Raw genomic sequence first — 144179 nt, 5'->3', positions numbered from 1 at the left:
TTTCTGAGAGAGGTCCCTCTGACTTACTTCCAAGTACGTGTCTGAAAACACATGAGCGGGATTAAATTGCTATGATACAGAATACTACAAATGAAAGGGAAGATGAAACACTCCAAGGTACTTGCGTGGCCTTAATTTACATGGCAATTGATTACAACCACAATCTGCAGTGATTACACCATTCCCCCTTGAGACAGAAAAACGGGATTCCCGTATTACTTAAGGGGAGTGCAATCCCTCTCAAAATATGAGGGTCTGAGGTACACACACCACTGAGTACTGAAAATCTTAAGACTAGGCAGCACTGAACTGAGAAGGGAGGAGGAGTCTCTTTGGACCTTTGTGTAACAGAAAGGAAACTCAGATTTTGGCCCTAAACAATTGTTCTTAGAGACAAGCTGGGAGCTGGTTCTTTTTAACCCAGCGTCCATTTCTGCATCTTCAAAGATGAAGAACTGGTTGGTTGCTCTGTTGAATTGTGTTCCAGGCGGAAAATCTCATGTTCCTATTAGAAGAAAGAGCTTAATGTCTTGCTTGGGTCCTAAAGATGAGTTTTGCATTCAGACGTACCCCCTCCAAGACGAACAGCTACCTTTACTTTGTGGGGCTCATATTCTGCGTAAGAGATTCATAGCTTCAAGCTTCATGATGTCTCCTCTCGATGAAGGGAGGAGGTTGCAGACGTATAAGAGGGCAAGACAACTTCCCAAACTACATCGCATTGCCACAAAACTACCTCAGCATATTCCTGCCAGGGCACAAAACCCCTTTGCAAACCACCACAGATTAGACATTATGGCAAAAAAGGGTGGAGCGCATTGGTGATTTTTTTCTGCATACCTTATTTAGTGGTCTCTGGGCCACGTGTCAGAAAGTTGTGTCTCATGCAATAGTCAGCAGTGAGCTCAAAAAACTCCCCCCTATTCTCTCATCTCCCAGACCCAAGTCTCAAAGTTTACCCTTCAAACCGTCTATTGACATGAACTGCTAGACCATTCTTTCGGCCTGGAGAACCTTAAGGCACCTTTTTCACACTGCCTGATGTTCAACCCTAACAAATAGTTAAGAACATTCATGGAAGGCAGGCTTACCTGAAAGCTCTTGAGCTTCTGAGTCGGTGGGGTTTTATTCTTATTTACTATTGTTATTCTTATGTTTTTAAGGGCTGGAAAGGGAGCTTAGAATCCACATAACTAGTTTCACTGAGAACAGACAAGGTGAAGGAAGTACTCAAACTCTTCAACATTAAAGAACTGTAGAAACCAGGAACACTTACCTGCTAGCTTCTGAACCTGAGTCACTTCCACACTGCTTCACAGGGAAGTTGCACCAGCAGGGTTCTGCTGTTCTGAGAAGGCACCGCCAACATAGCTAGCTCATAGAGTCACTAAAACTATTTCACAGAGTTGGTTAAGAACATGAAATAAAAGCAGCCTACTGGGGAACACTGAGCCCACCACCCCAACAGCAGAAAAGCACCCTAGACAACCTGAGCCTCAAACTCCCCCTGGGAAGGCAATTCCCCACAGCTCCTCAAGCTTCTTTTATAGCAAAGGTCAAATGACCCACACCTGCCAGGTTTCACTTAACAAGGGTGGAGCCAAGAGACCTTGTGGAATAGGCTCCTCTACCTGGCTTCAGTCTTTTAAAGTCAATTGCTCCTTATCACTAATAGAAATAACCTGACAAGGGGCTTAGTGGTTAGAGTTGACCTAATGAATTAACTATAAAAGGTGCACAAGGGTCGTATTTCTGTTAGTCATTCTGTCAGGAAAATTAGTACAGAGCCTGTTAAAATAAATACATAAATAGATAGGTAGACAGATAGAGAAATCAAAGAAATCAAATAAAACAAAGAAAATGACCTTAAAGGCAAAGTTGCTGTCAAAGATTTTCATCTGTCTAGTCACGACAGATAAAGAATATAGCAATCAGAATCACTTTTCTTGGCATTAATGTTATTTAAGTCTGCTTTTCTGAGATGTCTTCCTTATGCAGGACTTTTCAAAATCTAGCCCCGTGACCTCTGACTACTCTATTTACTTCCGCTGCGTATAAGCTATCACGTATAAATCCTCACGTATAAATCCGGACCCTCACTCACTATTCAGGTCAAAGACTGGGCTGAAGGTCTGGGCTTTGATTTGGTTACATGCCCACATTGCTGTTTCCTGGCAGGTCATGGCAAGAAGACTGGCTGGCTTGGGGGAGCTTCCGTACACATGGCTTTTAGGCTGCGGCCAAAGTGTTCCCCTAGATCTGGAAGTCTGAAGAGGGTTGCAGTCTCCAAGCTCAGATACAACCCCATGTTAGTCTGGCGCAACTGATTTTTGTGTTCCTTGCACTGGCTCTTCCTTCACCTCCTCTTCAGAGGCAAGGACACGCTTCTCTTTTGTGTTCCTTCGTTAGTAAACAAACCAGGAGAGATTCAAGCCTCTTTCTTCAAGTCAGTAAGATACTGGGCTACAGAGATGGCGAAGGGCCTAGAGGGGAAGACGTATGAGGAGCGGCTGAGGTCACTGGGCCTGTTCAGCCTGGAAACGAGGTGGCTGAGGGGAGACCTCGTCGCAGTCTACAGCTTCCTTGCGAGGGGGAGTGGACGGGCAGGTACCGATCTATTCTCTTCAGTCCCCAGTGACAGGACCCACGGGAATGGTGTCAACCTGAGGCAGGGGAGGCTTAGGCTACACATCAGGAAGAGGTTCTTCACTGAGAGGGTTGTCGCACACTGGAACAGGCTCCCCAGGCAAGTAGTCACTGCACCAAGCCTGTCGGCATTTAAGAAGCATTTGGACTGTGCACTTAGTCCCGTGGTCTGAACTTTTGGGTAGACCTGTGCGGTGCCAAGTTGGACTCAACGATCCAGTTTTGGGCCCCTCGCTACAAGAAGGACATCGAGGTGCTTGAGTGGGTCCAGAGAAGGGCGACGAAGCTCGTGAGGGGCCTGGAGAACAAGTCCTACGAGGAGCGGCTAAGGGAGCTGGGCTTGTTCAGCCTGGAGAAAAGGAGGCTCAGGGGCGACCTTATCGCTCTCTACAGATACCTTAAAGGAGGCTGTAGCGAGGTGGGGGTTGGTCTATTCTCCCACGTGCCTGGTGACAGGACGACGGGGAATGGGCTTAAGTTGCGCCAGGGGAGTTTTAGGTTGGATCTTAGAAAGAACTTCTTTACCAAAAGGGTTGTTAGACATTGGAACAGGCTGCCCAGGGAAGTGGTGGAGTCACCATCCCTGGAGGTCTTTAAAAGACGTTTAGATGTAGAGCTTAGGGATATGGTTTAGTGGGGACTGTTAGCGTTAGGTCAGAGGTTGGACTCGATGATCTTGAGGTCTCTTCCAACCTAGAAATTCTGTGATTCTGTGATTCTGCGGTCCTTAGGGGACCATTCCAACTCGGGATAATCTATGATTCTATACCCGCCTTTGGTTTCAGTGAGAATTCAGGCCCTGAATACAGCCAAAGTTTCTTCTGGATGGTGTTTTTTCTGAATAGGATAACTTCATTTCCCTTTTGAAGACTTACAAGGATGTAGTAACAAAAGCAGAGGCAGAAAACAGCACCTGAGGCACAGGCTACTTTTCAGCCTGCGGCGGACTATAGGTATTGTTATAAATGAGTGAGTCCCAAATAGGGTTACAATCAAAGTTTACAATTTATTAAAGGAATAGAGGTAAGCAAACAGCGCTGGGTGCGCCGCGAGTCTCTGCTCCACCAAGACGCACACCAGTTACATCAGGCGGCTTGTTTTTATGCTCCTAGGCTAATACATATTCATCACCACTTTTGGAAAAGGCAGGGTTCTTATCATTAGTTTCCCGGCACCTGAACCATCCCACGTATCAGCATCCGTATCAGTCTCCGGCAGTCCCTCTGGGGGTCGATCGTACTGAAGGCTCCTAGTTTTCCTCCCAGGCTTCGTCCTTCGGTTGTTCTTCAGCTCCTCCCCCCCCCCCCCTTATTTAGTGGTCTCTGGGCCACATGTCAGAAAGTTGTGTCTCATGCAATAGTCAGCAGTGAGCTCAAAAAACTCCCCCCTATTCTCTCATCTCCCAGACCCGAGTCTCAAAGTTTACCCTTCAAACCGTCTATTGACACAAACTGCTAGACCATTCTTTTGCAAGATACAAGAACTATATACACTAACCACTCTGTTTCTCTTGGACTTGTGGTTATTTATACAAGAGGATGTAAGACAGAAGGTTACATTTCATGATGAGGCCCTAGCATTGTTCCATATTGACACGAATCAGATGAACATATTTCACAGGATGATATTATCATTTCAGACAAATATAATCTACGTAGCGTGAAGTGTTCCGGCATGCTTACACCCTGCCAAGGGCCCAAAAATGGGACCTTCATTTTAAGACTGCATGGAAAAGAAAACAAAAACAACAACACAGAAGGAACTTTTCCTTCACCTAAATTTTATTATTATTTTGCAACTCCTGCAGGTGTCCACAAGAAATTTTGCCCCACCCTCTCCCCCCAAAAAACAAACAAACAAACAAATACATTGTGGCACAGAGGCATAATTTATTCAAATTAAAAAGTAATGATTTCTTAGGACATTTCACCCAATACGTAATATTTAGGAATATACCTTCATTTCTTTTAGCTTTTGCCAGTAAAGCATGGGGTATGCCTTCAAGCAGTGGTAACTTTGCTCCTCATTCTTTTAAGATCTGTTTTGAATAACCATGGATATTTTCATTGAACAGATTCAAGTCAATTCCTTTAAACGTTCTAGTAAAATTTTGGCCTCAGCAATGACTTACCTATTTAATTACAGTAAAATCAGTTAAGTGAAATAAAATGGTTTTATTGTCTATGTCATGTTGGTTTTGGTCCCTTTCATCTTATTTTATGAAATACAGTATGTAAGAATACCAAATCTAGTTTTTCTGTACCTTTTGCTATCTCTGCATTTTCAATGTAATTTGTTCCCTCCCTTTTCATGTTTTAGATTTCCCCATTGCAATTTATATCAATGTATATCAAACTCTAGGAGTTATTTTAAGCAAATTCCATACCATAACTCCGTGACACAGAACACTTTCATAAATTATTATATTCCCATCTTTCCATGGCATGATATTTTGTTCTTTTATAATATCTGTACAGGGACAAGTTGGTTTCACTGAGCCATTCACAGTGATACACAAGTCTTTCTCTTGAATTGGTAAAGATAACTTCCTGCCTTGACATATTTTATAGTTGTATGGTTCCCTCTCACTATGTAATTCTGCATTGCTCAGTCACCCAGTCTACCAAGGGTAACTCAAATTCCTCAGCCTCATCGCGTAACAATGAGGAGGACGCAGTTTTGCATTATAAAAATACCACAGCTATATGGCCAATAAAGTTTAATAACAACTCCTTTTCATATTATGGAGCCTGGCAGCATACCTATGCTGTTTTTGTCATATATATATATATATATATATATATATTTTTTTTTTTTTTCTGTCTCACAGCCTTGTTTCTAATCTAATCAATGGCAGCACTGTTGTGATCACTTTGCTGCAGGCATGGTCTCCTATGTGGGACATCATACGAACCTTTTTTCCAAATCTGAACACATTTTTATTCAGCCACCTCTTTTCCACCTACTGCATTGCCAGTGCTCTGGGAGATTCCAGCAAACTGCAGAAATGTGTCGCGCCATTCTCGGCATTTCTAATTCTGGCATGGATAATTCAGCCACGACTTGGGCGCGCATACCGTAAGGCAATGTGGATTTACTAGGACATTTCACGAGTGTTTGATTACCATGCCGGTAACGTAGAGCATCTTTGGGAAGGAGTGAGTCAGCAGGCCGCAGGCCATCATCCCCTGCCAACCAGGACGCCCAGGTCCCCGACAGCCTCCTGCTTGCTGTGACCCAGCAGCCTGCCACACTCACAGCTCGTTGTTTAATTGTGTGTGATGTTGTAAGGGTCGCTACAAAACATTGCACTCCAGGCAGCACTTTTTTTCTTTTCTTTTTTTTTTTTTTTTTTGCGAGTGTTTTTAAACCATTTTCAAGGGAGGTTCAATATCACCATCCTTGGGTGGAAAATAAAATTTAAAAAAAATAAATAAAAAAGTGGAGGGACCAGGAGAAAACCAGAAGACTCCCCCCTAGCCTCACAGGACCCACATATTTGTGCCCCAGCCTTGTGCCTGAAGCAGCAGGGGCCCGGCCAGGCTCTGCCTCGTGGAGGGGGCCGGGCAGAGCCGCCCCCTAGTGCCGGCCCGCGGTGGGAGGAGCGCAGACGGAAGGGAGGAGAAGGAAGGAGAGAAGGGAGGAGAAGGGAGGAGAAGGAAGGAGAAGGAGGGACCCCGGCGGGGCGGGGATGCGCGGCCGGGACGCGGGGCGCGGAGTGCGCGGCCGGGATGCGGTGCGGGAAGATGGCGGCGGCGCCGCCACCAGTGGCAGCAGCGGGGGCAGCGGCGGCGGCCGGGGCGGCGAGCGGCTGGGGCGGCGTGCGGCGGCGCTGCCAGCGGCTGCTCTACTGGGTGCCCGTGCTCTTCATCTCCAGTATCCTGTGCTGGTCCTACTACGCCTATGTCACCCAGCTCTGCCTGCGTGAGTGCCGCCGGGGAGGGCAGCCCGTGGCTTGCGCCGCGAAGGGGGTCGGGGAAGCGTCGTCCGCCGAGGTGGAAGCGTGGCGGGGTGAGGTGGAGCCCCCCGAGTTGGGAGCAGAAGGACCGTGGGGCAGGGCAGCTCCCTGGGGTGGGTTTTGGGGTGCTCAAAGGACGCCCGCTGCCCCTGCTTCTGGCCCTGGGCAGCAGGCGGGTGGGCACGCAGCTGGCGAGAGCTGGGTGTTTGGTTCAGCGCGGGGGGCAAGCCAGAAGGGTTAATGAAATGGCAAGCCAGCCGCGCTCCCTTGAATCGATTCCAGTTTCTGTGGGTGTTTACCTTGCAGGAAGCAATCTTTAAATTTTAGATGCGTCACGATGTTTAGATGTTTCATGGTGTTTGTTTAGATCCCGGTGTTTTGTGAGCGGTGTTACGATGCTGGGAACACAAACTGTCCACCGCATCTCCCTTACCCCTTTGCTCTAGGGGGGAATCACAGTGAGCATTGAGTAGCTGCCAGGCATCTGTTCAGGGATCGTGGTGGTGGTGATGGTGGGGAAATACCCTCATCAAGCTCACTCACTGCATTTAAATGCCCGTATAACTTTGCCAGACTTTGGCTGTTCATGTAAGAAATCTCAGCAGTCTGGTAACTAATTTTGGGTTATATTTTTTTAACAGAAGAATGTGATAGGAAGGTTTTTCTTGTGCAGATGCCTGGCTGAGCTGTTGAGGCATGAAGCCAGACATGATTCCCTGGCTTAGCACCTCTGTTTTGCAGGGAGCTATGAAGACTTGGTGTGTTGTAGTTGAGATTGATTGATATACATATATATATTTATTTATTTTTCACTAACAGCATTCAGATGTGTTACTTTTAAGTGCTGCTCATCAGCTAGAAAGTGGGATTTGAGTGCTGTGTCCTGGTGAGAGGAGGAGCAAAGTGTCTCCCTGCAGAGCATTATATGGGATTCTGTGGGGAGAAGTGGCTGAGGGGAGCTGTAGGCTGACACAGGGAGGGCAAGGATGCTGCAGGAACGAGTGACCCTATAGTTAATGTCTGTCCTAATGTACACAGCCCCCTGATATGTACACAACAAAGGAGGCTTGATGTGGGCAGTGCTATTTGAGTGATCTACTGCATGCTTTTTTCTATGTAATTCTACCAAACAGAGGAAAAAAAAGAGTTGTAGTGTACCTGAAAGCATTTCGTAAGGCCTCTTAGGGAAATAGCAGGCTTGAAACTTCCTGTAAACTATTGCACTGTAAGTCCTTGAGAACCCCTCAGAGCAAAAGGCCTGCAATAGGAAGGAAGGGAGAGGGACTCTTGGGACTCTGCTAAAACTGCCGGTGCTGAAGCCCTGTCTGTGAACAAAGGTGGCTTTTAAAAAATTCTTGTCATTTCCCTCTACCCACATTCCTCCTGGCTTACCAGCTTATGAATTCAGCGTAACATTTGCCCACGACTTGCCTTAATTCCATCTTTTATCTATATCTGGATGTTTTTCCTCATTTTTGGCGTATTAAGATAAAACAAACTTATGTCTTGTCTTACTAATGAATATTTAGTGTAAACAACAGAAGGAACAGCTAACAGCTCTGGGAACGAAAGCCAGCAGCAGGAAAAGACTGTAAGCGTTTCAGTGCTTTGAAGCCAGCCTGTCTGCTCGGCTCATCTTTTATTCCTGCGGCGCTGCCTGCTCCGGGGATGTGTGTAACTGCTGATTTTGTTGCGACTGGCTGTCAGGGATGCTGATGACAAGACAATGTACAGCAAACAATGTTAACCGTTGTGTGGTAGGATTTAGCAAGCAGCGTTGCACAGTTCTAATGTAATTGGTTTCTTTGAGCTTCTAGTAATGAGAGTTTCAAATATAGTGTGCTGGGTGTTCTTGCAGTTTTGACTGAGTGGTGTAGGAGGGAGTTTACACTGGAAAAAGAAAGAAGTTCCCTGAGGTGTTCCCTTTCATCCCTAAAACTTATCAGTTATGGTATTGAGCAATGTTCTAGAAATCAGGAGAAATGATTCAGGCTTTAGAAACAATAACAAAGGCGGGGGAGAGAAAAGGAACCACAACTTTTACCTGTGGTATTGCTATGCTTAGAGTTCTGCCTCTTTTGTTAGGGGATTCAGCTAAGTGCCCGCACGTCTTTAACCTTTAAGATAAAGGAGAAAGGCATTCAAGGCCTTTCAGTCAATGGTCATCCTCTTCCTGCTGCTTATAGAATTTTAGAATTAAATGAGCCAATTTTTAAAAACTGCAAAGCCGGAAACGTTGTAAAATGCATTTGTTTTCAAAGAATCTGTAATATGGGAACAGCACTTTTATGGTATATGAGAAAGGTTATTTTTTACAAACCTAAAGGACAACGCTGCTGCTTGCTATGTCTTGGATGTCACTTTGGGAGCAGGATGTAAAGTCATCTCTGAAGGGCTAGACTAAACACTAATGCACACAGAAGGAAGCATGCATTGGACTGGAAACTTTTTTTTTTTTTTACAGCAATGTCTAATTTTTCCTAGATAGTGTGGATAGACTTGTTTCTAGGATCTGCAGTGTGAAAACAGAACGTTTTTTTAATTCTCTGATATAAAAATATTTTGCGGCATGTCACAGTGCTTCTGGGCTTGCAAGCATCCTACTCTTTGACATTGTAATTGTTCCTTATTGCTAGAAGTGGAGTGATTCATAGGACTGATTGAAAACCCTCCCAGAAAGGAAAAGGCTGCATACAGTAGAGGGTAGATTTTAATTCAGGATTTCTCAAACATATAATCTCTGATTAATTGTAGCCTTTGGTTAAATCAGATGAAGTTTTGTATGAGATACCACAACTCTTGTCAAATTCCTTTGTATCTCTAAGGTCAATAATACTTGAAAATAACATATATTCTTCCATAAAAATAATGTAGAGGCTTTGGCATGACCCCAGTTTGTCACATCTGGAGATAAAGTGAAATCAAAATGATGTTCAGTTAAAAGATATCTGCTAGGTGGAAGAGTGTAATTTGGGTTAGTAGAACTATAAGGGGCTTTGAATAATTATCCACTCCATTACCCACTGCTTTTGGGTAAGGCAGAACCAGTAGATATTTGTGCTGTTTCTGACAGCTATTTGTCAGAAATGTTCTTGACAATCCTGGACATTGAGACTTATTTATTTTTCCTACCAGTTCATGATTTGAAGCTATTTATAAGAAGGAAAACCTGAACATTTGACAGTGCTGGGACAGATGGTGACAATTTTAACTGTGCTGATGAAATGGTTGTCCAATAAAGTACAAATTGGTTTCATATGTACAGTTTTAATCCATTTTTACTTGTCACTGATTTTAATTTGAAGGATAATACTCTTGTTCAGGGAATCATGTCCTAAAATACAACTTGAATTTGTAACTTTAAAGAAGGAGGATAGATCTGTTGTGGAACCTGGAATGAGCATTTTTCTAACTACTTAAGTGAAGAGAGAGGGAGGAAATGTTCCCACCTGGTGAGTGGTCTGGCTGATCTGAGAAAGTACAAGTGTCTTCAGCACAGTTGAAGGGGGGGCAACGAGACATTCACCATCCAGTCAGGAGAGCTCCTAAACCACATCCTTGTATTTTGTATGAATGTGTAACTGTGAGCTGCCCACCACTACCTTCAGTGCAGAGCAATGTGATGTGACACCCAGCTGATAAAGATGTTAATGGGCGTGAAAGAGTTTTGCTTGGAGGACCAGATTGGTTACCGCTGAACGGAGGGTTTTGATTCAATACAGTGACAGTGGAATAGAATTATAGTGGGATAAAAAGCTGCTTAATTCATCACAATTTAGAGGCAGAATTAATGTGTGCCCTGGAGGCATGGCACAGCGTGATCAGGGATCAGAGCATGTTGAGATAGAAGCTGATAGACCCTGCGCGTGGCAAAGGAAAAAAGTGGGGGCCCAAGATTTGGTCATCTGGGTTTGAGCTCTTTGCTCCATATGTTCTCCAAATGGATCAAAGGATTTCTGGTACTTACTGCTCATGTCTTGTAATCAACTGCAGCTTACGTTTCACTACAGAAATACACATATGTTGTAACACTGCTGCCTGTACGTTGGCTGCTAAGATAGCAATGGATTTTGGTCAAAGCATAATTGTATATGTATTTATGCCAGGTTTTGCAGATGCCACATTTTTTCTCTTTTGATCTCTGGTTGCTTTTAGGAAAGCGTAAAACTTCACAGCTGAAGTAAAATTGGCTTCTGATTTTTAGCCAGCAGGAATTCCTGTGCATTTCCCAAATCTCATTTGATTTCTTTCTCAGAATTTCAAAGAAAGCTCCACTTCTGAAATTGAGTTAGCACTGCTTGATATATAGCAGCTTGTATAGACGTGTTCGTCAGGGTCTGCTCTTTCTTTGCTGAAAAGGGTCTGGTCATACAAATTTAGGAGTAGTTTAAAGACAGTCCCTGTGACATGGGAAGTGAATAAGAACTTCATAAAGATGAAAGATTAGATCAGTTTTGGGGCATACTCAGTTTGCAAGCAATGGTTTTGTTGTGACCCTACCTGAAAGGATGTCAGATGGCAGCTTGCTGTTGGTAGGGGAGCACTGATGTAGTTCAATGGGCACAGTACTAGGGGTTCAAATGAATTTACTGATACATTCATAAATACTGTCAATTCCAAATGTGTGCATTATTGAGGACTATGCTAACCTTATATCTCCCAGGAATTGTTTGTTGCTTTTGTTCTTAAATGAAGCAGTGTCCCAAGTCTCCTCCTTGTCATTCTGAATCAATGCAATTCACTGCTCTGCCCGGCAAAGTGGCAGTTTGTATTATAGCACTGATTTTTTTTATTATTATTATTTGTAAAGGACTATTGCATATAAGGATGGAATACTTGTCACAACAGTAAAACACTTTTATGTGTGCAGAGAGTTAAACTGCATCTATAGATCAGTGTTTTACAGCTTCAAATGCATTATAAAGATGAAATACATACTTAGTTTTGTGAATCGGATCCAGGATATTAAATTACATACAAGTTTGAGAGAAACAACTATTTATAGATGTGGCTGCAGAGTCTCAGAATTAGATCTATCTGATATTGCCATCCCCAAGTTTTAAATATTTTAAAGATGTACATCGAGTGTGGAAACAAGATTTTGTATATTCGCTTCCATTAAAGCTTTTAAAGATTCATTGCTTTCTCCAGTCTTATTATTATTATTAATAATAATAATAATCCATTACATTAACTGCTCAGGAACTTTGATTTTGGGTTTAGAACTCAAGCAAGATTTAACGCTAGAAAATTGATGCATTTTTTTTATTATTTTTTACATTAATTTTATCCTCTGAGATCTGGCAACAGATGCCTACTTAATTTTTCCATGGGTAAGTGAGAATAAAGATTTCTAGAGAAAATGAACCCTAGTTCAAGAAATGGGAAGTCCACTTCTAAGCTGAAGTAAGGTCTGATCCAGCACGAATTGACTTCGCAGAGTCAACGCATGTGTGGGTTAACCTTTTATACCCGAGTTGTTTTGTGGCAATGGTTTGTTGCTGCACAGACGGCTCAGAGGGGCTGTGGACTCTCCCTCCTTGAGGATCTTCAGAAGCCCCCTGGACGTGGTCGTGGTCCTGGCAGCTAGCTCTGGGTGGCCCTGCTGGAGCAGGGGTTGGAGCATATAGGCTCCAGCGGGCCCTGCCAGCCTCAGTTGTGCTCTGGTTTTGTGATACAGGAGTTGTAGCAGGCAGTCTTTTGAGATACTTTGGCGCCTCTTTGGCTATCAAGGTTCATTCCTAATGCTTGAATGCCTTTCTCCCAGCAATGAGGACTACCAGCTGGCACAGGGTGAATTCCCCAGGCTTTTACAGTGTCCTCTCCATCATGAATTTTTACTCTGCTGGTAAATTATTATTTTTTTTTTTCACCCTGTATTGTGTAGCATAACTTTCTGTCCTCCGTCTAATGTGTTTTTTTTGCAAGCACAGACAATATATTCAGCGGTGTAGCCTAATGAGTGTGCTGCACTATGGCTGATGGCCCAGGAAACTGGCATCTATGTTGGCCAAAGTCCCATGTGTGTCCCAGCCTGTTCCCTGATGCTGATGAGCACCGTCTGTAAGCCGTGTAATGAAACAGAGAGGCTCTAATTACGTGATAGTCTGCTGGTGCTGAACCGTAAATGGCATTCTGGCAGCGCAGCAGCGGAAGGCAAATTCTTAACGAAGCGTGCCCCCACGGCAGCTCAGATGAGCAGAGCTCTGACTTGGTGCTGGCTACAAGAAGGCAGGTCATGCTTTGACAATTATCTCTGGCTCTGAAAATATGGAAGCTGCCATGCCATTGCTATTGCAAAGGCTCTTTGCCTGTTTCCTCCAAACCTGTAAAAATTGCTTCACAGTTGCTCCTGGTGTGTCCTTAGTGCTTATTTTTAGTTATTGTAGATGTAAGTGCTTTCTACGCTTATTATTTCTATGCTATTTGACTACCAGTGCGCAAATGTGCAGCATTTAAGCTGATATTTATTAATGACAATGAGCGGTCTGACCTACTTTTTTGTGCATTACCAGCAGTTAACACAACCCCTAGGAAAAGAGAGGAGAAAACCGCCAGAAAGTGGTATAAATGATTCACAAAAGACTATATAATCAGACTATATAATCAAGTACTATTGAATAATATTGCAAAGGCAGATCACTGTATCTACTGAAAAATAGGGAATTAATATTTTTAATAAATAGATTGAGGGTGCTGTTCGGAAGGTGAAAACTTTTCTGTTCAAATTACAAATTAGTCAGATTTTTCTTGCTGAAAAAATTATTTTCCATGCACTTAAGCAGTGTGATTTTTAGAACTGTAAGCGTCTTGTAGTTACCTAGGAAAGCCTTTGTCTCGTGGTCATTCAGCAAATAAACTAAGTTTACTTTTCACAGGAAATTTAAGGGAAAGATTGATTTCTAAGGGCTATTTTTTCCTATTGTTTAATTCTGTCTCATTTAGGGGGAAGGAAGAATGTATTTCCTCCAGTCACCTTTCAATTCCTTTCCCCCACCTTTATACTTCCTTCAGGGAGCCTTTGTCAGAGGCGATTTAAAAAAGCCTGAACAGGAGGAGTAATACTTCACCCTGTGAAAAGCTGCAGGTTATCGGACAGCTGGCATATTCCTCCGTGGCACAGTCAGAGGGGATGTTTGCTGAACAGTGCTGTCAGGCTCTGTGTAAACACCCATTGCAGTACGTCTGGAGAAAAAGAGTGGTAAGGTTGGAGACGGGGGCCTCTCTCAGACGTGGTGCTTCTACCTCAGCCTTTCGTGGTGGTGGCAACTCAGGAGTGCATGAAATAACTCTCTTGCTGATTGGTAAGAGATTAAACTGACACGAATGACCATAAAATTGTTTCTCAGTCATCTTTGGGCACCTAATGTTTTAGCCTTCAGGATCTGCATCTGCTGCCTGTCAGGAGGAATACTTGGCTTCCAAGCTAGTTACTGCAAAGCTGGAAAGCTTGTCTCCCGAGCAGGTGCAGGCTCTGAAGAGTGTGTTTCCTCCAGGAGGTGCACAGAAATCTTGAGAAGCTGTAGGCCTGCAGTGGAAAAACAGATTATTAAATTTGGATTTATCAGTTGTGTCAGGCCTTTACTTGCAGACATGTAGAAATGTTTCTGTTGTGAGCAGACAGACCATCAGCATTCAAAGTCTCTTCTGCCCTTAATCAATAACTGCAGTTGGTCCCTGTCAGATGTGCTACTTAAGAGAAGATGATGTATGGAGGAAGAGAATGTGCTTGTCTGATGTTGATTCAGTGACTGGAAAATAAATCTCAAAAACATTAATATGTTTTATTCAAAGTTAATGGGGAGAAAGGTGATGACAAGTGCTCTCACAGCAAAGGTCTAAGCCCTTGTTAGGAGAAGTACCACCAATCATTGTGAAAGGTCAGATAAGTAAACTCATTTGAAATTAGTGCTCCTGCACTGTATGCATTGCTAAGGCTTTTTAATTAGCAGAGTGGTTATTTGGAGACGACTAGCAGAATTTTTACTGCGCAGGGATTCTGCATACCTTCCTGGTCATACCAAGTGGAGGAATAAATTCAGGATTTCTGAACTGGCTGTTCTGCCCTAATTTGAGAGCCCCAGCACTCTTAAATTAATGCATCAACTCTAAAGATGTCTTTGGGTTGTTCCTGGTGGGTGACTGCTTACAATTTCACAGTTTTTGTGCATGCTGATACTGCAGCATCTCTGCTCCTCAATGTCACGTGTGTGTATATTTATTTCCTCATCTTCTTTCTAGCTCTTGTCTAGGTTGATATCTAGCTTGTCAAACTGTGCTGTCAATTAGCTAAACCTGAAAATTTAGGATGGAATAGTTTTCTTTATAATATGAAACTTCTGTGGTGTCTTTCTGATTTCTCAAAAAACTCTTTAAACATGATTTACTGTTTTCCCTCGGGTTGTGTAGATGCTCATTTTAGTCAATCTATAGTCAAATACCCATTTGAATAGACCTGTTTTATAATTTAAGAATTACAGAATAATTTATGTTTGAGGGGACCGTAGCCCATCTATTCCAAACCAAAGCGGGGTAGGTGTGAGATCAGGCCAGGCTGTTTGCAGTGTTACCCAGTTTCCAAAGCTGGAGACTATACAGCCTTTCTAGGCAACTTGCTCCGCTGGTGGACTCTTCTCATGGTGGAAAAGCCCTTCCTTGTATCAAATGTAATCCTCCTTTCAATTTGTGGCCAATATTCCTTGTCCTCCCACCAAGCACCATAATGAAGAGCCCAGCTCCACCTCCTTGATGCCTCCCTGTAGGTCCTGGTAGGCTGCTGTTGGGTCCCCACAAGACTTTGCCTTCCCCAGGCTAAACAAGTCCTGATCATGCAGCCTCTGCTCAGAGGATGGGTGGTCCAGTCCCTAGCAGTTCGGTGGCTCTCCCCTGGACTTGCAGCTTTGTTGTACTGGGGCAGCCAGGGGCAGCATTCTGGTTGTGGTCTACTTTTATCTATTTTTATGCCTTGGAGATCCAAGATATCACTGGCAAAACAGTTCTGGGTTCTGACACCTCCACCTCAAGAGCAGACCATGTATAAACAATAAAACTTGAAGATCCAGGGTTAAATAAGCATTCTTCTGAGGTGGTTTCCTTGGGCTAAACTTTGGCAACTTCAGATGAAAGAAAGCTCTGTGGAACTGAGCCTGGGAATGGGGGCTGGAAGCGTTTATAAGCAATTGGCATTGATTTTAATTATTTACCTATTCCAGTGATGAATGTACGCAGCTGCACTATAAAAGCTTGATAGTGTATAGTCTTTAGCTCGTATCATTTGATGAATATTCTGCCCTATTTGGTTGAAAAACAAAAGCTTAAAATACTCAGTTACGTCATTTGCTATTTAAAAATAATTTTTACTCTTTCTTTCTTGTTTTTCAGTAACAATGACAAATATTGGAGAAAAAGGTAAGATTTTTATTTGCTGTTTATAAGCGGAATTCATATGCCAGGGTAGTACAGTAGTTTATGAATTGAATTGAGATTCAGATCTGTTGCATTTTAAACAAATGCATTGGGCGTGCTCCTCAGCTCCTTCTATTATTGTCTTGATCCTGAACATTGCTTTCACCATTCAAAATAGAGATGAGAAAAATGAGGACTTTTTACTCTCCTTTACTGACTTTCTGAAATATCAACTACAATAATCCTTATATTCTGTTTTAATTTTTTATTTTTATTCATAACAAGGACAGCTCATGTAAAACCAAGGCTTTTGCAAATGATCAGGGTGGTTGTGCAGGGTGCAGCATACTTAAATGAGAGATGATTTTTTTTTCTTCAGCTTCACTTTAGCTGATGTCTTTGAAGACGCAGAATCCTTCAGATATATAACCTTCCCAGAAAGTAATAAAACTGCCTGATTAGCTATCACTACCCAAAGGCACTAACATATTGAGATTGCTTTTCCAGATGATATTTTAAAGCTACAGCACAACTTGGAACTGTAGAGTGAGGCTGTGAAGCTTATGGAGAAGGGGACTTGTGTCATCCCAGCAGTTTTTAAGTCATTTGAGACTCTCTCGCTTAGTAAAAGATTTTGATAATTAAGAAATATTTGCTTGAAAAATATGTTTCCGTTCAGTGATCTTCCCCATGCAGCCAGCACAGGAAACATGCTTCTTCCTGCTCTGTCGTGGAAAAAAAAGTTCAGTGTGTTGGTAGGCATTGCTCACAAAGCAAATCAGAAAAAGGCATTGATGACCATTAAATTTCCTCTTTAGCTGCTCAAAACCTCGGTGAGCCTGTCAGAAGAAATTTACCCTGTACTTCTATACCCTGTACTCGCTCTACTTCTACCCAAGGTGTTGTCAGGGATGACAACTGGGCAGATGTGGTTCACCCCCCAGTTGTCCCCTATTAGTGGGTGTTGTAACCTTCCAGGCAACTCTAGCTATTTTTAAGTGGGTTGCCTTCATACGAGGGCTACGCTATTTTTATTTTATTTTATTTTTAAGGAAATGTGTAAAATAGAAGGATTTACGTGGTAGCACCTGGGTAAGGAAACTGGGTGAGGCATCACAGTGTAAGGAAACTGGTGGCTGGGTGACCTGGGAGACGTGACAGGTCAGGGCCTTGGCCACGCTGGAGGACTGAGGTGCAAGAACAAATGAAGGGAACTCAGGTATTGTGCACACCTTAAAGGGGATAATCTCTTTAGGCTGTTTTTTTTTTTTCTTCCTATATATGGAAAATGATTTTTTTTACTGACCACAGTTACTCTTCTTCTCTCAGTAATAAAATACAGATTGGTAAATACATGGTGTACCAAAATGATATAATGCCCTGCCTTGCCCTCATTTTATGCCATGAATATGCTGGTTTTTTAAAAAAATAGTGATTTTCTTTGAGTAGATCAGTTTTTCTTGGAATTGATTAAAAGATAGATGAAAAAATGCTCCACTAAAAATGTGGACTGTGCCTGCCAGAAGCTTTTGCAATAGCAAGGTAGTGTAATCCAGGATATTGTGGTTGATGTGGGGTCCAGGTCTATCATTTACTTGCACTGATAAGATATTTTTTTCAGTTTATGGATGTAACACATGGCATCATGAGATTTTGCTAGCTTTGTTTCATATCCTTTATAACTGTCCAGTGAACAAGAATAAATATTTACTGTGTTGTGCTTTTGTTTTTTTTTTTTTTTTTTGAATAAACAAACTTCAGTACCAGAAACATCTATTCAGAGTTATTCTGGAGGCAAAATTACAAAAGCCAAGAACATTCTGGGCTACTGTTCCTGCAGTTCTGCACACTATCCCAAGTGGTATGGAGAATTCTCTAGCACTGAATAGCTTTATGTATACATGTATAAAAACTACAGGCTAACCATATGGGGACAGTATTTCAGACTGTGCATGTTTCCCTTTGTGATGTTTCTGTGTTTGTTTGTTTTTTTTTTGACAATCTTATGAGTTTACAGGAGCTGCATAAAGAATATTTGACAGGTGTAGCATCCAGACCAACTCCGAGGTTTTTTTAATCTGAATTCATCTGCACAACAGGGAAATAATATTTTGTGCTGCTGTGGTCCTACATGGCCTTTATTTGCCAGTTCTGTGCCCAAGGAAGAATAACCTAAAGAAATACTCCTCCTTGTGAACTAGGGCAATTAAATCAGGGGACACAGATTTTGGATTTAGTATGCACTGTAGTGAATTGTTAGCATCACTGATGGCTTCCTGCAGTAATGTACAGAATAACTGGTATGTACAGCAGGTACAGCGAGAGCTTTTAAGCAGAAATGCCTAGCAATACATGGCAGGTCTTTGAAAAAGTTTGTGTTACATTCTGCGTTCTCTTAAAAAAAAAAAAAAAAAAAAAAGCATATAAATGTTGACAGGCATCTATTAAAATACATGAATATATTGCTGGCTGTGAAAAATATAAAGCAATGAACACTTGAGTTTAAAGAACCTGGAGGGATGCAAGGCTGTTTCTAAAAACCTGCATCTTAAATACCTAGCAAAACAAATTGACTGGTTATGGTTATTATTCGGGTATCATATGCACACAAAGTCTCTTCTCACTCTGGTTGTTTAGGTATTGTAACACCTTATTGTTCAGTAACTATAATTCCTTTTTTTTCTCTCCATAGCTAACAGTCTTTCTGCATGGTTTATGAAACTGGAATGCAGAGAAGGTTCTGTTAAATAGGTTTTAACAAATGCAAAAAGGGAGACTGCTTGCTTGAAAATAAGCAAATAACAGTTCCCCTCAAACTTTCACAGTATGTGTAGCCTGGCTACTCATGGCTTCCCCCATGCAGTCTGTATTGTCTCATGTAAAGTTGCAGTGCAGTATTTCTGTTGCAGAGCTTTTGCAGAGCCTCTGTATTTACATCTGTTAGAGTAAATACCTGTGGCATGTAGTGTATCTGTCTGTAAGCACTATACTATCACTGGTCTGTTGGTATTAATTCTGTTCCTTTTTGATTTTAGTTGTGTGCCTGGTTGCTTACCACATATTTTTCATGCTGTTCGTCTGGTCATATTGGAAAACAATCTTTACGCTACCAATGAATCCTTCAAAAGAAGTAAGATAAACTTAACTTTCGTTTCTGAAATAGCCTAGTCAAATGCCTACTTTTGTAGTGTTTGAGTAACTTAGGCTCTGCTCTCATGTAGTTTTACACTGTGAAGAAAGATACAGCTAGTAGTTGAAGCTTCTTATTAGGAAGAAGTCAGATTGCAAACAGCATAATTGACAAATCAAAAAAAAAAAGCTACACCTTTCCTAAATATCCAAGATACTTAAATTAAAAAATAGACAATATTTATGATGTTAAAAAGGAAAAAAAAAAAAAAGCTTCAGTTGAACAAATGTGTGTTATTTGAACTAGCAGATTAAATCTTTGCATGGAAGTATATTTTTATATGGGGAAAAATATTTCCACAAGTTTTACACATATTTGGAGTTGTCTGTCAGCATCTGTCAGTTGTCCTCTAAATTCAAGCTTCTTCCACATCTGTTTTGGTGTGCAGGAACTTGGTTGTGGTATGAGTGCACAGTCAGGTAAGCTGATGCTGGGGAGAGTGTAGAAAAGCTGCATGGAATAGATGTCAAAGGTAGATATATACCCCAGATCCAAGTCCAGCTAGTATAGAAGTGTTAAATGAAAAGGATCTGGTTGTCTATGAGAACATTATCATACAAACTGCATTCAACATCACATAGCCTCTAGGCGATTGCTTTTAGTTCTTTGTGGTTGATTTTATTATTACTTTTTGTTTTAATTTTATATTCTTTTCTAACATTAAAACAATATAAAGGATAATAAAACTTCATAATCTTAATAACATTTTTCCCTATGGAACTCCATACAACCAAAACAAGCTTTTGGCATCTTCCATCCTGTCTGTATACAGACACCCCAACTTCCTCAGGAGGTGCTATGTAACAAAAACTCTCAGGCCAGGAGGAAGCATCCTATGGCTGCTTTGGAGTTTTGAAATGCCCACAAAGCCAAAGTACTTATTTTGGCATGGACTCCTAGCTTCATCTCCTATAATTACCATGCCAACACGATATGAATAGCTTGTGGTTTCTACTGTCTGTTTTGCGGAGGTTCTTCTCTGGGTAATTTTCATTCACTAAAAAGATATGTAATTGTGAAGACAAGTAGATAATTCAAAGTAATTGGCATCTTCCTTGAATTTCACACTGCAGTCTTTCCTATCTGCCCCAAGCTGTAGCAGGGAAATAAATTAAGAACTTACTTCATTTAGTAATTACATAGCAAAATATGTGCATATATATATGGTGACTGTAGTGATAATTAGAAGGCTTTTCAAATCACTGGGCTGATGTCATTAAAAGACTACCAAAACATTTTGACAAGTCTTCAGTAATTATGCTGACATTCTAAAACCACCATATGATGCTACCAAAGCACTTCAAAAATCATATTAAAAGTAGCGAAGCAAGGTAATAGAAAGCGATGTGTGGTGTTTCCATGTTCTTTGAATTTACACAATGTTGCTGACAGTGACACCTTTTGTTGTTCTATGTCTTTTTGCTAATCTGCTAGAGCATAATTTTTTAAATTAATTAGGATGTTTTGTGATGTTAAGTTACTGTTTGATTTCCAGCTTATGGGATAAAGTCTGTAAATATAAATGGATGTACTTTCAACTTACCTGCCAACTGTAGGAAGTATTAATTAGCAGACTAAAAAGCAGATAAAGCTTTTGCATTTTGTTCTCATGAATACTGCAGCTTGTGCAAACCACGCAGCATGTATGATGCTAACTAAGCTTATTTCAATTTTTTACACATATTAAAAGCATTAAAATACTCTGGCTTGGAATTTATAATATTTTTAGCTTAGCACTTTTATTCTGAAATTCCATGTGTTGTAGCCATCCCTCCCATACTAGAAATAGTTGTCTTGAGAAACACTTCAAACACAGATGACACCACACTACCTTAACTACTTCAGGTCAGTGCCTGTGTGTACCAGCTACATGCAGGCATTGCATGAAGGTGGGAGAGAAGTTGATTTCCCAGGCAGGAGGGTTTTGCAGCCTTCAGGCTACTTTGAGAACTTGTACAAAATGATGGAGGAATAGCTTTATGTGCTTTCAAAAAGGAAGTGTTAAAATGTTATTCTGAACCAAGTTTCTAAAGTGAGAAATTCTGTGCCACCCAACATAAATCAATTCAGGTGTTAGCAACAGGAGTGTGTTCTTGCTAGGAAAAAATAAAAGCAGCTCTTTAATTTCTGAGAAGCTCGGGGTTAGACTGTGAACCTCTAGCTTATACTGCTAGACTGTGAAACCATCAGGAAAGTGGAGTGATGCCTCTGACATCTCTATGGGGGTGAGAATGGGTTCCTACCTATCTGTTTCTGACTGCCTTTGTAGCTTTACATGCATCACCTTTGTTTAGGAAAAAAGTTCATATAATTCCTATCTCTTAAACCTTTCTGTAGACATAAACACTAGTGATACCAAGGACTTTTGCACCTTCCCATTTCTAGAAGTGACAGTGAACAGTGTTGGTTATGTTGCTGTGCTGCAGAGGAATTTCAAAAGTGCAAGAAATTTGGAGAACTTAATACGTACCATGTTATCTCTTTTCAGTAAAACCCTCTGAGATGTTACAGAAGCAACGGTTGCCATTGCCACTTCAGACAGGGACAGAAGTTGCTTGGTGCAGGAGATGATGAGGTGGTTATTCTGTCATGTAGGCCACGCAGCTCTTCCTTGCTCCCAGCTGGTCTGGTGTAAAACCACATCCAAATGCATCCATGAAGAGAACAGCGACTCTCCAGTGGCAAAGGATAAAAGGGAAAATGCCAAACACTAGAACAGAAATTCAGCTATCTTTTCTGCTACTGCTAGTAGCATATTCTATTTTGGTTAAATACAGGCATCCCTAGTTCATAGTCACTAGCTAATAGGTGGTATTGCAGTACATTAACTACTTTTCAAGGGGTTGGTAATTAAATTTGGTCATGACAACTCTTGATCCTCCCTTTGAGGAGTGTCTCTTAATACTTCTGGAAACATTCAGCATTCCATCTACACCGACTCAGAAGGAATTTAATACTGTGTTGCTTCAATAGTAGTCAAAAATGCTACAAACTGAATTAGTGCTCTTAGGAACAGTGAGTTATTTGCTGTAATACCTCATATATGCTGCTAATCCATCTTTATAAAATGAATGTTTCTCTTTACATCTCTACAGGTACTTATTTAACTTGCAATTTGCTAACTTATCTTTGGTTTTAAAAATTATTCCAGTTTCATCTATCATACTCAGACAAGGAATCTCTAGAGAGGGAGCCTAGAGGTGAATCCCAGCAAGAAGTCTTACGACGGGCAGCCAAAGATCTTCCTATCTATACGAGGACAATGTCTGGAGGTAAATAGGTGTTCAGGAGACCACGGAAGGCAGGTGTCTTGATGTACTTGGCTGCCTAAGCTAATTCAAAGTCTTTCAAGGATTTTAGGGAAGAATCTCTTTTCATAGCTAACAAATCAGCAGTGCAAACCAGGAACTTAACTTACTGAATACATGTAACTTTATGCAGTTACACATATTCAATGAAAACACTGTTGGAGAGTAAATTGCTCTGTACAATTTCTGATTTTTACAGTGGATGGACAGTGCGTTGCTAAATGTTTGCAAACTGAAGGTAAACAATAGCGTGTAATACTAACAAACTGCAGGAGAAAATGTAGTTTTATTTGCATAGACTTAATTTCTTAGTGCATAATTGAAAACTATTATTAATAAATTATTATCTGAATGTGGTATATAGCTAGAGAGATCACAGAAAGAAATGGTTACTATTTTACTTGCTGCTTGTTCATAGCAAGGACAAAAGTTCTTCCAGACTGAGAATTAGTCTTAACCTAATAATGCTGTAAGTTTGTAAACGTTTGTTAGCTAAGCAAATGCAAAAGCTAATCTCATACAGTAAATTAGAGCTGTTAGAATAATAGCTTAAAAGGCTTTTTTTGTTGGTTAGTATTGAAAGGATTTCTGGCCTGGTTCTAGGAAGGGCTTGGGGGGGTGGGTTGGGGTGGTTGGTTTGTAGCACTGATTTGGCTTTGGAGGAAAAAGCCCTGATCATGAGCATGATTAGAAGATTGGAAAAAGGAGCATTCTGGGTTTGTTCTTCTAGATTCAGCACTGCAGTGCATAAAGAATGCTTCAGTGTTTGCAAGTACTTCCGATCTCACTGCAACACTTTCCTGGGAGCTCTGCTGAGCTGAGCTTCTAGTGCACATTTCTGGTCAGATTTCAGGTATCAAAATGTGTATCTGTATGTTGAGATCTAATCTTGCAACTTTTTTCTTTAGCAATTAGATACTGTGACAGATGCCATCTTGTAAAACCAGATCGTTGCCATCACTGTTCTGTGTGTGACAAGTAAGAAAATATTTTAAATGAGTAGTTTTTCTGAATACATGCATTTTTTTCTTGATGCAGAAGCTTTCATTTTTTTTTATTCTCTGATTTTTCAGGTTTAATGTTTTGGCAGAGAAGCTTTTTTTTCTTAGACTTTTTTTTCAGATTTAGTTTTTATTTATTTCTTACTGAGGAAGTCTGTAACATACTCTAATTCATTTAATGAATTTCTTGATGCCAAATTGGATTACATGGTCTTATACACTATTTAATTATGAAAATTATAAATATTAATAAAGAACTTTCCTGAAGAATGTAACCAAAAGTAGCTGATAAACAAAAATTTGCTTCTTTTGTTAGAATCTGAATAAAGATCCCTACCCATCTCAATCTAATCATGATGTCACTTACATCTTATCCGAGGTAATAAACTTAATATCCTATTTTTCATTGGATAACTTGCAGGATCTTTCTGTTTAAAGAAGGAAACAACCAAGCAGCCCCCATTTCTAACTGAAGCACTAACATAAAGTTTTTGTTTGTGTAACATGAAAGGAAGCTCACCTCCATATTCCCCCAAATGTCTGTGTCCTTCTCTGCTCTTGATTTAGATGTTTAAATTGAAGAGAAGGGGCTTCCTCAGACTGATTTATCCTTAGCTTGTTCCCAATACTCTTCAGCTGCTTACATATCAGATCTTGCTACTCTACTATGAGGCAGAGCAGACACAGAATTTTGTGCAGCAAAGCAGGAAAGGCACTGGAAGAGTAGATGGTGGTTGCAATGTAACATAGGAACAGTCTTATGTTTAAGCATAGCAGAAAAAAAGGGTACCCCGTGTTATCCTATGAAATATAAGTGAAATTTGCAGAATGACATTAATGTTTTTCAGAATATATAACTTTGTTTTCAAAATTCAGTTCCTTCAATTACATCTATTTTCTTGTAAGTTTTTTTTAATGGAGAGTGATTAATTGCAATATTTTGGATTTTTCATACCTGGTAAGTTCCTAAAATGTTTGTGCTTAAAGCTGACATTGTAGATAGAATTTTCTGACATCACTAAGCCCTTGGGCACCTATAGGTAAACTCTATTATGTTAATTTTTATAGTCTTTGCTTAATAGACCAGGTAACCAATAGTATGTATGGGTAATTCTTAATCTCTACTTGAGTAGATTAAATCTGACACAACTTTGTTTCTGACTTTTTTTTTTTCCTTTTGTCTTTTGTGATGCTTGGAAATCTGTTGGGTTTTTTAAAAGATGCATTCTGAAAATGGATCATCATTGCCCTTGGTGAGTGAACTATTTTTTTCTTGTATTGCTTTGATTTGGTAAAACAAACTCTTGAGGGATCATAGGTGATGTTTCGCTGTTCCTGAAGTTAGATGCTTACATGAAGTGACTGGTCTCGCAGAACAATTGGAATTGCTTACTTTATATCCTCTTTCCTTAGGTGTGAGATGTGAGGGGAAGTTTTGATGCTGTTTTTCGTAGAACTGCGATTTAGCTATTTCTATAATTGGGGTGAGGTAGATTTCTGATCAGTAAGAACAATTCCTTTAAGAAGTGCATTTTTTCTTGATGGTCCTTGAATATTGTAGCTTCTCTGGAGTGAATGATGAAGTATTACCCTAGGTTGAAAACCAAGGGGAAGGGCTGTGCCTTGTTCCCCTTACTGCCCTGGGAGGTAGAGCTCCTAGGACAGCTTGCATGGATTTGCTGGGAACATCTTGTTAGCTCTTCAGTTTCACATGTTGTTTTCTTTCTTTTTCTCCTCTTTCCCTTCCACCCTTCCTCCTTTCGCTGCGTATTGGCCTGTGCAGTGTATTTGTCTTTCTGCCTGTCTCAGCAGCCCTTGGAAGCAGCATGCAGGCAGGATATGGAATTGATTTTATTTTGGTTTGGCAGATGTCTCACAGAAATCATTAAAGACAAATGTTTAGTAAGGTACAAGTTAAGAAGACTGGATAGTAGATGGCTCTTTACCATGTGAAAGCAGACAGAAAAGAAGCATCTCCTGTGTTGGATAAACTGAATGGAGGATAATTCTAAGCTGTTCTGACCACCTTAAATCTAATTCCTGGGCAAAAGGGACTTCCCCCTGTCCTGGGGGAAGAAGGGATGGATGCTTCTTTCTGTCTGTCTTAGACTTGAGTAAACACTCTGGCATAATTCAGAATGATTTAATAATCGCTTTTTATTTTGCAGATGCATGTTAGATAAAACAGAAAAATATTTACCAATATAATATTCAGTTACTTCCTACATGTTTGGTTTGTTTGTTTGTTTGTTTTTCTGCAGGGACACTTGGTGATGCTTGGTGTTAGTATTTCTAAAAATGCAAAACAAACAGATAAAATCCTTGAATGGTGAACATTGTTTTTAAATTATTTTTTAACTGTAAGAAAAAGGCTGTTTTCTGTACCCTGACAAAAATCAGTGAAAAGTCTTGGTTTTGTTATTAGGTATTATATATGCTTCTCATAAGCCTTATGGCCTGTTTGGCATTTTTTGAGGTTTTCATGTATTATCCTAAGGCAGAATATATACTTCAGATAAATTTCTATTTCAGAATAAAAATCCATTGCAGCAAATAACAAATCATAAGCTGAGCAAATCATAATTGTGTAAAGGGGCAGTGATGTGGTATTTCCCTAGAGCACAGGCTTTCAGAAAAACAAACTCCATTTTCCTTTCCACAGTATTGGCTTACTTTACCTGCTGGCAGACTATTTGTATCCAAACACAGTAGACATACCCAGTCTGAGGGAGAATTTACACTGCTCATTAGTTTTAACCTAATAAGCAGTGGGTACAGAAAGAAAAAGTAGAATTGGAGAATATGTTGTAATACTTCTTGATGGAGGATTGTTCCTTTGTATTCCAAGTAACAGAAACACACTAGGAAAAGAAGTATTGCCTTGTTTTAGTTTTCCTAAGTTGATCAGGTATATGCACTGTTCCTTACTCAGCCTGAAAACATTAACTTTGTGGAAATGGCAGGAGATGTTTGGCATGCTGCGTAGATGAAATTGCAAATTGAGGATAACAACACACTTAGACTGTAAACTCTTAAGGAGAAGAAAAAAAAAAAAAAGGTCATATGTGTCCAGACATGCAGTTAGATGCACGTAAACAATTGTTATTTCTTCTTTGCTGATTCTGTGGCTTTCTCGTGTCTCTGATGAGAGAGTCACAGAGCAGACTTCCAGCTTCTCTCCTGCTAGTGTGGGTTTGATTCTGAGCAAACATTATAGTTTCCTTTAAAGACCTGTCTTTAAGGGTTCTTTGGGAGATCTTTCAAGAACTCTACTTTTTTAATGGTGTTTGTTTGTTTCATCAAATCACTGTAATGAGTGGGTTGTGGCCTTCCTCAAAACATAAATCCTGCTTTGTTTTTTTCTGTTGAGATTTTCTGGTGGGAGAAGGTTTGGTGAGCAGAAGGGGGAAAAAACCTGTGACGCTTAGGGAGAGCAGCAAGAATAGTCTTTTTGGAGGAGGATTTCTGGAGAGGGAATGGGTAAAAATAACCTAGGGAAAGTAGGGTGAAGCATTTGGAAGGAGGGGTGGTAAGATGGAAGTCAAGTTCTTGCCCCAGGTCAGCTGTTCCCTGCTTTTGGGGAGGCTATATTTTGGCCTGCACTTCCATGGTAATGGAAATGCCGTGATAAGTGGACATATGTAACGCTAATTGCCCTCTAGCTACTCTAAAAGGTTTAAGTGAAGCGGAAATAAAAGCATTAGTGATTTCTGTAAGTGCTCCTGCTACTCATACTATAGATGGAGCTTCAGGCAGGAATGGAATGGCTTGAGGCATCGCCAAAAATATGATCTATAACAACTGATGATATAACAACTCTAGTACTAACGAGGTGTGTTATGAACACCTTAGCAATCATTTGAAATGTACCTCCTCCTCTGTCTTTCAAGTCATCCAAGAAAGGTTTAGCATCTCCTTCATTTTGTGATTCTTTTTACCAGAGTTGCCTTGTAGCTTATATTTTTTGCTTTTTTTTTTTTTTTTTTTTTGGTGATTTTAGTAAACTAACTTCTGAGAGAGAAGGCTCTCTCTTCTTTTTGTACTTTAAAAGTAAGCATTCAAAATGTTACCTGTAATCCAAGTGGAACCTAGAATGGTCTTTTGAACAAACGTTTCACTGCAATAGGATGGTTATTTAGCAAGCTGTATTTTATCAGTTTTACTCTTTCTCAAGATGTTATGCTTCATATTTAACTACTCTCCTTGAGAGCAGTTAATAGCACAATTACAAACACTTGGTGTTTACTTTCTTGTTAGTCTTTTAATTAAATATTCTTTTCCAGTGTGAACTCCTCAGTCTGGGGCTTCCTCAAAACTGAGAGGAGCAGGATGATTTGTGAAAAATTATTTTAACTTGTGTGCCATATGTAGTAGTGCAAAAGAACGATGAGAATGAAATCTGTGATTCCAGAAATTTCATCTTTGCTGAAGAATATTTCATGTGATAGTTTTTTTTTTTTTCTCACAGTAAACTATGCCATAAAGACTGTCATAAAGCAAATGCCATGAGAGTAAATAGGGTTATCATGGAAACCACGGATCTGAATTGCTTGCAGTTTATCATGGAATTGCTAATTTTGACATCAGTAATGAAAAAACACTTCACTGGGGAGAACTGTAAATTTACTTTTCAATAAGAATCATAATGAGCTTAGAAGGGTCTTCTGTTTTTTCTAATTAGAACAATCTCATGTGAATCCTACTTAATTGTAGTTGATACAGATGCTTACCTATTGCTTTCTATTTAAATGGTGATGCCAAATTTAATATTTATCCAAGATGGCATGTTTTGTAACACGAAAAACAAATTAAAAAACAAACAACAAAAAAACCCTCCCTCTACCTTGTGGATAGATAATGGTGTACAGGGAGAGCTGTTTTAAGACTTTACCCTATTCTGATTACTGTGTATCCTGCTATTAGCATTACTCTCACCTTATATAAGAGAACAGTTGTAATAACTTGTCCTGTACTTCTAGAGGCAGATGAAGTTGGTATTCTCCAAGCCTTCTTTTTTATTTTTATTTTTTGAGAATTATCTTTCAACATAGCTGCTTTCATGGCTGTAGCCTTTGCTTAATTATCTAACCTTTCTGATAGGAATCAGTTAGTTAAAGAAGGAATGTGGATTTTTTTTAATTATTTATTCATTCATTTGAACTCTCTGGAGAATTCTGTCGAAGTTCACAGTTTAATGATAAGCTTTGGAAAGTTTCTGAATACGTTAAAAAACTAACAAATAACAAAAAATAGAAGTTGTTTACCAATAAATACTCCATGGGCACCCCTCCAATATTTTTCATCTGGTGGATGTAGCATCATTACATCCTTAATAGAACTGCAAAATTCATTGCCTTTAATGAGAAGCTGCCATGGTACTAAATGAACTCTCAACATGTCTGTTAGGTGGTAGTATATACTAGTAGCTCATTATCATGTATAAATCCTTTAAAAATAGGAAGCAGGTGAACATGAAGCCTGGAGAAGGATAAATGAGATTTATTTTAACTTTTGTATGTGTATTTAAATGTTCTTAATCGCTTTGGTTTGCTATCATGTTGTCACTGGTATGGAACAATTTCTCTTTATTTAACAGTAGTTATTTCCCTACTGTGACTACTCATGAGCCTCAGAATCTTACCACACACTAATGTAAACTTTATTTGTATGGTTAACAAAAGATTAACAGATTTCATACAATAATACAAATTTGAATTTCTGTAAACTGTTGAAAGTGGCATTGCCTTGTGAAGTTCTTTTTATTTGTTTCGTTGGCTGATTTGGTTAGCATTACTATACTAATTTGGAACGGGAAGCCAAAATGCATTTCAGTAGCTTGAAGCATCACAGACAGGGAGCAAAACTGGGTTTTCATACTGATATTAACTTCTATGGAGTAAATTAGTTTAATATTAAATTGGGTGAAAGCAAAGCAAATAACTTTCTTTACATTCCATTTTCATCTTTACATTTTTTTGTTATCAGGGTGAACAACTGTGTAGGATTCTCCAACTACAAATTTTTTCTTCTCTTCTTGGCTTACTCTCTACTGTATTGCCTTTTCATTGCTGCAACAGATTTACAGTATTTTATCAAGTTTTGGACAGTAAGTACTCCAATTTATGTACAGTCAGTGCATGTAGCTACTACTCTGCAAGAACTACAAGATTTGAGGTTTTATGTTTTAACCTAGTATCTCCTAAGACAAAATTTAGATAATAGTTGTAATACTTTTTTTTTTCTGTTTGTTCTATGTTATTTTGAAGCTGCGTAAACTAACAATCATTTAGGAAAATATTTTACAAGAGAATTTATATCATAGATGGTCTTGTTATTATGTTCTAATGCTATGCTATGAAAAAGCTTCAGGGAAATTTCCTAGTGTATCTGTTATGACTGTCTGGTTCACAACTTAGGATGTTACCTTCTTAGGTTTGCAGTATTTATGCTACAGTATTCTAAAAGGCTAAGTAAACGAGATATTTTTCAGAAGATGAATTATTCTGCTATAAAAGACACTTGAAAGTTCAAATCCAAATGTCAGTCAGGTTCTTGTGGTCGGTATTTATACTTTCTCAAGAAAGGGCCAGTTACTTTCCATGCTGTCAGCAACCTAATTGCATGGCCATCTGTGCATAAAAGGTGCGTGATTCAGTTATTCAGGCTCTTGTTGCGTGATACGTTTCTGTCTGCATTGAATTTGATTTGGCTGAATAAAGGATTATTAATAATCAAGTTAAACAGCTATTTCCCCAGTTCTAACAGCCTATTTCTTTTATTTTTAGAATGGCCTTCCTGATACTCAAGCCAAGTTCCACATCATGTTTTTATTTTTTGCTGCTGCTATGTTTTCTGTCAGTCTGTCTTCTCTCTTTGGGTACCACTGTTGGCTCGTCAGTAAGAACAAGTCAACATTAGGTAAGTTTAATGCTTCTGCATTTGTCAGGAAAAAATAAATATTAGGTGTCCATGATTTCCCACCACTCTGATGCATGTTTGTCAGGTTAAAATTTAAAAGATTAAAACAAGTGCAGATCTTTGAGAGCCTGTCCTTTACTGTAGCATGAACTGTAATAATACCAATGTTTATGAAAGTTTCTAGATCTATGTTTTCTTGTTGATACAAGTTGAATTAGAACAAGCAAATTATTTGATTTTTTTTTTCCACAGTTTTCTTGGGATTTACTAATATGCAAATGATTAATGGGAAATCTTTGAATACATTTCATTTGGAGGAAAGCTTGTTTACTTCAAGATTTCTGTAGGGTTTCCTCTGTACTGTGAATGTAAAGCCCCTGATAACTCATGCATACCTACACGCGGGAGGTTGCTGCCAGTGCTCCCTGGCCTGCTGCAGAAGCGCGGTCCCCACGTGGATCCAGAGTGGTTTCTGTGAGCTGTGCTGTCAGCACATCAGGACATGGTTTGTCTATGGGTGTAGAGCCCATTAGGGGAATTAAACAGTTATCAGTCACTGGCTGGAAAGAGGAGGAGTTCTCTGCCTTGGGCGCTTTGTGACACTTCAGGCTATATTTAGCTCTCTTCCCCTGAAATTCAGATTGGGTATCTGTGGAGAATGGTCTGGGTCCACAGGTAAAATGCTTTCTTTATGCAGCTGTAGAAACATAAGATATTTTCATACTCCAGGGTGTAAAAAGCTACTAAAGCTACCTACTAATGTAGGTTAAGCTTTACATGTATTTCTTTTCCATTGTTCTTGGTGTAGTATACCCTTTGTTTGTTGTCCTTTTGTTTCTCAAATACCGTCTGTTGTATAGTCATGTGCCAAAACCTTCATATAACATATCATACCTTAAGAACCTACCTTCTCCTCGATCAGGGAGGAGGGTGGCAGGACACTTCCCCCTGTCTCCTGCACGTACGATGGTGCCTAACAGTGACTTCAGCTTTCCTGAGTGAACCAGGTCATTGGAGCAGTACAGCCTTTCCTCTTGGCTGGAGATGTCACCAGTGCGATCGCCTGAATACTGGTGTGGAACTTAAATGTGCTATATTGTGAAAAAATCTAATGATTTTTTATTTCATTTTTAAGAGGTATTTAGAGCGCCCATATTTCGTCACAGAATGGACAAGAATGGTTTTAGCTTGGGCTTCAGCAAGAACCTAAGGCAGGTGTTTGGGGATGAGAAGAAATACTGGCTGCTGCCTGTGTTTTCAAGGTATGCTCAGCTTTTAATGCCTTATTTGCTGAAATTGTTCAATTGTCAAGACGCACAGGGCATGGGGGTGTTTTTTGTTTGTTTTCTGAAATTAGATATGGTAATACTCATTTCAGAGGAAAAAAAAACAAACAGTTCTTCAAAGCATTTTTGTAAGTGTGGCACTAATTCTGATTTTTTTTCAGCCTAGGGGATGGTTGCTCCTTCCCAACTTGCCTTGTTAATCAGGATCCCGAGCAAGCCTCCACACCTGGTGGTCTTAATTCAACCTCTAAAAAGTAATCTGCTTTTTGTTACTTATTTCAGGTAGCTGATATTCTGTTCTGTGCCAGTGCACATAGAAATGGAACAATGTTTTACATATTTAAAAGTGGTAAGCAAATGAAGAGCCTCCTGTTAAGAAGTCCAAGTCAAATTTTAAACAGCCAAGTTGTAGTTCAGCTAAGCCTCTGACTTGTATTTAAATTTATGGAAATAACACCCCATCTCCCCATCTACTTTCTCAATTCAGTAGCGTCCCTGGACCTGAATTTTCTGTGCCTGCCTAGTTAGTGCGAGTAAAATTCCGTTCTGCATGCAAGATGCTTAGTTGGTCTGCCTGTGACACAGGTGCATTGCCTTAGAAGGCTTTCTGGGGAGGCCTGCTGCTTCCTGTCTGGTGAAAAATGCTTTGTATAAGCAAATTTCAGGCCTCAAGGTATGGTAGGGAGAGCTAAAGTAGAGGGTGGGAAGGAAAGTGTATATTAAATTCAAATATTTTGTTTCCGCTGATAATCAGAGATATTTTCTCAATCCTTATCCTTTGCAGTCATGACATCTGTAGAGTACAAAAAGCATGCAGATGTTCTTTAAACTAAATGAAAATATCACAATAGCTTAGTAAATTATATTGTAACTTTATAGCAACATTTAAGTAATGAAGCACGATACAGATAATAGACATAGATATGTGATAAAGAAATGATAATGGATTCATACTGACAATCTTTTTTTCATAAACAAATATGTTGCATGTTAGCAAGGTGTTCATTGACAGACAAAAAACATCACCAAGCTGGAGAATGTCTTACATCTTGCCCCAGTGATCTGAGCAGGGAGAAAGGAACCATAAGCTGTATTAGGAGAGAGATTTTGGAGATGTTCTCTCCACTGTTTTTCCATGGGACAGCGTATAGCTAGAAAGCCTTTGCAATGAACACGTGTGTAAAGATAGAATATCTGTCAAAGAAAAAATAAGGAAGTTTCTCTGTTCTGTGCTAGAGTTGCCTTTTAGATTACACTTGCATTTGTGGCAACTACACTGTGTGTAATGACAGAAGTGTAGTGACTCATCAGAAAATACGCAGGCTAAGGTAGAGAAGATAGTGCAGATGACAGAACTGTTTGAAGTGTGTGGTAAGGTAATGGAAAAATTACTGAGTTTTACTATAATGTTCACTTGTTGGCATTACAGTGAGAGTCTCCTGTTCCCTGCCAAGCCGCTGCGCGATTCCCAGAGCCACCTCCTCACCGACACGCAGTCTTGGTCAGACATCAGTGCAAAGGCTGAAAAGGGCAAAATTGGTAAGGAACTGATTTATGCTGCAACAATTTGTTCTGTAATTTGCCTGGTAAACTAGTTTTGGAGGATGTAGTGTAAAAATGACCACGCTTACTTGGTTAGTATTTCTTAGAGCTGTGCTACTAAGCTTATTTAAAATGCATCTTTGTAGAAAGATGGATATTTCAAGCTGTTGTCGCATTCCACATTAAACCCAACCAAGAGGTACTGAGAGCACCAGCACTAGTAGGTACCAGTTAACTTTTAGGCTTAGTTTGGTAATTCTTTTGGGGACAAATTGCTTATACCAGCATATGATAACATCTTGTTACAAAAGCCATGTAATGGACACAGGATGGGAATAGACTTAGTTAGTAGTGGAGCAAAATTAAGGTGATGATTGATAATTAAAGGCTATATTATTTGCTGAAAAACAAACAAGAGCTTTCCTGTTGAAATATCTTTTTTTTTTTAATATTACAGGTATGAGCAATCCTGCATTAACCATGGAAAATGAAACCTAACTTCCCTTAAAAGAATCTTCTGAATACTTTAGGAAAGGTATGTTAATATTCTGTGTATTCAATTTGCTATTCCATGATTCCTTACCACTTGAAAAATGCACAAAAGCAAGTTTTTTTAAAATAATTTGTCTGTTTTCTTCTATTATTGTTTTACCATGAGGTAGTAGCCTGTGAATTCAGTTTTAAACTAAGCCTCTGATTTCTTGATGGCTCATGCTTGCAAAATAGTGTTTAACCTTTATACTCGTTGCTTTTAGGTAATATTCCCAAGATATTATTATTTCCTTTCTCTAGAAAGATAATGAAATTTTGGCTATTCAAGCTGTACAGCAAATCTTTGTAAAGCTAGGTTTACAATTGAAGTTAGTTCAATTCTACGACAGATCATAGTTTGGTCTACTAAAGCGGGCAAAGGTCTATCAGATGATGAAGGAAAACATAGATTTATTATAATATGTAAAACTATTAGCAGCTTTTTCTATGCCAGCTACTAAGCTGCATCCTAATCATTTAAAAAGTGCTGCCAACTGAAGATAAAAGGTATCCATATAACTTCCTGTGCATTTACTGAGATTTATTTATTTTTTTGATATCTTGCAACATAAAAGGCAGGTTTGAGAAGCAGCTAGGAAAGCCTGTCCTGTATACAAGAGGAAGACACCTTGAGGGTTAGGGGAATGGACACAGTTGATCATCACATTCCCTTTAGTATTAGAAAACTCCTAAGTCCTAAAGCTTGATAAAAGATTCCTATTTAAGACTCCAACCCTAAAAATTTCATCATACTGAGTAATGTACATTTTTGCAACAACATCGGAGGAGTCGTTCAGGCAAGGTCATTTCCATCTCTGCTCTTGGAAGCCTTCTTTCAGTCATCCTCAAGAAGTGTCTCAAAAGGATGTCCTCCACTTGTGTGTGGCATGCACATGCTGTGAGGCTGCACTGAGGCACTCCTGGAAGTGGGGGGCACAGAAAGTAGTCAGGGGACCACAGTGATCATTACTAGAATGGCCAGACATGGTTTTACACTCAAGGCAGATGATAAAAGCTGTAGTTGTGCATATACCAACAGATGGCCTGTAGCTTGTAACAAAAAGTTCCCAAAAGTTCAGTGTATCAAGTTGGATTCATCAGAGAAACTAGAAAATTGTTGACTCTCATGCGCCTTTTTTGTTTTAAGTGATGAATGAAGGCACAGATGGTTCCAGATATAGGAGCTCCTGGAGCATCTACCAACGCGATGATGCTGTGAAATGCTGAAGTGTTGAAAAATGTGGGTGTCAAATGAGCTCAGTTAGAGATAAGAGAAATGAAACTCAGCCAGTGTCAGCAATTTTGCTTGCTCTGTGTATGTTTTTTATGGGATCTAAGCTCCTATTTCTAACCCTTCATTCAAAATCTAAAATGACATGCCTGTGCCCTCTTTAATCCATCAGTTGCTTCAACAAAAGAGCAGCTTTTGTGAAAAAAATGAGCAATTACTCAACTTCAGTTAGTTTCATGTCTTTTATGGGCCATCACCACTCAAGAATAAAGCACTGGAGACAGGCTTTAAAAAGGCAAACGAACAGATTTTTGGATTATAGCACTAACATTATATTATAGTATATATGTATATTGTATCATATATATAATATATAACATGATTATAATTATTATATTATAGTATTACAATATAGCATATGTATTATATCTATATAGTATATAATATACATGTATTATACTATATTATAACTAGTTGCCTTAGGTCAGAGTTCTACTTGGAACTTTGTGATTTAGGTCATTGTGACTGTCAAACATTCTGTGGGTTGTTCCCAACACACTCACAGTGTGTACAAAAATTGTTATTCGAGCTGTATTGCTCGGTAAATATCTCCAGCTATTTAATTATTTATTTGTTTTATCCAGTCTGGGAAGGTAACAACTAGATCTGTGCTTGTGGTCTGATTACCCCCAACCCTTGTGTTTTTTTTTGTTTAGTGTTCTGGTTTGGTTTGGTTTTGAGTGTGTGAGCATCCATTTATAGAAGTGCAGCTTTTTAAAGAGAGAACTTTGTCTTCAGAGGAGGTGGTGTTCCCAAGAGCAGGTGTAAAATCTGAAGGGGTTCCTGGATTTCAGTTTTGCCTCAGAGCAAAGCATGCACATCTCAAGAGCACAGTAGCTGAGAATTGATGATTTCTCTGCACAGGCCTAAGTAAGTTCCAGCTTGGTGGTATCCTTAACCCTGCCTGAGATTTTTTTTATGTGGCACTTGGAAAGACTTTCTGGAGAGGTCACAAGAAAGATAGATTATTGCTTGTGTGTAGATATAGCTGACATACAGTTGCTGGAATAAGAACCCTTATCTAAAAATGTTTTTTTACTGCATTTTGAGGGCACTACCTTGTGTGAAACTTCATTCCTTTATTGTCAGTATTTTGAGTTATACTTGTTCCTAGGGAGTGATTAAAATACTTTTAAAAATGCTGAAATCACAATAACCAAGTCAACTAATTTCATCTTTGATGTGAAAAATGCAGCCCACAGCTGCTGCTGGTGTGTTAGTAATTTAAATTTCTGTCCCAACTAATGATATGCTCAATATCCTGTGTTTATAGTTAATCAGAGGACTAATTACTGAGCATGCTGGATATGGGTAATGGATCTGACATAATACAGAATTGTTTCTTAATGATGTAGATACCTGGACGTACTGTAAGAATAGTTCATTTTATAAACTGGTGGCCTGCTTACAGTGTAGTCAGTTTTTATTCACTGCCATCCTGAAGTGGATTGATAACATATCTGCAAGCAGTCTGACTGGGTTCCTCTTCTTTGTTGTGGGATTTTTATTCAGCTGTTGCTCTCCCCTCCCCTTTGAGTTGATGAGACTTGGTGCAATAATTTAAGTGTTCATTACTAACAACATGTTTTGTGATTTATGTTCTGTACCAGTTCAAGAAAAAGCTGTTGGTGGAAGGAAGATGGATTCTTCCAAATATCAGCCCTATCAGCCAGCTGCTCCCGTCTGCTCCTGTGTGGATGTGCTCAGAACACAAACTGACAGATGATAGCTGTCTCCATGTCACTGCTTGAAACATGAAACAAAACATACAACTTTTGAACCACATAAAGAATGTTTCAACTTAGGATTACTGATTTTGAATGGTGAAGGGTGATTCTGAGTATTATGGAAAAAAAAAAGTCTTGAGTTTACTATTGTAAAAATTCTGTGGCTGGTTTTACTTTGATATTCAGCACAAGAAAAATGTGACCTTACGTATCAGCCCAGGTTCTCACCTTGGTTTTGAAAGTTCACCTGTTAATTCAAATTGCTGTAAGTATTTGACTTACTTCAGAAATCAAATGTTTGCACTGCTGGCTATATAAAGTGGGAAAACAATCAGTGTTGGTTACGGACAATTTAGTGCCTCGGTGGACTGTATTTTCTTTTGAGCGCTTGATAAGCAAGTTTTTTGTTTTGTTTTTTAAGATAAGGCAACCCTAGTGAAGTGTCAGACTATTTTTGGATCACTTTTAGAAAACATTATTGTGAAGGCTCCCTTTTCAATAGTTGTGGAGTGGAGGGGAAACCTCCTTTGTTAATTAAATACTACAGTGAGTCCCTGGTAAATGGGTGATTAAAAAGTCCACATTCGGATGGATAATATGTAAGTAAAGCTCGTAGCTGGGGATTTTGATGAAAGCTGCACATGACGATCCTATGAAATTGGGGGTTTTATTCTCCCATTTGGAGCCTTAATCCCCTAAGGGAAAGGAAGGCTGACACTTCACTTTGGTGAAGTGAAAAAAGGTGCTTTTTTTTTTTTAAATCAAACTATGTTCTTGATGGTCACTGTCTTTCAAAATCCTAGTTTTTTATTAATCAATAGTTGTCTCAACTTTTTTCACTTCTTTAAGACACTGAATTTCTCACTGCATAAATTAACGAATATCACATCCAAACAAGGAGACATTGTTATAACTTAGGATATTTGCAGTTAAAGGATAAAGGATATTCAATTGCAATACCAAAAAGCCAAACTGCTGCATATAGGAAGCTCCCTTCTGTTAAGTTAGGAGACAGACAGCAGGATTTTTAGGATTGAAGTTTACCAGCCTGATGATTAAAGAGGTGTTATAAACTGCAAAGTCAAGGAAGTTTCAGCAACACAAATCTGTCTTGTGCCTTTTGTATGCACTAAACTTATGGTATCAGTGTTTACATTTAAATGCAATGTAATTGTTTTTCTGAAAATAACAAGAAGGATCTTAGTTATGCTTTCTAGGTGGCCAGGTAAAACAACTAGTCAAAAGAAACCCCAACAACCTGAAAACCTGAAAAAAGTTCTCAAAACTGAACTACTTAGCTGGTGTGTTCACGGTGGAAGGATTCCAGTTTTTGAAGAATAATAACCCCAGTTGGAAAGCTGGCAGCAGGACTAAGTGACTGATTTCTGAAAGCAAAAATTTTACCATAAATTCTTCTACAGGCAGGTAACTTAAAATTTTGAGGTTTTGTTTCCTGGATTTACAACGTAAGTGGTAACGATGGGAGCACAATTGTGATTTTTTTTTTTTTCCAATGAGGAAGAATGTATTGGGTTTAATTTGTTTAAAATCTCAAAATTTTACCAGCCTGAGAACATCTGAATTTTGCCAGAAGTGCCAGAGTGTGGATCCCTTGATGTAGAAGGCTTTTTTTTCAAACAAGCATGAAGGTAGCACAGTTTACACGATGCCTGCAGACATCCTAGCAACCAAAAGTTTTCATTTATTCAGTGTTGTCCTGTCAGCTTACTTTGCCTTAGTGTCTGTTTAAAGGCTAACTTGTCAAGGGATAAGGGGGAGAGGGAAAATATATATTTTTAACACTTCAAGTTCTCTAGCTGTATAGTCTTGGTTTTTTACACGGTCAGGGTGGTTTGTCACAGAGCATGCATTGGAAAACAGTGACTAAAAAGTTGAAATTCAGCTTTAATGTAACTTGCTCCGTACTTTTAGGTAAAGACTAAGTACCATTTTCTTCCCCAGCAAAATCTGTAATAGAAATTGCTCTAATGCAGGTGGCAGACCTGCCCTGGGGCTCTGCCAGGTCTCAGTAAGGCTGGGAATTGATATAGAGAGAAGGGGCAGGGATAGGGGATCAAAAAAAGTCCTGTGAGTCTCAACAGTCACATTTAGAAAGCACAATAGTCCTAAATAATCTGCAGTTTTGATGTAGCTAAAGGCTGTCCCTCTAGCAGAAAACTGATGGAGGCCACAGAGCCAAGAAATATGAATTCACAAGGGAAGGGTAAAGGGAAAAAGAAAATGAGGGTAATTCAGGTGTATTTGTTCAGCAGACTAGAGCGAGCAGGCCATAGCTATACCTGATCTCAGGTTGGGTATGAGCTGTGCCTCCAGGAAGAGCGATGGCAGGAAGCTTTGAGGGGTCCTGGCTGTTCTCTCCAGGGGTAACAGTAAGCTAATCGTGCTCCAAGGTGTAGTTGCTGATTGAACTATATTTTTGGCTTGAAGTGCCCTAATACCTTACATAATTAAGTGAAAATGCTATTTTTGACATATTGTCATTGAGCACTGGAGCTGTTACAATGCATGCGGGAGAACTCGTGAACAGGTAACAAGCAAGAATGCAATGTTGTTCGTCTGCTTACACTGATTCTCCTGTTCTTTGTAATATTCTTGCTAGGCACTTTACTACAGTCTTTTGGGTAACTTCTGTATTTTTTTTAAAGACTGCTTTATACCTACTGTACAGTTACTAATCTACTTTTTTGCTAAAAAAAAAAAAAAAAAAAGCCCTGGTATTTGTCTAGAAATAGCCCCGCATTTCAGGCTTCATTGGAAGGTGGAAGTTTGACAGACTCCTCAGCCAGGCCTGAGTCCCTCAAGTCAGTAGAGTTCAGTTTATTTTGTATACATGAAAGCTGTCATGTGAATCACTAGCCACCCACCTGTTTAATAAGCTTCCTTAATTTGTAGGTTAGAACAAATCCACGACATCTCTGCACCAGAAGTGGTCCACACACATTCTGTATCAGTTGATGCAATGCTCAGAGTCCTCACAGAGATCTATTTTTAATAAGAAAATTGAGCACCTCGATGTTGGTGAGCTCCTCCCATAGCGCAATTAGACAGTCTGCAATTTGGTGCACATTAGCAGTTGAGAGCTTGTCAATAGCCCACGGGCAGGGAACTAAAGAAACCTTGGTAATTATTTTTTTAACTATCTGTACTTAAAATCATGGTCTTCAAGCAAGACTTCAGCAAGTTTGTTTTAGTGCATGGTATTCTAGAGCTGTTAGTCCCACACGTGGACTGAAAGAATTCTTGCCCTGATTCAGCTGACTGCTGTGTTGGTTGGGGGGGAGGGTGGGGGGATAAGTTTCCACATGTCTTTTGTGTAGAACTTTGCCACTTATTAAAGTATTGCTCAGATAAATAAACGCTTCATGTTCAGCAAGTCACAGCTGGAGTAGTCATTGGTACACCACCCGCAGTTTCCCAGGCAGCACACCTGCACAGCAGAACAGCCCTCAGCCCTACTGCAGCTCCACTAACAACATCAGTACTGTAAGTGCCCCTCCTCACCTCTGCACCAAGAATCACTCCCCTTACCTTATAGAACTGAGGGTTATAAGGAGAAGTATGTTACTCATCTGGGCCATCACCAACAGCAGGACTGTGTCTTTCTACAGCTTTCCTTCACGTCGGGCTCTGTCCAGTCCTTCCATGTTCTTCTAGCCACCTGCATTTCCCCTCTTTGCATTGCACCAGAGCAGACTGCTGGCAGAGAGGAATCTGTCTGCTCAGGGGCAGAACAAGCTGCAGGAACATTCATGGAAAGTAGAAACTGCAACTAGCCCCTTCCAGTTCAGCCATACCTTGCAGCACACACTCGGAGCTTTACCCCTCTTTCTATATACACGGTGGGGTTTTGGCTTAAAACCCTTTCATAAATAGTGGTATTGAACTGTATACAAAAGCTCTCATCCAAAACAAGATCAAAGAACATGCTGTAATCTGTAATGTCTTATGGGTGATGAGGTGTTTTTGTTGCCATTTGAAGCTAACATTTTTTCATAAAAAATTGAAGTATCTGGGGCAACGATTACAGGCTTCAGCCTAGATCACCACAGTGCAGTCTCCTGAAGCAGATGGGCTCAACAGTTGGCAGCAGGTGGGAGAGCACCCTGTGAAGCCACATCCCCTTTCCCACCCTCCTCCATGTTCACACCATTCACACCAGAACTGAGCGGTGTATCCGGAACTGCCCCAACACTTCCCAACAGCCACTGTTTTGGGAAGCCTTTTTTTCTTTCCCTTCTGAACAGAAAAACTATTCTCAGTTCATTTAAGGAGTACCAGATATAAAGACAAAACCCCCTGACCGTACAAACTGCATGTTACAGCTGAACAGTAGGAACAGATGCCCACTTATTTTCCCATATTAGCAATTAAATTGGCCACTAGTTCAAGCAAACAAGCACAAGACAGGAATTCAGTAGCTCAGTGATGGAATAAGCACTCGAGCAACTAACCTTCATATAAAACACTACCCGGGACACCACAGCTACACTGCAGAGCATGCAGAGGGGAAAGAATGAAGGAAAACAAGGAGCCTGCAGAACACAGCTATAGTACGATGAAAGCTAAATAAAAGATATAGTCCATATAATGCATTTAGAAACCAAACAAAAAACACTTTTTCAGATAAGATGATGAATGCAACCACGGCTCTGAACTGCTGCCCAGTCAGAGATGAAGCACATTCTGTGGGATGCAGATCGACCCTTACAGTCAGCTGCTGCTACTTTCAGTGACTCAGGGGGAAGGGAAGGCTTCCCCTCCACTTCCCCTCCCTCCACCTCCTACGCTCACACTATCCAACCCAGTTACCTGAGGCAAGTATCTCACAGGAGCAAGAAAAAGCACGCTCAGGGAAGAGAATTCTCTCACTTCAGCAGACAAAAATCTGTGCTGGCAGAAAAAGGATGAGAGAAGGCTCTGCAGAAGTCAGATCTTCACATTTGGCATCAACAAGCAGATTTCATTCACAGATTATTAAAAAGCACCTTGAGGTCTATTGATTTTAAAGTTAATTTTTTAGTTATTTTACACGCTAATGCACTGAACCCACGCTATCCTGAATCCATTAGCATCATGTGAATATTATAGAGTTGGTGTTCGCTGAGAAGTTCTAAAAAACTGATTCTCTGTGGAAGACATTTCTTCATTTCAGTGGGTTCAACTAGTTCAGGTGAGCTATTAATTAATTCAACGTTAAGAAACCAATCAGGAGTTTAAGGACAGACGACCTGGATATGCATGTTCTCGAGTAAAAAGAGCACTTGGCAAAATGGAAAAAGAATGATCAAAAAGTACATCACAACACAAACCCAGATACCATTGGGAAGCTTAAGTGAAGATACAGGGGGCTTGAGATTCATGTCCATTCCCCCCCCCATTTGGTATATTAACTAGTATTTAGCTTATTTAAAATAAACAAACATGGCAGGAAGAGCGAGTGTGGCTCAGCCCAGCACAGGTAAAATCCCTGAACATCCAGCTTCATGATGGTAAACATAAGGACACCAGTAAGGAGGACCATGTTTGCACTGTAATCCAGCTGTACATTACAGTTGCTACACTGTTCTTCTGTTGAGATTTCAGTACATTTCTAAATCAAAATCCCAAGTGACATCAGATATCTCCAAACAAGTAAGCTCTGTATCAAAACATGAAGCCCTCCTCAGTGGAATACCTAAAAAAGCCCTGCCAGAGAATATTGGACTAACAAACTCATTTTGCCAGCTGATTCAATTAGCCCTTCACCAGTTCTTCTAAGTGACCACAAAAGAAGGATTATACAAAAGAATTTTGCAGAGCTGAACAAACACTACCACTCAACATTCAGCTAGCAAGATAAAACACAAGATTTCTTAAGCACTAATGCTTATAAAGCTAGGAAATTCTACTTGGAACTGTTAAATACAATATGCTACGTGGCCTTCTCCAACAGGAACCTCTCAAAAGCTAGGTTTGATTCTGTCACTTTCATTCTGAATTTCACTCACCAGATTCAACTTCAGATAGAGGGTGGCTTTCTGAACCCAACCCCTGCACACGTGGACAGTGTCTTTGCATCACTCCTGGCTCATCTGTCCCTGCTTTGTACACTTCCTTTCCAATTTTTGAGTTCAACCAGAAGTTCCTCGTTCATCAATGCAGACTTTGTAGAACTTTTGCTCCACTTCCTGCATGAGGGAATGAATCATTCCTGAGCTCGGAGAAAGCAGGCAGATAAGATTAGGGAAAGTTCATGGATGACCTCTGGGTCATCCCCAGATTCACAACAGAAAACGCCCCAAATGCTTCCAATCTGTTCCAGACTGATTTTCTTCCGCCTCGAAGATTCCTCTTGCCTAGTTTTAATGGGGAAAGGGATTAAATGCTTTAAGAAAGTGACAGAACATAATGTTCCTGGAACATCTGACTCCAGAAGCCAAAAATACAAGTGGGAAAAAAAGTCAAACATAAGTTTCTGATACTGTATTTCTTCTGACAAACCTCCAACAACAGATTTTAAATGGATTGGGAAGAGCAGAAGCCTGGAAAGAGAATTCCTGTCTCTGAACAAAAAGGTACACGTCTAGACAGCTGGAACGACGCCTGCACATTTATTTCCACAAAAGCAATTAATCCTCTCCACTTTGGAAGCAGATTCAGATTTCAGGCTCTGCAGGTTACAAGTAACAGTACTATATATAAGAAGAAAAGACTTTTTTTCACAATGTTGGCAACTCACCATTTGAAGAATCACTCCTTAATGGAAACTAAACCTAATTTTGCCACAGAAACTGAACACTGCACAGATGTCTCCCAGCTGTAATCAGCTCTCGTCACAGACAAATCACATTTGATCAGACCAAGAACTCTCTCACAGAATAAAGCATAATCTTAGTTTCATGCCAATTAGTGGGTTTTGAGACTTCTTTTTTCTTAAATGGGAGGAAAGCTGAAGAACACAATTGCTTGAAGTCCAATATCCATGAGAATTTCAGGCTAGGATTTATGCAAACTCAGCATGGTCCTGCAGACTGCATGCTCACTAGCAGCTGGAACACCAGAAACACACCTATTGTACGTCTTTGGGTTTAGGTTCTTCCACTTAAAAGAGTCCAAGCTCTGACAGTTCATAACTACAAGCAAAGCAAGGTGCAGAAGAGCACACAGAATGCACAGTCACTTCAAAAGCACATCCCAATGTGAACTAAAACTTTTACCACACACACACCTTTATAAACCTCCAAAAACTTCCCTTGATTCACAATTTAAAAAGTTATTTTAAAACAAAACCCCAAAGTTCTTAGAAAAGTCACTCCCTTCAAAAGTTAACCACGTATATAGCTGTATCAGCTACTACAATTTAAAACAAATATTTCAGGGGCTCTTCATTCCACATGTATGTGAAGTTTCCATACCTTGAGTTCAAAGGTTAAAAGACAGAATTTCATGCCGCAGTAAGAACACATCCTGCTTGTCTCACGGACAGCACTTATCTTCTTGTTAAAGCCAAGGACAGCCAAGGTTAAAAATAAAATAACTCACCCTCAACTAATGCATGATGATCCTAAAAGAAATCACTAGGGGTTTGGATACCTCAGCAGTGAAGTGTATTTACCACCCTTGCAGCTCAGGTCAGTTGGAATGAAGTTATCGCTACTGTACAGAAAGAATTCTGCTCTGAAAGCGGAACCAGTCAGCAAGCAGGGAACGACATCATTTTACTAACAGTGGAAGAGAACTATCATGCCTAAAGAAAACAATATACAGAATTGAACTGACAATAATGCACACATTCCAGGAAGAAATTGGCAACAAAACCACCAGTCTCTTGTTATGTAAGAAAACATTTTTTAGGCCTTTATTTACAAAAGCTTTAAAAAGAAATACCCTCTGTTATGCAAATTATTTGTTGTTTAAAAAGGACCACCCAGTTACATCATCGTAACTCAATGAAAAAAAGGTGTTTGGTGTTGTGGGGTTTTTTTCTGAAGTACAAGGTAAAACAGTAATTTGGCGAACATTTGGAGATTTTTCTACGATTGATTTCTGTGTTGAACACACATACGCGCGCACGCAAACACAGGCACACAATGTCGCACATTCCATCATTTCAGGCTAGTATTTAGCTATTCAATACCAAAAATCCTTCCTGCACAACTGCTCTGTACACAGGGTATGCAGAGTTAAGAACATCCTTTAGGGTCCTTTAAAACAATGTATCTAAAATATATTGCTAAAATACACTCAAAAATAAACTAGCATTACACTCCTCAGGTAAGTTTATTAGCTCTAAGTTATTTATACTTTGTTGTTGTACAACAAGTATCTGCAACAGCTGTCTTTGTATCGGCTACAGAAGAGCACGATTTAATTGTCCTAATTTAATAATTCAATTAAATAGTATTTTTTTCAGATCTTTGGGTTTTATCTTTACCTAAACTGACTTTCAAAATTTATCAAATCATGTATTCAATAAATATGAATTCATAAAAAATATTCGGGGTATAACATTACTAGAATAAAAGCTAGAAGTTAATCAAGGGAAGTGTGCCATTACAAAATTCCTACTATTCCAATGTCCTTCAAATCTTAGCTTAATGGCCAAATGCTAAAGCCAAAGCTGTTTGTTTTCCTGAAGGGTGTAAAGCTGTTTTTTCAAGCTTCTTTCCCTCATCACAGAGCGGTTTTAAAGCAGCAGGCCAACCAGCAGTTGACACGTGCAGGATGTGTTTGACGACTGAACACTAGTAAAATAACAGCAGTTACTATGATTTCAGTAGTTTCTTTTGCTCGAACAAAGGCAGATTATGCAGCAAATAAGTCATGTTCTATGGGTTAAGATACCATGGAAATACAGTGTGAAGCTGCTGAGCTCGGAAGATGATTGTTTTCTATCTGAGGGCAAGAGAAAAAAAAAACAAAACTTGAAATAAAGCAGAGGATTTGAGTCAGTTGCCCTCTAAAGTGCAAATCTGATGGTCCACAATCTTGAATAGCTAAAACGCCTGCATACTGGAAGGAACAGACATGAATGGGGAAGTTAGTTACAATCAGTGCGAGTTAATTTGTATAAGGGAGGGGAAAGAGGAAAAAAACTAAGACCAAAGACCAATATAAGTAAGTTTACCATACTATTCATTTTGATTTAGCTTTCCCCTTCTCTCTGCCACACTGATCCTACACGTGCGTCTTTACAAATGGGCTAGTTATGACTCCAAAAGTAACCCATAAAATTATACATATCAATCAATATTAAGATCAAAATCTGTGATAGCAACAGTCAGGTTTAGTACATAGAAAGGCAGAAAAGAAAGTGTGCCGAGAAAGGGGGAAAAAAAAAAGCCTTATTGTCCAAGGGGTTCAACCAGAGATAAAACCTATATACAAGCATGTGGAGCTCAAAAAGATGGCCTTTCCTTTCATGTCATGACTGTTTGTTGGCTTCTTCTTCATAAGCATTTCCTGTGCCATTTTGTACGTAAGATGACCCCGAACCAAGGCCATATAAGTGGCCACAATATTTGGCATCGTCAATGTGATCTTCAAAGAACATCTGGAGTGTGAAAAGAAAGACACAAATTATTGCCAAAGCAAAGGCTAAGTTCAAACAGAACTACAGAAAGGCTTAAACACTTTTTAAAACTAAGTTTTTAACTTACACGTACATTGCTAAACAATTAACTCAACTGAAAAGGCTTTAAAAATGCACACTACACATAGTTATCTCTGCTGACTACTGCGTCCTTAGTAATGCTGTAGAAATGCTGTATTTAGAAAGAATCTCTGGAAGTACTCAAAAAAAAATCATCATAATCCATTTTTGTTTATTTAAACAAATGATTTTCACTAAAACCCCAGAATTCTACTTCCATGAATAAGAGGCTTTGGGTAGACAAAGTCAAGCAGGTAATTTGCCATGTTACAACCTGCATTTTAAAGAAATGATGATGGGTTTGAACCTTTTCTCTAAAAAAAAATAACTAGAAAGTCAGTATTTTAGGTATGATTATCAGATATTTTTCCTTTTTTTGCTTTGGATGTTGTTTCAAATTCAAGAGTAAAATACTAATGATACAGTTAGCAGCACCATGCTATGATGCTTGGATCACACCAGAAACAGAATCTTTTGCAGCCCATGACCTGCTCAACGATGTTAACAGTTCCAGGGGAGGCAGAACAGAGCGTTACGATGAGCAAAGCAGATTAAACCACAGCACTTATTATTCACTTATCTCATTAGCAGCTGTCAGAAACTTGTGGTCAGTTTCTCCTTTATACAAAAGGCCAGATTACTGGATGCTGAGGCTTCTACATCCTGTACTAAACCTTACTAAAAGATGAGGTTTGCCATTTGTCACCTGGTGTCATTACTATATCAAAACAATCCCCTGACAGATCCCACATTCTGATGTCCAAGCATTTGTCCAGTGCAACTTGTTTCAAGACAAAGCCCCTTCATGAAAAGTGTCCTAGTATCTTCCTATTGTATGCAGACAAGTAGCAATGATATGCAAAGCTTGTAAGACTTAATTTCCATTTCTGTAAGACTTTAAATAACTGATACATAATCTTTTAGAAACTCTGTTAGTTTATCTGTGCTTATGCATGGTAAACTCAAGATGAACAGTGTACGGGCATTTTCCCCAGCAGCCTGTCAGTCAGTATTTAGAATGCCCACACCAGAAGTGGCTAGCGCATACAGACCTGCTCTTTCCCTGGCACTAGGCCTGTCACAAGCAGCTGCACACACTGGCTGGGTATTACAACTGAGAAGCAGGTCTGCAAAAAGCAGCCTGAGTACAGTTACTCAGAAAGGAGGCTGGCTCTAGCAGCTCCATTGCAACAACCACCTAAGAAATTTTGCAGAACAGGAAAGGGGAAAAAAAAAAAAATCTCTTACTCTGGCAAAAATACAGTCTTGTATCTGTCAAGAAAGCAGAGACCCCTGAAGCCCCTTAGAGACTTCTTTAAAATACATCAGACTTATCAGCCATCAGCAAAGAATCGGCAATTTCATCTGTTAGAGCAAGTTACTACTATGGAGATAAAACCAATACATCCACCTACTTCTCGCATTTTGAAGAAGGCCATTCCTGTGAGTAAAGAATCAGATCCTGCCTGATGCTGTGGTCCTATCCTTTCCAGCTCTAACTGCTCAGCCACTTCTTGTAATCCACCCTGAAAGAGAAAACATCTGTTAACTGCTGCAGAACTCAAATTTGAGAACTGATTATCAGTATTTGGGAAAACCCGTTACACCAGACATACAACTTTTGCATGAAGCATGAGCAGGCACTATGCTAGACAGATACACACCTGATGAATCCACATTTCAGTATCAAGAGCTGCATTAAAGTTCTGCATCAGTGTTGCTTAAACAAAGCAACAAAACTACTACTGCTTCTTGTTCCAACCTGTCCAATAAACATAACTTGCTACTTAACAAAACAAATCCTTTAAGGCATCAAAAGGACTGGCAATGCTGAAGAATAATACAAGGTGTTCCTGTAACCCTTCTATTTGAATGAAAGTTTAAAAGGTAAAAATAATGTTCTACAAACACAAGGATTCAAGTACTTACAAATGAGGCGCTCAGTTAAAGTATCTAGGCTTCCTTTGAAATTGACTTTTCTCCCCACTTACCTTTCAACAATTAAGTTGAGGGTTTCTCACTTCCCTTTACAAAACACTGAGAGCATCCTTAAGTATCTAGAAAGCTACAGGGAGTCCAGGAAAATGTTACACAGCAGGCATTTAGAAACAAGGAGGTAGAGTTTAAAAAAAGGAAAAGGAGGAAAAGAGCACCAACTCCATCTCTACACACCTCTTTAAAGTTTGTTTCATTAACTGCTATAAGAGGGTATGGGGAAAAAAAACATGCAAAAAAATAAAGTTATCATCTTGTAGCTTGTTTTCTAAGATAAGAAAAGAAAAAGACAGTCACTTTTCTCTTAGAAATGTATATTTAATGGCCATATCACCTGCAAAACGAAGCCTACCTCTTACAAAAAGGATATAGGCACCTCACATGCAAAGAGGGAACCATTTACAACAGTAATTGGTTTGAATGTTGACACATGGTTTAAAAGAAGACACTATGAAGGTGCAGACATCGCTAGCTGTTTTTAAAGGTAAAGCTTCTGCAGTTTTGAAACTTTTCGTTTTCCATTAAGCTCTACATCTGTGGAAAAACTACCCCCGAACTGCACAGTGCCTATACAAGTCTTTCTTTTAGCACCCCAAAATGGTAATAACCACTTGCAGAAGCAAACCTGTCAGAGATGAGTTTGGTTTTACAGATATGTCTATCCTTCAACTGTGTTAAATTGTAAACGGCAGCTATGTAAGATGTGGGAATGCAATTTTCCACAGCTTTTTATTTTATTAAATCTTTACATCATAAAGCCACTGGAAGCAGACTAAAGCACATGGCACATGCTTTAAGGTCTACACAGATCGAAACCAAAGATGAACCCTATGATTTTAAATAAAGACTACCTAGTATCTGAGGCAGCCTGTCCTCATGCCCTTAACCTGTTTCAAGACAATAGCTTTGGGTTTTTGTTTCCTTTTAAAAATGGCAACTTCAGTAAAAACATTCCAAAGTAACAGCTAGTAACCAACTCTAGAAGCTGGTACAGGGATGTTTAGATTTATTCTATAAATCTATAGATTCTATACTGAATATAGTTTGCATAAGTTTGAGAATTAGTCTATACAGATAGTCTAGATAAAAAACTGCTTTCTATCTCCCAGTAATTAGCCCCCAATGTCCTCTGCTTTCTAACTCCCAGTAATTAGGTATTGGAGTTAGCACCAGCAGTTAAGCCTGCACCCTTTTCAAGGCACCACTTGCTGCTTATAAGCTCTCTCCTTTCTCAAGCTGCAACTTATCATCACGTTCTGCTAGCTGTACGACTACACCAGCTTCAAATAGCTTGGAAGTAAAACCACCCAATATTAGAAATCAACAGTATTTACACAGTGGCTGCATGCTCTGCAACGCAGACATGATAGTTCAAAATTCACAGGAACAGCAGCCTGTAGGAGATTGCTTTGAAAATAGCACCTTTAATGACATCTATTTGTAAATATAGCATTCATCACTTGTAGGAGAGACCACTGCTTGGCCAGGAATTATAGAATAAAACCCAGCTGTGTCCACAGGTTATTAGGCTACTGAAATTCTTTCAGGACTTCTGCACTCCAGATAAGAATATCTTATTACTGGGGGAGGAGGATAATAGAAAGGGACTCAAAACAAAAATGAAACTGATTCACAAGGTATGCATTAGATCCCATCTTCCACTTGATAAATAAAAAATTCCAGCTTTTCAGAGTATCAGTCTTCCAAGAAAAGGGCCACAAAAATGTACATAACCGCAGTCAACTGCATTTCAAACTCAGTTTTCATGGCAATTCTACGAGTTCATCGCTCTGTACAAACCCACATATTAAAAACAAGTTTACAAAAAGGTCTACACATCTTTATTAGAGTTGCCATTACTGTAAAAACATATGAAATTGTCTACATAAAAAGATTTTTAGAGACCAAGCAAGAATTTAACCTATACTACACTAATGTCTCAAGTTAAGTCCCAACTGTGTGCCACTGAAATACACTCGTGTCCATCTGAGTAACAGACTGTAAATTCATAACTACTTTAATCCCACAAGAACAGCTTCTAAATCCTCAAGCATATTTCTCTTCTCAAGGCCAAAAATTCATTTTTGGATGTGTGGGGCATGGTGGAGGAGGCACAAGGGACAAGTTACAGCAAGTCAGTGACTTCTGTATGAAAATAACTTAGACAAGTCAATAAAGGACAACTGCACAGCAGTTCAATTCTCTGCCATTTAATAGAGATTGAATGTGACATACTTTTGGAGAAAGAGCATGCATTTTTCGAGTCACAAGGCGGAACATTTAGCAACGTGTTTCAGAAAGCTGCACTCAGTACAGTACAAGTCCCACAATCATTTCATTGCTGGTGCTTAGAGGGGTAGGGTACTCCACAGCCCTTCCCCTCCTCTCATGACTAGCCTGCAGGTTAGAAGAGAGGATTAAGATTTACTGCAGGAAAGTTGACTACATATTTAACTCCGAAAAATCACCCCTGTTCTTAAGGTGCACTGAAATAAGACTCATGAAGGTTTTACTTATCTTGCAAAATACATCCAGATCTCTAAACAATGCAAGTTGCATACAACTATATTTTTCTTAATTAAATGACAGGAAATACAGGTCATTAGAGTTAGACCATACACACTGTTCTTGACCACCACCAAAGATATCAGGTACTTTTCTTTCCTTTACTAGGAGTGAGAAAATTAGAAGGTTTTGTTGTTGTTGGGTTCACTGCCCCTACCCCTTCAAGGCACCTAAATTATAACATTTATTTTTTTTCTTCTAGTCTCTGTGGAGGAAAAAAAAAAAAATCACTTCTAAAATGTTCTGTAATAACCAACCATTTGCCCAGCTGATTATACCAATAACTGGATGAACACAGGTAAACAAACTTTTCTTACTAACTAGAAGGGAGATCTCCGTTTCCAGCATCAATCTGGTTAACAAAAGGAATTGCACATCTTACTTTGCACACAACTAGGGTACTATATAAAAGTGACATGCTATTTATCTCGAAGACACAGAGGACTGCAAACCCATGCAGATCACTAGGTTAGCATGATGAAGTGGAAAGCCATTCCTTAGGATCTAGTTGTACTACAGTCAGTGCTCTCTTTTTTCTTTGGATTCTTATTAAGAACACCTAAAAGATCAGGTTACTTTCCAAAAAAAGCAAGTCATGTATTGCCACAGATGAGCGACGTGCCTCATTCCAGCAGCAGTCCAGGCTCTTACAGTTCTTTGGCAAGTAAAGTTGTTAACATCTGTAGCATCTTTCGCTTTGCTGTCTTCCCCTTCAACATAGTTTGTTTCCATTAATTCTCCAGTCCACTTAAATCTCCAAGTTTTATGATAGAGTAAGCCAATTAGCAGCCCCAGTGGCCTGACACAAGAGATTCATTTCTAGTACCGCATTTTTTCTAGAAGTCACATGTTGCTCCTGAGCATACACTGTTCTTTATCTTTCCCATATTGGACCATTTTAAACATTCTTCATTCGACTTCTCTTCCCAAGAGGCTTGCACAGCATCATGGTTGCAATGACCTTTGTGAAGACGACCACAGCCATTTAATGGACTGCACAATGAGGAAATAACAGCGTGTGAAACCCATCAGTTCTTATGGCTCAGGGAGTGAACGATTAGTTCTAAACGTTGGTTTATCATCCAGCAACAAAGACTGAATGTAGCTATAAACCTAGTAGCATCGTGCTATTGTTTAGTAAGCAGTTATAAAAGTTATCATGTGTTCCTGCCTGTCTCTACCAATAGCCTTTAATACTAAACACACAAAGTTTGAGAGAACAATGCTGATTAATGGTATTTTCAAAGAAAAAAAAAAAAAAGAAAATAATACAGAACCTAAGTTTGTATCAGTATCTCCCCCCAAAAAAAGTTGGCTCTGAGCCATTAACAGATTACTTACCTTCAGATTTTTGCAACTCTTCATGAGATACTTTACATCATAGATGACAGGGAAAAACAATCGCAGTATCTCAAAGAAGTCCAGCTCTTCTTCAGGTAAATTGGAGTTGGTCAGGATTTTGATTAGATAGCCAAAGTCATATCCACTGCAAATTGACAAGAAAAACGATACAGTCAAATAACTTAAAAGCACCCTTTTCACTTCCAATATCAAGAATATTACATGTTAAAAGGAAGGCAATTTGCCTATTTGCAATGCAATTTAGACACTCTTGAAAAAGACTAAGCCATAATGTAAATGGCCTCATCGCAGCTTCCAGAGAAAACATTTTAACTTAGTCTCAAGGAGGCCAAGTGAAGAAGCAAAAAATAAATAAATCTGCCTGTAGGAGCGTCTCCAAACCCTGAAACAAGGTAGTGCTGATGGAGCTTCAGCTGGTAACAAGAACTTAAACAGAAAGACTCCTAGCTGGTTCCCTGGACTGGAGTTCCTCTCTACAAGCAGAAAGAGAGGAAAAGACTTTTATAGTTCTCTGAAATCTGAAGGAAGGATTAGCTTCCACAAGAGCCAATGCATTTTTATACCTGGAGGTGAAGTTCATCCTCAGCAGTGCCAAAGAGGGGGCAGTCTTTCAACTTTCCCCAATTAAATCATCCCAGTTAGACAGCTGACAACTTTCATTACAAATGAATGGGTGGCCACCATAGGTTACAAATTCCCAGTTGACATTGTCATGCTTGTTTTTGGTTGAACAAGAATCACACTCAAAGCCAGTAATTTTGCAACATGGACAAATCTTGACTGGGGCCTTTCAGCTTTAACTGTGAGGTGAGCGATACCAAAGCCACAAATCAGCAAAGAGTGCTGTACTACTGACCCTGCAGATATTTAGCACCCACTTAGACCCCTGACTTCTGAGGAAGACTTAAGGCCTTAGCTTATGGCAAAGAGGATTGCTCATGGTAAAGAGGATTGGTTTTTCTATCTTTTGTATATGACAAAGATCTCTACATCCCCTTGATTTTACAAGTTTCTAGACCAAAGTAGAAAGTCTCGAACACATGAGGAGTGACTGGACTGTTTCCTACAAGTCCATTAACACAAGATACAAATGACTGCAGCTCTCCCAAGGGACTTTCCAATACGCTAAATAGGAATTTCAAGCTGAATGAATCCTGCACTGCATCTGGTGCTTTGAAGCTAGGCTGGCAGCATTCCATGCTCCGCACCAGCGGCCACTGGCCAGGGAGCAAAGGAACCAAAGACTTTCAGCTACGTCTTACAACGTAAAAACTTGCAGCATACTTAGCAAAACAGCAGTTGGGAAGCTTAATTTTATTAGGTCACCTATGGCAGCAGGGTTGGGAGGGGAAGAGAGGGAGGTCTGTATCAGCATAAAGCCTTTTCTTTGTTCTATAGGACAAGGAAAAAAAGACATTAGCAAAACAGAGGCTGTTTAGAAGGATGCAGAAAAAAAAACAAAAAAAAAAACACACCAACAACATGCTCTTCAAGATTAAGGAGACTCTCACTCCTCAAGGGACTAAGCTCTCCTCTCTAGTGAGCTTACTTACTGATGCACCTCAAACAAAACATCTGTATCAAAACTTTTTATGTGAAGAAAACAATACTTGTGCCCCTCCTGTTCCAAAAAGTATTTGGCCCTTCCAAAAAAAAGATATGACTGGATTACTGGAAAATGGATGTTCTCAAACACTTCTGAATTCTATGAAGAAGGAAATACTGTAAGAAAAGCCAAAGGATTCATTTAGTGTTTGTATTGAGAGGGAGCAGGCTACCGTAAATTAGCAATTATGATGAATTTTATATATACATATATATTTATTTATTTTCTGGAGATTGTAGCAGACATTCATTTTGGCATCTTCACACAGAAAGAGGGCACGGGATACATGAACAGTGGATTTATTTAACAGACAGGATTACCCTTCTATTATAGGGCAGCATTCAATCAGATATCCATTCTTGGATCCTAAACATGGGCTAAGATTTAGTCAGCTCAACCAAATTCTCTTCCACATCCCTTAAGTTCCAGCTGCTTGCACTTAGTCCCATTGTGCTCATATAAAACAACACAAAACTGTGCTTTACTGCTCATGATGCAGTATCAAGGCATTTACATAATCTTTTAGTACACTGTTAGGGCTTAATATGCTCCTGTCACCTAAACTTACACAGACATAGGAACGGTCACTCCAGTTCAAGACTATGGTAATATTCAGTTCAAAACATTTTGAGTGGCCACTGCTAAATCGTTAACAGAAGGGTAGGAAAGTCCACAATGAGCAATTATGTAATTACCTGCTCATTAGTGAAGTTTTCTTCTAATGCTCTAACAGACAATTAGTGGTTGGCTTATACCCTGGAGCACAGAAACTTCCTTTCCTTAAAGAGCTTTCACCATTTCTAATATAATCACTTGAAGTTAGCAGCTGCAGCTAGCCGCAGTCCCTGGAGCTATAGAGCACCACAAGCACGCTTACAACCACTGTTACTCAATCAATCTGGATGGCTCTAGGCAACAAGACCATCAAGAAAAGATCAAATGTGACTATTCCTTTCCCTTATTATCCAGAAAAAAGATAATCAGATAGCCAATTCGCAATGAACTTTATGCAAGCACGAACAGCCTCTGAAACAAACCAAAAGCTGACAGGGCTGAAAAAGATTTTGTTTTTTAACTAGCTACAAATTCACCCAGAAACAAGCCAACAAATTAAGTTTTACTAGAAGCAGTTGGACACAAATGATTAATGAAATGCAATGGCTAGGAACTTTCCAACTTCCCCCAAACATTTGGGTTAACAGGCATATACACAGTGTCTCCTGAGGTAGAAGGAGAAGGCTGCACACAGGTGGCCACTCAACACTTCAGCCCGTCAGTAAACCAAGCACCCGAAAACCAGCATTTGAGCCCTTGTGTCTTGTAACATGGTGTTAGACCATGAGGTATCTACAGCTCTCTTGGCTGTGACGAGAATTACGAACTGTGTTTGCCCTCCCTCTCATCAACCCAAGTACATTTTAACACACACACACATGAAATAACATGGTCTCTTATGAAGTTGCAATATGTAAGAATTGGTTACAGCACAAAAAATCTCTTCTCTCATGCCTGACAGAACCATAGATCCACACAGATTTGCCAATAGGTCAGGATGCCAAAGCAGCTACATCAAATGCAGATGGAAAACATAAAGGGAAAAGTTTAAGAGATTAGAAAAAAATGCGTGACTTCCAGAAAGTTGAACACCGGGAAGAGAAACACCACCAAAACACAACCTCTCACTCTGAGACCCCCAGAAATTTTGGGGGCTGGTAGTAATTAAAACTTTTTGAGGAAGCAGAAGAAAGGGCACTGCCAGCAACTATCATGCACAAATCTTTACACTATTCAATAAACTACTGCATGGAAATATACACAAAACAGATTTTGAACTAAGCTGTCATGATGTTAAAGCTTCCACCGATAAAAACAAACACAAGCAATCTAAGGTATATTTATAAACAGCTGCTTGCTACTCTTTTGTGGCACATTTGGTGACCTGTGGTCATTTCATAGCTATTTGAAGTCTTTGCATCCCCAGAATTCACCCATTACTCCACGGTTTTGTGCTTAAGATAACATCAGCATGCTTTGACAAGTGCAACAGCCTCAAACACTCTGACTTCAAGCAGAGTTGCAGACAATCAGTTTGTCAAACATTTGCTGGAATTAGAACACCTTAAGATTTCTGAAGACATTTTTAGTGAAATCCAGAAGAGAAACTCCTTTTAGCAGATGCAAATGAACTTCAAAGCTATCCCAGAAACGTGATGCAAATTGCACTACTAAAAATGCCATTAGTGCACTTTGCACTACACTTCCACCAGTATAGAATCACGGAATATCCCAAGTTGGAAGAGACGCACAAGAATCATCGAGTCCAATAGCACTAGCAAGGAATCACACTATCATGATTAGATTTTAAAAAGAATACCTGGTGTAAAAATGTCTCCTGGTCTTTTGCTAGTATTAGCATAGCTTACACTGGTTCCTTAAAGTTAATAACCTATTCTGGAGAAACAATGTTTTGCAGGTGTTGCTGCTTCTACATGGCAGCTTCTGTTCAAACACTTGTTACAGGCTTAATGTGAACCCCTGCTGTTCTCCTGAACCATCTTTTTTTTTTTTAAACTGCAGTCAAGCGTAAATCATAAATATACATATAATAATGGATTTAAGAAGCAGAAAGAAACTTAATTCGACACTGATTCAGCATTTGTAGTTATTTTGACACAGTTCATGGCACTTTTGTTCCACTATTTTCCCAAAGGTGCTGCCATAGTAGCAAGATAGCAAAAGTAAGATTATTTTGGAGTCACACTGTGAGTCAAGACAGCTCTGAGTGGAAGATGTTGTAAGCAGATTAGGCAACAAGATCCTCTTTCAGTATGCTTAAAGTCAGTCTAGCTGAAATAATGTTTCTACTAAGCAAGCCAAAGCTATGAATTCCTCAGCATTCGGCAACAGTTTGAATGAAAAACCAGCATATTTCTTTACAACAGCTGGCAGCAGTTGTTCAGCATGCACAGAAGGCTTACAACCTCTTTGGAAATTGTCACTGTTTGTCAATTTCAGAACAACAAATCTCAGATACTAGCAGCCCCATACAAAATTCCTTCTCTATTATTTTCAGCAATCCTTTGAACTTTTCTACTTCTTAGTATAAAGCCACAAAGTTACATACAGAGCACCATGGCTTTGCTAGGAGTCAAAATGTATAAAACGTGCCTTTCTAGGCATCCAGGAAGAAAAAGCCTCTTGTTCTTTTAAGTCTGTATTCAGGTGGAGTCGAGGAGGGGGTTGTTACTATTTTTTGGGTGTATGTTTTTTCTCCCCTTTCCACCAGGGAAAGTGGAGAATCACTTTCCTGGTAATGTGCAACTTTCTACCATTATCTTACATTCCTTGCTAAAGCAATCAGTATTTTGGGGTTGCTTAGTGACTTACATACCTCTGATTTCACGTGCATTTCTCCTGTCCAAGGCTTAATTGTTTAAGAGGAAGAATTTGGTGGGTTGTTTCTTTTTGCCCTTAGTTTTGTCATCTACGGATTACCACCCACCAATGTGGCATGCACAATAAACACGAACATGACTCTAAAGAAACTACCAGTTTAAGCTGTAACATTTGTTCTACATTTGTTGACTTGCTTAACAGCCAGCATTTAAGATGTCAACATACACGCGTTACAAGCAACGAGCCTCTAAAGGCACTGCTGCCTGCAAAGAGTGCAAATTATCTCTGGCACGTACAATGACTATTGCCTAAGTTTTAAAATTTTAAATCTTACTAACACCAGAAAATCTTGTATATCTTGATAGATTCAGCTATTTAGTATTGTCATTTGTATTTCTACTTGGAGAACAGGTTCCCATGATGGAAGGAATGGTAAAACATATCCATTGCTACAGACAGAATTCTGACTTACAAGCGTTCTTCTTCTAAACTGAAGGATTTTCATCTACCAAGATTCCCAGGAGACTTATAACAAATTTAAAAGTGCTTTATAAAACTCTTCACTAATAATTCTGAGGTCCCTCCCATGAAACAAACCGTATTTACTAGAGAACTGCTTACAAGTAGTTTGCTTTTATCACTGTTACCATTAGTTACACCTGCCATAGTAAAAGATACAATGCCACCTGCTGGCTTAGGAGTTTAATGTATTTTGAGTTCAGTTTTCTGGTTAGAATGTAATCAGTTATGAAAACAAAATATCACTACCACCCTGTATGCTCTATTCTTTTAATACACAATAGTGCTGGATGTATCACTGCAGAAATACATTTCTCAGACTTACCAAACAAAATAGACACACTATAAACTAGCAGACTTACACCAGGTGAGACACCAGATCCGAAATCTAAGCTATAGAATTCATCAACGCAGGCGACTCAAATATTTAACAAGCAAAATTTACCTGTGAAATGAAAGCCACTTGACTCCTTCACAAAGTACAACTCCTGATGTCATAAGCAGTTCTGCAAAGTATTGTGTCTCAATTCCTTCTTCCTCATGCTTTTTAAACTGGATTCCAGATGTTGTTAACAGCTCAATAGAGTCTTGCGCATACATATCTTCTCTAAAAACAGAAAAGAAGTAAATTTTCAAAATGTACAGACCTCAGTGACTATAAACCGGGTAACATATTTTTCCTATTTATTCCACAGACTTTAATAGGGGAAGCAACTTGGCTTTATTCCACATTTATTATAAAAACAACCATTTTCACAGCTTTTGTTAACCTTCACTAACAGTTCGTCATTCTTAGCACCTCTATTCTTGTCTCCTTAACAACAGCCTACTTCCTGCTCCACTTCCTATCACCTAGAGCTCCCCTTTTGCAAACTCCACAGAGAAAAACACGTGTATGAATACCGGTATTTTACCCAACATCTGTTACTTAAACTGCACCAAAATATATATAATAGTTAAGGCACTAACATCTGCTATGGAACTAAGAGCAGTATACTCCAGATCCCAGGTGCTATATTTTCCACCTGTCTTGTCATCTGTGATTTAAGTTTGCATAAATATTTAGACACATGCTCATCAAAACTTTTCTCACTACAACTGGAAATTAAGTATTTGCCCTATCAACTCAACCCTTGAAGTTCAGGTAGCCTACCATTTTCGCTCTAAACCACCAACTTCATCTTTTCTTTAACAGCCATGTCTGGGACCTGCTTAACAGGAAAGGGAAAAAAAAATCCTTTATGCCGCCTTGCTTGATCCCTTTTATCACCGTGTTTGTTCCATTTGTCACTAGCATTGTTGTGGACTCTTAGGTATTTTGTGATGAAATGAATAGAGCTTTTTTCTCTCTGAAGTATTAACTATATCATAAGAAATACACAGAATGCTTAACTGAAAAAAAAGCAAGGTGGCTCTTAGACAATATTCATATTGCTGTCCACAACAGCCTATTCTACAAAGTCTCTTCAGTGTACAGATTTTAATGAAAAAAATACTCAAACAGACAAGGCAACCCAATATATCAAACCTGACTGTTAGATCAGTTGTAGGCTTCATACTTCCTAATAGCAAGTCATCATTCATCAGAACATAAAGACACGTTCAGGAGAGGTGGTGTATCTTTTTTCCTCCCTCTCACACAGCTGTTCATTAGCTCTCCAGCTTTTAGGCATCAGCTTCCTAACACCTGTCCATTTCCATAACACATTAAAGAACTCATCCAAAACAAACATGGCCTATATGCCTATATATATATATTTTTAATTTATTCTTGTTTGTTGCTCTGCACTGATCAGGTGGATACTTATTTAATAAAAATGTTTATGCTATTTAAAAATACATAGTGGCAAGATCTAGCTAGAATGACAAAAAAAAAAAATGCCTTCTTCTAGGAAGAGTCAACAGCTGTTTTGCTCTGGGAGCAGAACACTTGGCATGGTGCCACTTCCCAAAAGGAAGTTTAGCATCAGATAAAAAGAAGTCATTTCTCCATTCCTGGTCTAAATATTCATATTTCATGCCACTCTTATCTAGCTTACTGCTTTGTATAAAGTTCACCCCTTCAATGAACTAGTAACAAGTCATTAGTTGACTACCTAGATTCGGCCACACTAAACTTTCTTATCTATGCAGCATCTGGAACAAATGGATGGAAAACTACATTTGTTTTCAATAGCTTGACATCCATAGACCTTTGAAACACGGAAAATTAATAAAACATAACCCAGGCTCTTCTTCCCAGATCACAGTTTGGAAGCTATTAATCCATTCCTCCTCCTCTTTCTCCTGTACTCAGCAGGATTAGCATATTCTTCCAAGAGGTAACTTCCATCCAGCAATTTATATGGCCAAACAAGTTGAGATAACAAAATATCAAATCTGTGCTTCCTTTCCTTTCAAGGGATGCTTCAAACAAAACTAAAAAGAGCATGTTCTTCCTCAGACCAAACATATCTGTGACAAGACGCAGCACTGCTTGTTTAGAAAAGCAAGAAGATCAAGAGGGGCAGCAGCAGACTTTTTTCAAAAGAATCATGATTACTTTGAAAAGAATCTTTTTATCTGCCAGTTCTCTAAACTTCCTTTGTAGGCTGCAAATTTAACTCATGTATATCAAGTTTTCCAGTGATCGGCCTGTAACGCTGCCAAAAATCCCCAAGCCTTCAACACATTTAAATTTGAGAAGCATTTGCTCTGATACTTATATCAGGCCATATGAGAACCTGTCAGACCAATTATGTTTACTTAGGAAAACAGTCAAGATACTGTTTTAGCTGCTTTAGTAACCTTGTCAACTGCTGCTAGATATAATTAGATCTCCACATACATGTCTCATTCAGCGGGGAAAGTCACATTCGTACTTACACGTTTACCACTGACAAAAAGCATGTTCTGAAACGAAGTCACAATACTACTCTGACCGACAGGAAAATTAAGCTTGCTTTTCAAACACCACATCACACCAAAAAAAAGAATCTGGAGCAGAAATCTCTGCAAGCATTACGCTCTGAAATCAAGAATCCCCTTTCAACCCACTATAGAATTAAACAGGGTAATGAATAGCAACGTTTGTTTACAAAACACAAGAAAAGCTGCTACATTATTAAAAACAACATGCCACTTCTATAACAACTGGTAGGAGTCAAACTATGTTTAGGAAGAAGTACTTTGAAATGCTAAATATGAAAATGCAGAGCTAACTTCTGCACTGAACATAAATGCATCATTTCAAAACGTCTGTTGAAACGGTTTAGTGTTTCTGATTAAACTACTAACGGCAAGATAGAGAGCGCACAAATGAGGCAAGAAAGCACACGTTTGGCTGACAAAAATCTCCTTCCATAAAGCTTTCCAATTGGTAGGTAACAATAGTTGAAATTTTCACAGCCTGTAGTGCATTTTCGGTATCAGTAAGTCAGAACCATACATCTAATTATGTAATTAGAGATTTAACACTTACGTTAAATTAAATTTAAAATTAAATTGCCAAGTTGAGGTTCCTGGAGGGTATTCCCCTTGCTCATTCATAAATGTCAGTCCTAGTTGAATTATTTTTAGCAAGTCGACATTACAGCGCAATAATTGGTACTGATAGTCTGCATTGCTTCTGAATTCTCCAATAGGCCTTGCAACTACTCCTGGAAATTCTGTGTCCTGTAAGAACAGAAGGAAAACTTTAACAAGAGACACCCACAAGAACTCACAGCACTCAGTTTTAGCAAAGCATCTCTCAAGCCTCGAACAATTTCACGGCTAAAGAACACTGTGAGTGAGCACAGCTTTTGGAGGTAACAGATCAGAATCTTAATGTCTAAGCGTTAATTCATCATTAAAATGCCATTGTTTTTTTCCAAGACAGATTGATAAATGACTTCGGTAAGGTACAATTTACTAACATCAAATGAAATCGTTGTGGTTTTTACAGCAACTTCCTAGATAAACAGCACACGTGCCCGCTTACCATAGCTACATAGTTATACTTCCGTATAACTTGGCGGATCTTCTTCATCTCTTCGTCCAAGTTACAAGCCCAAACTTCGCAGATTCTTTGGCTATGGTCTACGGTAGCTGCTGGCATAGTGGGGGGCTTTAGTGACCGTACATCAAAAGGTACACTTGACTGAGGATCCGTGTCATAAAGACGACTTTATTTCCCTTTTATTTTTACACCTAAGAGACAAACAAAGCATTAGGTTTTTATCCTTCAGGCAGGGGAAGGAAAAAAGCTTAGGGATACGCACAGGGCTCGGTGTTTAATGGCTCAGAGCAGCAGCACGGCCCGGCCCCCCGCCCCCCGCAGCACGAGGCGAGGCCCAGCACCCCCCCAGCACACAGAGGACGCCCCCCGGCCTCAACCCAACGCCCTGCGGGGACACCCCGCTCAGCACGGCGTTCGCCCCCCCCCACACGCACCCAGCCGCGGGGCCGCCGTTAGGCCCCGAGCAGGCCGCGCACCGCGCCCGGCCCCCCCCCAGCGAGGCCTCCGCGGCCTCACGGTGCGGGAGGGGGGGGGGCCCCGCGCTCACCCTCACCCTCGGGGCCGTCTCCGGGACAGGGGGGGCCGGGCCGGGCGCTGCGAGGCCCCGCGGCGGCCCCGGCGGCCACGGAGCCGCTGAGCGGGCGCGCAGCAGGCAGGGAGCGCCGCCCCCCCGCACACAGCCATGACGTCACCGCCGCGCCTCCCCCCCCCCTCCTTCTCCTCCTCCTCCTCCTCCTCCTTTCCCGCGCTGGGTGATGACGCGCGGGGCGTGACGTCACGGGGAGGAGGGGGGGTGGTGGTGGCGGCGGCCGCCATGAACTGGCTGTTCCCCCTCGCCAAGGGCGGCGGCGGCAGCGCTGCCTCCGGGGGCCCCGCGGCGCTGCCCGCCCGCACCGGGCTCCAGCAGCAGAAGCAGCGGCAGATCGAGGCCCTGCGAGCCGCGCACGCCGCGTGAGTGGGGGCCGGGGGGGAGGAAAGGGCGGGGGGGGGAGCGGCACCGGGGGGCTGCGGGCGCCCAGAGCAGGGCTGGGGGCAGCCGGTGCTGAGGGGGGGTCCCTGTGGTGACCCCCTAGGGTGTGGGGCTAAATGGTCTGTGAGGTCCCTGCCAAGCCAACCAAGCCGTGCTGTGGCAGCCCTGCTGGCCCTGTGAGCTGCTTTGTTGGCGCCCAGCGTTAATTGCGGGTTGTTTGCCAGCAGCCTGTGCTGTTTGCCTGCTCCCCGCATGCACCACGCAGGGTTTGCTCCCCCACGTCCTGCAGCGAGGCCCTGCTCTCTCCTGGGGAACTTCAGCTGGCTCTGCCCTCATCGGTTTTGCCTGACTTTTTTAATCTTTCATCGCTATTCGTCTTTTAAAACGAGATCCACGCTTCACCTCTTCCTTGTTACGTCTTGAGCAAGTCCTAGGACTTCATTCCATTGGCATGGAATGATCGATGCCTCCAAAAGCCATCCGTAAGGAGAAAAGACAGCGAGAAGCTCCTTACTCACTACAGAGAAACTCTCCCACCTGCAGGTCTGATAGTTGCAGCCAGCTCACCGTCCTGATGTTTTGAATCATCGCACAGGAAGCACAGCTATGACAATATTGCTTTTTATGTTGCTTGCTTAAACTTAGAGCCATTCAGAGCCAGTTTCACAAATATTTTTGAAAAACAGATCGCTTCTCTAAGAAGCTCTTTCTGAAGCCACGCAGCAGCTCCCCTAACTAAACATTTATATTGGGCCAGCCTTACTTAGCCCTTTATTCTCACCCTTTTCGCTGTACCAGGGTGATGAGCTCACCCAGAGGTAAATCCTCCAAAAAGGTGATCAGTTTTTTGTCAAGGTCAGATTGCTGGGCTGGTTTGTTACCTGTTGATCAGGCCCCTGCTGAAGTGTGTTTTTGTCTCACGAGTATATTTTGTCATTCATCTTAGTGTAACCCAACTGAAACGCTGGAAATACAATTCTTAGAATGGTATAGTTTCCCCAAGTTAGCTAACTTTTTTTGTTTGTTTGTTTTAGGTAGTAAAAGTCCTGGTACATGTGATATTAATTTCATTAAAATAGCTTTAATTTAATTAAAAATCCCTCGTGTTATGAGCTCGAAATCAAGTTGTTTTGGTGGTGGTTGTTCTTGCATTAAAAAAATACTTTCTATATATTCGCTTTTGTCTTAGCCAAAGTTAAGAATGTGCCCTTTTTGCACTGTACCCATTCCCACCTGGGGGAGGGACAACCAGCTTTGTTGTTCCAAGGGTTTGCTCAAAGGAGGTTACAAGAGTTTGGGCAGCTCAGGGAGATCCTGGGTTTCTTGCGTTCTCCCTCCCCACTTCCTATGGGTTGCCCAGGTAAGGAGAACGTGATTATACACCCTGCTCAACTTGATTTTGTAGCTGGATTTTAAGAGCGTGACAGATCCTTGTAGTGCAGGAACACGCATGAGAGATTCCAGGGAGAATTCTGCGGTTAAGAACGAATTGATGATGGTTACTGTGCGGGGGTCTTGTAGCAGAGCCCTGGACTCTGATGGAGGGCTGTTTCAGAAGGTGGGTGCAAAGAAAAGAGGCTTTCTGGAAACACCCAGGTGCCAGGATTACCAGTTCCAGCTGTTTTCTCCCCTCACAAGGGAGCTGTAGAGGGGTGAGGGAGAAGAATGTAGTAACCAGGTGCAGGCAGGAAAAATACGTGGAAGAGGAATCAGTCTGCTTTTCAAGTATGTTTTGATTGGGACATTACCAGATGAAGCTGATTTTCTGCCCTTTCTTTCCTGATCTCAGCCTCAGTGTGTTTACGTTGTTTGGAAATCATTCTTCTGAGCTTCTACACCTCCTCCTCCTCCACATTCTTTGGGATGCCATCTTTCAAAACATTCCTGCTATGCATGCAAATCAGAGTGTGCCCTGAATGTTGAAATCAACTTCCTCTTAATGCAGCTGCTTTTAGAGATTTGTCTCAGTAACTGGTCTGTTATGAGGAGTATGTTTGAATCAAGTCTTGTAAGATTTCCTAAGGCATGTGGTGCTTCGTTTGATGGTTTCACGGGGTCTGGTCTGTCTCTTGGTTGTCCCTGGATTAGGGCCTTCCAGTTCCTGGCAAGTAGCTCTTCTGCAGATAAAACTCCTTTAAAATATCTGCATAAGTGCATAGAACTTAGGAGTTGCAGACAGAAATACTATTAAAGAGTAAATTCATCTATTAAGAAAGTGAGCCCAGTGTTGCTGTGTACGCTTTAAACACTGATTAGTAAGCAGTGCAGTGGAGCAATATCTGGTTGTGAACCAGTTATAAAAGCATTGGTAAAGTAAATGGTTTACGGGAAAAGATTTAACTGTTAAGAAAGCACTGATATGATTCACATATTAAGCCAGCACGAAGAGGAAGATAAGTTGGGAGTGCTGACAGATCAGTAGGTAGCACAATGTCTCTGCCTCTACTTGCATTGCTCGTGATAATGTTGAGGTTTAAAGGTTACAGCTTTTTTTTTTGCTTTAATATTCTTATTCATTATTGCATTCTGAAGTGTATTAACTTATTCCAGTGTTTTTAATTTTAGTGTTACAAGGCTTTTCAAAACTAAGCTAAATAAAAAGGTCTGAGGTCCTGCCTTTTTTTAGGCTGCAGGTACTAAGGCTGTGATATTGACCATGGACTGGATGCTAACAATTTCTTCTTTGACAGCATTGCAGAAATTCAGAAAGATGTGGAATACCGACTGCCCTTCACTGTAAACAACTTGACAATTAACATTAACATGTAAGTAGAGAGATACCTCTATGCACATTTTGAAAATTTAAGCTGTTCTCACAAAATATAGTATCGAACATAAGTGGGTTGCATCTTATAACTGATTTCAGGAACCATAACCCTGATTTGCACTAGCAGTTTTAGTAATCCAAGTAAAACTAGCTCTGTACAAGAGGCAGATGCTAAGCTCAAAGCATAATTGTATTTGGCTGTGCTCATTTCCCAAGCTATCTGCGTGTTTTTAGTTGAAAGTGGGTAACAGAAAAATGAAAATTTCAGATGTCTTTGAGCCCCCAGCAGGTGAAAACAAACAGTAGCTGATTAATCTGCTGTTAACTCGTGGTATTAACTCTTATCCCAGTGAAACTTCTGGACTGTAACTTGAAAGTGCTTTGCTGTAACATTTCCTATGAATTTCCTTTACTGTGGTAAATGCAGATGGTATTCTGTTCACGTCTTTTTATTATTTAGCCTCAAAGTATTGTCAATTTGCCTGATATTCTTACAGGCTACGCTGCGTTGTCCTTAGAGCAATATAGTTTGTATTAGAAAATATTCTCAACACATAGCTTTTCCTTTGTCTGTGGATGTAATTGCATCATTGTTCTCCTAGAGTCAGTAAATGTTCTCTTCAGTTCCATGAGAATCTAGTATTCCAGCATCTCTGAACTGATATTACTGACTTACAGTTTTGTTACTGAATAATCCGTGCACGCTTCATGATGTATTTCTCTATAACTGTTCTCATAGAAGAGCAAATTTATGTAACTAATAGTTTCTGTAATTATTTATTTATTTTTGCATAAGAAGCCTTCTTGAAGCAAATTTGATCGCGGGGTGTAGCTGTAGTAATGGTTACTTTTGTATTTGCAGCTTGCTTCCACCTCAGTTTCCTCAGGAAAAACCCGTCATCAGTGTTTTCCCACCTGTGAGACATCATTTAATGGACAAGCAGGGAGTTTATGTGACTGGGCCATTAATAAATAACGTATGTATAATTTGTGGCTTCACATATATCTACTGGTAATAGCAATTTTACTATGTCGTGCTAGATTATTGACAGTACTTCTGGGGAAAAAAAAAAGTCTAGGGCTGACTCTAATCCTTCTTAAGTGTCCTCAGTCTGAAAACATAAATTCAGTACTGTTCAGAATACTCTCTTCATTCTATTACTACTGAGTTCAGTTTTACATATAGCTAAAACTAAGTTGTTATAGCTTAGAAAGTTCTTATCTCTTTTCTTATTAATGCCAGTGGCACAGTTCTGATTTCTCTACAGTGAATTTCAAATTAAGGAGAAAGATGGTTTTGGACTGTTCTGTAACCTTGTGCTTTCTACACTAATCCTGTTAGAAAAATGCCAAGGTTTTGCTCTAGTATGCAGGATTTTCATATGCTGTTCTTTTTTTTTTTTTTTTCTCCCCTCTGCCTACAAGAATGGGGGCTAGGGAGCAGGCTGTTGGTTTTTTTTTTTTTGTTTTTGTTTAGAGTGACTTTTTATGAACGATACAGTTAATGATGCTTTTGGCCTCAAATTTAAATCTTAATTTATAGATTTGATTTTTTTCAAATGTAACTGGGTACTTAAGTTTTTGTTGTTCATTAGAAATGCTGAATTTATTTGTTTCTCCATTGATGATGGAATATGCAGGAAAAAAACATTTAGTTTCTGTTCAGTTCTGTGTGGCTTTTTCACTTAAAGAATTTGGAGCTCTTGCATAAATAGTTTACGTTGGGCAATATATCTCTGAAATCACCTAGCACACTGCCACGTGTAATAAATGGCCGTGTTCAGTGTATGTTGGAACTGCAGAATTCCAGGCATGATTTTTCTTTTGCATGTAGCTTAAAATTGGTTTCTGTTTGTTTTTAATACCAGTTTACAATGCACTCAGATCTTGGAAAAATTGTTCAAAGTATACTGGATGAGTTTTGGAAGAGTCCTCCAGTTCTGGCTCCTAGCCCATCATCATTTCCTTAGTAAGTGTCTGTAACATGGTGATTGGTGTACATGTAACCACGTATATTAACTTTTCCTTTAAAAAAAAAAATAAAAAATCCAACCAAGTATTAGGAGGACAGGAGCAGGAATAATGTAGTGGATTTGTTGGGTGACATATATGCCGTGCATCTACACAATTGCATGTTTGATGGCACTATGCTTTTTTAAAAGCACTAGATTTCATTGGATATATATATATGACACAACTTTAAACTCTATGTTCCTGAAAATGGCCAAGTGTTGTAATTATTTCAATAAATGAAATTTTGAATTTGCTGTAGATCATGATCTGAGCAGTTGTTTCTTTGTATTCTGTTTGTAATTTCCCAGGCTTGGAGGTAGCTTTCTGTTGCACATAGATAACTATAGTTTTAAATAATTGTACTAAATATGCAAAAGCGGCCTGAGACACTGCAGTCCTGTCTATACAGCAGTACTTGTTTTGGCTGACAGTGATCCTCAGTTTAGATGCAGTTGCAATTGTGAATTTAAGAAACAATTCATGTTATTTAAAAGTAATTCTGGATATGTTGTTGCAACAGTCAAATACTATATCATAAACAAGAACTAATGAATGATACAGATGCATTTTGCAGGACTTTAAGATACTTAAATTTACATTCTCATAAGTTTTTGAGAAGTACTTTTCTATAGTTATGCATGCGCATGTGTGTATTTGGCTGCTCTTCAAGGATATAGCTTAATAAAGTTGTGCATCTGTCTTGCACTATAATACATAAAGTAGGCTTTCTAATGTTAGAAGTAAATGAGAACAGAAAATGCAAAGTTTATGGTCTTTTAAAAATTCAGTGTTGTGTCTGTATGTGCTCTAGCAATTGTAATTGAAATGATAAGGAAAATGCTGTAAGAGGTTGTTTGCTGATGGTCACATTTTCTGTTGTTTTTAGCCTTTACAGCAAACCAGCTGCAATGCCTCCATATGCTGCTCCTCAGGGGTTTCCATTTCTTCCTCCATACCCACCTCAAGAAACAAACAGAACAATGGCAGCTGTGCCTGTTTCTGAATCAGTTTCTTCAAGCTACGCAACAGATAAGCCTGCTGCTCCCTCTTACGGCTTGATTACTGACCTGCCATTACCTGTTCCAACAGCAGAAGCGGTGCTTCAGGTCTGTGTATAGAGGTTTGCTGCTTAAGTTACTCTGGGTGCAAGTTCCCTAGAAGGCACACATGGCAATGCTACAAAAATCAAAGGACTGTGGAGAACTGCTTTGCAGGTGCTAGGAGAATGAAGTGAGGTGCTTTTCTATACAGGATTTCTTACCCGAAAGCTATCTGGTGAGAACAATGTGCAGTGTCAGGCATTTATTTCTCATTGTCCTGCTTCAGATAGCTTCTCTTCATGGATCTTGCGTGTCTGTATTTGCACACTGCTCTAAACCATGGAGGAGTATTTTTTGAGTGTCTTCAAAAAGTTTCATATGTAAATGTTTAGTCTTTCATCATTTGGATAAAACCTTGTCTTTGGAAACAAGCTTTTCTTGGCGGATACTTTTCTGGTTTTGTAAATTAAAATTTCTACCTGCTATGAAGACATTTTCTTTTCTAGCAACTTTTTTTTGAGTGGTGGGCTGGAAAGACATGTAAAAGCTCAGAATGTCAATTTCTTTTCTTTATTCTGAGTTCTACACCTGTGTTTCTACTTCTGTGTTTCCTGGGTCATTTGTCTATTGAGAAATGGAGGATTTAGCAAGACAAAAGAGCCAAATTTGGAGGAAGATAATTTTATGATATGCCACCTCAAACATTCCTGAGTATTTTTGTTGTCATGGTTGAGCTGAGACTTTCTCTGTTGGGAGACAGTGCTTACAGCTGCTTATTGCTTTTCCTGCTTGTTACTGGTAAATACTTATCTCCAGTTTTGGATTAATCAGTTTACCTACTAAGAAGTTGTTCTTTTTTTTTTTTTTTTTCTTTTTTAATCTTTTAAACATTTCTAAACTTCCATTTAGGTTGGCCAAAATGGATTTACATACAAGATGCCTGATATTCCTGATACATTTCCAGAACTTTCAGAACTAAGGTAAATTTTCAGAAGGCAATAAACTCCCTAGTCCACAGTTAGTGCTGTGTGTGATTTTGGTCCTAATCCTGCATTTTTTACTGAAAGGCTTTTGTAGAAATGATTAACTACCAGTTGTCATAACTGTACAGTGAGAAAGTAAGCTAGCTTTGTATTTAGATTTGCTTCTTGTTTAGGTTTTTTCTCAGTAGGAACAATACTTTAGGATTGAACACCAGGAAAAAGAGTCTTTGCTTACACTTTTTCTAGCTACTAGTATTCTGCTGTCTTCTGGGGCCTCAACAGGAGCTTAACTGCCATTAATACAGTAGAAGGAAACTTCAAGAGCTTACTCCTGAAAGGAAGAAAAATGACAGGGAACTGGATTTGAGATTGGTTCGCAAGTTACATTCTTTTAAAATGCTGGACTGTAGCAGAAGGTAAACAGTGGGCTACTTTGTGAGCAGCTCGGCACATGTTGCAGGACTGGGTTAGATAAATCCAGGTGGTAAATTGCCAGCTGTCCCAGGGTGAGTCATCTCCTTATCTAAATACTTCATACACATATTATGCAAATGTTTTCATCAAAATGTATCTTGTCATGATCCAGAAAGTGTATCATTGTTCCCATCAACTTGCTAAGATCTAGTGAGACAGCCTTCTTGATGAGTTATCTGGGGTTGAAGAGATTACTAATTAGTTATTAATTCTGAAAGAGTTTTAGGTCATCAGTTTATTCTCTTTCTGGTCTCGCATCTTTTTGCTGTTATCGTAGTTTATTGATTAAAAAAGCTGTCCTTTTAAAATGGAAAAAGCCTCTCTTGAGAAGGACTTGTGTGTTTTTTGTTTGTTTCCCTGGATGCTTTCCTAAGGGTCTGTGTTGAATTTGGTTAAGTCAGCTATAAGTTCTAGTAGCATCCCTAACACGTGGCAGAAAGTTTGTGCATTGGAATGTGTGTGTGAGGGTGTTTGTTTAAAGAAATAAAATGCTGGTATCCAGTCTCTTCCTTCCAGGAAGACTAGACTAAAAGTCTATGACTTTTCAGAAGGTAGCTGGGGTGTTAGAATTTGTTGGCAACATGAGTGTATTTAAGTCATGGATGATAATGCGGCTGCGCTGAGTAGCTGTATTGAGTACAGGTGGCAAGGCTGTAAAAAACATTTGCATAATATGTGTATGTAGATGGGGGCTGCACAGATGGTCCGTGTGAGAATGAGCCAGGGTGTGCCTCTGTGCCTGGCACAGTTACAGACCCACTGCAGGACAGCTGACCTGATCAGCAAAGCTTGGGACACCTCTTTGAAAACTTATCTAAGAAAACAAAAAGCATCGGGGGAAAGAAAGTGTCATTCCCTTGAACACCAAGGTCAGAAAATAAGGGAAAGGAGGTGTTCCCAGGCACCAGAGCAGATATTCCTCTGCAGCCCATGGATGTTTTGGAAGAAATCACAGTGGAACAGGTAATTCCCTGGAGTCCCTGCAGAGGATTACATCAGAACAGATATCCACGCTGCAACCCATGAAGGATCCCATACTGGTGGGAGGAGCTGATGGATATTGCCTGGACGCTGCAGCTGTGGAGAGCCCACGCTAGAGCAGGCTTTTGTGTCAGGAACTGCAGCCCACACAGAGTACGCACACTGGAGCAGAGGAAAAGTTTGAGGAAGGAGCTGCTGAGACAGTGTTGTAGACTGACTGCAACCCCCGTTTCTCCCATGCTGCTTGGGGAAAGGGGAGGTGGAAGAGTTGGGAATGATGTAGTGAAGTTGAGTCTGGGGAAAAAAGGGGTAAGATGGAGAGAAAGGTGTTTCAGTTTCTTTGTTTCTCACAACCCAACTCAGCATTAAAGTAAAATATTTTTTTCTATGTTGAGTGTGTTTTGACAATAACTTGTATGTGATCTCCCTGCCTCTATCTCAATCCATGTGCTTTTCCTTTTTATTTTCTTCCTACATTCTGTTGAAGAGGGAAGTGAAGGGAGCACTTGGGTTTTTGTCTGGCAACCAGCCCAGGTCAACCCTCCACAGTAGCATTAAAAACCACTTTGAATCAAGGCTTGAAATGAGAGATACTTTTGGCACTTTAAATGTGCTGCTGTAGATACACAATCCGGGGAAAAAGGGTAAAAAGCTGTGGCCAAGCGTCCTGCATCTGTAAAGTTAGTTCCATGTGAATGTCTCAAACTTTTGTTTTATTGTTAATTTTAAATGTGCTTTCTTTTTGCTTGAATGCAGTATATCACAGCTGACCAATATGAATGAGCAAGAGGAAGTGTTACTGGAACAGTTTGTGAATCTGCCACAACTGAAGCAAGTCATTACTGATAAAGATGAGCTAGTGAAAAGCATTGAAGAGCTGGCAAGTAAGATGTCAAGATAACTGGCGTCTATGGCTGTGTTCTGAGAACTGAATCCTTTAAAATAATAATAATTAATAATAGTGACTTTATTTTACAGAAAAAAACTTGTTGCTGGAGCCTAGTCTAGAAGCAAAAAGACAGACGGTGCTGGATAAAGTAAGTGAATAGTATAGTCTTTTTCAGAACTAGTTGAAATGTTTTGTTTTTTTCAGGGAGAAACCATTCTTTTTCTTCCTTTCAGTATGAGCAACTCACACAGATGAAAGCAGCCTTTGAAAAAAAGATGCAAAGACAACATGAACTTAGTGAGGTATAATCTCTATATCATATCCTTTAAGAATACTTTACTAAAGTGAAGTTTTATTTGTATCTCTACTCATAAAGAATATTCTGGTTAAATTCCAATTTTACATGAAATAGTAAGATTCACATTCAGGATGAAATAGCAACCATATTGAGAGCAAAACAGTGCAATGGCACTGCTATTTTTCTTACAGTATAGTAGAAGCAAAGTTGGAAGAAGTCATATGATGAACTTGTAGTGCTGTTCTTAAGTACAATACTGGGGCAAGGAGTTCTAAAAATAAAGTCATTTTTAAAGAAGGCTTGTTTAATTAATAGTACCCATTTAATGTCATGAACTTGTAAACCTGTACCTGGTAACAATAACTAAAACCATTGCTGTGGAACTTTAAATGCCATGTTTCACTTGGTATGCTTACTTTGGGCAACATTACATAGGCTGTCAAACTCACTTCTCACACTGAATCCCTTCTAGATTAATAAGCTATGCTGTTCCTTGGAGGTGAAGCTTCATTTGGTTGTTTAGGCTTTTATGTAATCATAGGATCGTTCTAGACATCGTAGACACTGTAGACAGCATACTCACTTCTCACACTGAATCCCTGCTAGATTAATAAGGCTTTTATGTAATAGTAATGCTCTGTTCACATATCCCATATTTATATAGTCATTTTTCTTGTTCTTGGAAATGTGGATTTTGATGGATGATTTAATATTAAGTTTTTGTTTTCTTAGAGTTGCAGTCCGAGTGCTCTGCAAGCCAGACTTAAAGTAGCCGCTCATGAAGCTGAAGAGGAATCTGACACTATTGCAGAAGACTTCTTGGAAGGCAAAACAGAAATAGATGACTTTCTTAGTAGTTTCATGGAAAAGAGAACGGTATATAAAATACAAGTAATTGTAAACAGAGAGATATGCAGCAGATAGTGATTAAATTTAAAAGGCAGAGTTTGAGCAGTCCTGTGGTTTAGAACAGTGCTTTAGCAAGCTCCAACAAAACAAAAATGTTGCTATGTGTCTTCAGTCCATTTAAAATGCAGTCTGCATTCTGAAAGCACATATATTTGAGGCAGGAATGAAACCTTCCATTCGACCCTTACCATGCTGTTGCAGGTATTTTTGTACCACTTTCTTCTGTATCCTCTATAGATCCGGGAAACGTAGCCACATAGGCTATTTTAAATTTGGTAGGTCAATATAGCATGATGTGTTATATTAAACATCCCTAACACTCAGTTTATTAAACTTCTTATACTAATTAATCTGTCGATAGTTATCAGCAAATAAGCAGCAGGCTCAAAACTAACTGTTCTTGCTCATGCTGTGGCAAGCATAACTTACTGTGTAGTGTACCTTTCTTTAAAGTTGCCTGCTAAAGGCATTTTGTAAAAGAGGAAACCTTTCACATCGTGGATGGACTGATGTTATCAATACACAAAATTGTTCAGCCTGAAGTTTGGAGGGAATGTCCATGGGTCTTTCCCCTCTTAAAGAGCCTGAGAAATAGCTAAATCATTGAAGAGAAACTACAGTATGTGTTGTACAAATTCCTTTCAGAATTCACTCTTCCTATGTCTTATTTTCTAGCTCTGCCACTGTAGACGAGCCAAAGAAGAAAAACTTCAACAGGCAATAGCAATGCACAGCCAATTTCACGCTCCGCTATAGGTAAACTGCTGTTTTAATGTTTGTGGTGAACTTCTTTTAATCTACCACATTGTTACACACACTTCTGAATTGTTAACATCAAATGGATTTGTTGCAATGTTTAGTGTTCTAATAGTGCTTTGTTTGGGAATCAAGTATGTGCTCCACCTATTGTTCATTAACTCCTCCAGAAATGTTTTTAAATGCAAAATCTAATTATGGAAATTTGTCTTTACAGGCTTCCTGCAAACTACACCTGCCAACAGAAGAGTGAAAAACCCAATAAAGCACACTTTTTAATAACTATTATTTGCGAATAAGCATTTCATCTTATGTGGTTGTATTTATAGAAGAGATTGTATACGGAGTTGGGACTGTTTTTGTACAAATTAGAATGTCTCTTTATATTCTCATTGTACTCAAGAATCCTTCTATTGCAATCTTTGCACTAATTTCTTGTATTTATTGTTGATAGTTCTTATTATATTTAAGTTCCTGCTGCTATACCCCATTCTTCAAAGATTAAATATCTGAACATGTAATTTTGACTAGCTTTTTACATTTTTATAAAAACATAATTCATATCTTTTGTATTTTGAAATTTAAACAGGTTTGGCTGTGGAAGTTTGAGATAAATGGTGATAGGGCTTTGGAAACTGAAGAAGTTCATATTTGAGATTGTCAGTAAATTCACAAGCTGTCTTTTCTTGAAGCCAAAATGTTTAAGAATAATTTTTTTACTTTTAGGTAATAACACAAAACTAATTATAGCCTGTATTGTGTTTTGGATAAGTAGATTCAGATTAAGCAGAGGATGTGTTGGAACAAAATACGTTGGAATCAAAATGGAATAAATGAGCTCTGTGTAGATTTATGTTGCTCAATAGCACCAATGCACTTGACGTCAGGAGTGGCTTGGTACCTGGCACTGTAATTAAACGCAACTTTCATCTAAAAATTTCATTTTGATATTCGTTTTTACTTACGGGAAAATAAAAATCAGGTTATCTTCTAGCTTGTGTGTTAGGCACGAATATGTTCATTGTGTGAGGAACTCAAAAAGCACTTTACAAAAAACTAATGCTGAAGTTCTTTGTGAAGTAACAGTTACTCTCTATGTTAAAAGAACAATGAAAATGATTTGGCTAGGGATGTATTGTGTTTTATGTTAAGGTCAGTGATAAAATTTGGAACTGAGCCTGCCCTTAATTCTGCCCTTTAACCACTCAATCTTGACTCAGGTGAGGATCTTTTATAGGATGGGGCATGTTGGGTGAGAGTGGATAGGACCAAGTGCAGTATTGTAGTAGGAGAAAAATACAACCCTTGAGTACATACATGTATATTCTCTCTTGGTCTTGCAAAAAGACAAATTATTTTTCTTAATCTCTCAGTGAATTAGGTTTTCGTGGGGATAGTCAAAGTTCCAGAAGAACAGAAGTAACTACAGTTCTGGAAGAGGAATAAGGTAAAGAACTGATTAAGTAATCTGTCAGAAAACAGTTTGGAGATAACCTTCTTAGCCCAGAAGTTACTCTCTTACCTGGGTAGGGTCAGAAAACATCACAGAATCGAGTCTGAAACTAAAGCAGGTCAGTCTAGGAGAGAACTTCTTTATATCACTCATCTTTAGCTAGTGCTAAACACTGGCAGAATGGAATAAGGTATTTCTTTATTCACTTTTCTCCAATTTTAAATTTGACGTTATGGTAAAAAAAAAAAAAAAAAGTGCAAGAAGTCTGTACCGCAGCCTAGTGAATCTTCAAATGGAGCTTTAATCTCAGCCCTCTTGTACTTCATAGTTTTGTTGCCTGTTTGCTGCTGCCGTTCAGGGCAAGTATAGTATTTGCTGATGTTTGAGTTTTTTCTTTTGAAAAGCCAGGCCAAATACTGAGATTGGATGTCCCCAGGTAAATACAACTATCATCTGAATCAAAAAAGATACTTAGGTGCCTGACAAAATAAGTAGTTTAAAAATGCCACCAGTTAAGCAATAATGTACAGAATATTTTCAAAAAAAAAAAAAAAACACATACCAAAAACATTTCCACTGAGTGTGCATAATACTGCTTTTTTATTGATAGAGCACTTCTGCTAGCTTGCTAACTAAAGCCCTACTTTAAAATGAGATTGAAATATTTTCTAAGAGGTTTTGGAAACAGGTCTCTGAGTAGTGTGATTTCTGCATCTCTAGAGAAGTTAGACTTAAGTCATCAGTGTTACCTTCTTGGCAAACCCCATCTACTTCTGTGTTGAGTGTACAAGTTGCTTTGAATCCTTCTGAGTATCTAGCTAAGGAAGCTTAAACACTGGTCATGCAATTCTGTAGTGGTCTGTCATTTTTTATTTTTCCCCTATTCCTTGTAAGAAGAGAAAAGGATAGATGAGGAAACATCTGGTGCTCTTCCTCAGTTGGACTATTTTCCTTACACGTTTTATGTTGCTATGGAATGACAGGCTTCTATCTTCATTTGCCACCTCCTGTTCAATGTTCTGTGGTATACTATGGTGCTCTTCTGCCATGACTGAACTCTCCAGTCAGGTCACTTTCAGATGATTTGCTTCCAAAACTAGAACAAGTTCACAGCATTTCAGCTTTTCCTCTTTGCTTAGTCCTGTTTTCCAAGAGATCAAACTTACAAATGTAGGTCTTCGTAGCATCCTGATGGTATGTCAGTCTTCCATGCAAGTTCTTAGTACAGTGTTTCTTTTTCAGGGGTATCAATGTTGAAAGACCTCTCTCATCTCCCTTCTTATTTTCTCTCTCATATCTGTTCCTATTTCTAAGTAGATTTTCCTCTTATTTTTTTTAATGGTCACAAACCCATCCAAAGAAGCACACAACTCCCTGAATCCAGTAACAGTGTACTTCGCTAACTACAGGTGTCCTGTAAAATATGCAGGAATGGCTTCCTTATGACCCTTAAAAGATAAAGCAACCTGCTGTTGTTTTTCCTACTGTTGTTGCTTTGTTATTTTAAGTCCAACGATATTTGTGCCAATGCAAACTTTTCTATATATGTAACCTTCATACTGTCACCAGAAGACATGGTAGAACAGTGATAAATACTCTGACAGAATTAGCTGGCTTCTAGCTTGCTAGTTGTTAACTGTTAAGGATATTCTTTATTATATTTTACAGAAATGTGTAGTTGTAAATCCAGCTTTAAACAATTCCCTATGAAGTGTAAGAGGATGGAAGCTGCTGTGAGATGCATATCCTAAAAGTCTTTTGAAATGTGTCAAGTGAACTTTTAAGCAGCCTGAAGTAGTAGGCTGCTTATTGCTTACTGGTTTCTGAAGGGCCTTGCATTGTGTAAAGCTCGTACTGAGGTGTTACACCAAATGGAAAAGAGAAATGAGTAAGAAACACGAAAGTAAGGAGGCAATTTGTCATTGGTATTGTGGTAGTTTGGGGAGGGTTCAAGGGCACATTCTGTATTGTAACTGCTGATTGAGTCTGATTTTTGCATACTTACATACCTCATCTCATTGCAAAATGGTGGTTTTTAAGCTGAATTTAGGCCTCCTGTTCTTCCCTGAGTCAAGAGACTACTTAAATCCAGAAGTGAATTCTCCATATAGCAATTGTAACTGATGGTATTGCAGACCAGAGAAACTTTAAAACGTCTGAAATCAAGTAGGTTTCATTTTAACTGCTGTTAATGGTACGTTCTGCTGGGGGTTATTGAAGAAAGTTTTCTTAAATTTCACAGTATATTTGACATGCTAACTTTTCTGAAAGACAGATTGTCAGATACATACAGCTATGCTAACCACCAGTACAAACAAAAGACTAGAAAGTTAGATCTAAGTAATATCTAATCTACGGTATTTGCTGTATTTACTCTCTACGTACTCCTGCCACTTTGGACTTTGACCAGATACGGAAGTTAGAAATCTTTTAGTCTTGTTTCTGTCTAAGTTCTTACTACTCCCTCTGAAGACTAGGAATAATCTCTCTTAGAGACATTCAGGTAAAGCTGAATTAAAACACTGGCAAGAGAGTTAAAGTCAGTTATTACAGCCTTATTGTGTACATTATTCTGAATAATAAATACTGTAGCGTGTTAAACATACGAATAAAGGCTTTGGGATTTTTAACAAAACTGGTAGTTGTCTTAAATTATGGATAGAGTTGTTGGGTGGATACAGAATTGTGTTGGAAACTGGTACAGTAAGTTACTCAAAGACAAACTTTCATTCTTTGTACATTAGTGATTTGAGTTTTTCCAGCTTAACCCTTTCAACAGCAGTCATTACTAGAGCCATCTTCACTGAAATGGGTTTTGGAAACCCACACTGCAGCTCTGGCTACTGCTTTTGTAAATGCTGTAGTTTGGTCAGACAGCTACAGAAATCAACTTTACTGTCATTCTTTGTAGCTTATTGCTATGTACAGCACCAATAATAAGGGAATACTTTAACAAAGTAAGAAAATGACTAAATTAATCATCGGAAACAATAAATTATTCTGAATAAGCTTGACAACCAGTAGACTTTTAAAAACAGGTCCTTGACTGAATTCATTTATTGATTCTAGTGAACCAGTAAAGTTTCATTAGCTTCTTTTACAGAACAATCTATATTAGAAGACCGCTAAATTTTAAGATGTAAAATAGTTTGATTTTCTGTCTCCTTGTGTTTTACTGGCAATTTAAATCATGTAAATAAGGTTGAATGCTTATTTTAATATTCCTTCCCATCTCCCCATTCTCTGGCAATGTTTCTGGTGTCTGAATTCCCACTTTCCTGTGCTCCTGGCCCTAGAACTTTGGTAGGTATTTCATTAGTCTTAATACTGTATAAATTGACCTACTTTCAACTTACTTTCTGTTCCACATGTTCCTCCTTTCACAAAGAAATTGTCAGAAACTTACCTGTCACTGTTTTTCAGTCACTGTAGTGTTTACCTATCTCTGCACTATAGCATGGAACAGTGACCAGCCAATGCGAAAGCTGTGCTTGAGCTTCAGCTGGAAAATCATCCCATTGCCTTGGCTAAGATAGTGATAAACGTGAGGATTCTGTGTGCAGATCAGGGCAATGTCCTTAATTAAGCATCAAGTTAGCTTGTAATAAAATCCTTATCTTCATTGTACACATTACCTCTTTGTTATTGCTGGATTTTAATTGTTACCGATTTCTGTCATCAAACACTTTTTTATGCTACGCGAACTTGTGTTCTGACTTGCCCCCTATCTTCAAAGTATGTGGTTCCCCTCCCAGTCATTTTACAGAGAACTTTACTCCCTGCCTCCATCTTTGTTATTTTTTCTTCCTTGCTTGCAATGATACTGTTCAATCTCAGCTGTCCCCTCCAACTTATTTCATCTTATTTCTCGACTTTTCAGAATCCAATTTACTACCTTTGTCTATATTGTGTATAGAGCTACTACTAAAAGCAGTTGATGAATACATTTTGTCTGTTCTTCAGCTGGAGATAATGTGTAGAAAAAACTTCCACTGTTTGATCTCATTACCCTAAGTGTCCTCTAGATACACATTTTCATACTAAAGAACAGCCTGAACTGTTCTGCGGCTAAAGTTACACTGCAGAAACCTCTAATACTCTTCTAATCCCTTCTTCCCAGCAGTTTGTTATGCTCATGTGTGTCCTATTTTAAATTACAGTGGACTCATGCCAGAGTTGCAAGGATTTGCAGCAGAGGGAAGATCCCTACAAGGCTCCAAGGAATTAAGGTAGTTCATAGTGTGGTTTGCTCATCCTTTTTGTTTTGCATAGAAGAAATACAGGGATGTAACAGACTCCTATATAATGAACTCAAGTCAACTGACAGCAGCTGTTTTCAGCTGTAGGTTTCTCCACAGTTTAAAGTAATGAACCCAAGTATGAAACTAGGAAAGATGAAATAATCCCTTGACCTCAGTGACAAAATGCGTCTTGAGTAACTGAAGAACTGCATTACCAGAACTGGGAAAGCAAACCTTTGTTTCATTCAGCATTATGAAATAACGTAACAGTATGTGACCTTAAGTATTTATTTGGAAGCATTTCTCAGCAGGCTAATAATGTCACAAATACATACATTACAACGATGAAAACAATAGTAAATAATGCAGAATTTGAAGGACGCAGACACATCAGAGAGGGCTGCTAAGCAAAGACTTCATTTAAAATGTTATTATGTTAACTAAGAACTTGCATTAGCTCCATGAGGACAGTGCTTTGAGTATGCCTATATTCCTGTTTTGCATCTGTTTCTAAACCTGTTTTATAAGGTGCAATACCACAATACAGTTTTACATTTTAAAGATGCACAATGGTATTGCCCGGTCTCAAACTCATTTTTAGGAAGATAGCTGTATGTTTTGTTTCATTGCTGACTTTACAGTGTATTTCTTTACTTTGAGAAAACCCATTCAAAAATCTCCTCTAATACCATAAATTTTACAGGGTATGTTCAAAATATGAAACATTTTTAAAAGTACAATTAAAATCAGGATTTTCATTCATTAAAAAGCCATAAAGATTAAAAACCAGAAGGCTGGATCCTCAGCAGAAGGTAAGTTATCATAGCCCTATTTTTACTTGAGCGACAGGGATTTATCAAACTGAGAATCTGGCCTTTCCAGTATAACAATAAGGTCTATCTTGTTAAGAATTAAGTTTTTTCTTCAAAGACAACAGCTCTCTTAAGAGGATATTAATCAGGATAGTAATCATACTGAAGTTTACCTACTCAATAACAAGTTCTTAGAACAAAATGAAGAGCCATTCCACAAAAGCAGGCTGAGAATAAAATCTAAAGCTTCTAAATTGAGGTATATTTATATAATTTAATTCTGCCTGTAAATCTGTACTTGAAGGAGTAGTAGGAAGTGCCATCAAAGTAAACTTACATCACTACCATGTTTTGCTTTACTAGAACTCAATGCTACATCATTATCTCCAAGGAGTTAAAAGCAGACATGAATTATATATTTAACTAATTTGCTTTAATTGGGGCATGGGGGAAGAGGAGGAGGCTTCATCTGGAAGCCTTTTAGTGAGTTTCAAAACATCGCAAGTTTTAAACATTTTTGAGTGGTTTATTTTCATATCTATAATTATGAAAGCTATTGCTTCTACTGATAAAAAATGAAAATTATTAAACCAAACTTAAGACTGAGTTTTCTATTGTGTTGTTCTACTCCATATTTAATACTAGAAAATGATTCTTTGAATCAGTCTTAAATTAGCATTGCTATGCTCAGGTTGGCAAATGCTATAAGGGAAATTTTGTGTGCAGATAAAAAAGCAACTTTTAGTTTAGTCTGAACAATAAAATTTGGAAGAAATATAATAATTCCTTTATGGGCATAACCATCTGCTAATTCTGGATTTGGAGCAACACTTGTAGGTGACTTTTATAAGTGATTTTGGACTATGCACATACCTCACTCCCACTGAAATAAGACTGACAAGTAGGAGTCAACATAGGCTGAAGAGCCTGGATTTTTATTATGTGTAAAACTTTACCTCTCTATTACTTAGGCATTTTTGAACAAGAGTAAACTATAAATAACGTTTGAGAACAAAAGACAGAGGCTGTAGTATGCAGCCTAACATCTTTCATTTTAAAGGGATGTTTTACCACAAAGATTGTGTTAAGTATTGTTATAGTCCTTGAAGTTTCGTTCACAGAAACTACTGAACTTTCAACACTGGTTGAGAGTTGAGTACAAATGGGATGCATTCACGTGCTTCTTACTAAGGAATCCTTCTGTAGTATCAAAGCTGCATTTGTTCCCTAAGCAAGCGTATTCATTTGTTAGGTTTACAGTGCCTTAAAGGATTCTAGTAGGAGAATATGCAAAATAAATAATTGTTAAAATTCAAAAAGTAATACCTCTCATGGAAAAAACAAAGGATGCTCACAATACATCTGAAGGCAACAAAAGCTATAAGAATAAGTTCTGACTGCTTCACCAGCAGCCTAGCACTAAGTGGATCTTCAACTTTGTCCATATATGTAAGAGTACTTTGGAATTTCATGTCTTTGGAGAATAACTTATTTTGTACAATAAATATGGAAATGTACAAAGTAAGGAATAATTATGTGCAGCATTGATAAAGTGAAAACAAACACCACATTGGCTTAAATTAAATATTCATAACAGCAGAGATTACCTTTCATTAACATTATGTCTAAAAACTAATCATGGCTTGTTCTGCTTAATCTTTACTTACACAATTGCACGGTTCCCTTTCTTTGGATTATTTCTTTAGGCCACAGACCATTCCCATTCTTCATCTGGTGAAAATGCATCATTCTAGACCATGAAGGACTTGGCTTCCTCTAGCTCCTTTCCTGCTGAGAAGGTGTTTCAGACTGCCAGACATACAGCTTCATCTGAATCCTTACCACTGTCCTCGCTAGGCAAGCAGCCACCCACACTGGGGGACCTGCAGCTTAAGTCCTCCACACCAGACTCCTGATCACTGTTGGCTGAGAGGTCAGGATCAGAGCTTTTCAGGTTGTCCTGTGTCAAAATCAAGGCTGAATCTTCATCCCCTTGTGAAGGGCTCCGGGACGGGAATGATTTCAGATCGTTGCCATACTCCTGGGGAGTATTGGCTAAGCTGTTGGTGGAAGCAGAAAGCCCTAATTGTTTGCTTCGGTCTTGCTGCTTACTCTGGATTTTATTACCATTTAGTTGCATTTTCTGAAGATTGGCCAGCCTCTGAAATCAAGAAAACAGTATATGTTACGTACACCCATTTAGCACCCAGTGGTCCCTTTAAGTATCTTTGCCTTTTGAAAAGTAAATAATTTAGAGCACAACCCAAGGGGCACCCTTTAAACTTTTTTTCTGTTTATGGAGTATCAGACATGCACAAGTCTGTCACAAACTGATGCTGAACTGAATTACAGAAGGATATAAGTTTTCTTTCAGAAATAGTATGGATGCACTATCACAGATGAAATTCTCACCTTAAAGAGAGAGGTCTACCTTTGTGCCTCAGAATGTCAAAAGCAAAGAATGTCAAAATCCCCGTGATTTATGGGAGAACAGGGACATCCTTATGCCAGAAGAGGATGTATTGTGTAGGGGATTCTGTCACGTACTGGGTTTCATTTGCCATCAGCTCGAGTCTGGGACATCCCAATCGAGTGTTTATTACCTCTCCTAAGACTTCCAGCTCTTCTTCCAGCTGCTGAGTCTCTTCCTTCACTGCCATCAGATAATCAGTAACTGACTGTCGAGGATGCAGCCCCTTTTCAAAGCGATTGTACATACCACTCCAGAACCTGGAATTGAGGGGAAGGTCAGCAATTTTCTAATTTGGCAAAACGGTATCAGAAGACTTAAATATGTGCATTTTTTCAGCCTTTTTTAGATCCATCACTGGAATGCGTACACGCTCCATGCATTCATTAGCTGTTTGGTAAGATTTATATTCATTTAAGTTGGAAAAGCTCTCTAAGATCACCAAGTCCAACTGTTAATCTAGCACCACCAAGTCTACCACTAAACCTTGTCCCTAAGCACCATAGCAGTGGTTCATTACAATTCATTTACATTGGGTCTGTCCTGAAGATGCAAATCTGTGGGCATGTGCAGCTTGAACCACTTCTCATACACAACAGAAAGAAACAGGAGTATCTTGGATCAGATGGCTCTGACTGTTTCACTGATTAGGGTTTTCAGCAATTCAGGACATTAACTGTTAGAAGTGATATAGCTTATCAAAAGAACAGGTATCCTCTAAGACTAATTCAAACTTTTGCTCCAGTATTTTCTTGTTCTACACTGTCTGTGCTGTAGAGCAAAGGTACCTACCTAACCATAGCCATGGTTACAGACAGTTTTTCATAATCCTAGTTGTTAACCATTATTTAGCTTCCCACTAAGCCAGTTTTGGATTTCCGTATGCTTATTTTTGTCTGGGGTAGGGGAGTGAGGGGCAGCTAATTAGCAATTTGCTATTTTTTTCCCTGTGAAGAAGGCTTAAAAACAAAGGGTAAAAAACAGTATACTATCTTGATCTCTTAAAATTTAAACTGAAATTTTAAACGACGTGATTTTTTTTTCTCTAAAATAATTATGGCATTTCAGTTGCTGCATAAATATATGCTTATACCTCTCAAGTAAACAGAATGCTTAAGAAAACAAGCAAGATGGGAAAGAAAGAACAATAATTAAATAGCTGGAGGTACACTCAAGTGCTTTCCAGTACTGGGGACTTACGTGTTGTTCTAATGGAGAAACCTCTGCTAGTGATACCAAGTTGCTGTACACTGAATTGCAATTGATTTAAAATAGCAATCCGTGGCAAAAGGAAAGGCAAACACCGGCCTACGGAAATTGCATGAAGCATACATGCTGGCTAGTTACCTTCCTGCTCTATGGAATTACCTGACAAACTCATAGCTAAACAGTTGAGTTGATTTTTCATCTTCAGGAGAAAAGGATTCAAACTGTAAGTAAGTCTGTAGCTTACAGCATTCTTCTTTCCTGTTTTCCACACAACACATGGGCAGAACCTGACTTTGAGTATGTAAGTAGCTCACCAGACAGGTTAAGTAACTGAGAGACTTGCCCTCAGATGCACCTGTCCAGCCAAGCAGCTATTATTCCTACCCCAATACTATACTGTATACTATTTAAGTCACATTCCCCCTTAAGTTTACGGTCTGATAGCTTTGAAATCTTTACACACCCAAGTAATTCAATTAAAATCAGCTGGATTACTTTTCTAATGGAGTATTGGTATTTCTTTTACAAATCCCACTATGCCAAAGAATATGATTAATGGCTATTTTTAAACTCTTTTAACGTGGATATGGCCTGGAACAGTAGACGTGAGAAAATTCAGTTTCTGTAATCTAGGATACTTACTGACTTTTTAGCAGGTGCTTTTAGTTGCAGTTAGAAAGCAAATTAGTTGATTTTACTTAAGTCACAGTTTTCATGTATTTCTAATCAAGTTCTCCTTAAGGTTATTAAAATTAATGGCGCAATTAATTACTCAAGTCAGAATGTCAATACCAACAATTCTCATTAGGTTTAGTTCAATTTTGGAAAAAAAAAAAAGTAGAATTCATCATGTATACTTTAAGGTATAACAACAATAACAGATAAAGTCTGCATTTTGTTTTACTGAACACTCAGTTTAGCAATTAAACCATATAAAATCATCATTCTAAAATCCTGACTGGAAGAAGTTTAAGGAAATTTAAATTTATAAAACATTGATGAGAACAGAACTGAAAGAGCCATTTCTCAGTGGAAGAAGTGAGTAACCATGAAATTAGGACACACCGCTGTCAATATAGCTCTAATCTTTTCAGATTCTTTTCTAAGCTTCTTTTCAGACTAATACTCTGCTGTGGACTGCTGCAGAGGTGTTGGCTGACTGTGAGCATGCAAGGAATGAACTCATTGCATCTGAACCTGAATTCACTCTGTAAGTTCTCTTATGGAGCAATAAATACATAAATACAGAGGCATTATGTTCTTTTACGTACTAACACATCCAATGCTTCTCAGCAGCAAGTGATATTACCTACTTGTACAAGAAGTTGCATGGAGCCATCTGTGGGTACAGGGTCCTTTGAGTTTGGCTGTGGTTTGATCGGTACAGAGGATTCAAGTAATCTGCACGATTTTTCCACAAGTGAGCCCACAGTGAATATGTTCGTTCTTGGATTCTGAAAAAATAGAGTCAAATGTATAAACATCTCAAGCACAACTCAGGTATCAATAAAGCTTGGGTAAGACATTCTAGTGCTCTGCTTGTTTACAGTCAGCTTTATACTTCCTTAGCAGAATAAGATGTATCCCTTTGTTGGTCATTAACAGCAAAATCCAATCCGTTCCCCATAAAGCCAGAGCAGCTCGAGAGAGAATGTAGAGAACTGGGTTCATTTTAGGTTTCCTCTGTAGAAGTCCTAGAAAAGCCCCATGAACCTTCCCCTGCAGTATGCATGGAAGGGTGACGGACAGCTTGGTGCTTTCTTTCCTGCCCCACTGCTCTGCAACCCCTTTGTGGCCTTGGTGAAACTCGAGGCATTCGTAACCCATGCTTGTTATGCAAGTACACATGCTTGTTATCAGTACACAGGCAGAAGCCTGACACGTATATGAACATTGCCTGGCTACAGAAGCTGCGTAGTCACTTGTTCTCTCTACTCTGAGTTAAATTCAGCCATTGGAGGGCTTGTAATTCTGAAAGCTGGCAACAACAGGTACTGTATAAAATAATTGAGATTGTTAAAAAAAAAAAAAAAAAAAAAAAAACTGCTTTAAATGCCAGGATCTTGCTTCTGTGAGGTGAAGTGATTTTAAGCTTCTTTTTAAGACTCCAGTGATGGGTCACTTTTTTTCTGTGGCTGACGTGGAGTGAGTCACAGCAGGTGCAGGGCTTGGCCAGGTTGTGTGTTCTTGGTCTGAATCACATAATCATACATCTGAATCATATAATGGTGGAGTCTGTGGTCACATGTAAACTGTTATTGACAGTAAGATGCTTTGGGATGGTTTGCCCTAGCAGTATCAGCTAGAATTTATTTGTTAGCATGAGAATTTGGGGGTATTTGGTCCCAAAGGTTTGAGAGATGGAGAGGATCCCCTCCATAAAATTGGCTCTCAGACCTATTGCTGCACTTAAAGGATGCCTACACAAGTGAGCTCAGATTTCTCCTGCGGTTATAGCTTGGGATATGATGAAGGTATATGAGATGCTCTGCATTTGAGCAGTGAAAGGGTCCAAACAGCAGCAGCAAGCAACGACTGCCATGTCCCTCGCAATACTATTGCTGTCATGATCATGATGCATGAGAAAAGCAGGGGGTACCATGAGGTAACCTAGGACCCAGGGCCCTGTACAGCAGATAACAAACTCAGCTCTGCCACGAGTGATAATGTTGGCTCTGTTTGGAACTGAGGACAGGTAGATTAATGCATAATTGCTTTGGAGCTAAACAGCAGGACAGTTTGGTGACTCAGTCCTCAGGAGGGGTACCAGACTAAAAGGCCATTTGTAAGTAAGTATCCCAGAGGACAGGACTAGAGACGTGGCTGGGAAGAACATGAGATCTAAAGACAGGTTAGAACACAGAAGAGCAGTGACTCTTAAACTGATAACTTAATTTTCATTAATATCATCTTTTCTTTTTAAAGCTTGCCTCATATGTTGTTAATGCTGCAATAAGGCTAGGGCCACGTGGCTAAAGGTCTAATGCTCTCAACCGTTCTCACTAATCCCTGTCATGCACACAGTGGATTATACTCACAGCAGAGCCACATTGCAGAGGATCAACATTTTTGGTATTAATCTGTGTCACCAGAAGATGACAGCCAGGAATGCTATGCTGCACCTTGTGCCTTGTGGAAGCACATTCACCTGGGCTGGGAAACCCTGAAGTCTTAAACACAGCAACACACCCACAGACCCCAACATAAACATGCTTCTAAAGAAAAGGCTTTCATACTTCAGCTCTCGTCTCTCCTTCTGGCTGTTACACAGGAAATTACCGAACTGGCAAGAATAGATATGGTGCTGTATGTGGATCAGGAATCTCTCATTGAATTCAAAGGCACAAGGAAATTGTTCCATTAACTGCCAGACACATTCGATGAACTGGTCAATAACAGGGGATATCTCTTTTGGATCTCCATCTAAATTGCCGTACCTAAAACAGGACAAGATACATTCAGTTATAGCCTGAAATCCGCTAGGAAAACTGAAATGATGACTCCTGAATTAATGAAAACAAAGCCCTCACACTTTCAGCGCACAAACTGTATTCATTTCTAAAATCTCCACCACTAGTGTGTTTTTACTTACAAAAATGATGCAAGGCTCATGGAGTAGAAGGAAAGCAGAATTTATCAAATAGAAACAGAAGCCCCTTGTGGGTGTCTTGTTGCTTCACATCTACTAACAACTGGCTGCTACATAGCCACGTTTTAATGCTATTAATACACAGTTATGCCACAGTAACAGAAGTCATCAGAAGAATGACTGCAGTGACTTTAGCAAGCTATCTTAGACAGTCTGTGTCAGCGTCAGACCATTGCCAAACCTAGAAGACTGAGCAGGAGAGGAACAGAACAACTTTGGCAGAAAACAGTTTAAAGCTGCCCTCTCTTGGTGACATTTTTAGAAAGTGGACAATTTTTTACAGCTACTTTATCTGTAAAGTGAACACGAAACTTTCTAACTATAAAACTGTCTGTTGGAACCACTTGCTGTAGGGTACATTGAAGAACAGGAACCTGAAAATACAGAACACACAGAAATAAAAAATATTTTATAAGTCTACCTAATAGGGAGAAGCATTTTCAATTAATTATTTTGCTTGTCTAGCGTCGTAAAGCTCGGGAAAAATGGAAAGTGGAAATCTATCAACATCTAAAATCAAAGCCTTCACTTCTACTGTTACTATGCATCAAAGCAAGCATAACAATACTGTACTGGAACTCAGAGTACAGCCATCGGTAATTACATTTCATTGTATCTATCACCTGATAATACTAGACATCTGACAGCATTATTTTTTAATGTGGTAATTCCTGCTGGAATTTCACAAGTGTTGTGGTGCTTATACTGAAAAGTTTTTTTTTTTGTTTTGTGTGTGTGCTTTTTTTTTTTTTTTTTAAGAATTTTAAATTTAAAATTAAATTTATATCTGAATCAAGCAATATCATGTAGTTAAGCTCCAATACAAAAATTACACTTTTTACAGAAACTAAAGGAAAAGAAAGAAAATAGAGAAAATATGGATATTTATCCATGTTTATACATACTCTTCAGACATTCTCATTATGTTATAGCCTTTATATTATGGATGCACAAAATAACTTGTCCAGATAGATGACTTTCTGCTTTTTCTTTACCTGATGTTTCTGAACAAATTCTATTGTTTTAATTGGAACAAAGCATAATAAGAAAAGTGTATTTTAGATATTAGGTAACTCAAAGACATGCTTAAATTAAAGTACTATCCTGGAAGACGTACACTCTCCTGAACAGGGACTTAGGTGGGAAGTCTTGGCACTACTGAAAGATCTGCTGGATTCCAAAGGGGATTTTCAAGCCACATACTATTTTTTTTTCTCTCACATGCATCATAGCAATTGCAAGACCAGCACTCAGTATTCCTCACAGCAATCTTGTAGTGAATATGCAAGAAAAGGCAGATACAAAAATATTTCACTTTGATTTTTCCAGGCAGCTAAGTTATATAGAAGGGAAAAATGGATGTGGTGATATCCTCAGGGTGTGTTCTGTTGATATGCTTTGAAAGACAATAAGTAAAGTAAAACTGGGATGGCAGTGGATACTGACTACATAAAATATATATGGAGAAAAACTTAAGCACAGCCTTACCTGTGGTTAAATTTGTGACCAAAGGAAATCCAATCTTTTTCAATTAAAACCTGAAATGAGAATATTGCATTCAGTGTAGTGGAGCAGAGCTGACCTATTGAAGCAGGTAGAACAAGCAGTATTGGAATCCCAGGTATTTTTTAGAAAAAACAGAAAAGTGATGAGCAAGATATGATATAAGCAAGCAGTATCGGAATCCCAGAAAAAATTTAGAGCAAGCAGGAAAGTGATGAGCATTGAGCACCACTGCCAACTGAGAAGAAAGTAGCATTTTTGATTATTGCAAGTAGGATGACAGTATTTCAACATAAATTAGGTTGCTTCATCATTTTCTAAACCAGAACCCAACTATGTTTTAAACCTCATCTTAATGTGTGCCCATTAACTTGATAGGCATTTCTAGATGCCTCAGTAGTGCTGGTGTGCTTGGTGAAGGATCAGATCTTCCAACATGCTTGCTCATTGCAATCTAGTGTCTGGGGATCACACACTTCTGACACTCATAACTTCACTTATTCCTGAAAATAAACACCAACTCATGCTTGCACCAAAAAGCCCCTTGGGCCGCAAGAAAGTTTCTTGGTTGAGATTATGAAAAAAAAAAAAAGATGGATACCCAACTGCTCCACACCTTTGATAGCATTTCATAAAGAAATGAGGAGACTTGGACAGATAAAAACCTTTATACTTAAGGAGAAAAAAAAAATACAGGGAAAGTTGATTTTCCATCAGAAAAAAAAAAAAAAGACACTCAACATTCTCTAAAATGATGCCATAATATTTTCATTGACTATGTGATAGAGAACCTGCTTACCATGAATCCCTTCATAGTTCTGTAATATGGGTCCAACAGAAGGCTTGCTACAGAGCAAACCTGGGCTGTTCTATCCCAGCCATCAGAGCAGTGAACAAGCACACTCACACCTTCCTCAGCCACAGCCTAAGAATACAGAAAAAGTCAGAGATTTCACAAGCAGCAGAAAGGCAATAGTAAGAGAGGAAAAGTGAGACAGCGCAGTATGGACGGCATTCATTTGAGAATTGGGAAAACTTTGGGTTTGTTTAATTTTGTTTTTAATTCTGCCACAGATTTCCTGAATGATGTTGAGCATTATTCCTCTCATTTGGAAGGTCTTAATTGCATCACATCCCATGCAATACAGTGTTTGCAGCATCACCTCTTTATGCACCAGTATGGGAGGACGAGGGATCCATTTCAACAGTTTCTTGTGCCAAAGGAGCAGTGAATCCTGTCCCACATGCCAAGCAGCTTTCTAACTGCTAAGTTGTTAGCTATTCTGGTTTTGAGTTACTTTCACCTCCTCTTCATGAAGCTGTTCTGAATAAAATAGCTAAGTATGCTTTTGGGCCATGGGCAGACAGAAGAGAGAACAAACCCTTTGACCTTATCCAGAAAGGAGGAGATCTGAATTTCAGCAGCTGTTTTTTTGTGAGCACCAGTGAGACACAAACATTGGATCTGGGGACTTGAAGGAGCACACTACAAAATCTCATTTGTAATTTGTGATAGGCATCCCTCCCTGTCCTTTAGATGCACTAAGAGGATAGATACATTAAAAAGGGGTACTTAGCTATTAGGAACCTTGCAGATAAATACATTTCCAAAATATACCAGCAAATTCACCTAGAAGACAGCTTCACCGATTCTCAGTTCCAAAAGTCTACTGTGTACAAGAGGATCCATACCACACAGAGCAATTAAAATACATCAACTGACCAGAGTGCAGAACTGTCTAAAGCCAGCTCAGCTACTGCTAATGCTCCCACTCACATACCAGCAACAGAACAGCCATATGGAAATATGGCTCTTAATTTCCCTTCCTGATGGCAATGTCAGTAATGGTAATGTCTGCCTCCAGTGCCAGGCTAGCATGGCTATTATTACACCATACTGAATTAAAGACATAATTGTAAAGATTTCTGACAAAGCCTGTGGTAGTAGTGAACATCCATACCTAATAAGCAAGATTGTACAAATACTTTTAAAGTGAATAACTGAGGAGAGAGGATCCCATTTTAACCATAATCCAGGAGAAACACACAAAGAGGGGATTTGTACAATGCTTTCCGAAGTCTTGTGTTGCATTATTTTTGGAACTTGAGGGTTTTTTTAAATTCTAAGGATTTTGGCCTTTGCCATTTCTAAAGAGAACTATGTTTAGAAAAGCAAGAAATAAAATAGGTTAGGAAAGATACTGCTTAGATAAATAAACATTTAGGTTAAATTTGGGCTTAAAAGGAAACAAGGAATAATAATAAATTATCTATGTTTATCTCAAGAGACAAGTAAATTCTACCAAAATAGAACCCATACGGGCAGAAGACCAAAAACTGAGAACTGGGAACTGTGCAAATAAGAACAGGTCAAAATGCAAGCCTGAGTAAGCATGAGGCTGGCAAGCATATGGACAAAGGATATACTTTTTGGACATTAAACATTAGCCACTGGGGAAAAATGGGCAACAGCTAATGTAAATGACTTGATTTCTATAAGCTAAAGAAGCTGGTAGGGCTGGGAGAAATTACATGGGCATTTATCTTGCAGCTGGCGTTCAGGTAAAAAGCTACAACTGCTGAGCAGGAAGAAGCAAAGCAAGAGAAACAGGCAGTTACTTAGGAGGCAGATCCATGAAGTTTATCCATATAGTCATATATAGCAGGTCTTGTAAATAAAATGGCCTGTAAAAAATTGTAATAGTAATCTTAAAAAGAAGAATTGAATCAGAAAGAGACAGAGCACAAGTAAGGGGGTGATAAAATTAAAACTACTGTTAGTAGATGAGAAATGTCTGTACTACTTGAGAGGGGATTAGGAAAAATAATTTCTTACCAAAGCCAATACTTTTTTTTCCCTGAAGCAGTTATCAAGTAAGTAAGAGTAGAACCTGCTAGGGAATTTGGTCATCATAATAAACAGGCACTGGATTAGAAGGTTAATTTAGGTGTTTCCTAAATAACTCAGAGTATAGTGCTAACATTCCTATAGCACAACTACCATGTGAAGTAGTAGTCCTAGAACAGAAATTGTCAGCAAAGAAAATATCCTGGAAACAGGGGAGGAGGCAAGGTAAATAGGGAAAGGAGCAGCAATAACCACTGCTGGGGCAGTAAAGAAAGGGCATTGAAATACATGGCATAACAAGATACAAGAAAGTAGAGGCCATAACACATTTGAGATCTTCAGTACAAATTAACACAAACTGTTTTTACCCTATTAGCAAAATGTTATGCCACAGCACCTAAAACCTTTCTCTCTTCATATGCGAGGCATCACAAGACACACTAGTTTCAGATACAACATCACTGAAGATAACAAAAATTACCCAAGTAGCTTGGGTTACTTGGTCCTCACTTTCTGTATCTGGTTAGTTCAAGTTTTATTTTATTTTACACACCTTACCTTTGCAATAAAAATGCCAGCATCCATAATGGCTTTGATATGCTTCAGCCAGCCCGAATTTTCAAGGCCCCACAGAAAGTCACTCATTGAAGGTGATTTCAGTTCACAAACTGCAAAATAAGCTACATCTTAAATGCATGGTAAATACAGGAAGCCTGATGCAATCAGTTTACCAAATACATCCTTCTGTGCAGCACAGATCTTCCCCAATTGTGTTGCAAGTGAAATTTTCAAACCCTTTAGAGAGGGGGGCTTCTATCTATTATTGAGGTCTTGGAATCAGAAAATGGACAAATTTCTGCCTTTGGACAGGCAGAAAACCACTAAATGCCATAGCCTCCTATTCACAACCATATTTGCTGTGAAGCTGGATTTGGTGAGCACTATAAGGGCAGCCCCACCAAATTTAGGTGTTAGCATCACCACACAGAATGGTGTTTCGGATAAAGCAATTCACTCAACAGCTCCCTGTCCCTGAATGAAACCTTATTAAAATTTCAGATGTAACCAAAAAACATCACCTGATTGCGAGGAAAAGTCATAGCTCCCCAAGGAAAACAATTTTGCTGAAAACTTTGCTATCTTAACACCATGTTTGAAGAACAAAATCTCCCAGCTTTTACAACATTAAATTTCTATCCTATTGTACCCAATTGCTTTTTTTTTTTTTTTTTTTTTTTTTTTTTTCCCCACGTAAGGAATATAGTGAAAACACTATGTTTTTCATTGAGTTCATGTATGACCTGTGAGTTTAAAATGTCTTAGTAGATCTCATTTCCTCTGGACATCTTCTACAAGACTCAGCTCTTATTTTGAGCCATTATGACTGGTGGCAAAACTTCCATTTCTTTCAATATGACCAGAGTTTAATTTTACAAGCCAAGTTCAGACTTTGTACCATGTCTGAGTGAATCTGACTGTCTTCACTCTTTTTAATTCAGAGGCAAAATTCTGACTCCTTTTAATTCAGAGGCAAAACAGCCTAATGTGTCCATATGAAATCCAGTAATTTTTGCATGCAGGTCTCTTCCAGATGGTTATTTTAAAAGTCTTTTTGAAGGATATTTATAAAAATGCATAGATAGCAGCACTGAAAGCAAACATCTTTTCACATGACTAATGCTCCTGTGCAGATGGAAGCATGACCAATTAGTAGCTGGATTCTGCCGGAGGCTGCTGGCTCTGTTTACAAAAGTCCAAGGTAAAGCTGAAATAGTGCTTTGCTCATTCCCACCACCAAACTGGAATCAATATTTACCTACCACTTCACTGAGCAAAGTTCAGACTGTCCTAAATTAAAGGCACACACCATATATTCCAAATGATTTTGGCCACCAACCTGGACCTCAGTGCTGAGTTATGAATTCAGCTTATCCTGAGGGAAAAGGACATTTCTGTCTTGGCAGGGGAAAAAAAAAAAAAAAAAAAATTATGCCAGCACACACACAAAAATCTTGCTACCTTCTTTCCTTCAGGAGAAATAAAATAAATAAATAAATAAACTTGATACCAAAATCTGGGAGAAATAAGACCTCCTGCACATATGCCGTGGGAAAGAGAGCATAGGCTGGGCACAGGAAAATCAAGAGCCTGTGCCAGAGTTCATGGAAATCCAGCTGTGCTTCCTTCCCCTGGAGGGTAGGAAGAAATAGGGCACGTGGTGGAAACTGCCTCTTCCATCAGCACAAGTACCAGAAGGGGATGCAACTGATGCTCAGTTCTCCTCTTTCTGGCAAGGGAGAGGAAGGAGAAGGGCTGTGGGCCAATCCCTCAAGCTCTCTTTCTGGCTGATCTGTCACTGTAGTCCAAGGATCAGAGGGCTGCTCTGATCAACAACCAGTGCTCCTCATATGAGGAGAAGCTCATGTTTGCTGTTTAAATACAGACAGAGAGCATGTGGGGTCGCCATCTCAGTGCACAACAAACAGGGGTCAAGCTTTGGTTGTCTCCTGGAAGCCTAACAGGGCTCCCTCGCTTCACAAATACCAAACAACAGGCTCAGCACCTGAATCTTTCCTGAGAAAACATCTTCTTCTAATATTAAAAAATATTTCATGGAAGTTGTGTCCAGGATCAAAATTGGCACACGTTTCTTCATATACACCTCTCTTAAAAAATAGCAATAATAAAATTCAATATTATACAAAATGATACGAGGCAGCAGAGGCAATGATAAAACTTGTTGGTTTGTTTGTTTTTCTGGAAGGAAATTTCAGCACCTCAAAGCACATTTTTCTTCCAGTGTAAAGTGAAATCTCAACTTCTTTTGCATATTCTTAAAAAAATCTCATTATCCTACAAATTTAGTATTTACATTATTAAAAATCTGTCTTAATTTTTAACACAAATTTATAATGCTCTTACATTATGCTAAAATAAATATACAAGAGTACATACACGTTAAAGTTAATTAAATAAAACTGTTAGAATTGAAGTTATTAAAATTTCAAAGCTGATTTTTTTTTTTACTAATCAAATTCTTGGCAATAATTATAAACTAATTGCTTCAGCTTTTTTTTCTAAAGAAATCAACATATTCCTAATATAAGTGCATTTTTAGTTCAGATTTCTTCAGTGTTTGAAATAATTTAAAATTGTATGTTGACAACAAACTGCAGTCTTTCATCTGAACTTCACTTCTGCTTAATTCCAGTAAATGGAATAAAATTACCTTTGCTGCACTCCTGCACCAAATCAGACTTATAACATAGCACGATCAGTAGGCACTTGGGGATGTTGGCAGTGTAATGTGATATTTACATTAGAGATTTACCCCGCTATATTCAAATACTTAATGAAAATGTAAAGCCAGATCAAGTGGATATTGTCGTTGTCTTTGGCAGGCTTTTTGATTCTGGTTCCCAGTAATAACATTTTAAAGGACACAAGAAAAATAAGATGAAGGGACACTTCTACAAATGGAAAAAGAGAAAAACTGTATGGCTTTTTACGTGAAAAAAGCCCTCGTGCACCTCAAGCTGTAAATTCAATGAGAGCCTCAAGTATTTGAAACTTCACTTCTTTAATTTCTAATCTTATCTGTTAGATCTCTAAATGTGATTTCAACACAGAAAATATAAAAATCTATGAAAAAAAAAGAGACATATTTGGCATATGGCTCATTTAAGAACACATGCTAAAAAGTTATGCCCCCAAGCAGCATGAAATGTTAAATGTCTCAGAAATAACCTTGTTACCTATCAGTTTGTGCCATAGGCCCGGCTCATGAACTTCTGGCTCTAAAATAATACACAACACTACCCCGTGCAGCCAGGCTGGTTGTTTACTACTTTAACCTTGCTCGGCTCAAGCTGAACAAACAAAGGGAAAGGTTTGTTCACAAGGCCTCTGTTCCAGCCAAACAAGGCTTTGTTGTTCACTAAAACCCCTTCTAGTCTCCCTTCTGAGACCCTTAGGCAAGGGACTAAGCAAGAATACACCACAGAGGGAGTGATGTACTAAAAATAAAACAAGTTGCCTAGCAGTTATTGATTTAACCTAAGATCCTGTGTAAGGCTGAGCACACATGCATCTGTAGTGGGCAGAGCAATGACTACAGAGCCTTCCTCCTTCATTTGGACAAGGTTACTGACCAGGGATCACAGAAGACTACACAGACTGCCTTGGAATCACGTGTGGCCGAAGAGGACACGGTAAGGTACGTTCCTGTGGTACCAGAAGGCATATTTCAGCCTGGAAAAGAGAAGGCCCTGAGGACACCTCTTCGTGGCCTTTCAGTACTTAAAGGGGTCTTATGAAGAGGATGGAGATGGACTCTTTACTTGAGTAGATAATGGTAGGACAAGGGGGAATGGTCTTAAACTAAAAGAGGATAGATTTAGATTAGACATTAGGAAGTAATTCTTCACTTTAAGAGTAGTGAGGCACTAGAACAGGTTGCCTCAAGAAGCTGTGGATGCCCCATACTCAGAGGGGATCCCCCGATTCAAGACCAAGGCCTGTTCAGGACCAAGCTGATTCAGGTGGGGAAAGAATTTAGAAGTCTTTTGTTGATGATATACATGAAATAAATACTGAGACTGCGTGGGATGGAGTGAGCACTTACTATTTGCCTGTTAAAAATCAACAAAACAACTGTGGGTCAAGGATGGCTTTTTATCCTTACTCTTTTCCCAGAAGGCCTCTAACTGTAGTGTATTCAAAATGCTAAAGCTATAAACCAGTACAATGTGCTGGTTTATACACCGCTAGGTATTTATAAAGAGATTATTACTAGTTTACAGGGGATTATGAAGGTGTTAAAAAGTTACACACACTGACTGGGAGTTTCACAAACAGAACTGGTGTGATGTGCCCCATACAGGCCATGAACAAATTTCTGTTAAAATTTGAAGTCCCAAACACATGAGTTCCTTACTGACCAAATACAAAACTCAAGCCATATGTTTTCTGAGATTTCTTTTTTTAATCTTCAGTCTTTCCCACTATCATCTTAGTCAGATATAGGCATCTGTTTACTTTCTATCATCAAATTTTAGACCACAAGGAAAGAGTAGTAGCAGTAAGGTATATTGAAGTCAAATGAGGTTTGTCATTAAAGTAAACAATACCTGGATTTCACTCGTGGAACAAGATTTTCACACAATTAGGAAAACATCCCTAATTGCAGTGATGATCCATGGTACAAGTCCACTAGACAGCAAGCAACTACATGCTGTACACCAGACAAAATTTTAGTTTGGTACTGATTTCAAAGAAGTTGTTCTGATTTGTGTCAAAACTTTTCCTTAGCTTTCAATAAAGAAGAGTAATACCTTCAAGCATTTTCTGCAGGCTATTTCTCATGACGTGGATGTTCTCAATGCCTATGAATTGAAACTTGATGTTGGAGTAGTTGTCTTCGTTCTCATATCCCTTCCCTGCTGCTCGGTTTGCCATTGCATTGAGCTGAAAAAAAAATTAAATAAATAAATAGGAAAACTGGATGAAAACAAGTAACACAGATTCTTTTCGAAACAAATCTCATGGTCTACTGCAATAAATCAGAGTGATTTAAGTCAGGCATAAATTGGAAGCCTTCAACATCGTGTTAACACAACTGGTTAGGCAATGGGAATCCATTTACAGTATATTGCTGTCTGCTGGGTCACTAAGGCTCCGATCTCTAATTCACACACATCGAGTATTAATCAAACGCACACAGAATACCCCACAACTTATGTAGGGCTCTTCTGCAAGAGCACAAAGGTTTGATTTTGCTTTTAAAAGGCCGTTTTGATTTTATTTGTGGTCAGCGTTATGTTTACTAGCAGAATACACCCAGAAGGTGGCAGTGTCTTATCTGCCATAACCCTGTTCCATGGCATATGGAACATATATTTCCCAGAAATACATTTTATTGCTCAAATCACCCAAAAGTTCATACAGCTTAGTTCTCTTAAGCTTGAAATAGTGAAGAGTCAGAGTAGCTTTCCCAAGTTTAGAGTGTCTTGGCTCCAGTTGTATAAGACCACAAAATATCTGAATTGACAAAATTACCACAAATATCTTCATCTACAATGCAGAACTACCAAATATTTTGCTGTGCTTCAGAAAAAAAAATAAAAAAGAAAAAATACATTGAAATGGAAGCTGGAGCTTTGTCTTTGAATCTGCTGCTTGCTTGCTAGCCTGGGAAAGTCACTACATGCTTCTTTAGTTCAGTTCTCCCATGTGTAAAATTAAGTGTTTTGGTTTTTCTTTAATGTTTATTTCCCCCTTTTTGAGATTCTTGGGGGGGAAAGAAAGCTATCTGCCAAGCCCCTTATGCCAAATTCAGATCTCCACACACACAAAAAAATAGAGCTGATTGAAATTAAGCCCTTTTACTTTATTAACCTGTATCCTTTTTTTTAATATTTATTATTTCCCATACTTTTTTCATGTCTTACTCCAAACAGTCAGCATTACAGGAATTCCATGCCTCTAAGCACAACTAACAAGTTCTGCTCAGGAAAGATCTCTGATTTAAAGTAACAATGCACATTGCACATCCATACTGAAGGACACTAACAAAGCTTTTTGAGACACCTTGTGAGGAATCTGTTGACAAAAAAAAAAAAAAAAAAAAAAAGAGAGAGAGAGAAAGAGAGAGAGAGAGGTCTTCATTGCAAAGAGACATTATGTTCTGAAAAAAATCAAAGTGAAGTATCTCAAGTATTGTCTAGGGGACAAAGGACTAGGTAGGCAACTCCTCCAATTTATTTCCAAATGTTGCAGGAAGCATTGTTGATTTGCTGCTTCTCTGGTTGCTTTTGAAGTTCACAATAGTATACTTCAGTACTCAGCTAATGGTGTCATGGGAAGAATGTGTCTCTTCCTGATCTCCACCCCAAACACACATACTCCTGCTATTCAATTTTAATTTGGAACTGAATGCAGGCCATTAAGGAGGATTGTCTGCTACCAGCTTATCTCCAACTAAGATGAACAGGTCTAGCTTTATGTCATAAGTCAAAACTGGTTCACATGCCCCATATCTGACCTCTTAACTTCCAGAGTATTAAAAACTAAACCCTTTTTATGAACTTTAACTTAATTTTATATGCATAAGTAAACAGGTGAGACTGCTTTTCAACTGTTTTATTCTAATTCAGAAAGGTGAAGACAGGGTTTTTCTCCCATCTTCATGTTTTCTAACACATCCATTCCCTTGAGTAGAACTTAGCAATAGGAATGCATAGTTGCATTTGTGGAAGACCATTAGGAAATGAAATATTGCAGGACTTCCATGATAAAACAGAAGAAACTATCCTCTAAAACAGGAAAATAGACAAAAAAAAAAAAAAAAAAAAAAAAGAAAAAAGGAAATAAGAAAAAAGAAGAAATAGTCTACCAATGAGCAGTCTGCTGATCTTTGACAGTCAAGGAACAATAAAAAAAATTACTGCCTGTGAACAGCGTGTCCTCTAAGGACAGAGCCCTCAGTGTGACTTGCTAGAAAGATTTAAATCATCTGTCAACTCCTAATCTTTCTCTTTTGAAGTAGACCTCAGTGTTCTTACATCAGCAACATGAAGCTGTCCCTCCTGACAACAGCATATAGCTTCAGAAAAAAGATCTGTATGTATGTCTGAATCACCAGAAAGCCCAGAAGCCCTAAATGAAACATACCTTGCCCTTAACTGACCTAATCCTCAGCACTGCAAATGTTATAAACTGTCTCTGTATCAAAGCAATTTCATCACAGAAATCCTTAATTTAAATAAATAAATAAATAAACCTGAGACAGCTCTCTTTAAAAGTAAATAAATATAAGGTTAAAATTGCAAGGCTTTCTGACACTCATTTATTTTAAATACTATCAGTTGCCAAATTTTGCAGCTGCCACAATATTTACTAACAACTTTTCCACATCACCTACCCAAATTCCATCTGTTGCTCCTAAAGCAGTTGTTAATTTCTAAATTGTGCCTGCTCCAGTTTAATCTCAGCAAACAGGAGGATAAAACCTTTAAAGGGAACAGACCTCACTTGCCAGTTTTCCTGGAACCTTCTTTTGTGTGGAAGGTAACAAAGACCTTACTTTTTAAAAAGAGTAGTAGAACTAATGTGTTTCACTCATAAATTTATATTAACATCTTCCGTAAACATACAAAGGAAGGAGAAAATGAAGAAAGGCAGTAGCCAAAGTAAAAGCTCTGTGCTTGGTCACCCTGGCCTATTTAAATAAAGTGGAAACAAAACTTTCCTCTACAGCCAAATCTTTTGTTTTGAACATTAGCAATCACAACGAAAGACAGCATGCAAGAAGCACTTGGGAATGCTGGGTTCAAGGATCTGTTAATATTCATTGTCTTCACAAGGAACTAGTCCCGGTGAGAAAAGAGGCAGGTAGCTCTTTAGCTTAGCAGAGCAATGGAGGACCTTGCAGCAGACTTGATAACTTAACTGTGTGTTTGTTCAGGTCTCTCAGAGAAGTGCCAGGAGCCGCTTGCACTGGGATCTACCACTGCCTACATGCTCCAGGGTTATATATGCATGAGGAGCTGCACAGTTCTAACAAGGCTGCATTTGGCACCTGGGTTCACAGAAGCTTTGGTAAAACAGCCCAGTGCAGACAGAGATGAGTGGGAATCTAGGTATCTGGATTTCTTTCCATCAGAACTCTTTTTCCAGAGAAGTTCAGTGAAAACCAAAGTGTCTTCACCTGCTGACTGACTCTTGAAGAAGTCAGCACTGCTGGAAATACAGAGGTTTTTGTAATTTCCAGCCAATTTTGCTCTCTTTACTTAAAGTTGTGGCTTTTTTCACTGCTCTCAGAAGGTGTCTCACCAAAGTAATTTACTGGAAAAATTTGCAGGATTGGAGCTTATTCCCCCACTTACAGGAGTAATCTTGCGTGGTAAGTTTTATTATAAGCAGGTAGAGGGTTGCAAGACTACAAGTAACTGTAAATACAATTTTATAACAGGAATTATTTTTCACTAGCCTCATCAGTATTACTGTTAGCTCCTGCATGTGTTGAAACTAGCCTTTTATCGCATTACAGTTACTATTTCAAGTTATTATTTTTCTGTATCTTAACATGTTGCTAAGAACAAAAAAGAGAAAGACTCAGTGTAAAGAATAAAACTCTCAGAGTGAGAAAAACATGGGCAAGATTCCTAGTTAAGATATTCCTGATAAATCCTGATTTACCTGTGGATTTACACAGGTGCAACAGAGAGCAGTACAGCCAGTCATTTATTCAGCCCAGGTTCAGTCTTTTTACAGGCAAGAAAGGCAATATACTTACTTTGGGTCGAGTGTCAACAACATATAGGAAATCACTTCCTGGGTTTGCTTTTCGGATGGCCTGGAGCATCTGTTCATCCTCAAGACATCGAGCACTAAAGCCAGATAAAGGCTGGCTGCTCCTACATATGGAGGCCTGCAGGAAAAGAAGAAGAAATAAATAAATTGGTATACTTATTAAGCAGAAATGATTTAAGATCCAGAAGCATTTACAAAAGCAGCTTATTAGATGTTCACCATACGTGTACAGTTGCATAGAAATGGTAAAATGAATTGCATGTTACTAAATAAGTTATTTTTAGAAAGACAAGGGAATATTATGGCAATAATACCCCAATGCCCAGGTCTAATCCTGAATCCAACTTTTAGAGCTATTTTAAATATAGACTTTTCCCTCGTGGAGAATATCTCCTGAAAGGTGGTCTCTAGAGAACGATGAGTACAGCACTACAATCACAAGAGCACTGATGTAGCATAAGGAATGGATCCCTCTGCACTGTCACTCACGCTTCAGTTATGATACCAGTTACACCCAACTTACAGCAATACACACTCTACTAAACAGCCTTAGACATCATGAGTCCAGGAATCAAAAATGCATACTGTGCGGCCAGATCAGTGATGCTGCTGTATTTTTAGCACTGCCTGTGGAGAAAGACCTCACAACATGGGAAGTGGGTCAGGCAGCCTGGCTCCTGGAGCACATTTATTAGCCAGAGCTGTTGAAGAAGGCAAAGGAGTTTCTCCCTAAACCCATTAGGAACAGGCTGCTCAGTGTAACTGGGAAAGAAGGAACTGGATGTGGAACAGGGAGGTTTTATTTCCCAGTCACTGCTAGGCAGGGAGCAGCTAGGTTTGTAGGAGGCACAGGGCTATTGCATGCACTTTCTAAGCACTGAATGTAAGCATGAAGAGAATCTGTACTCTGAAGGTCATGACACACACAGACTGCCCTACAGATTATTTATTACTGTGAGAGGGAACATGCTTGTTTTCAGCCAAGTCTTTGAACTATCAGGGGTTAGTAAAATGGGTATCTTTAATACATAAATTCTGAATCGTGTGAGAGCCTGTTCAGACACTAAATGTTATTTGCAACCAGATTATTAGTCATTTAATTTTGCCTGCTGATCAGTGCAGTTCCCAGTGATTTAATATATGCTAACACCTCTTTTTCATGAAGCAAAAGATACTCATGAATATGTTCACAACCTATTATTTTAATAGAAGGAAGACATTTCACTCTCAACCATGGTGTGCCACACTTGAGGTAGATATGGACATCAAGACTAAGGCTAAAATTAGGGTTGTGGATTAAGGTTCAGATTGAAGAGTAGAGGGGCTGGAGCTCATTATGTTATGGCACTCTGGGGGCTCAAGGACTAAGATATGTGCTGCCACCAGAAGGAGAGAGCAGCTTGTCTGTCAAGCTAAGATTGAGGTTAAGATCATGTTTAGCCTCAGCTTATGAAACAGCTGCACTGACAGCAATGCAAAACTAGAAAGATAAATTGACCTAGATACCCATTAGGTGTCAAGCAGCAATCACTATACGCTATCTCCATGAACAGCTTGCCTTCAGCTGACTCAGGCCAAATGCTTATGACGAGCCCATACGTCTGTAATGTTTCTTGGGATGTGGGGAGGGCAGGAGATCAGGTCACTTTGTATCGCACAGGCTGAACAAATAGTTCCAGGGTTTGATCTTAGCGTAGCCACAATGATCCTGTGAGACGCAGAGTAGTGTCGCAACATCATTTGAACTTGGGCGTACCAAATTACTACGGGACAGTAGTGGTTATGAAAGACTGAATGAGTGGCAGCCACCCCCCTGCCAGCAGCAGACCTCTTCCCACCCTGCTGTTACTCTAGTTGTTCAATGCCTACCTTCACCAATCTTACCCCACTTCTTTTCCTAGCCCTTTGAACCTTGCAGGATCCAGGAGGGAACACAGTACTTCAGACGCTGGTGGTCTGAAAGTGAACCTTAGCCTTAATCTGAACACCAGCTGAAATGGGGAAAACATCTAGGTAGAAATTGGGGAATACATCCAAACTGGACAACTATATTGCAATCCAACTGACCCCCAAAACCTGTTCTTTTTCTGAGATTTGAAAGTGTCCAAGTGTTTTGAATCCTAAATGCCTGTATTTGGACTTAGTTGATTACGCAAAGTGATTCATTTTGAAAAAATTGGCCTTCATTAAATATTAAATACGATATACAATTTATACATAGACTGCATAGACTGCATTTACTATTTAAAACCTTTATTTCCTCCTTCCCCCTTAAGCTCCCTTCTGAAGCTTAAACCTAGGATAAGGACCACAGCAAGGAAAAGATTTCTGTGGAGACTGTAGTTTATCATTCCTGCTTATAACAGCCTATGGAAATAGTTCCCATCCTGTGTGAGAGACTCTAAAAATGCACTGTGATCCCACAATAGCTCTGTCCTTGGGAAGTCCTGGCCATCTCCCAGAACTACCAGGGAAGACCTCTTGATGCAGTTGCCAGTCTGTGACTGAAACATAAGGAGCTATTAGACACACAGATCTTCTGTGATTACCAGGGGGACACCATTCTCCTAACTGGTAATGACAGGCAAGCTAAGCCAGTTCCTAGAGGTCCAGGACACAAATGTAAAAACACTCAGTCTATGGGATCCTTCAACCCACCCATCTCCTTTACATCAGCTGCCAAAACCAGGAGTGCCAATAGCCTAGGTGCAAGTTTTTTTCCAAATGGTTAGACAAGTGGGGCAGCTCCTTACTCAGCCCTGAGAACATCTAGCACAGAGATTAGGTGGCACCCTTCTCTTCTACCAAAGACAAGGACAAGGAAAGCCTCTTCAACAAAGCCACAACACATCATACACACATAACACGTGCACTCAGCCAGAATTTGGTAGCTCTTTCAGACATCCTTGCTAGGTCAAGTCGCAGATTTATTTTTTGAGAGGCTACTCCCAATTTTCCAATGGTTTCAAGTATAGTTTTTCTCCTCCTCATCTTGCTCTCAGGCCGTGACTACCACGTCCTAAATTCCTCTGTTCTCCTCCAGTCATCTCCCCAGTCACCTGCTACTGGCCTTCGCTCTTCTGCCACCCATGTTTCGGGCTGCATCTCATCAGTTCTCCCCAGGCCCCTCTGACTTCTTGTACCTTGTCTTGATTCCTTCTCATACGGGGATTGCAATAATTTTTTTTGATGTTAGCTTGATGATGAGTTTAAATAAATGCATTAAATGCCTGTGAGTGATCTAACCATAATGTCAGTATGTGCCTGCTCACAAGATGTAAAAAACACATTAACCAGATTACATCAACAATCTTTAAAAACAAAAACAAAAACAAAAACTGATTCTTCTTGTAGACGTTTACTAGAAGAATTACAAAGTCAAGGACAAAAATAAGTAAACACATCAAAGCTACAAATTCACACTTACATTGTTATCCTTGCAGTAGTAGGAAAGAGCTGGGAAACGCCTTCGGCTCCGGAACTTAGAGCTCCCCACTATGATGTGTGCAGTTGCAGATTTTGGTACGTACACTTCTGTAGGATAGGAGTCACAGACCTGCAAAAGGAAACTGCTCGTTTGGTCTACAGAATACAACAAACATTAGCCAGCTCCACTGCAAAAACAAAATAGCAAGGAGCCCTGTTCTCAAGCAATACAGAGGCATAGTACAGCTGCTGTACACATCACCTACATTTCTCAAAACAGTCTTCTAAAATTGGGATGTGTTAATTCTATCTTGCAGACAACAAAGCCAGAGGAGAAAATTAAAAGGACTGTATTTCCAAGTGTTAATTTATGCCATGTTGAGAACATACATGTATATTCAAATCAGAAAAGAACCAGCATTATGCACAGCATGATTGTGTTTACAACTGCTGCTTCTTCCAGAGCAGAATTTGGAAGTAAGGATGGGAACGGTTGAAGTTCTCAAACATCTCTCTGTTATAATGGTGGCTGTAGAGCCAAATTTTCTGGTAAATCTGGGGAAAATAACAAAAAACATAAGGACTTGGCGAAAAGGAATTCATCTGTATGAAACAAGGATATTAAAAGGCTAGCAGCCCTGCCAATGTCTTCCTTCTCAAAGGAACACAATGACCAGGCAACAAACAAACAAAAAACTAGAGGTTCTTCTGGAGACAAATAGGAAGAGAAATGGGATCCCTGCTTAACTTTCTCTTCTTGATATCATGTGCGGCATTCTGGCTGGGGCCAAAAGGATGTTTACTATTTCCCTGTGACTTGCTGAGATGAATAAAGAAGTTAGAATGCCCAACAAGAATTCAGTTTCTGAGACTGCTAGAGACAAATAATGAAGGGGAATGAAAAGGAAGGGCTTGTGGTTAAAGATGCTGTGGTGAATCGGGCTTTATGCATGATCCCATTTTTCCTATGCTTTATCTTAAGAGAGGTCAAACATTTTTTTCCGCTTGCTTTACCAAAAAGAAAACAAACCCTGACAGCACACTCAGTCTTCTCTGAGAACTTCACAGGCCTTCCTTATCATGGATACGATCCAGCAACAAAGCCAATGGAGGGCATGGACAAATTTCTTTCGGATCATATTTTGGTTGTTATTTCTCACAATTAATTAACATTCCGGGGACTTCGGTTGTACAAGACTGAATTAGGCAGGACAGTACATGGCTAGGAAGAGAGATAACCTCTCAGACAACCGTAGAAAACTCTAATAGTCAATTATAGAAGCTTCAAAAGGACTGTGAGAATAGCCACTGAGGAAGAACTGTTGCCAAATTTGCTGTTACTAGTATTTTTTTTCTTAAAATGTCTGTGTAGCAATTTTATGTAACAGTACATGTCAGGAAAATTCTCATTTAGACACTTAACATGAGGTATGATTTACTTAATTTTAGGTATGATTTACCAGCAGCCAAGCACTAAGGTTTAAAACTTACTCTTGCCAAATTTCTGCTCTTCAGCTTCCAATATATTAAATGAAGACATATCCTTTATCCTGCTATCTATTTTCCTTTCAATGTGGAAGAGGAGAAGGTCTGCACCTTACTACAAGTGTGTACAGGACTGGGCACACAGGAATTCTGCATCTAAGCACTAGGGTAGCCCACACTCGGACTGCTGGTCCACGCACTGCATGGGCTCCATGACATAAAAATCACAACAACTCACGCCATAGTCTCTGTTAACATCACTGATCTGCCAGTAATCATTCGGAATACCCATCCGGTTATATTCTTCATGGAGGTCCACAAGCTTCCAGCCTTGTTCTCGTTCTTCTTTATCTAATTTTGGATTGAATGAGAAACAATACAGCTCTTCGTATTTCACTGAAACAAAGAAACAAACAGAACAGTAAGACATCTAATTTCTGATCCTGAAGTCACTCTTCAAAAACAAAATTTGGCACTGTCTTTTTTTGTAGTTTCTCTTTTAAAAATAGCATAAAGTGCTACTCCAAATCCTACAGCCTGGCTTATAACTATTGTCAAGCATACTGTGATATTTTTGTTATTCACATAAGTTATAATATATGTGCCTTATTAGCAATGCCATTTGAAATATGCTGTTCCAAAGAATTAAAATTAAAGGAATTAATCTTAATTAAAATTAAGATTAAAATTCTCCCCCAACGCGCGGACACACACAAAAACAAAAGAAAAAAAAAAAGCAAACAGAAATTATATGCTTTTATCTGATGAAAATTGAAGCTAGTGACAGAATCGGTATTAGGCCTGCAAAGCAATTTGCAAGTCAGAGGTAGCTTATAGATCCCTTTATTAATATAACATCTGTTTTGTGCAAAATGACTGTTGCATCAGTCATTTCATTGTGACCATAAACTCATTTTAGCAGCTACACCACTTGTCACCCTCAGTCAAGTACCATATAGTAAACTTTTCTTGTACTGGAGCTTTATTTATTTATTTATTAGGAATGTCTGTATAATCTGTATTTTTACTAAAGAGTGTCTTAATTGTGGTAGTTTATGGTAGTCAGACACCATTGGCATTAAACGGCACTTGTAACTGATACGAAAAACTATTCCACATATAGCTTGAAACAAAAGTTTTTGCTGCTGAAGATAGTGTTATCTCGTGAGGGCATGTTTTATCCTGTTAATTGAAGTTCCTTAAACCTTTCTGATGAATAGGTTTTTAACTTTGAAATTGAGATATGTAAATCACAAGTTGAATCCTCTTTGGTGTCATAGTTCCCCATGGATACAGGTCTTTTATGATATAATTTTAACAAGATCAGTAAATTTTACTACCGCACTTTCCTTTCTAATAATATCTGCATATAATAATATGCTAAGCAGTCTTAGCATACCACAGTAAGAGACTCATGGATATAAAAATAATAATATCAATAACAACAACAACTATACAATTAATAATGATAAGGCTTCCACTTTTTTTTTCTATAGGTAGTCTTTATTTTTATTTTAATTTTCACAGAATCACAGAATGGCCGAGGTTGGAGGGGACCTCTGAAGATCATCCAGTCCAACCCCCCTGCCGAGCAGGATCACCTAGAGCACATTGCACAGGATGGCATCCAGGTGGGTTTTGAATATCTCCAGAGAAGGAGACTGTATAACCTCTCCAGGCAATTATGTCTTTTAAAAGTGTAATTTAAGTTTTATTTTGCACTTTTTAATTAAATGGATTGTATGTACACACATGAAAAATACGAACAAGCATAAAGAAAGAAAACTTCATGTTAATTCTGTCAGGAAAGTACTGAAAGACAACAAGGTCATGAGAGAAGAGAAAGGAGAAAGAAAATAACGATTTGTGGTCTATTTCTCATCTGCTAACAAAGTTTCATCGTTATCCATAAATCCAATCTGAGCTCATTTCAATAAAGTGCTTTAAGTAGCAATCTAAGCTCTTGCTTTTATTGTTCAGTTATCAGAAACATCTGGAAATTCTTCCCAAGTGGACCTGCTTTCAGGCATAGCGGGAAGCCTTTAAAAATCCACCTGTTACAAAATATCCAGGTTATTTATGACTGAAGTCTCACTCCACATTACAACTACTACAACATGATGGTATCTATAGGTGGTAACAAAATTGCTTAAGTATTAATAATCAGTGTCTTAAAGCTCATTTATCAATTCTTCTCCAGCACTTCCAGGACCTTCCACAATCTTCCACACTTCTTTGGTCATAAATGTCTGCAATCCTGTAATAACTGTTACAGTCTGCTTGTTTCACAAAATGTCTTAACTAAGCAAAAAAGGATGGATTCAGCTGACGGTATGATATTTAAATGCTATTACCTGCTGGAAAGAATTAAATCAAACACAAATTTCTCCTTCTCAGACAACATGGAAGAGATTAAGTCAGTACACGAGAAGGCTTCACTCAGATTCAGCTGTGCTGGAATCAATGCAAAGATCAGGCAGAGAAGGCAGAACAGCACTTAAACAAGTCCATTTTTCTCCTCATGGAGTAAAGCATACTTTATGATGCTGGGTAACTATGTAACCTAAAGAAGTGAAGCTTCTTGCCCTGACAAAAAGGACAGAGCAGAGTACCATCAGGATACATTTGGGTCAACTTTTGGTTAGAGCCTTCTAAATTTTAAGTAAGCAAGATTTTATCCTGCCTAACTTGAAGATTGGATACTTTGCTGGAGAAAGAAAGCCACTGTGCAGCTGAACTCTGCCAAAAGCAAATTCTGCTGTGCTATTACTGCATCTTCTTTGTTCAAATGTCTTTGCCCACTGTGGTCTGGCACTGAGCATGTGTCCGTGCTCCTCAGCCACTCTTCTCTTGGGCAGTCTGTATGTCCGTACCGAAGTGTCCATCCTCGTGCACAGCAATAGGCACACATTCTCCTGGCTCCAAGGAGATAGTGTTACAGAACTGCTTTCCTTCCAGCACGCATGAGCACATACTTGTGGTGAAGGCCCGTGGAATTAATCCAGATCTACATCAGCAGAAACATAGGCTAAATGTTTGTCTCATTGTTTCAGAATTTCTCCAGTTGCTTTCATCTTGCATCACCTAGCATATCAAGTTACATCTGCTGCACTTGCATATTACTACTACTACTACTACCCTAATTATAGAAGGCACTTTACAAAGATCAGTTACTGTGCTGGCTGACTGTGCAATTTTTCCTCTCTACACATTAGATAAAACTGGTGTTGTCCTGGCAAGATATAAATTAAAGCCCATGCTGTCACTTTTGTACAGACTGTGGCAAGCATTTCTTTGCTTACCATTAAAATAATACTACAAGACAGAGGTGGACATTGTCTTTATGCAGTTATCATTTTAAACAAACAATCCAGAGGCCTTGTGAGTTGGCTCCTGACGTGGGGGATCAGGTGCTGGACTCTACTGCAACATTTGGATTTTCACTGTAAAAAGGATAGGCTTCAAAAGGACCTTGTTTGGGTTTAATAAATTAAAAAATGGCACATTCATCTTTCATCATTAAAATCTAGACAATAATATGCCAAAACACAAGCACTCCAGTGGCATTAATTAACTACTTGCTGCAGCACATTTCTTTGATTTAAAAAAAAATTATGCACAGCACAGAAAAATCAGATCTTGATGTGGTCACTAGATTTATCATAAGTTTTTCATCACCACAGGAATGTGAAAGTTCCCTGAATTTAGAGAGTTGTCAGTGTTTTCCTAAATTCACATTTACACAAGGCATCCAGTAAGCAACAGTGACATGTAAAATAGCATTATAATATATTTTATGGTCAGCAATCCCCTAGAGTATCATTTTAAGTTCATGTCAAACTTTTTGGAATGAACTACTTGTTATAACGTGTTCTTCATTACTCTAGAAGTGATTACTTCAATAGCTTGTGTGCTCAGAAACCTTTTTTTCATTGTAATGCATCCCCAATGAAGTCTTTTCTCTTAAACTGCAAAGGAGAAAGATGCACAGCTACACTTCTCCCATTACATTTTCTCTCTTCAGGAGAGTGATTGACTTTAGTGCCATGTTCTCTCCCCATACCTGGCCGTGCCAGACGTATTAGAGAGATGTAAACATCGTGGCAGTCTCGTTCCTGAGGGATGATCAGCTGGATGACCTGGAAGTTCTTACAGCGGATCAGCAGTGGGCAACCTGTGGCAGTTGTGGCCTGCTTCTCAATGGAGGAAATTTGGCTGTGGAGAACCTGGGAAGGAATTGTAAATAGTTATGCCACATGATGTAAATCTTCAGGAAGAAAAATTGTTTCTTATAATGATCTGCCAGGACAGAGACAACAGCTTCCACTAGTGTTTAAGAAAATCACCCCACACCTCCTCTTGTAGTTTTGTTCCTACCTCCAGCATCAGGCTCAGGCAGTGCCGGATACATACCCTACAGACAAAGGCTTATAGGGTGTTTCAGTTGGTCAGACATTAGCCTGGTCACGCTATCCAAAGCTTTCTGGTTTTGTTTGTTTGTTTTGTAGGATAAGCTAATGGTTGCCAGAAAAAGAGCTCTTATCATCTATCTGTGCAGTGAGAAGATGAACCAACATCAGTTGTATAAAACTCTTCCAGAGTCCCTAGGCTAAAAAATTGGGCATCTCAACTAACAGAATGGAAGTACAGGCAGTCAGGACCTGATTGAGACTGGGTAGTAACTCACATTCAAAACAGATGTACTTTACAAAGGTGGTTCCTCTGTGAAACACATCCAGTACTTGTACAGTGAAGGCCCTTGCATTCCTCTGTATTACAATATCCAAAAGCCACTGAAAGTGCTCAAGAATTATCAAGCTGCAAAGGTCTTCAATTGGAATTTCACATGCTCTGAAGTTATAAAAGCAGCCATATAACCTGATTTATCACATTTAATCTACTTTGCAATATATTTTCAAACTACCATCAATGAATTGCCATGCACTTACAGCTAACTGAAAAATAAAAATTCATACCCAGGTTTCTTTACGAGTGTCAGAAGAATTCTCCACAAATATGACATGGGTAGCTGTTAAATACAAGGTTCCCAGTGCAGCTTTTCTTGAGGATACACGATCAAGTAACCGAACATTTTCCACCTAAACAAAGAAATGACAGAGAGAAAAAGAAAATGAAAAAACGAAACCAAAAACCTAGGCTATGGCATAGCCTTTCACAGTGAGATCTCAAAATTCACATTTTGTCCATTATGAACACAGGTTTTTCATTCGAAGATCAGACATTTACCTCCTACACAGTACATATATATGTGAGGTTGATCTACCTTCACAAGCAATAGAACACAGGATAGCTTCATAGGACAATTTTGGTTGGAAGAGACCCCAGGAGGTCTCCAGCCCAACCTCTTGCTCCAAGCACAGCCAGCTCTGAGGTTAGATCAGGTTTCCCAGGGCTTCTCCCAGTCAGGTCTTGAAAATCTCCAAGGATGGAGCTTATCCAGCTGTTCTGGGTGACCTGCTCCATTGTCAAACTGTCCTCACAGTGAAAATGACAGAAAAACATGCTGCAGGACAGAGTAGTACCAAAAGAACCATTGAATCCCTTAGTGATAAGCGTAGTCGTTACTTTTTAGGTTTAGGTATTGGGTTTGTGCCTATAGGCTTTTCTGAGGAAATTATTTTTACGCTGATTCTCAAAAATGGAAAAGCTAAAGCTAATACAAATGCATACCCTTCCCTTGAGCCCACTCTGTGGCCCCCACTGATCTCAGCTGGAGGGTTGCACGCACCAGTGCACAAATGTGGACCCCAGATTTCTACTGCACTATACATACGCTATATAGATGGAATAAACTGAAATTCTGGGAAAGTACAATAAGGGAAGCAAATTGAAACTGAGAGCCATAAGTAGATTTTTGTTTGTGTGGTTATAGGAGCAGTCTATTCAATGTCCCCACTCCCAGAAAATTCCAGTGAATGTCCAAGTCATAAACCAAGTGCTGGTTTATAAGGAAATACAGAATGGTCAAAAAAATAAATCAAACACAGGAATATCTCAAAATTAACAGTCAATCCTGAACCAAATAATGTTGGAAAGCTGCCTCACTACTGAAAAAAAAATAAAAATAAACAAACTATCTCACACATAATATGGAAAAGCATAGCTAAGACCATCTGAACCAGAAATGCTGTGTGTGAGAGCATGAAAAGATGTTTTTCCCATAAGATCTTTCCAGAGCCATATGAAATGACTATCAGAAAAGTATTTATATATGAGAAAATATGATTATATTATGTAGTCTAACTCCAGATCTTACTTAATGTTCATTTTTTTCCCCTCTTGTGGTACTTCTGTATCCAAACATCTGTTAGTAAAGAAATCCAAAGACAATTTCTCCCTTGAGCTCTTTCTTTTTATCTCACCTTACCAAAACCCTGTGATAGCAAGGCAGGGCCTGACATCCCTCAAGCCATTCAAGAATTATCAGCGATACAAAGAAACCTAAATTGAAAATAAAAACATATATATATATAATTAAAAAAAAAAAAAAAAAAGAGGTGATCTTTCTTCAACAAGTTCCACTCAGGCTTGCAGACAAGTCTCTGGTAATAGTTCAAAAAATGTCTAAGCTATGCTGCTATTAGTGGACGTATCTGGAAATTTTTGCCTTCAGTCACCTTCTAAATGGAATCAAAGACTTAACACCCACTGTGGGAGGACATAATCACATTTTACAATGAAGTAAAAGTAATTTTGCACCATCTCATGAAACCAGAGTTGGTTTCAAAAATAAATAATGAAGATCTGCAAAGTCATTCTGATTTCCAGTAACATAGAGATCCCAGATTACATTGACAGAAGCTTCCTACAATACTCTCAGAGACGGGATGTAGTGTTTCTTGACATGTATCATCTCAGTCTTTACGGACCTCCACTGAAATCACACAACAAGCAGAATGATGCCAGCACCCAGAACTGGATGTTTGCAGTGTGTAATCTAAACACATTGCACTAATTTAAGAATAGGAACAGAGAGGTCCTTAAAACCAAAACAAGCCAGTTTGGTAGCAAAATGCTTAAAAATCAAACAATTAGCAAAAAAGCAAAAACCAAGTCTTCTCCCTCAAGGCCAGTTATAATCTGCTTTAAACAAAAATAAAACAGCTAGAAAGCATGAATAAAGTCTTTTCCCAGGACCATCTACTTCAGAGGTCACATATTGGGGTGAGGAGGAATGAAAGAAACACAGTGTTAACCCAAAACATTCACTAATAAGCCAAAGAGGAGATATAAAAGAGCCCAGATGGTACAAAACAAAGATTTAAGCAGTGCTCCAAACCTAAAAAGAACCCAAGAATAAAAACAAAAATGAGGTTCATCTAGACAAAACAGGAGTACCTACAGTGTAGTCTGGCCATGAAGGACTCTGCTCTACAGGTTCTGGTCTTGTTCAAGGAAGCTGTCACCCCCAAATACCACCCTACACACCGAGGTACTTCAAGATACGAAACACAAGCAATGCAGACTCAAACAGCAGGGCAGGGGTTGAACGCTGAATTTTCAGGCCTCCTAATCATACCTTCATCCTACTCTTCAGTCAGAGACCCTCAACTGAATAGCAACCAGGACTCACTATAATTATTTTTTGAATGCAAAGCTACAAATAGAATAAAGAGTAGTCATGAATAAAGAGAAATAGCTGCAATAGGAACTACACAGTAAGTCATATTTCATTAAAAAAAATTACAACTGCATGGTTCATCCAGCCCTGCAGTTTATCTCTTAGAGTGGAAGAGTATGGGGCAAGCATGAACTGATGCTCCCTCAGGATGTTACTCCAACTTCTAGAAGCCAGCAGCTCTGGGGTTTTTCTAAGCTGAGCTCTAATTAGATTTACGTTCCATGAATTTTGTCATGTAACGTTTTGAATCCCCGTAAACTAATGACACCGGCAATGCCCTGTGAGAGTGAACTTCACATTTTGCTATGCGTTGTACAAACAAATATCCTCTCCTCTTGCTTGTTTTGACTCCGCCACCAATGGCAGGTGCACTTTGCCATTTCGTGACTGAGTTCTTAAACAGTGAATGTTGTTCTTCATTTACCTTCTCTGTCATACACACTGTTACAGATCATTCCCTCCATTGTCTCATTCCCAGAAGAGCCCAACTTTATGTAGTTGCTACCTGTATGGAAGCTATTCCTGACAAGCTCTTCCATACTTCTGATTTAGTGACAAAAATTCAATTTCTTAAGAGGCCAAAAGTGCAAACATAATTCAGGATATGGATGTATGGCAGATTTGTCGAGTGAAATAGTATGTTTGCTCTTTTGTTCTCTATTGATTTATTTTATTTTTTTTTTTAAGTTTTCAAACATTGCTTTTTTTTTTTGTTTGTTTGTTTGTTTTTTCCTCCTTGATTAACACTATTTTTTTTTTAGAACTAGGTATTGTAACTCCAAGTCAACCCTGCATACATAAGCTAAGACTCCCCCCACCCATTTTTATTATCCTACATTTATCAATGATTAATGTTGTCTATCAGTATCATGAGACATTGCTACAAGCCTCTACGGCAATCTTTCATTTCTCCTACACTAGGTAATTAAAGTACAGTCAGTGAAGGCTGCTGCCTATGGCATCTCCCCCCTATATCCTTCAAAACAGCTGTCAGCTGAACATCAGAGGCTTTCATATATTACTTGAATCTCTAGAGAGCAATTGCCTCCATTGCAAAAACTGAGTTAATTGTTTGTTTCTGTTGTGGCTTAGCCCCAGCAGGCAGCTCAGCACCACACAGCCACTCACTGTCCCCAGGTGGGAAGAGGGAGAGAATCAGAACAGTGAAAGTGCAAGAACTCATGGGTTGAGATAAGGACAGTTCACCAGGGAAAGCAAAAACTGCACACAGGCAAAGCAAGACAGGGAATTCATTTACTACTTCCCATCAGCACGCATTTCCAGGACAGCAGGGCTGATCGCGTGTAGCGGTTTCTTGGGAAGACCAATGCCATCACTCCAAACATCTCTGTTTCATCCTCCTTTACCCCAGTTTTATTGCTAAGCATGATGCCACATGTTGTGGGACATCCCTTGTGCCAGCCTGGGCCAGATGTCCTGGCTGTGTCTCCTCCCAGCTCCTGGTGTACCCCCTGCTTGAGGAGCTGGGAAGGCCTTGGCTTTGTGCAAGAACCACTCTGCAACAACTAAACCAGCATTATTCTCATCCTAAATCCAAAACACAGCATTGTGTGAGCCTCTATGAGGATATTAACTGTGGTGCAGCCAAACTTATGCCAGTGTCTTATTTTTCAGTTATTACTGAGAGGACCTTAGTCTGTGGTGATGAAGTTTATTTAAGAGCCTTTGATAAAGATATGGAAGATCACCTGGGTTCTAACAGACGGATTCACCCTAGTTCATATGTTCGATTACTTTTCCAAAGAAATTTAAAGAATTATAAGTTCCTCTATGAAACCTATGCTGATGCTTCCCCCTTTTTAATGACACCCATAAATCTAAAGATTTAGAAGGGAGGAGCAAGGGGTATAGCAGCTCCTATCAGTTTTCTCAGATTAGTATCATTCATCACCTCAATTTTATTTATTTATTTATTGGACTAGAACACCTTTAAGCAACTCACCATAGTTACTGGCTTGACAGTTTTGTACTTTCTTTTAATTGTTTTGTGTGGATACCATCTGGCCATAGTATTTTTGTTTTTTTTTGTTTGTTTGTTTTTTTACCATTCACTGTTGTCAGTTTCTCATGAAATCTTCTAATAACACTTTTATTGGTAACAAATATTCTGGCACATTCTTGACAGAGAGGTAGCCCTAAATACTTTTGCCACCTTGATCATTTATTAGCCCTATATATTTTTGTCTAGATTTTGTCTACTTAAAGACAGCTAAAAAAAAAGGTTTTGCTACTTTTTTTTTTTTTTTCTCTAAGTTGTTCTTCAAAATCTCTTTTGGCCTGCTTTATTTTGTTTATGTATCTGGCTTGTTTATGTTCTATTTTCCTCATTTAAGTACAACTTGAACTTGAAAGAAGCCCTTTTACTTTTATTAAAAGAAGTCCTTTTAATAAAAGACATCCTCTTACTCCTTTACCCTGCTGTTTAGCTATGCAAATCTTTTGTTGGTCTTTTAAAGCCTTCTTTCTGGAAGTTGGCTTGCAGTAAGCCCCCATATTTAAACAATCTTCATGACTCCCGTAAACATTTTAATTTTTGGCTCTCTTTCTTTTTAAACAGTTTTCATATTTTTATGTAGTTTCCTCTTTGAAGTTAAACATTACCATGGGAGATTTTTCTTTTCTTTTCTTTTTTCCTTTTGCTATTTCAGGAATACTCATCTAAGTATTTTCATTGCTGTCACACAGAGGTTCCAGTTTTATCTTGAACCAGGTCTTTATGTCAGGTCCTAGAATTACGTTCAATTTTTTTCAAAATAAGCAAATATCCTCTGTATAAACAATCATTTAAAACACCTAAACTTTTACTCAGAATTGCATCCCTAGCACATCCCTATACCAATTTTGTAATGTCTCCCTTCATTATTGTATTTTCTGCCTTCATGCCCTGTTTGATTTCAGTTAGGCTGTCAACAGGTGATGTGACAGCAAAGTTCCCAATTTTTCCTGTGTAGTTTGCCTGCCACATTGATTATTGTTCTTTCACCAAATTTCTAACATGTGTATCATAGCAACACTCTTATTTACAACCAGTAACTTTAGTTTCCACAACTTTCTTCAGACTTAATATTTGTACAGAAACACAGACACATTTGGTCCAATTGTCTATGCTTTTTTTGCCATGGTTAAGTGGAACTCTTGGTGAATTCTGTTGATTTGAGAATATAGAATTTTTTATACCATCCAAAATTTTATGACACATCATAGCATCCAAAGTACCAGACATTTTCTGCATTCTAACAAGAGCTTCTTGGTTTTTCTTCAGCATGGACAAGTACAACTCCAAATTAGCTCTCTTACCAGGCTTGACAAGGAAAAAGTGCTGTTTGTTAGAAAGTGCAGTTGAATTTTTATCTAGCACTTATTCCTGCTGACCTCAATGAGTATAGTAATTCAGTTAAAACTAATGAGAGCCTCAAAATTTGACTTGATTAAAATTAGCATGATTTGTTGATTAATCTTGGCTAACTCTCCTGCCACATATGCTAGTCTGTGATGACAGTAATAGAAAAAATAAAGCAGGTTTACTAATAACTTGCCTCATGAATGACTTCATCATATCTAACATTCTTTTCAATGGGGAAGTAAATTACTGTCGTCTAATCTCTTTCTAGATTCAAAACCACAGTTCTGATTCACTGCAAGCAAGTGGCACTGAGTGCCTTCAGGAGCAGTAAGGGTTTTTAAGCCCTCAGGAGCTTGTTCTAAAAATCTCTGCATAACCCCCAGCTGGCATACATAGCTTTCATCTAAACTTCATCTGTGTTTCTCTGCCTAGTTTCCAGTTACTCAAACTTTCTGGAAAAGACGTATATTTCACCCATGGACAAATAAATAAATAAATAACAAAGCAATCTTCAATCTTAGATTTCATTCTGCTCATCAAAGGATTCAGAGAATGAGACTTCTGTCTTCTTCTCCACCCTTCTAATCAGGAAAAGAAAGCCAAGTCAAATAGTGTCTTTAAATGGTCAAAATGGAACAGGAATATATTCATTTCCTCAAGAGGGGAACACACATTGCAATATTGCTTTGAAAAAGTTTAGTTTTTCTATCCAAAAAAAGTACAAGCATGAGGAGAAATTGGTATTAAGAATAGTTAAAGAAAAAAAATTGAATTCAGTATTAGAAAAAGTCACTGTAGTAACTATTCTCCTACTTCTCCCAAATGCGCCCTAATTTTTAATCAAAGCTGATGCAGATGTTGTTGCAGAACATGAGAATTCGTGTATGTACACATCACAAAAAGGCACACTCACCAAACACACGGGCTTTGCCTAAAATGAAAACCTGGTGAGAGAGACCAGGGCAGAGTATGACAGGTAAAGAACAAAAAAGGGCAAGTAAAGCTGAGAGCTTGGAGAGCTTGAGGAGCAAAAATGCAAGCACTAACCAAGCCAGCCTGAAGAGTGGCACCTAAAGAAAACCTTTAATGATTTATTTGAAGCTGTTGCCCCCATCATTTATTTTTGCTTGATGACTGTGGTTGTCTAGGCTTAAGGAAAAGACTGCCAAGAGATTTATTTCAATGATTACAACCCCTTACATGGGGCTAAATAATGCTGGCCAAAACCCCTATTTTCAATGCAACACAGATGACAGAAAAAGGAGGCAAAAATAGAAGTTACAGGGAACACAAATTAAGAACAGATGGAAGGCACTTTTTACTCAGAGCATAAACATGATAAATTGCTTATGAACAAGGTTGCCAGAAGGTCATTCAAGAAAAAGATGTCATATTAGGGAAAAGCACAGGTCAAATCTTTATTCAGGCACAACTCCCACTAGTTTCAATGGGACTCCCACCTAAGGAAGAACAGCAAAGATATGACCCTGAAAGTGTTCAGAAAAGCTGCTGTGACAAAATGTTACTCCTAAAAATATCCATGTACCCTAATTTGTTTTCATCGCTAGCATAGATTACTTCTTGAATAAGCTCTGACTGCATGGCCTATTTTTAAAAGATTCTTGAATATGGTACCTTCATTCTCGCTTCTTTAATTTATGTAGGCATCTCCAAACACATAGCGACATCAAAAAATGCAGAAGTTACTGCTAGTTTTTCATGCTGTTTATAGCTCCACATTTTAACTTTCAAATAAATACAGGTTCAGTTTTTATGGTGGACGTAGGCTTGAGCCAGGGAAGGAGAGAGAAGTAAGATGACAAGCAAAACCATCTCATGGAGCTCTATTTTCACTACACAGGTTTTCTCTTGGTGTGTTTCCTTCCCATATATGAGCTAAACCTGTAATTGCCACATAACCCACTGCAATTTAACTGCACATCTGAAAGATGTGCAGGCAGAAAACCCATCCGGTAGCTAAGAACAAAAGAGCTCTGCTCCTGCCCATCACCAACGAGGAACTGTTATTAATTATTCTAATTCCTTCCCACCAAAATGGAAGAAAGGCGTGAACACCCTCACAGCTAGGAGGAAGCTGCTAATTAAAGGAAACTCTTAGCTCAGGACATGTCCTCATGAGTTTCTCCATTTTTCAGTTAAATAAAAGTTATTGCTTTGCAGCAAAAGCCTAAGTGATAGAAGTTGATTGAGTACCTTGAGATTTGAGTATACAAGGCAGGGAAGTCATTTTTGGTGGTTCTTTAAAGGTACAGAAAGTGCAATGGTTTCAGTCACTGATTCACTGTATATGACTGAGCTTCTAAGGTTTTGTATGATGTCCATGACCAAAAGAAGCAGGCCTTCGTTGTGGGTTTGTTTTGGTCTGGAAAGTGAGGAAAGAAAGAATCATTGCAAAAAAAGCTAGAGGAAACAGAGACGTCTGAAATCTCACAGTGTGTGTCAGGGCAGGCACACAAGAACACCAGAACACAGTGGTAAATGCACAGGATCTGCAAAAAGGATCACACTTTCCAGAAGGGTCTTGCAGGCTCTGTCTATGCCAGCTCAACAGCCGCTATTTCACAACCATCAGCACTGCTGAAAAGCTTGCTCCAAAGCCAAGAGATGGGGCTGGCTTAGGTCAGCAGCACACACATAGTCCTAGAAAGGCTTCTTCTCATCCATCCATGCCTTCATCTTCCCTCCGGCTTCTAGACCCAGGTTTGCTGCCACTTTACCTACTTCTCTTGCAGTGTTACACATGCGAGTAGAAGCAAGAAGAAACTGAATCTTGGGAATCAGTGACAGGGCTCCAACTGACTTCAGCACTGCAGGCACGCAAAAGCTAAGGGAAGAGCTTGTACAAGCCAAAAGCCTGAGCCTAATGAGAAAAAAGGAGCACAGCTGGTATGGTTTGAGGCCAAGTGGAATATTTGAGCTTTCTTCACCCTGGTTGACCCCAGCTATCCATGTGTTTAGCATAATGCTCAAGAGTGAAAAAATATAATGTGCAAAAGACCAAACGCTGTTAAATATTTTTTTCCACACAGAGAAAGTATAATGTTGTACTCATTAAACAAAATATACAATAAATTATATTTCTGCATAGTTTTGGAACAAGAACAAAGGAAAAGAGAGTTGTCACTTTAATGTCATTTAATGTGGTTTCTATTCTATTTTCAATAAGAATCACAAAAACTGTAGTTGATCCATGTAACTTTTTAACATTTTCATCTTTGAAGAGGTTTCTTAAGTACAGTAAAATAATGCACAATCAATTTGTACCACAGAGTCAGAAGGCTGCATATGTCAAAAAAAATCAACCCAAACCAAAAATACCAATATAATAAAATTTAAATAAAAACACCTTAAGTTCAACATTATAAAAAGCTTCCTCGGGGCAAACCTGCCAGGGTGGGGGAAAACATTCAAGAAAAATCTAAACAAACTTAATTCATTAAAGGACAGAAGTTAAGTTGAAATACTGGAAAAGAGATGGAAAAAAAAGTTATAACGAATGACTAGTATGTGAGCAAGACAGTGAAAATACTACCTAACAATTTGTTTGATTAAAAAAACCCTCTATTTTCTGCTATGATCTACAAGTGGGAAGTCAGTACCTTATTAGCATACACAACTGAGTAGCAGTGGTATAACGGATGCAGTGAACTGTAACCTATTACAGGCATATACAGCATTGCAATATGGTGTCAACATCACAGCTCAAAGTTTTTCCATAATGTTTTCTCTTTCAGTCCACATTCAGTCCCATTTATCTAGAAAAGAAGAAAGGAGCAACTGAGGAATTTCACAGGTCAGTGCATTTTACTACATTTTCCAAAATTATTTAGACTTAGCTCTGAAAAATAAAAACAAAACAAAAACTTCCTGTGCACAGCAATAATCTATAGTAAGGAGAAACAATTGGGCATGGAGCTAAGGTGCAGTGAACAAAATCATGTATGTATACATGTATATATAAATTCCTCCATTTGATACAAGTTGCTCCATTGTGTATTCAAAACTATGCACTGTTCAGCAGTCTATTTCAGAGCAGCAGCACCAATCCCTTTGAGCTGCACAGGCCAACAAAGACTTGCATTGAAGATGAATCTGTAGGAGTCCCTTTTCTCATGGTATGGATCTGGCTTTCACGGCAGGAAATGGCAGTGTACGCTTTCTGTGCCAAATAGATCATTGCCCTAGCTAGCAGACACGGACAGATCAAATACCACCCATTTGAGTCCACCAGCTGCAGGCTTAGAGATTCCAGCCTTGACCACTCCAAAGCCAAACTTCCCAAATCCTTCACTCCAACCTCAGTCTCCTACTACACAAAAATACAAATCAAAGAATATCCTGCAGGCACGTTCTAATGACTTTCAGTACCATCTTCAGTGCAACAAGTTTTAGAATTGCTGGATTAGACACAGATACCAAGACAGAAAATTAAAGCATGTGGTTAACCATGTTTTTAGAGCTTGTTTTGTGACTTTATTCAGCTGCCTCTTTATTGAGGGTCACATTATTGAAAATATGAAAGTCTGGCATAAAAACCCAAAGGGGACCTGCCAATTCCAGGATTAGGAAAATATTTACATTACTATGGACTTAACAGAGCAACCTATTTATTTTCTTTTTATTTAAAAAAAAGAACAAGACTAGAAATATAGGATATAAACTACCTTTCCAGTTAATATAGTGACACAGTATATGAATATCACACAGAAGAAAGTGCCTTGCTACTCAAGCAATCTGAGAAAAAGCAAGATACTTGATTTTTTTTTTTTTTAAACAACACTGCAACAAAAACAGAAATAAAGTGCATATTGAGAACAGGCATGTGTTTGAAAATCAAGTTTCAAAAGTGAAAAAGCATCCAGAATCAAAGGGCTCTAATGCCAAAGGTAATGTAAAATAAAGAAAACCAAGTGAAAAAAGAACCAAAACCAAAAAAACTAAAGTGCTGGTTTCTGAGACCTTTAAAAACAGAGGAACACCTTCATTACCTTAAAAAACCTTTGGATCACTGGCTTCAGTGTTGTCGCTTCAGCTCATAACTTTGGCAGCAGCTTCCCAGATGGATCATTCTTACCTTCATCTTCTTCTAAATGTCTTTTAGTTAATATTCTGAATCAGATGTTTTGGTCTCTAAACCAGAAGCACAATTATCCTGATCTAGTATGACAGGTCCTTTGCTCACTTGAATAAGTAATTCACTTTGCAAAAGTCAGTATGCTCCTGGATTCACTAGCTTAGATGTAACTAGGAACTAGTTGAGTCTGAATTAGCTATTATATAAATGTTCAGCTGTCCCGCAGGCTAATACTAATACATAGGCACAGAGTTTTGAGATGATGAATATATGACATGTTTTAACAGCTTAACCTGTTTCACGTGGAACTTCCAACAGGATAACCAAAGACTAAGAATTAGATATGGGTGAAGAGGACCAAAAGTACTATTCTGTTTCTTTAAGAGAACACACATTAATGAGAAATATGAGAAATATGGCTCAGATTACAGGACTGAGAAAGCAGGTGTAAGAGTAGTGAACAGATGAAGCTGATTATTTTAATAGACACAAACAGGAGAAAAAAACAAGGCAAACTTCCACCAGAGAAGCAGAAAAGTGACATTTCAGTTGAAACTGTACTCCGGAGTTTTATTTGTAGTCCTCTGTCACAATCAAGTTGTTTGAAAAAATACACTGACGTAAGATCATTTAGATAATATTTCAGTATGTTGAGAATAGAAAAATTACAACCTACTTGGACAAAATAGGATATATTTGGTCCACTCACTCCATGCTCAAGAAAAAGGGGGAAAAGCTGTTATAATCTTGTTAAATTTTGAAATTCCAGCAACAGGATGAAGGGTTTTGTCTACTGTCCACTCTTCTGTGCTGAATCTGCCACAGTTGCTTTGGCTCCTTGCCCTAAGCACTGCAGATCTCCTGTCCATGTGGCTACCGCCATCAAACAGAAATGGCCAGTGCCTTGGATCAGCCCTGAGCTTCCAGGTTCACAGTTCCACAGAAGTGAACTCTCAAGTCCACAGCCAAAGGCAAGTTTCCCAGCACTTTAAGATGTGCTGTGAGCGCTGTGAGAGCTGCAGGTGTCAGCTATGGAGCCAGGAACCAAGAGCTACATATGGTTAAATTTCCAGGTTGGACAACTGACTTAGCACTGTGGAGCTCAGACTCTCTAAAACGTCCAATTTCACTTCTGACGTGAAGGAAGGACAGTTCTCAGATCCCCAGTAATCTCCTGTGGAGACAGCCAGGAAAAGGGAAATTTTTCATCACAACCCTGCTGGTGCTTTCTCAGAACTTCAGCTACAACAACAGGCTTCTGGGAGATATTTTTTTTTTGTCTGGTAAGTAAGAACATGCCAATGTAAAGCAATTTAATTCAAAAGTTCCTGTCAGGAAAATAAAATGATGAAGAATGGAGGGAAGGTGGGGTCCAACAGAAACACTCCAAAAGAAGGAAAACAGTGACACTATAAACTGATAAGCCTGAGAGAAAGAAGTAAAACATCCAGACAGGTGAAATACTGCTCAGGGATGTAAACCACATCCCAAATCTTCCAATATAACAAGACAGAATTTGGTATTCACAAATATATAAGAATATTGGGAATGAGCCAAACAAAAACCATGATGTGAGGGAGGAAGAGATCCAAGACCTGAAGAGCAGCTCTGGCTATGTGAGTCACTGGAGCTGCAATATTTCTTTTCAGCAGGAGTTAGTTTAATTTCACTAATAATGAAATTATCTCAAAACCCTCCAAAATCAAAGGCACCTCTGGATTTCCTCTAGTACTATTCCAAAAAGACACAGTAAGTGACTTAATGTGTCACATACGAAATGGATGAAAGTTATATGGATTCCCAATGGAGACATCGGGAAAACTGACTTGTATTATGAAGTTGTTTGAATAAAAAGAAAGAACTATGAAAAAGAAAATAGATTTAAAATAAAATGAAACACGACTCATTTACAGATGCTGGAAATTAATTTTGTAAAGTAATACTGGTAGAAAGACTTGTCATTATCATGAGAAATGTCATTGTATCTTAAATTCTGCCAGAGAAAGGGATCATTGAAAGGAAATAGCTCACTATAGCATCACAAAAATGAAAGCACTTGAGCAACTCAAGTCATCCCAAGTATTGCATTAACAAGAGTTACTCAGCCAAATGAATTTCCGAACTAACTCCACTGAAGACAGCTGCTACGCCAGGGATATATATGATGTACTCTTTATAATAGGAATCTCATTTAGTAGGCCTGCTGCCAATATGCAAAGACAAATGATATGGAACAGAAGTAAATAAAATAAAGTAACTGACTAGCAACAGTGTGTGAAGTCCCCCTAAGAAATAAGTGAATATTTAGAGCTTTTATCTGTCAACCTGTCCATGGTCAGACATGCCTCTGTGGATGTTAACAAGATGTGCTTCTAGTCTGCATCGAAGTATTACTTATTAGCTTTTTATGGGTGTTATGAGCAGTTTATCACATTTTGGGCTTGGGCAGTTATCCTAGGCAATCTTGCTGCTCAGTCCACACTAATAGCTGACAGTGGTATTATTCATTTTTAATTTTAAATTGATTATTGGAATTATATACCATTCTACTTAGCTCTGCAGGACAGTTAGCAACTCTTAAATACTCAAATTACAGTCTTCATATATAGGATGACATTTTCATTGTGATATTTACATCATTACTGCCTGTGTATATTTGTATAAGCACACATCAAACGTTCACTCTCCATTCTACTGATAATATCACAACAAGACGATGGCATTTGCTACATAAAAGAGTGTGTTAGAGACTCATCTATCTGTTCTCCGGTAGGTCTAAGGAATACCATTTCAAAAATAATGAAGAAAAGCTGTGCTGTCAAGTGGTTTCTATTTCTGCTATTGACATGCTATTTTTGCTTATTAAGGAGAGATGGCACTTAAACTCTTTAAGAGTAGAATTAAAGGCATTACATCTTCCGGTGCAAGACTAGGCAATGTACCATTTGCAAAATCATGTCATCACATCAACAGCATGTGGAAGAACAGGACTGTTGAGCAGGTGGATGTACACAGTCTGTTGGGAAAGACTCAGAATGGCCTTTGCAGTAGGAAATCCCACTGGAGCTGTGATGCTGCCATATAGGTAAAGGTCACCCAGAAGATTCGATATATTTAGAATTCAAAAAAGCTTTTGACAATCAAAGGATATTAGAGAAACTAAGTTGCTATGGTACTAGAGGAAAGCTCCACTTACAGACCTAAAACTGGTTAAAGGATAGGAAGGAAAGAGTAGGGCAGTGAAGTCCTACAAAGCCTCAGATCTGCTAGTTTCCACGAAGGGAAGAGGTCTTGGGGTCATTGTTGACATTTCCCTAAAACTATCATAATTGGGTGGGCTGTTATCAAGATTTATGGTAAAGACATGGATAAGGTGAACATGAATTGTTATTTACCAAATCATTGAAGCTAGACGCAGGGGGTCGTGAATGAAACTACTAAGATTTTTTTTAACAGATAAGAGAAAAGTAATTCTTTCTACAGCTGTGACCTTCTGGAATTTGCTCCCACGCAGGCTGTGGAGGCAGCGGGTGTCAGCACGTTCAGAAAGGTTTTTGGCGAACTCACGCACAAGAGGTCCATAAATGGACACAAATCAAAGCAGGGAGGGCTGGACCTTACTGCAACAACCAGGGATGCTGACAGGATGCAGAAGGTGGACAGGCTCTCCCACTGCCACTGTCAGGCACGCAGTAATGACCTAAATTAATTATTTGTCCAAACAACATGGAATTACTTCACTTTTTAAATTATTATTATTATTTATTATTATTTTGTTTAAATGATGGCTATGTTATATTGGATTTATTTTAATGTTTACAAACAGTAAATCAATACTGTTGTACTTCAACTAAAATCAAAAACAGTTGCCAGGTCCTAATGCACATCATGCTTTTTACTGCCTTTTGAAGGAAAAGCTTTTACTTGGGGTAGGAATTTTGTTTTCCAGTATTATTAAGTTCATTAACTTTCAATGCATGGGATTTATCTTGATTTTCAAAGTAGCTGGGAATCTGGCAAAGTCCCATTATTTCAGAATAAATACCTCTACAGAGTAGGGCAGTTGCTCATCAAGCTTCTTTCAGGACAAAATTGGATGGGGTCAGGAAACACGATACTAGAGACCAACTTTCACACAATACAGTGAGAATATCCTCATATTAACATAGCTCTATCTTATCTCTTTTTACATTGCTGGGGCTCAAATTCATTTAACATTAAACTCCAAATTATCAGTTAGAAATTCAGCAAAACCCAAACAAACCAGAAAAAAAGAAACTTTTGTCACTCATTTTAAGCTGAGTTTTTCTGAACAAACAAATCAAAGATATCAGTTCTGCCCGGTAACTGTAGAAACATAGACACGTGACTGTATTTAGGAATAACTGGAGAGATGTATTTCAACACATCAATACTCACTTAGCTTTTATACATTTATGGAAGGATTTCTAAAGGATTTAAATGCACCTTTACCTCAAGCCATCTAAACTGCTTGATTATACCAGAGACATAGCTTCTAGCATAGCTACCACATAGGGGGATGCCAGGAATCGAGACAGCAGAATCAAATCCCACTGAGGAAAGGTTCCAGGGCAAGTCTTCAGCCATCAGTACCAGGCCTTCTCACAGCTGCCTGATACAGAAAGGGGCTTTACATATGCATAGCAACATTTTAAGACACCTGCTTGTAGTAAAAGTTTCCATTGCGCATAATAGGGGCTTGCTGAGGCCATTTGTTCAAAACAAGTGTGAAGATTTAAGATTTCCCCCCCCTTATTCATCTGCTTTCATTATCTTTCTCAGTTGTGCCTTCAACATTCTTCAGCCAATGTGCAGAAGCACCTGTGCAGGCAACTTTCACTGATTGTTTCTCACCTGTGGTAGGAGAGATTGGTGTTCTGAGAGCCTTCCTTACGCAAAATGACAGCTCATCAAATAAGAGGGGAGGAAGGGCAGTTCCTATAATACCTACATTCCTAATGTATGCAGTTTAGCACCAAAAGGCCCAAAAATCTAAGCTGAGCAAGACAAATCTCATCTCAAATTAATGTCCTCATACTAGATATTAGCAATAAACAAATATTACATAATGCTTGTTATATAACTAATGTAACATGTACACAAAACAAATAACTTTTAATAGATCTTTTAGGGAGTACAGAAATAACTAGATAAAATAAAAATATCTCCTACCCCCAATTCAAGCTGACATACTGCTGTTTATTTTTAGCACTATTTTGAATGAATTGTTGTGTGTGTCAGAACTGTGTCTTCTTTTTTGGTGCAAGACGAAAATTTAAAAATAATTAAAAAAAAATACAGGCTTTATGCTTGGAAAGATGGACAAGTAGAAGGAATACACTGTTGGCCTACAGAAACTAAACAAATTCACGGCCAGATCTTACATGCTGGGATGCAGTAAAGGTGGAAAAAAGGCAGAGTGCCCCTCTCTGATTACCCTCAAGGCACAGACAAGGCAACTCAGGAGCCCCATAAATCCCCAGCCCACATCGCTGTGCTCGCCCACTAGAGTAGCAGGAACAGGGCCGAGGGTAGCCCCTGAAACAGCAGAATGGCTAATAATAATAATAATAATGGTGGTGATGATGATGATGATGAAACCACCTCACAGGGGCCGGATCCTGCCTGCATGTCTGATCCCGCTGCCCGGCCGCCAGGACCCACCTTGGGCATCCGGATGTGCTCCATGGTGGCTCCGGGCCCCGCTTTTCACGCCAGCCAGGCAGCCATCCACACCTGCGGCTCGCTCCCAGTTTCCCCTCCTTTAAAAAAAAAAAAGAAATATATATATATATATATATATATATGTAAATATGTATATATATAGTATTTTTTTTTTTCTCCCCGCGCTTTTCTGCGCAGGTAGGGAAAATAAAATACAAAAAAAAAAAAAAGATTATTAAAAAAAAAAGGTACTTATTTATTGAAAGCAGATAACGTGCCTGTGTGTGTCGGTGCGGGCAGGTCAGCGGCTGGCCCCACCTCCCCGGCAGCAGCCATGCAGCACCGCCGGCGGGGATGCTCGGCGGGGCCGCATCCTGCCCGCCCGCCCGGCCCGGCCCCGGGCACCGCGGGGCACAGCCCGGGGGAGGATCTGCGGCAGTTCGCCGTCTGGTCCGAAACGACATGGCGAGGTCTTTTCTTTCAGAAAAAGGCTCGGAAACGGCCAAGGGAGCTCTGGCTGAGATGGCCTCCCCCTGTGTTTAGCTGTTCCCTGGCCCGGCGTGCGCAGTATCCCAAAGACAAAAGCCGTGCTTATTGAAACCGAGGCACTGATTCTGTTTGTCTCAGGCTCTGCGGGTCTGTCTCAATAATTAACCGTTTTGCTGCATCCTCAGATTGGAGCAGGGGGAGATTTTTTTGTGTTACACATTTTTCAGTCTTCTGCAAGAAATTTCTTGTCTTGTCTTTTCCTTACCTGGCCCAAGAGATAACTCTTTTTACCTCTTGAGGCAAAAAGAATTGCTAGAGAGCTGATTTCCCCAGACCACAGCCCCATACAGTCATGAATAAATCTCTAACCATCTTGGAATCACTATCATATTCTGTGTAAAACAAGAAACTCTTCAATTTATGCCAATGTGGTGCTAATAATTTCAGATACGGCGTAGCCCTTGAAGCTTACAAAATGCCCAAATATTCCATATTCATCAATGTATTACAGCAATTCTTGACAAATAGGCTAGTCCTGTTTGGGCTAGGCACACCGAGGAATAGGAACAAATGTGAAGACCTGTCAAAATACACAAAATACACAAAAGTTCTGCCTACTGCATTTGTCACAGAAAGATGAAATAAACACAAGAGCGCCCTGCTCCAGAGCAGAAGCTCCGTATGTATCCTTATCTTACCTGCAGGGAACAGAACAAGCTTAATCCATGTCGTGAAAGCTAAAGTACGTGCTGAAAATAATGGTGCTACCAAAAAAATGTGAATGTATTTTACCCTAAGGGAAAGGGAATGATGGGTATGGGACTGCGTTGGCTCCAGTCCTGCCACTTTCTTGCTAGATGGTTCAGCATTAGGAATTTTTTTTCTGCTGGCTCTTTGATTAAAGGAGACAGAAGCTGTGTTGCCAGAAGTAGGAGGCAAATCAAGTCTGGGTTCCCTTCTTCTGTTTTGGCCCATTTCTGCCCTCTTTTGTCTCATAATTCAGCTGATGTTATTGTGCAGGAGTGGCTGGGTCAACCATTATCTGAGGACACCATCAACTGGACGAAACTTCTACGGAGAGTTTTCAGCCTTTTGTTCATTCAGATCTGATATGAGGGTTGAAGATATCAATTTCTGTTGGAAAATTCACTGGATGGCATCCATAAAAGTGCATGAATTGCATAAAGAATCTTGTATTCACAAGGCTCAATTGGTGGCATATTTTGCTCTCTGTTTTAGGCCAGAGCTATCAGAAACAGTTAAGCATTAACCATCCACATAAACTGTTTCCTTTGCAGTTATGGTTAATGTAATTCATTGCATATAATATCATCTTTTGGCATTTGCTACTGCCAGTGAGTAATTAAAGTTGGAAGAAAGCATGCTCTTCTTTCTAGTCCCTGGAGACTTTTTCTTTGGTACATCTTGTGATTCATTATGGCCAAGTTCGAGTCCTACTGTTGATGCTGCTTTATCTCTGCTTCGCATTCATCAATATCTGCAAAATTAAGACATTGCTCGGAGGAGACTGTTTATGTAGCAATCAGTTACTCAACATCCCGCCAGAGTTTTTGACCTGTACTGGATTAGTAAAATAATTCATGGGTGAGTACAGCCATAAACAGAACTTGGATTTAGATAAAAGTTCTGCCTACTGCATTTGTCACAGAAAGCTGCAATAAACACAAGCTTCTCGAAGTTCTCTTGCATTTTTCATTTGCATTTCATGCTCATGGAAGTTGCTGTCTTAACAATCCTGAAAATGAAATATTGTCTCCAGAGAAGCAGCAGGGACAAGAAAATTAAATTGTCGTGCATAAATAGCTTTTGACGTAACTGCTGCAACTAACAGCAAAGTTCCTGATTAACGCCCCTTGAAGAAGGCCATCCATTGAGGACTAGAATGATACCAGGGTATTTATTTTCTGTGTCCATAATCAGTAAAGATGGGTTTTGGCCTAGTTTGTTAAAACCTGAAAGCATACATTTATGGGATGAAGACATGGAGGCTGGGATCAGACTGTATTACTGTGGGATGAGGGCAGACTGCTTGGGTTTGGGGTTAAGGGATGGAGCAAATACAACAACAAAGAATTTTCTAATGGCATGTCACCAACGAAATGCCTCTGGACTGAGGGTGAGAGGTGGTTTGTAGGTATCAAGGTTTTCTCGTCCAGTTCAGCACACAGGTCTTTGCACATTATTTGTTTAAAACAATGAGCCAGCCAATCAAACAGAATTACCTCAAAGTCACCTGGCCTTTTTATCAATCTTACTCTTATGGAAATATCCAGCAAGATTCGTAGACTTTTATATTACCAAAGGGGAAACAACAGTGCTTTTTAGCATAAAATGCAATATATTTTTGAAAATTATTTATCTACACCTGTAATACACTAAAGATTCATCTAATACAGATTGGTAATTCTGGATTAACAATGGTAGCACATCATAATCATATAAATTTTAGGCATATTTACCCTATTGTTTGAAATTTTTTTCATCCACCATTTCCATAGCACTGCTCTACTGTTTTAACCCCTTGAGAAGATAAACTTAAAGTTCCTTATTTCCTTCTTTCGGAACTTTTCATGCCACTTTTCAAATGATTAAGTTCGATTCTTCAGGGGCATGTTAGAGAAGACTCTAACATTGCACCCTTTTGAAAGACAAATGCCAAAAAGGCATAACTTCGTGTTTGTGAGGTGGGGTGCTTTCACTCCCTCAGCAGGCTGGGCAGCATGCAGATGCTGCTGCATCCTAGTTGCTGTTTGCCTGTTACCTACTGCCTATTGCCATCAACGATAGCAGCCAAAGGTGCAAATGCAGGCATGCAATTTGCAGGTGTCTATAGTGTTTACACCCTGGATAATCAGTACCATGGATTCAGAAACAATGTGTCTCTTTCTGTGCTTCATAACTTTTGAACTTTTAGAGGAAACATCCCAAGTTTCTTGTGGCCAATGCACTTGGACACACAAACTTCTCTCCCAGTTAATCTAGCAGGAGCTGCACGTGACCCTGTAAAGGATCCAGCGAGCAGCTCTGACTTTATTGTTTAACTCAGCTAACTGTTACTTGGCTTGACCTTTCAACATTTCCTTCAAGAATTACTCAAAGCAATCTTTGATTTTGCCTTGTTATAAAACATTGTTGCATTGTTATAAAAACAACATTCTCACAGGAGAAAATACCAGCAGTCCTCTGGAAACTGGAATGGGTTTGATCATATTTTGCAGATAGCTGAGCAGATATGCACCTGGCCTGAGATGCAGAGAGGAGAAATAAAACAGATTAAATTCTGGAATGCCTCAGGATGGAAGGCCAGTCTCTAGCAGGAGGATTCCACCAAATGAGAAGGCAGCTGGCACAGTCCTCATTTTCTGTTAAATGAGAGCATTTCAACAAGATTAGAACAGTTAATCCTGCTACTCTGAAATGCTATGTTTTCCATTAAAAAAGCATGTCAGGACAACTGGCAGTGAAGTACGGTATTAGGAGGTCAGCTGTGATATACTTGAGCTGGTGTAAGTCAAACCACAAAGGTTAGAACAGCTAAAGGAGGGGGCTAGTTATTATAATGGGTGTTATGTGGGGAAAATGGAGAAGAGTGCATCTCAGTATAGCCAGTAGAGAAAAAGACACTTCTACAAGGCAATAAAGAGTTCCTAAACTCTTGAAGTAGTGTAATATTGCTTAGAGATTTACCCCGTTCTGCAGATCCCCATACATCAGTACTTCTACCTACGTTGTTTTGTCAGTTCAGTGAGAAGTGATTGCTTCCTCTTGTCCTTTACTGCTTCTAAGAAGGACACTGCTGTAATGTATACAGGGAACTGGAAACCTCTAAGAAAGCACCCCTCTCCCCACACATTAGCTATACTTGGATATATGTGAGCGGGTTTTCTCTCAAGTTGAACATTCAGCCATGTAGAGAAACATAGAAGAAACAAATGTTTTGTTTTGTTTTGTTTTGTTTTGTTTTGTTTTGTTTTTAAGAACTTACTTTTCATTAAAATCTAACAGAAGCTGCTAGATGTGCTACTTCACTTAAACATGGTGATTTGATCTTGCAAGCAGCTTTGCTACAGGGTCAGGTATCAGCCATGAGTGACAGTGGGTGACTGAATTCTCTTTGAGCAGAAGTGTTAGGAGCCATCCCAACTCCTAGAGTTACAGAGGGGTTCTCCAAATTGTAGCATCTCTAATTTTCTGTCAACCTTGACAGTACCTCATCCAGAATCTTAGACAGGAAATAGTTCCTAAACTGATATTAAAAAAATACTTAACAAAAATGAATGCATTTTTATCTTCTCAGATCTTTTCCATTGAAACATTTAGTAACAGGCTCAGCAACAAGTTAGGAGAAGGAAATAAGACTACTGAGCTCAAAGCAGACCATGACTGTGTTTTTTTCTGAAGCAGTATTGAATGAAACATAAAATCATGATAGCATGGCATCTTTCAACATTTTCACAAAGAAATTTTTATTAACTTATGGGACTGTATTAACGGTCTGCCTACAGCATTTTTCCCAACATGAAATAAAAGAAATAAACATGGCATATTTGGGTTTAGGGAAAAAAGAACAGAGGAGAAGGAAAAAAAAAAGGGTAATAAAGTATCCCATGGTCTCTATATAATTAGCTAAAGCTGTGCTTAAAACACTGAAGAGTTAGTTTATATTGAAACTTCCCAATGACCTGTGATGATCGTAATTCAGTGAAGTAAATGCAGTCATTCAAGTTGTAAGATTTATGCACAAGTTTATGATGGCAGCAAAACGGTTTCATTAGTCTACAAATTTTACAGAAGCTCTGGTGCTGTATTTAGAAAAACAAACAAACAACAACAACAACAACAAAAAACAATTCCCCAAAAACACATTAAAAAAAACTTCACTGAAATGCTACTTTCTATTCTGAATTCATACCATATGCAAGCATATATTTTGGGTAAATAATCAGTTTGCCTCCATGCTTTAATAGGAAACTATAACATTGGGATATTTGCCTTTTTATTTTTATTTTTTTAATAAGGTGCTGAAGCAAAATGCAGTTGTTTGAATGTCTATACAGAACTGAAATTGAAGTGATTCCCAGCATCTTACTAACAGCCATCACAGTAAGTGGCCAGAATCACTTTCGGCTGACTTGTGCCTCTTGAAATCCTTCTGAAAAAGGAAGCGATCACCACCACATCCTGCAGTGTTAAGGAGATAAGCTGACACTGTGAAAGTGGTCAGTGAAGTCTTGCTTACTTACATTCTGTGAAAAGGAGGTTCAAATTATGTGACCATCTGTCAGGTACTGGCAAACAATTTAGTTTATGAGAAATAGCTGATTAAGCAAGGGTCTTAGAAACCTCAGTGTTCAGCCTGACAGGATGTTATGGTTGAATTCATATGTGCTCTTCCGAAATTTATCCAGTTTATTACTTGAATTCAATTTGCTTTGTTTTCACCTGATAAGTACTTTAAAGGTTCCATTTGTTGTTGTTGTTGTTGTTGTTTTTGAGAAAAGTAAATAAATTTTGGTGTGGGTTCTGAAGAAAGTTGTGTTGAACTCCTTCTGGCATTCCCTGGCCGAAAGGCCTGTAGTCCAAGGTCTTGTCTAAGAAAATTTCCAGCCCCGTGTAGTATTAGATTTATGTTCTTGATCACTGTCAATTATTTTCATGGGTTATGCATGGGAGGACAGTGTTTGATGTACTCTGCTCCCAGAGCGGAACGTCCAGGGGTTTGTTCCAAGGTATTTTTGCCAGCTGGTCACAGCCAAGATGCATGAGCTATCATGGTTGAAAGGTTCTCATCTGAGTGGAAAGGATGCAATCTTTGGAAAAAAAATATGTGCAGGATGAGACGTATCATTAACTACAGATAGCTACAGATATGGTTATACATAACTGTCCAGTCTGAGGTTAGTGGTTAACTATCTTAATGATTATAGTCAACACATAAAGAGTATGACTACATTGTATTTTTGCTGTGTGCCACATCATAAAGCACTGAACTTTGTGTGCTGCTACTTACCAGCTTATATCTGTAATGCTAATCTGCACCTATAGAAGTCTCATTGAAAACCATTCACATCACCCTGGCTCGATAGCTATTCCACGGTCGTGGTGCCCCCATAGGACAGACATCTCTGTGGCTAGGCTCACCAGCCATCTGCACCATGCACATTATACATCACCAAGCTATGTAAAAGCAATATCCAGGATTCTCATCCTTGCTGTTCCCAACACATATCCAGATTTGATCATCATGCAAGGACTGCTGCCAATGCAGCTAGAAGAATCTGGTTGAGGAATTACCTCTGAAAGATCAAAGGTTAAGTCCTGTATTGGGCTTTGGCTGGAGTCCTCTCCAGGCCCTTGGGAGTCAGAAAAGATTTTTGCCTCTATAAAACTAGAAATGGAAATGCATCATTGTAGCCCAAGCTGACTAGCAGGGGGCAGAGCTTACAGGTATGTAGGTTCACACCTGCAAGTCTCTACTGTGAGGTAGTGCCTTCAGCAACAATGTACTCCTTTCCCAGCTTTTAGCTCTGTGGAAGAGAATGAGCATCTGCTTGTAGAGTGTCCCTCCTGCCCAGTCTTGCTTATTGCTGGCCACCCACTTTCCACAATAGCATAGCCGCTGTCTGTGTGATCATCATGGACATCTCCTGCCCCCGTTTGGTTGGCAGTGGCAGCATCCCCAAGAACAGGTTGACTTGCAGTCACTATCAAAATTCATAGTAGGAAAATCAGCAATATTTCCATTTTCACCTATTTACATTTTAAATTAAAATTAAATTAATATTTACGTTTTCATCCCCACCTAACTGAGAAATTTGTAAGGTCTCCCAGCCTCACTGATCACAATGTGAGATTCATTAATACCATGGCTTCCATCAGTAGCTGGGCTTGTGGAAATATCTTCTGAAATATTAAAATTTTGAAATTTAAAAATTTTTTTTAGAGAGAATGAAGCTGGAGGACTATGAAGGATAAGCTAGGTGCTGATAGCCCAATACCAATTATAGCTGCCTACAGCACCTTGTCTACTACTGCTTATTAGCCTCAGAAATCCCTTCCCAGGGTCATCCCACAGCTTACATTTAGGGCTAAGAGCAGGAATTCAGTGTCAGGAATGTAATATCATAGTAAATATTAGTGTAGTCAGCAGAATTATAGAAAGAAAGAAATGGTTTCTGCATTCAATAGGCATCTTCTTGCTGGGAAGGAACTACCATATGCACAGGAAAGTTGAGGGCCAAATCCCAAACTGGCTGCTTTCTGGTATGCAGAACTTAAGTTTTTTAGCATATTATGTGGTAGTTTTCATGAGGAATGAGTCTATCTCAGGGGTTTCCTGAGAACAGAATGCTCTGGGAAAATGTTGGGATTGTTTTGGGCAGGGAGAGAACAACCCTTGGCAATTTATGTTTCTACACAGTCAAGGAGTGCTCCACCACAGAGGTTTCCTCCCAGCAGTCCCACAGTAACTCTGAAGGAGATTGAGCTCCACTGTCTCTGACTACAGCTGAAGAGAAGAGCGGGGAGGCAGGAGGAGATGGTGAAACAAATTGCCAGGTTGACTTGGTAGAAGTACCTTTGGTGGCCTAGTGCTCAGGGAAAGGAATGCCTGCATTTTTGTGTATATTGAAACTTAAGAAATGTCCGTAGTGTTATTACAATTGTTACATGGAAAATAAATTTCAGGGAATAACTTCACTAAAATCTCTAGGTGTACAAGCATAGCTTTTGTATTGTAATCTCTATGATCCTAGAAAATCTTTAAAAGAAATATTTGAAGTTTTAATCTTATTGTTGCATTTTGTAGGAGGGAAAGTTCAGTTTGCAGAAACATGCAAGAAGATACTGGAATTCAAGATAACTTTTTCTCTCAGATGTTATCGCTTTAGATGTTTTCTTTTCTTGGACATGTATCCACTTTTTTTGGACAAGCCCTTTGTTGGTATGTTTCAAAAAGGTCTTTGTAGATCAGCTTATTCATTTCTTCCATATTCTAGTGTATTTTTTAATAATTTTCCTTAATTTTGTATTTGTGGAAAAGCACAGTTTGGCGTTTTTCTTCTCAATGTAATGCAGAAATAGATAAAAGACAGGTGAACTAAAGGAGAGAAACACAGAGACAATAAGAGGTATCCTCAGTTTGTGGAGTTTTTATGTGCCAAGGACATAACTTTTAGGAAAAAAGCTCCCCAAATCCACATTGGGTCAAGCATTTATCTGAAGGGAAACTTGAAAGATCCCAAAGGTCTCTTTTCAGAATTGAACTCTTTTATTTAAGCAGTACAAAATCTGTTACATTTGAAAGGATGATGAAGCCCTTCTTTGATTTGTCCAAGACTTAACTGAGTTGATTAAACTGTGCAGAAATATACTTTTTAGGATGACATGCTGTTTTTGTTAGGCTGTCACTTATTAACACCTAAGTGTTGTTTTACTGTGAAGAATAATGTTATTGTGACTGTTTTTATGACCATTTTAATGTGACCATCTAAAGATAAAGTTTGACAAGTGGTAGAAAAGGGTAAGCATTAGCAGATGTCTAAATCAAACCACATACAGTCTTCACTTCTATTGTATAAATCTCTTTCCATATTTAATATTGGCCAATATGTTACGACAGTATGTTTTCTAGATAAAAACCAGTCAGACAAACACAACCTTCCAGGGCTTATTTAAATAGAAATATGTGAGGTAGATTTAGTAGAGTAGAAATCCAAGGTCTGTGTAATTTAGAGCCCTGTGTAATTTTCCAGTTGTTAGTTCACATGTGGTTCTCCCTCACAACAGAGTGACCTTGGTTAGATTGTGATATGGCAATAACTGTAGGCATAAAATATAAGAAACTCTATGCCTCAGCATTTCTATAGAACAAAATGTACACATTTTACCATGACTTCCATCAAAAAATCATTTTTCCAGCACTTGTTACATTAAAAATTCATTAATTGATTCTATTTGCTATATGATCCAATATATTAATATGAGCAAGGAAATTATAAAGTAAATTATAGGGTGACAAGTAGGATCTTTTTACAACATTGAGAAGTCCATTCGTAGCTGACATATTCTGCTGTTTTATATTCTTTGTTGATGTGTCTCGAAGGAATTAGGAATGTTGTCTGTCATCTGGACAGTTTAACAGGTACTCAGAAGTTGTGCGGTCAGATTCTTGTTTTCCTAAATTACTTTTATATTATTAACTAGAAGAAAATTACATGATTAGCTGATTTCTGAGCCAGTAACCCTCTGCACTTAAAAATTGTGATAGCTCCCTCTTCACCAAATGAATAGAGGAGTCACATTATAAAAACTGATGAGTTGTACAGCTATCATGGGAGCAAAGGAGCAAGCACTAGAAGTCTTCAGAAGCAGGTATGCTGAAGTAGCATTGTGCAGCAACAAAATGTTCACATAGACATGGAAATCATGCTGCCCAAGCCCTGCTCCAAAACTTACCCTTACATGTCACTTGAAAGGTGGAGAAAACAAGTCAGGAATAGCCAGTTGGTGTACAAAGATAACAAGTTTTCACAGTTGCAGGTGAAGAAGCTGTTTCATGAGTATGGGACTCTTGTGACCTGTACAACTTGAAGCATTTCTGTTTTTTAAAAAAGAGAAAACTGGTTAAAAAAGAATAATAATAAAAAAAGCTACATTTCTGATACTTCCTCCCACCTTTTCTGCACTTAAGTGTTACCTCTGGCATAGGACTAAATAGTGTAAAACCTGATATCTCTTTTTAAAAATATTTTGCTAAAATTTGACTTATTTGGAAGGTGCAAACAGCAGCAGGATAAAAGCTCCTATTCAGTAGGACTCATAACAAATTCATCAGAGCATTGTTGGGAGAGAGCATACCAAAGTATCTTACAAGTTGTATTTACAAAAAAAAAAAAAAAAAAAAAAAATTAAGTAGTGCTAAGAATAGAAAACATGTTTCTGTTATTGTTGCTGGATCATACATTTTATAAGGCAGCTGCAAGTCTTCACTTTGAACAATCCCACACCCTTCTTCACCCTAACTACCCTTTCCCTTTTCATGGAAGATATAATTTCTTGACTAAGAACCTCATTCTACAATACTAAACTAACCCAAACTCAAGGGACGTTCAGTGGGATGTTTAAAGCGGTCAGCACTTTCCAGGGAGTGTGTAGCACCTTACAAGATTCAATCCTGAATAAAAGGCACTTTCTCTTCTCTTTGAATAAGCTTGAAATCAGTACTTATTTTCTGTGACAGAAAATTTTGGAGTTGCCAGCATTATTTTTATGATATATACAGTCTTCGGCAACTGTACCTTTTTACCAGCAGTTTTCCGTAATACCTCTCACAGCAAGTGCTCGGTGGCTGAACTTCACCCTTCAACCTTGGCACGTTATGAATCAGAACAACTCTGAGCTTCTCTGAATCCTTATGACTTTTTGGGCAGGGATGTCAGTAGTCTAAACGCTTTTGCTTTCTGTTGTCACCCTACATCAAAAAGGAAGGAAAATGGGGGAAAAAAAATGGAGATACAGTATTTATTTCCTTCAAGGCTACCTTTCACACAACTCAGCTTTAGGCCCAGGACCTCCGTGGCTAGGCTGGAAAGTTTCCCAGGTACTCGGTGCAGGCTGCAGGGATCCATCCAGTGCCCCTAAAGCTTGCTCCTGCTCAGACTCACTGAGCTGGGAGAAGGTGACCAACTGCATCAGAAGCCTGTAGTATGAACGTCCCATATACTGTCCTCTGTAGCTTAAAAGAGGAATGACATCCTCTTGTGACATTGCTGGGTCACCCTCCAATGAAAGTACTCCGATAACAAGCTAGGCAAGACTCGGCATCAAATTCAGTGGGAAGTCTTGCAAGCTGGAGTGACAGTGACAGTCCGAGCCGCTTTTGGATGACCTTCACCACTTCCAAATTTCTCTGAGAGGAGCTGGCTCCCACATTGCACTGCCAGATCCACCCCCACCCTCATCCGTGAGCATCGGTCCCTGCGGACAAGATGACTGACACAGCCTGCAGAGGCTAGCTATTAATGTGCAGTAACACTTCTGGCTTCTATACCGGGCATGGGAAAGTCCACGCCGAATAGACCGATGTGTTGGAAGTGTGCCTAGCAATACAGAAAGCCTTAAATTTCTGTTAGCTTTTTTATTCTATTCTATTTTTTAGCATTCTTGATTTTTTGGCAAATTTCTGTGTACTCTGGTGGTAGATTTTTTCCCACAAAACTGAAGAGTTATAAAAAGTGCAATGGGCAGGAGCTGTACCTGCTCTGATTTTCAAAGGCAGTCGGTTTTCCTTACTAATATCTCGAGGCAGTGACTGTGATTCAATAATGGTTTTTGTTTTTTTTTGTTTTCTCAGAAAAAAAGGTGCCAACCTGCTTGTATTTCAAATAAACTGTGGTAACGAGATTTGTGGTGTGTGTTATAAAAAGGTGGAGCTCTGAATGGCAATTTGGTTCGCAGAGTTTTTGGCTGCTGAGCCAGGGAAATCAGAGCCTCACCTGAACGAGCTGCAACGTGAGCACAACCTCTATGAGAAATCAGGGAATCTGCACACGTGAGATGTTTTTCATGATTTCAAAGCAGGAAAAGCAACACTCTGTATTCATAGAGCAGAAACTTCTTACAGAAATGTAAGAATGTAAATGTGAATCTAGTTAATCAGCTACTGTGAACTTAAAGGCTTGCTTACTGCAGATTTACACCCAAGGAGCTGGCTGCTGTCCAGGTGACAGAGGAGGAGGAAACTCTGCTCTAGTGATGTGAGCTAACAGCTGGCATTTGCCAAGGAAACTTTACCAGACTCTCAGATTCAAATATTTTCTGTTCTGATATTACGCCTTCTTTTCACTGACAGAGAATGGTCAAATGAAAATTTATACAGTCTTATTTTAGAAATTATAAGTAGTTTGGTATGGTTGTTAACCTCCAGTTGGAGTCAGTGCCTGCAATTTACATGTTCGGTACATTTCTGAACCTGGGAGAGTTCAGAACCTATTTTGAAGCCATTTGGCAGGAAGCCACTAGAAGAAAGATGGCCACAAAAATGTCTCCTCTGCCACTGAACCTCCTGGAGTCCCACCACAGTGGAATGACAGCAGGAATGCAGAAGCATCACATGGATAGGGCCAAGGTTACTCATAAAACAAAATGTAAATCTGCAGCAGAATTGTTCTTTGCGCTTTGAGATAACCATGAAAAAATCCCTGTTTGGGGTTTTTTATTACATGTCTATCAATGCTACTCTCCTTCAAAATAGCACATTTTGGGAGAAGTTTCTGTAAAGATTAATAACCTTTTTTAGCATCTTGGCTTATTTCTTAAACACTACTAACAGTCACACAGCTCTGGGGGCATTTGGATGGGTACTCACCTTGTTTCCGCATTTCAGTCCTATTCACATTCACAGATCCCACTGGCTGAGGCAGATGCCCTCCTGTTTTCATTCTTCACTTTGTTCCCTCCTCTCTCCATTCCCTCTCACACATTTCCTGAGTGTAGGCTCTCTTTCTTATAATTAATTTTGGAGAGTGCTAGGCCCTGCAGGACAGGTGACTTTCCAGATTCTCCAGGGCCTGAGGTACACCTTTTCTCAAGAGCTACAATCCCAGGTGGTTCAAGACTTACAATTCAATACATAAATGGTATTAAACAGTTAAAATAGATGAACACTATCTTATAGATTACAAAATTGATCACCTCATTTCTTCATAGGTGGTGTCAGGACTCTGCAGATACAGCACATATCACTGCAGATTTCCTGCCTCTTCTTCCTCACCACAGCAGAACATTTTTTTTGTCTCCAACAGCAATCCTCGCAGCACTCTCTCTCCCTGAATATAGTTACTTTTCAGACCCAAATGGACTGGAAGGCCTTCAGCACTGAGGTTAATAGGTCACACTCTATATTAGTCCTGACAGTGAAAAGAGATGAATCAAATTACACTGCAAAGAATTGCTCTTAGACCAGTACAGCCCAGCAGTCACCTGCAAGGGTGCTAAGTTCTCAAACAGCTTTTAGAGCTGAGCTGCTAATCCAAATAGTTATAATGTTGTTACAGCTAGTTTAGTTCATTTCTGTGTTGCGTGTCTTTCTTCTTGTGGTAATACTAACAATTCTTTTTTTCCTGAACTCCTTCTATTGGGAAGTAAATCCAATCCATGTGTGCTCATGCTTATAAAAAGCATACATAAAAAAAAAAAAAAAAAAAAAAAAAAAAGAATTGTGTGCTCAGGCCTAATGTTTCCCAGGCAATGTTACAAACATAGACTGTGCTTTCCAAAACTACTTTAGCAATTAAAAATATATTCACCCTTTCCAAAAGACAAAGGACTGAAGGGGACTTCCTGGTTCATCATGCTTAGCCCTCAGCTATTGCGAACTACTCTGTTATATGATCTTCACATATTCAGCTAGCTCCATTTTAAAACCAGTTCCTTTATTTCCCCCTCTCCACATCACTCTTATGAATTAGATACTGACTCATCCATCCCAGCCAAAATGTATCCATGGGCTGCTTGTGCCAAAGTGTTCTTTTGCCAATCTAAACAGTTCCTCTCTCTTCCCAAAAGTTACCCTTTGAAATATATGCTGCAATCATATATCCCATCAGCCTTCAATTTCCAGGATAAAAATCTCCTTTGGAAGTGTTCATGCTACAGATTGCAGCGCGGTGTATGTACACCACAAGGCAACTTTTGATGAGGGCAACCTTCCTGTGACCGCTGGCGGCTCTGTGCAGCCTCTGACTACATTTCTCTTTGCAGTTTCCAGGTATTTAGTATGCTTAGTGTATCATGTATCTTGCATCATCTTTTTAATGGATGCAAAAATCAGCCAAAGAATAAAAACGATGATGTAAATTTAGATATATAACACGAATATGCATATACTTTTTCATTTGTGTGCAAATGAAGTCCTCTAACCAATTAAAATGACTAAAATAACAATTTGATTATTATGTGAATGAAGATCCATATAGAATATTGCAAATCAATGTGGATACTAGGACAAGCAAACTTAATCTGGAAGATTAGAAAATCAGTGTTGAGAAAGTTACCAACCCGAGCTTTTATGATCACAGAGATAGGGAAGCTTTTTCATACCCATATTTATAGCCAGGATTCAGTGCTTTCTCCCTGACAGAGTGTTTCTTCCTCCTGCATAAGTGGTTACAGTTGTGAGTTGGCTCTTGGGGACACATTCTGCCCCTGAGTTCCACAGAGGTCCCTACAAATGTGAAAGCACATCATTAAGGAATGTGCATCTGTTTGTACTACCGTAGATAGGAAATGTTCCAAATTAAGCCTTTCCCTCTGCTATTTGAATCACTGGACACATTACCTTTAACATTAGTACAGGCTGAGTGACAGAACAAATCTTGCAACATTACCAGAACCGTGTCCTCCAGCATTTCAGTGCACACAGCTCTGAACTGAAATGAGCTTTTTCTACTTCCAGTCACAGTTCACATCCAGCAAAATATTTTACTCAGACAAATGGGCTTATTTGGTTAAAACAAGCACTCCAAGCTCTCCCTAGAGTGTCGGGTCTTGTATTTGTTCCTCAGGCCAGTACAATCTTAGGAGTTCACAGGAGATATTAGACTTAAGAGTAGGAGAAGATACAGCACCTCTGGTTTCTCAGCAGTCTCTCCTATTGATTAAAGGATTTAATCAGTTTTGATTAAAGATTTCCCATAGATTTTCCATAAAGAGTTTCCATATAGAGTTTCCATAAAGATTTTCCATAGAGTGACACTAGTTTCCCTCATCCTGAAGGACAGCAGTTACACACACACGGGTATTTGAAGGGGGAAAAATTACAAGTATGGATGCCATGAGAAAAATAAAGTCTTCCATCATTTGCTGCTCAGTTAAGCTCACCACATTATACATATCAAAAGAAGAAAAGAATAATAGTGTATGAATCATATTTATTTGAGGAAATGAATAGCAGTGTGAAGAAAGGTGGTGCACACAAATCCATCATGTGAACAATACCCTAGATTTATTACCAGGTTCCCTCTGATGGGCTCAAATAATTTTGCAGGATGATCAATGATCATGTCATCTCTTGCTGATAAAAAGCAACCATAGGAGTGGAACAATTCGACCACTTTGCTGATGCGTGCTGTTACATTAATCAGCTGAAGAAGTGAACAAGAAGGTAAAATGCAAAATCCGGTGGCAGTTATAGGAGGTTACCTGTTTTTTTCTGAGGAAAAAATACAAAGAGAAATTCTGTGCAGTATCCAAAACATGTTTGATTCTTCCTTCCCACTTAAAAATTTAGCTTTGTCTCATCAGAAAGTAGCTGCAAACATGTTATTTTCAACAGCTTCAGCGCATGTATATATATAATGTATACTTGCATATAACATATACACATACAAACACAGATGAACGAAGACATACACGAAGTACCTAATCACACAATTTGTGGCATCTCTGTAGTCAATTACAAGCCCCGACTGTAAACATTCATTTCCCCGGGGAATATTTCAGTAATTAATGAATGCTGT

At 39.1% G+C, this 144179-nt stretch overlaps 4 protein-coding genes and 1 long non-coding RNA gene across 7 annotated transcripts; 3 read left to right on the top strand and 2 right to left on the bottom strand.

Annotated features, from left to right (window-relative positions):
* Window positions 1-6276: 6276 nt before the first annotated feature.
* On the top strand, window positions 6277-37561 carry ZDHHC2 (zinc finger DHHC-type palmitoyltransferase 2). The gene is made up of 13 exons (XM_068681499.1): window positions 6277-6570; window positions 15986-16012; window positions 19045-19139; window positions 22351-22471; window positions 23416-23485; window positions 24729-24761; window positions 29494-29614; window positions 30294-30426; window positions 31562-31688; window positions 31874-31966; window positions 33142-33251; window positions 33712-33789; window positions 36687-37561. Exons 1-12 carry the CDS (start codon window positions 6378-6380, stop codon window positions 33750-33752), a joined length of 1164 nt encoding a protein of 387 aa, XP_068537600.1. The 5' UTR covers window positions 6277-6377; the 3' UTR covers window positions 33753-33789; window positions 36687-37561.
* Window positions 37562-44629: 7068 nt separating this feature from the next.
* On the bottom strand, window positions 44630-62561 carry CNOT7 (CCR4-NOT transcription complex subunit 7). Its single transcript, XM_068681500.1, has 7 exons — window positions 62425-62561; window positions 61860-62068; window positions 61359-61552; window positions 58344-58505; window positions 52357-52501; window positions 47871-47981; window positions 44630-46356 (listed from the first exon to the last, which is right to left on the bottom strand). Exons 2-7 carry the CDS (start codon window positions 61974-61976, stop codon window positions 46228-46230), a joined length of 858 nt encoding a protein of 285 aa, XP_068537601.1. The 5' UTR covers window positions 61977-62068; window positions 62425-62561; the 3' UTR covers window positions 44630-46227.
* A 70-nt stretch (window positions 62562-62631) lies between these two features.
* VPS37A (VPS37A subunit of ESCRT-I) lies at window positions 62632-74950 on the top strand. The gene is made up of 12 exons (XM_068681498.1): window positions 62632-62828; window positions 65538-65612; window positions 66477-66591; window positions 67483-67583; window positions 68514-68733; window positions 69577-69647; window positions 71862-71989; window positions 72084-72142; window positions 72228-72296; window positions 73025-73168; window positions 73877-73957; window positions 74175-74950. Exons 1-11 carry the CDS (start codon window positions 62692-62694, stop codon window positions 73955-73957), a joined length of 1200 nt encoding a protein of 399 aa, XP_068537599.1. The 5' UTR covers window positions 62632-62691; the 3' UTR covers window positions 74175-74950.
* A 4975-nt stretch (window positions 74951-79925) lies between these two features.
* MTMR7 (myotubularin related protein 7) lies at window positions 79926-128553 on the bottom strand. Of its 3 annotated transcripts, XM_068681495.1 has the most exons (15): window positions 128430-128553; window positions 128152-128249; window positions 111342-111464; window positions 110429-110591; window positions 106604-106761; window positions 104882-105010; window positions 101438-101572; window positions 97476-97608; window positions 92701-92810; window positions 90094-90219; window positions 89280-89329; window positions 87379-87579; window positions 85456-85596; window positions 83067-83193; window positions 79926-82624 (listed from the first exon to the last, which is right to left on the bottom strand). In XM_068681495.1, exons 2-15 carry the CDS (start codon window positions 128173-128175, stop codon window positions 82268-82270), a joined length of 1977 nt encoding a protein of 658 aa, XP_068537596.1. In that variant the 5' UTR covers window positions 128176-128249; window positions 128430-128553; the 3' UTR covers window positions 79926-82267. The 3 variants fall into 3 exon arrangements, with proteins under 3 accessions (XP_068537596.1, XP_068537595.1, XP_068537598.1); XM_068681494.1 differs by lacking the exons at window positions 128152-128249; window positions 128430-128553 and adding an exon at window positions 126940-127141; XM_068681497.1 differs by lacking the exons at window positions 90094-90219; window positions 128152-128249; window positions 128430-128553 and adding an exon at window positions 126940-127143.
* On the top strand, window positions 93381-120582 carry LOC137856276 (uncharacterized). Its single transcript, XR_011096323.1, has 3 exons — window positions 93381-96358; window positions 107893-107996; window positions 120125-120582. It is a non-coding gene; the product is annotated as an uncharacterized lncRNA (long non-coding RNA).
* Window positions 128554-144179: the final 15626 nt, after the last annotated feature.

The sequence above is a fragment of the Anas acuta genome, chromosome 4, assembly GCF_963932015.1.
Source record: "Anas acuta chromosome 4, bAnaAcu1.1, whole genome shotgun sequence".
Classification (NCBI taxonomy): Eukaryota; Metazoa; Chordata; class Aves; order Anseriformes; family Anatidae; genus Anas; species Anas acuta.
This window is presented reverse-complemented; position numbering and strand designations above follow the sequence as displayed.

What these genes read in the sequence shown, in the direction of transcription:
- ZDHHC2 (XM_068681499.1), top strand. Translation starts at nt 6,378, where the DNA reads ATGCGGTGCGGGAAGATGGCGGCGGCGCCGCCACCAGTGGCAGCAGCG. An exon ending in GACAAATATTGGAGAAAAAG is followed by an intron (nt 16,013 to 19,044) that starts GTAAGATTTTTA and finishes TTTTGATTTTAG; the next exon opens with TTGTGTGCCTGGTTGCTTAC. An exon ending in CAATGAATCCTTCAAAAGAA is followed by an intron (nt 19,140 to 22,350) that starts GTAAGATAAACT and finishes AAATTATTCCAG; the next exon opens with TTTCATCTATCATACTCAGA.
- CNOT7 (XM_068681500.1), bottom strand. Translation starts at nt 61,976, where the DNA reads ATGCCAGCAGCTACCGTAGACCATAGCCAAAGAATCTGCGAAGTTTGG. An exon ending in AAGTGGCTTTCATTTCACAG is followed by an intron (nt 52,502 to 58,343) that starts GTAAATTTTGCT and finishes GTCAATTTGCAG; the next exon opens with TGGATATGACTTTGGCTATC. An exon ending in AGAGTTGCAAAAATCTGAAG is followed by an intron (nt 47,982 to 52,356) that starts GTAAGTAATCTG and finishes TTTCTCTTTCAG; the next exon opens with GGTGGATTACAAGAAGTGGC.
- VPS37A (XM_068681498.1), top strand. Translation starts at nt 62,692, where the DNA reads ATGAACTGGCTGTTCCCCCTCGCCAAGGGCGGCGGCGGCAGCGCTGCC. An exon ending in CTGGGCCATTAATAAATAAC is followed by an intron (nt 66,592 to 67,482) that starts GTATGTATAATT and finishes TTTTAATACCAG; the next exon opens with TTTACAATGCACTCAGATCT. An exon ending in AAGCATTGAAGAGCTGGCAA is followed by an intron (nt 71,990 to 72,083) that starts GTAAGATGTCAA and finishes TTTATTTTACAG; the next exon opens with AAAAAAACTTGTTGCTGGAG.
- MTMR7 (XM_068681494.1), bottom strand. Translation starts at nt 127,074, where the DNA reads ATGGCTGAAGACTTGCCCTGGAACCTTTCCTCAGTGGGATTTGATTCT. An exon ending in CCTGCAGAAAATGCTTGAAG is followed by an intron (nt 92,811 to 97,475) that starts GTATTACTCTTC and finishes CTTATTTTGCAG; the next exon opens with TTTGTGAACTGAAATCACCT. An exon ending in CTGGCATTTTTATTGCAAAG is followed by an intron (nt 90,220 to 92,700) that starts GTAAGGTGTGTA and finishes CTGTATTCTTAG; the next exon opens with GCTGTGGCTGAGGAAGGTGT.